At 41.2% G+C, this 144,179-nt stretch overlaps 1 long non-coding RNA gene across 1 annotated transcript; it reads right to left on the bottom strand.

Moving 5' to 3' along the window:
- Positions 1-25,465: 25,465 nt before the first annotated feature.
- On the bottom strand, positions 25,466-81,118 carry LOC137552300 (uncharacterized). Its single transcript, XR_011027123.1, has 4 exons — positions 81,081-81,118; positions 77,983-78,081; positions 30,090-30,187; positions 25,466-25,663 (listed from the first exon to the last, which is right to left on the bottom strand). It is a non-coding gene; the product is annotated as an uncharacterized lncRNA (long non-coding RNA).
- Between the last annotated feature and the right edge of the window lie 63,061 nt (positions 81,119-144,179).

Here is a 144,179-nt window from a genome sequence, read left to right on the forward strand (position 1 = left end):
TGGTACAAAAAATTTTTGGATGACGTAACTCAAAGCTTTGTGAATTGTGAATGTTGTTTAAAAGCTGTAACAGCATTTTATCTTGAGTTTGGACATTGCCCAGTTCAAAAACGAAAAACATGTGCAAAGTTTTTCATATTTTTCAAAGGGAAGTGGAGAAGAAAACCCTTAATTTCATTCATTCCTATTTCATATCAAAAGTTATGTTTTTTCATGAAGAAATGTAATTTGCACTGAGTGGGGATGCCAGTTAACACACAACAAAATTGCTAGGTGGGCTAGCATCTGTAGTGCAATGTTGATATGCAACATTTTAACAATGTGTCAGTTTTCAGTCATTTTTTATTTGCAGTGCCTTTAGAAGCTAGTCCTAACTCCTAAATTACAGAAGTGAGTGGCAAATGAGCCAAAAGAAAGAAGAAAGTTGAAAGGGTAATCATATATCATTTCTGTACAGAGATGTTCTCTTTTATATAGAAAGTACTAGTTATATATGTTTTCAAGTGGCCCATCCATTATCAAGCTAAGAGACAACTTGGAAAATATTTGTGCAACTGTAGAAGTAACATAATGAAACCCAAACAGCGAGATGCTGTAAGTTTGTTGTGATGACTTGACTAAAAGAATGTTATAGCAGTACCCTATCATATCATGTTTATTAAATTAAGGCTGTATTCACAGTAAGACGTTGCGTTTTAATGCAACGTTAAAGTCCCGACGTGTCTGCATTGAGAGGTAACACATCGCAAGCAGTGAGTTACCACAGCGCAACATTTTTTTTAACGCGACTTTAACACCGCACTGTGAATGGCCAATAGGATTAGCATTGCAGTACAGTAAGCTGCATTATAAGACTTTATAACATGCGACCATAACGTTTCACTGTGAATACGACCTAAACCTCCCATGTAACATCATTTTAAAAGTTATGGCCCTAAATACTACTAAAAACATTTGACATGTGACTATACAGTAATGATTTAGCCTACTAAGGGCTTGATTCACTATTCTGAGATAACGCATATCATGGCCGCACTAGTGTTTTTGCGAGCATTTTCAAATTTTTTGCCCGCAATCGGAAATTTCCATGCGCAATTGCGAATTTACATGCCCATATGCAAAAATGCTTGCGAAAACACTAGCACGATCGTGATATGAGTTATCACAGTTTAGTGAATCAAGCCCTAAGAGTCGTACATATCACGTGTCTGAGTGTACTAACAAATATAGCGTAAGTACCGTAAATGTGTGTGTGTGTGTGTGTGTGTGTGTGTGTGTTTGTGAAGTACTCTTTACCAAGGGCCTAACAGTACCTTGGTGTTTCTCTTGTCAGGGAAGAAGATCACACTTTAGTAGTCACTAGCATAATGGTGCAAACTAGAAAGTTATCTGGGTTTACCACTTCTGGATTGCACAGCTCCAGACTATGGAGATGTTCATACACCCTCCCTGGCCATCCTGACACTTTTTAGCATCTTGAGAGACCATTGGCGGTAGACCAGTGGAGAGAGCAGAAGTAGCAGGCGGGCAGCTGAAAGGGAGTGTCATGTTTAGTGATGAACATGCTATATATTATGAATTGTGCTTGTTGTTAGGACTTACCATGTTGGGAAGGCACAAAGGTCTGTCAGCTAGTGTAATTAATCTACTGTCAGATGATTAATCCTTCGTTTCATAACCTGCTTAGCCCTGTGCAAAGTTATGTTTCAGTCCACAGAAATTCTGCTTCAGGTGGAACTACATTTTATATTCTCTTCATAGAATACATATGATGATATTTTATTGATTAAAACCTAGCATGATTTTTTACTGTTGTATAAGGTTTACTCCTTAACAACAAACACATTACTAAATCTTGTATCCTTAAAGTAAAGCAATTCTTTCCACATTTCCAAATGCCAAAACACTATACAGTCATGTCCAAATTGACCCCATCTATGTATTAACTGGTTAACTAACTTCTACTTTGACAATGTTACTTAGATAGGTCCTTCTACTACAGTATTCTGGTAAAACTGGGTAAGACTGAATAATACAGACTGTATGGTGTATGGCCACCCTAAGATTTATTGCAAAATGCTGCATGGCATTCATGGCTTGTGTTACAAGCTCCAGATGATAGAGGACATGGTACAGAAGATATGCTTGCAATACCTTAAACACTGTTTTTCAGCTGACCACAGGGGAAGGTTTGTAGTTTGTTATGCTGCATTGTATGAAGAGTGTGCTGGAGCTAACCTAAAGATACATACATGCATATGATAGTTGTTGGCAAATAACTGTTTCAGCTGAAAATTGTTCTGTGTGTACAGCAGGCACCAATTGATCCTGTTCAGGTTTTGGAGGTTGTTAAGGTTCTGGCATGTTGGATTCATAAGGACTCCCAACACCAGAGCATGACCGATTATTTTCACTTCCCCAACCGTGGAAGTCAATTTGTTGTGCGCTCTGCCCCCCTCCATAGTAATAGAACCCATAGCTAGACTCAAGGCTAGAGAGGTGTCTTAACGAAATTGATCCCCAAATTTTCACTCAAGGAAGTGTTTCCAATTCCCCAATGGGTGACAGATATTGCATGTGTAGCTTAAGAAACTCCAACCAAAAATTGAACTTTATTCCAAGCAGTAGCTGATACCCCCTTTTACATGAGAAATCTATTCCTTTTCACACGCAGACCATCAGGGGGCGCTGTATGACCAATATTGTAGTGAAACCCCTCCCACAAGAAAAGTACATACTTTTTTGGCAGTTTCCTGTCTGTGAACCTTGTTGCATTGTGGGAAATAGCTGTTACAGCTGTTTTCAACTGCCAAAAACCATGCAGCAGCTACATCACCTGCCAACACTTAAATGTTCACTGGAGTTCCTCTTTAACTGTAGAGGGAGAAGGATGTTTGTGATATGCTACTCTCACACACCGCCTGACTGTTTTAGAGACAGGCAGAGACTGTGCATGTGTGTGCATGCATGAGTGCGTATATACGTACGTGAGTGTGTGTGTGAAGGTGTGTGCATAAATGTGTGTATGAGGGGGTGAAAAGGTAAAAAGATTTGAGAAGGGTAGATAAGTTTAGCAGCAGAATTCAAGAACAATTGCAGAATTAAGAGTTTAATGTGGGAAAGACAGTACGCTAGGTTAGAGATAAGTGAGGCATGCACCAAGACATAAGTCTGTTTTCAAGAAGCTGTGTTGAGGGAGGTGGTAAGGACCTTCCCTGAGGTGTTATGTAAGCCATTGAAAACAAATGTGTGCCATAAGGTCAATCGGAAGTGAGCATATTACATTGATGAGAATGTGCCTATTATTACCAGTATTTGTGTATCTACTTTCCGAGCTTACTGCACATTGTACATCCTGAATGGACTCTGATCTCTAAACCAAATGGAATATATGTTTACTCAGAGATGATTTATGAGTTTCTGGATGGATTATTCCTGTACCAATGTAGAAAATTTGTAGACCAGCCACCCTGGAAAGATTTACTGTTTCAAGTTGTCTCTATTCTCAGAGAATGACTCCCACTATCATTTTGCCAAATCCTAAATCTTATAAAAACAGCTGTGCAGTCCTTTCCAGAATGACATATTTCAACGTGTTTATTTTTCATCTCATTTGCAGTTTCATGATCATGGAATAGCTGTCTTGTACAAATGTAAAATGAGGCTTAAACATGGCTAGCTGCAATAATGTCTATCTCTGTTCAGTAGTGATGAGCAATAATGGCTGCTTTTGTTTAGCAGACATCTTCACAAAAATAAATATTTATCAAAATAGGAATGTATGTGAAATTAAATTGGCAAGTCGATGTAGAATTCCTTGCATGAGCTGTGTACATTTTCATGAAAAATCATTTTTTTAAAATATATTTTCTCTAAAAATTCACGTATATTGGAAATTGTATATATTTCCTCAGATTAGATATCCAGAAGAGCCCCTGTGAAAGTAGCTAGATGTGACCCCTCCCTCTCCCCATGCAAAATGGAAAAAGCAGATTGGAGTGTAGGAGTATTAAGTAACTAACATCGCTAGGCTCCACCAATGATATATCTTTCCCAGGCATCCCCATTTCTATGACTAGAGTGACCTTCTCATAACATAAACCGATGGTGGGTCACTTGAGGAGAGAGGGCACTGCAGTGGTAAAGACAGGGATGCCTGGGCATGGTAGATTCCTGTTGGAGCCTGAAGAGGTGAGTTACTTTTTTCCTACACTCCACTCACACTACCTCAGGGGGCTCACTTATAGTGGCTGGCCACTCACACCAGGAACCTCATGATATTCGCCCCATAGCAGAACTTCCCATTGGCTCTTGAGAATCTAGAAAATCAGCTTTGCAAAACTGGCACATTAGATTAGAGAAAAATGATTGTAAATCAAAGGAAAACATTTGAAAAACACAGTGAAAATAGTGATAAAAATCACGCCTTTCGATTTATATTAAGGGCTTATGTTGATAAAGCATAATTTATGATTGTTTACATGGAAAGTCCTTGCAAATCCTTGTTCTTGCCCAATGCAACTCTTTGGCAAACTTGACTATTGATTTAATGAGAATTAGACAGTCCAGTTAGGCAAAATTGAGGGACAAGTCGCTGCGAGAATGAACTTGAAAGCAGAGCCATTTTAGGCATAGGAAAACTAGGCAGATGCCTGGGGGTGACAGCTGGAGGATTGGGCACCATACAGCTAGTCTTAGCACACTGTACTTTATGAGATTCTTCATTCAGAAAGGAATGGATGGTAATTTTAACACCTAAATGGTCAGTGCTGTCAATTTTTGCTGCTCTGATCAAATTTCAATACAATAGTCTAACCTGTAAAGACCCAGGCTGTACATGAAAAGTATAATGTTTATATGTTTATAAAGTGGATACACACCCTTCAAAACCATTATTGTAAGGGTTTGTTATATAAGTTCAGTGAGTTTAGGCCAGTGAGATGTATATGGCCTGGTAATAATTTGTGTATCCTTAAATTTTTTTTTAGAGAAACCACATTATTTCTATGTAAACTAACTTCCCACAAAACAAATTGATGAAGGTCATACAGTAATCTTCCTCTTCACTAGATTGGGGCAGGGAGACAAAGATGCCTTGCTTGGGACGCCAAAATAGCCAAAAACAGCCCTGCTTACATTTTTTGCTTACTTATCTCTATTTTCTTTTTCTAAAATTATATTTTGTTTACAAATAAAAATAAACTTACAACACACAATAAGTAAATTAGGAAAGACAAATGTTTTCTTCATACTACTGTACACAAAATATCTGCTGTACCAGAGGCTAAACAAGTTTTGTACCGCCCTTGGAAAATAAAGAATGTTATTTATACTTAATAAATCCTAATTGTGGTAACACATGATTTAATATAATTCAGTCAACTCATCATTAATAGCTAGATAGATAAATGAATGTATAGCATATACAGAAAGATAATAATAATTTTGCCTTAAATGCAAAACACATGAGAAACACGCAGCTTACCCTTGATACCTGCATTAGCATTTTTCAGCCCAAGGCCCCGTCACAATGACTCCCTTAATGGCCAATGAATACTGCAGACACAGGAATCTAGACAGTCTTACTGGCTTTAGATGTGTGCAACAATTGGTGTTGTTATCAATTGAGCTACTTCCTCTCCCATAAGTCCTTGTTAGACATACCTTTAATAGATTCACTTGGTCTGGTGCTCAGCAATTATACTCATCATTTGAAAGAGGGTGTAAATAATTGATAAGAATTGACATATACTAAACTGGCTGTCTCCATTCTACACTGTTGTAAAATGTAGCCAGTGTGGTTTCTAGTGGATATGTGCTAGGTAACACTAAGACACATTGGCTCTTGACACCTATTATGTTCAAATACTTCCAAAGGCAATTTTCTAAGACTGAGGCTTGCTTGTGTACAGTTTTGCTGACAAGAATTGCCCCATTAAATAAAAATGTGTCTTCAAGTTAATTGCATGATCTCCGTCAGCACAAGTTTCAATATACTGTTGTTGTTTGACATCTTTGTTAATGTAAAAGATAAACATTGTTAGCGAATTATAACTGATGATTTAATTTTCCTGTCAAATGACACAAAGGTGTTTCTGATCACTGACATGTCAACATACACATATAAAATTGTATTGCCATTTGAGTAGCTCTTTATTTGCTTTTTGAAATAAGCAGATCTTCAGGTCTGAATGTTTGTTTTTGTGCCGTCACTCCACAAACGTAAGGCTATGTTCACAGTTGAGCTGAGAACAGACTTTCTTTTGTCTGTTCTCTGCTTATTGCAAAACTGACAGTGAACAGCTCCTCTTGTAGCATGCAACATTGGATCTGTTGCGGTAAGTGGCCCCCCACAGCTCTGGGATGGGCTTTCCTCCTCTAGTTATGCCCCTGAGCATAGTGGGGGTAAAACATCTGCCACGGGCTCCAGTTAGACCACAGCAGACCATTGGAGCAGACAATACACTATCCGCTCCCGCTGGCTGCACGTGATGCAGCAGAAATGAGAACCAAGCCTCACACTGAGGACATTTAATTCTGTGCACATAATCAGCTAAGCAAAGTTTATTCTATGTATCAAATTGCACGTGATAAAGTTTGCATACATGACAAACATATTTTGCAGAGAAACAATGGAAATAATACCATATATCCTCGACTATCAGGCCGGATTTCCACTTGTGCCGTCTGTCCATTTCGGAGATGCTTGTGCTCTGCGAGTATGCATCTGAAATCCTCTAACACAGCTATGGGGATTTGGATGCCATGTCCGAAATTCTGAAGCAGAGGTTCAGTTTATTCCCCGCACGTGGATTTGGAAGCAGACTATTAATTTAAATAGGCTCCAATTCCACTTCCAGATTAGTGTGCGGGAAATTGCCCAACATCATCCCTAGTGGAAATGTGTGCGGGGAATTGCCCAATTTCAACCCTAGTGGAAACGTTTGCCGGGAATTGCCCAACATCAACACTAGTGGAAATGTGCGTGAGGAATTGCTCAACATCAACCCTAGTGGAAACGTTTGCGGGGAATTGCCCAACATCAACCCTAGTGGAAATGTGTGCGAGGAATTGCTCAACATCAACCCTAGTGGAAACGTTTGCTGGGAATTGCCCAACATCAACCCAAGAGGAAATGGGGCCTAAGTCTAAAAATTTAGGTTTAACTTGGTAAATGAAAATATAGGGGTCAACTTATGGACAAGTCATACCTAAATTTCTGACTTATAACCTCTCTCTAAAATGATTCAGATTCTGTTTCTGATTCCACCACCTTTGCTATGCTATTTACACAGGGTAACACAGAGAGGCTTTTTGGATGGGGGGAGAGAGTGGCTAGCCATGCTTATGAGGGGGCGGGGATACTAGCTTACTAAGGGGGATGGGGTGTGTGGCTGAGACTGGCTGTACTGCTTAATAAGTTTAGGATGGCAAACCACCTTTGGGCCCTGATTTCTGTTCTGTATAAATGAATAGAAAAGCAGTAACTGCTAAGTGTGCATCATGCACAAAAAGTAATCTGGAAGGTAATACATCATTAATTATATTTACAATGCTAAAATAATTTCTATTATTCAAAGAAAAACAAATTAATTGAGGCATCCCCTGCTATACCTAGTTTATATGTACCATAGCATGGATTGCTATACCAGATGCCTTCTTGTAATTAACATATTGGAATTTGGGAGATGTAAATTCTTTTTCTATCAAACTTTCCATCAAGAAGACATCTGTGATTTATACTTTCAACTTGCTTTTTTAATACATTTGCATAATAATTTCTATTTAAGAAAATCATATGTTCAAGGAGCGATTTTTTTTTCTTAACACAGCTTTATCAGCACCACATGGATCTGATTGATATCTGTGTAGGGCATGTTTCAGGGCCAGTGGTAAATCTATTAGAAACTAAGAATTTACAATAAAACGTAGACTATAAATTATGATGTTGTTTATTGGCCAGTGCTAAATCACTGCACACTGAAAGTGTCTCTGACGCCCTCTAAAACTTAACATTTATTACTTAATTTAAAAATGGAACTAGAATATTCAATATGTTATTTCAGTGTAAATTATACTGATTGCGATTTGCTCATCTGCAGTCTTATATACAGGATGGTCAACACAAATTGGAGTTTCAGTTGAGACTTTCCATGCAAACTTCCACTGAATTAAAACTAAACCAATTAAGTCTAACACCTAAATGTTAATTAGCCAGTGGAAAGACAATCAACCATTAGCTTCTAAATTTTTGGCTAAGTTTCGAATTAGTGAAAATTTGCAAGGAAAGTCAGAATTAAAGGTCATCTCGAGAGGTTAAACTAAATGGTGATACTATAGGTTTACCAGGATTTAATTAAAAAAATGGAAAACATAAATCCCAACACAGTGATTATCTGTATGCAGTGTGTGTCTTTTCTCAGTGGTTGTGTGGGTTTCCTTTGGGCATGCCTTTTGTTATGGTGGAAGCCACTTGGGCAGGTCTGGTATAGTTCATGTGCTGTAGTTCCCACAGCAGTAGAGAAGGTGCATTGTGGTCTGTACGGTTCCCTATTTAAAGTAATAGCAAATATGAGGACTCATCAGTGGATGATTTGCAGGTGTAATGGTGTCAGGATTCTCCAGTATTCTGTTGACCCTCATATTGGGGGTAGGATGTGGAGTGTAAGTGGCTTTGAGTCTTAACCAGAGTACCCCACGAGGGATGACGGGTCACTACCCCTTGTGGTCTATGGACTGTTTTGCTACCTGGTAGCCTCCAGGTCATGGCCCCTAAGATTTCCCTAGCAGTGACAGAGAGAACAGATAAGATGTTACCACCAAAAGAGAGTGCAGGAAAAAAGCAAATAAAAGTGCAGGAAAAAATACTGGTATTGCAAATGAGGTTAAGGGCAGGCAGGGATCAACCATTTTAAAGACAAGCCAAGATGAGGAAATCCAGATAACAAGGGAAGTCGGGTATGAAGAGGTCACAACAGGAACTTTATCAAGCTATCACAGGGCAGGCAGGAATCAGGGGTGTCACAAAAGGAGTTGCAGAGGTTGCGACCGCATTGGGGCCTTTGGGCCAGAGGGGCTCTGAAGGGCCCTTCCTCAACTATAGCATTAGCTCTCTATTGGTTCTGTGCTTATAATCACTTCTATAGATACTTTGAATAGTGGTAATCATTAACAAACGGTTCCAGATCCCCTTCTTGCACCTCTGACACTGTAGTTGCAATCTTCAGGTTTTGGTGCACCGTATCAATTGTTATATATAGAGTGCTTGGGGGGCCCCATTGTAAAACATGCATCTGTGCCCACAGCTCCTTAGCTATGCCACTGGCAGGAATTAATTTAATACAAGGGTCAGCAGGAACAGTAGGATCAAGATAACCATGTCATGAGCACAGGTAGCAAGGATACAGGAAGCACAGGGTATAGGGCAAAACCTTAATGAACTCACATGTTTATTAGAGATGTCGCAAACCTCCGATTTTCGGTTCGCGAACCTCCGCGGAAAGTTCGGTCCGCGGAAAGTTCGGTTCGCGAAAAAGTTCGCGAACCACAATAGACTTCAATGGGGATGCGAACTTCAAAATTTTCTAAATTTTCTACTGGCTGAAATAATGTTAGAAAACATGTTTCAAGTGTTCTAATACCTGTCCCTCCGCCCTCCTCCCACCCTTCTACCCGAGGGAGGAGGGTCTCATCTGCCAGGGAATTCCAGTATTTCAAAAGCCAGCTAACATACCGTGGCTGGGGATTGAACCCAGGTATCAGTGTATGGTAGGTAACTAACATATCTATTATACCACCAACACTTCTAGCTGAAGCTAGCTGCAGCTAGCCTAGCATGTACAAGTTATGCTCAGTCCAAAAGAAAAATAACATTTATATCATGCTTTTCTCCTGGCAGACTCAAAGCACCAGAGCTGGGGATTGAACCCAGGTATCAGTGTATGGTAGGCAACTAACATATTCATTATACCACCAACACTTCTAGCTGAAGCTAGCCTAGCATGTACAATTTATGCTCAGTCCAAAAGAAAAATAACATTATTATCATGCTTTTCTCCTGGCAGACTCAAAGCACCAGAGCTGGGGACTGAACCCAGGTATCAGTGTATGTTAGGTAACTAACATATCCATTATACCACCAACACTTCTAGTTGAAGCTTGCTGAAGCTAGCCTAGCATGTACAATTTATGCTCAGTCCAAAAGAAAAATAACATTTATATCACACTTTTCTCCTGGTGGACTCAAAGCACCAGAGCTGCAGCCACTAGGGTATGCTCTATAGGCAGTAGCAGTGTTAGGAAGACTTGCCTAAGGTCTCCTACTGAATAGGTGCTGGCTTACTCAACAGACAGAGCCAAGATTTGAACCCTGGTCTCCTGTGTCAGAGGCAGAGCCCTTAACCATTACACCTTCCAGCCACTGCTTAAGGATATGTAGCCAGGCATGGCCTTGCCACCACCAACACTACATGCTGAAGCCAGCCTAGCATGTACCATTTATGCTCAATCCATTTATGCGCAAAAATACAATTCCGCGGAAAGCGGTGACCATCCCTACTAGAGAGAGAGAGAGAGAGAGAGAGAGAGAGAGATGAATCTACCTGGCTATCTGGGGTTCTCTTTGAACAACTGTTGAACATGAAAGGCAAGGCCATGCTACATATCCTTAAGCAGTGGCTGGATGGTGCTACATACCCTTAAGCAGTGGCTGGAAGGTGTAATGGTTAAGGGCTTTGCCTCTGACACAGGAGCCCAGGGTTCAAACCTCGGCTCTGTCTGTTGAGTAAGCCAGCACCTATTTACTTACCTTAGGCAAGTCTTCCTAACACTGCTACTGCCTATAGGGTGTGCCCTAGTGGCTGCAGCTCTGGTGCTTTGAGTCCGCCAGGAGAAAAGTGTGATATAAATGTTATTTTTCTTTTGGACTGAGCATAAATTGTACATGCTAGGCTAGCTGCAGCTAGCTTCAGCTGGAAGTGTTGGTGGTATAATGGATATGTTAGTTACCTACCATACACTAATACCTGGGTTCAATCTCCAGCTCTGGTGCTTTGAGTCCGCCAGGAGAAAAGCATAATATAAATGTTATTTTTCTTTTGGACTGAGCATAAATTGTACATGCTAGGCTAGCTCCAGCTAGCTCCAGCTAGCTCCAAGTGTTGGTGGTATAATGGATATGTTAGTTACCTACCATACACTGTTACCTGGGTTCAATCCTCAGCCACGGTATGTTAGCTGGCTTTTGAAATACTGGAATTCCCTGGCAGATGAGACCCTCCTCCCTCCAGTAGGTAGGAGGGAGGAAGGAATAGGTAGAAGGGAAGGAGGAGGGAGTAGGGAGGTAACTGTCCCTTAAATAATTAGGGTAGGCAGACAAGTGAGTCAAATGGTATAAGGACCTTGCGAGGAGGAGGAGGAGGAGCGGGCCGGCCTCCAGCAGTGAGAGCAGTGTGTTTGGCAATAATGTGCCTGCTAACTGTGATGTAGAGGGTCAAAGTTTTGCTCAATAGAGCTTTATGGGGCCAATCGAACTTCCGCGAAAGTTCGCCTGGTGCAGGCGAACGCGAACCCTCAAAGTTCGCCTGGAACCGTTCGCAGGCGAACCGTTCGCGACATCTCTAATGTTTATAAGATGCACAGCAGCTGTGGGAACTGATTAATGCAAATTAGGTCAGTTCAGAGACATCAAACCCAGAAACAATGCTGCAGAAAAGGTCTTCCAGCAGAACCTGTGGCTTAAGAGCAGTGCATGCTGAGACAGAAAGACCCAACACTTGTTTCATCCAACATCTCAAAACAATCAAAAACATATCGATAACTTAATTAGTTTCCTCTTAAAAGTGGCCTTAATTTGACCTTAATTGATAGGGATTAGATTGTGTGTTGAATAATATGTCAGTGGAGGGATTAAAAATGGCAAGGAGGAAGGGAAATGGCAAGAAGGAAGGGACAACACTACTGTTTAACACTGGGGGTTCGGGTTGACACTCTCAAAAGGGTTACCCAAGTACCCCAGGTTGCGCTAATGATGGAAGTACTGGTAAACTGGTAAACATGACTGATTTACTGCTTTTAGTGCAAAGACCAGTGTTGCTTTCAAATGTTTGCATGAAAAATGCTATTTTTGATTTCAAGAAAATATTCATGAAAATACAATGTATTTTTACAAAGTGGTCAAATAAAACTAATTTGCAAAATTCACTAAAAATGCAAATAATCATTTTCACTGCAAAAATGATGTGTGTTTACAGCAGCCCACTGACCTCACCTAAAGATCTGGAATGCCCGATGCTTAATGTCTCCCATTGCCTGAGCAACAATGACTACATTGTTCTCACCATTCCCACAGACGGTAGGAAGTCGCTCCATTATGCGCCACTTCACCTGTGGTCCCTCTGTTTCCATTCATAGCAATAGATTAGTTTGTATAGGACTCGGCCATGATGAGTCACCCATGGGATCAAGCCCTCGTCCTTGCTGGCAACAGGAATTTCAAGTATGTAGAAATTGCCTATGAAGAGTCAGAAAAAGAGTGTTAGAAGTAGGTAATGTCATTTTCAGTTTTGTAGGAAGCAACATGGCAGTCCCCAATGAAACAAAGACAGCAGACATGACTCTTAGATCTGTAAGTACAGAGCTTTTAAATACATATTTCTAATAAGAACAATCAAATTGAATTTTCCCTACATGTAAAGCACATCTTTATAAATGAATATTGCCGCAGTATGTTACTTTAATAGAGTTGCAGTATATTAAAAAATGGAGCATCAGTGAAGCCTTCCATATTTCTTCATTGATTTCTTTATTTCCTGTCACACCATGCTGCTTGCAGTGAGTGACTAACGAGCAGCATGCTAGTGGGCCCTTCTCAGTGTCTACAAATTGTCCTGTAGAGGGCTAGAGGCAAGAAGGAGTCATCAGCTGCAGAAGTGCCTCCTCATGCAATCTGAAGACTAATGCTAGCCACATGTGAAGAGATTATAATGCATCTTTTTCATTTTAAAATGAGCACTAAAGATGTTAACCACTTTACCCCCGCGCGTACGTATTTCTCCGCCCCTTTTTCCATCCTTTAAAAACCAGGGACGGAGAAACACGTACTTTCCGCGTTCCCGACGCTGCCCGCACTCCCGCTCGTAAACACGCCGCCCGCCGCTAGTAAACACGCCGCCGCCCGCTCGCCCAGAGATCAATCAACGGGAAAATCCATTCCCGTTCGTTGATCTAAGCCCCGCAATGATCAGCTGCTCTCCTATGGGCAGCGCGATCATTGTGAGAAAAAACTCACGTGTCCAGCCTCCTTATTCTTCCTCCAAGTTTCCGGAAGGAAGCTTGGAGGTCGCATTAAAACAAAAAGTTACTGTGGCCATCTTGTGGCCAAATAGCAAACTACACCCTACACATTTTTCACATACAAATAAATGACTTTTACACATAAAATTAACTCATTACCTCCCACACTCCCCATTTTTTTTTTTTGTAATTAAAAAAAAATTAAAAAATTTACAATTAAAAAAAATACATAAATAGTTACCTTAGGGACTGAACTTTTTAAATATTTATGTCAAGAGGGTATAACACTGTTACTTTATAAACTATGGGCTTGTAATTAGGGATGGACGCAAAACTGAAAAAAAGGCACCTTAATTTCCAAATAAAATATTGGCGCCAAACATTGTGATAGGGACATAATTTAAATGGTTTTATAACCGGGACAAAAGGGCAAATACGTTTCATGGGTTTTAATTACAGTAGCATGCATTATTTAAAAACTATAATGGCCGAAAACTGAAAAATAATTATTTTTTTCCCCACATTTTTCCTATTTTCCCATTAAAACACATTTAGAAAAAAATAATTCTTGGCATAATGTCCCACCTAAAGAAAGCCTAATTGGTGGCGAAAAAAACAAGATATAGTTCATTTCATTGCGATAAGTAATAATAAAGTTATAGACGAATGAATGGAAGGAGCGCTGAAAGGTGAAAATTGCTCTGGTGCTCAGGGGGTAAAACCCCTCAGTGGTGAAGTGGTTAAAGCATTTGTTTTTTTTAAAGTTTAATTTGATTCAATGCAATCAAAATTTCAAAACCCTTGTTCAAGAAAATAATGAAAATAAATTTGTTTGAAATTGACAACGCCATTAATTGGTCTGCTCATTTTGGCATAGATGATTGCATCTATGCCAAAGACTATCATTATGTGTGTTTTTATTATGTGTTTTCCTAAACGCATGCATTTCAAATAAGTGACCCTGGCCAAAAGGTGTATATTTCAGGTCCAGTCAGGTAAAACTGATAGAAAACTGATGCAAAACTGACAGGACAGGACTGGATTGGAAATGTCCAGATTTATGTGTGAACCAAACCTTAGGCTGTGTAGATCATAATACCGTGATGTGCTTGCCATTGCACAGCATCCTATTATCTAAACCATTGCAGGGGAGAACTGGAGTAAGGCTTGTGCATCTTAGGGACCTGAATATTGCATTACAGTAGGGCTGGTGCCAGGTCTCTCCCCAAGCTGTCACCCCCCCCCCCTCCCTCACCACCAAGCTGGTAGTTATCCCCTGCAGTACCGGCAGAGTGATAGTGACAGCAGAATACACTCACTTGTCCAGCCAGCATGCTCCTCTCTGTCTGTGTCCTCCTGTCTTCACCTTTGTTGGTGCCTGTTCTCCATGTCCTGGCGGAATCTGTGTAGTCACTCACATAAATGACACTGGGTCATGGAGAGGGGATGCAAGGATGAAGACAGAAGGACACAGACAGGAAAAAGCACACTGATTGGACAGGTGAGTTGGTCTGAAGATGCACCTGGTTTAACATCTGTATTTCCTGGTTTTCCTCCTCTAAATCTAGATGCTTCTTATGGTGCCCATACACCATACAATAAAAAAGTTTGATTGTCCCGTTTATTCGATCTAAATAATTGAATGAAAGTTGAAAATATTTATTTTTGATCAAGAAATTCGAACGATTATCCCGTTTCCCGGTTTTTTAGAAAATTCTGATCGGACATGCAGGAAAATTTTTTATATTCGATCTAACGGAATAATCAAACTAAATTATCTAATCGAAAAAAAATGAAATATTTTACCATGTATGGGCACCTTTATGTTCAGGTGCTTCCAGTGGGCATAAAATACCAGTGCATGTCATAAGCCAAGATTTCCCTGTCAGACTCACCCCATTGTCTTGCAGCATTGTGGAAAATAAGACATCATCTGTGACTGTTCCAAAGTTTTCAAAACCCAGCTTATTTGTAACCAGAAAACTGCATAAGCGAGTGAGCTTCCACTTACCATAAATTTCCTAAACCACAGAATATTAAAAGAGGGAAACACTTTGTGATCATAGACTGCCTTCCTCAACAGACCCATTAATCTAACAATATAATAAAGAGTACGCAGAGGGGATTTATAAATTACATAAATAATGTAAACCTAGTTAATGAACATGACTGGAAGAGGGTTCAAAGAGAAAAATAATCAAGGGGTTGGTGAGAACTGGGAGGCGTCAGCCTGATGGAGCAGCAAATAACCTGCTCAGAATAGGTAATGCATGGGACATTTAACTTTCTCTTTTAATGAGAAATGTCAGCAAATGACCACGTGTGAGAATGTTTGAGTGGGTGCATGACATACAATTATGTTCAGAACTGGAAATGAGGCAGAGGTTGGTGGACATGACTAATTGTGCACTGAACATGATAGCATTGAATTTTGAAATAGGTGGATTGCAAATGCTCAGTAAGTCAGTATGAGACAGCTTGGGATTACGTAGGATATTGGCTAAGGCACGATAAGGTTAGACATGCAAACTGCCCTAAATATTTTTATTCCTCTGGGGTCTTTGTGAAATCTTAATTGTAGATGCACCACCACATTCCTGTCACAACACTAATCAGAATGAGAGCCCAGTATCATCATCTTTAAATATGCACAGACTTCCTATTGATACATTGATATCTATGGTGATATTTATCAATGAGATTATTTTGAAATGAAGAATTTTCATTTGTCTACATTAATGGACAATTGGAATCTCCACAGGGATGCAAGTGACTGATCAATAGAAGTGGTCAATAAAATGCTAATAATTCAAGCTGCCTTGCAAATACAATGCCAATTTTATGTAACTTGGAATTGGGCAAATCAGAAACATCAGGAAGTGTATCTCAGGCCCAATTCCATACAATTTGCATAACATTTGTATGCAAGCCAAAGTTAGTACAGACTATCTTGAGTGATCAAGTCCATCCCATTTATTGTAGTCTGCAGGTAAACAGTTGCCATACGTGATACCCTTCTTGCATTGTAAATAAAGTAATCATCTTGCTCCTACATTTGTTTATGGTATTTGCAAGCACACAAGGTCACATCTGTTTCTTGGGTTTGTCAAGGAGGCATACTCAAACTTATCTTATTTGGGAATTCATGAAATGTGGGGTGCTACCTGCATATGCGGAAAGCCCATTTTCAAAGCCTTATCTTTATGTTATGCAGCCACGAGGATAGTGTATACAGGTGAAATTCAAAAAATTAGAATATCGTGCAAAAGCCCATTTATTTCAGTAACTCAACTTAAAAGGTGAAACCAATATATGTAATAGGGACCCCTCGCAGGTGTGTTGGATTCATTAGCTGATTAGAGTCTGACACTTTGAGTCAATAATATTATTTTCTCAATATTCTAATTTTCTGAGATTTTGATTTTGGGGTTCTTATAATCTGTAAGCCATAATCATCAAAATTATGACCAATAAAGGCGTGAAATATCTTGCATTGCATGTAATTGGTCTATTTCATATATTAGTTTCACCTTTTAAGTTGGATTACTGAAATAAATGGACTTTTGCACAATATTCTAATTTTTCGAGTTTCACCTGTAATTGTTTTCTTCCATATTGATCTGAATCAGAATCCATTTTTATTTCAACAGGGGTTGTACCCAGAATTGGTTTGGGCACTACAGGGTCTGTCATGATACAGTAACATACAGCGGTACGGTAACAGTATGGTGCACGGAACACATACAGCGGTACAGTTACACTTTATGGTGCATAAGCATACAGTAAAAACAGAAGACAAGCATACAATAGATACAAAAAGATACATATAAGATTAGCTAAGGAGAAGGACCAGGGGGGACAATCTTCTGCCATCTATGGCACTCAAACGCTCCACAGCGATAAATGAATCAGATGCCCTACGGTCAGACTTTGGTGAAGGACAGAGAAAGAGAAGTGAAGAGGAAGAGAGAAAAGGTGAATCCCCATGGTGGTTGCTGGCTAGTTAGTTTCCTGGATTAGTCTCCTCCTGAGTCCTGGCCAGGTGACAAACCCCCACAGGCAGCCGCTGGTGTAAAATGTGCTGGAGGCTGCTGTCCCCACCACCGTGAGGGAAGAGGATGATGTGTCTCTTCCCCCCCCCCCCACAGATAAAGGATGATAGATACATGTAGTGGGACTTGACATGGGTGAGCAGGGCGAACAGCACAGCTCCTACTGAGCATAGACTGCGACTTTGTGGCTCCTCTAACAGACCTATGTGATGTGGAGAGCTGGCTGGCGAGTTCCCTGTTCCAGTTGGCAAGGGGGGCTTCCTGGCTTCCTTCGGGATGGAGCTGTCGGCTGCAGGCTTGGTAGGCAGCATGCAAGATGGAGTGGAGCAACTGGGAGCCTGCTCTAGGTTTGCATGTGGCGGCTGAGACCCCCGACATCCAGGCAGTAGCAGAGAGATGGAGATATCCAGTGACAGCAGGCATGCACCCTCACGGCAGTGGCGAAGGAGGCTGATGATTGGCTCTTGGGGTAGGAGCGGAGGAGTCGGGTGTTCAGATCCTTGAATCTGCTTTATAAATGAAGTTTATTTTAAATAAGACATTCTATTTTCAAAATTAGCCCATGTCACCATGTATGCATATTATAGTAAATCTGTGCAAAAGAGATTAATCATCTCTATGTTCTGTCTATCATCTGAAATACTATGCTATATCTATTTTTTTTAAATCCATTACTTTTTTCCCCCTTTTACACGCTGTGTAAAATAAAAGGTCAGCATTAATTTGAAGATTTCATTAATTAGTAGCTATTGTAAGGTAATAAACACATTTAATGACTTTAAAATAGAATCTGCAGTCATATTAATTTAATATTGAAAAGACTGCTCAAAATTCATGCCAAGTAGATTTCCCTAAAGAGGCTCCTGAGCCTAATGCACAGAAAGAATGATTGCATGCATGAATGTGAACAGATTCACTGACCTAATGCTTGAAAAAGCAACCACTTGAATTCAAATAACCGAATTCAAACATGGAGAGTTAGTTAACTGTGAGAGACTCAGAAACAATTTGCAAACCCAAAATTGAAGAATAAGGTCCTGAAAAAACTAAATTAGTAATGAATTAATTGAGTAGACGAACATTTATGGATTGCCAGGACATGAACCTATGTAGTTACACAAATTAAGTGTTTGTTTTCCACTTTAGTCAGGAAGAATGATTATTTTCATAAGGCTTAGTGAGAATTTGGTAAGTCCCTCTAAAATCTAAATGAATACTTTTAATTTAGTATTCAGCTCTATACACACACTAGATTTTCATTGTCTGAAAATATAGTTTGTGATTGTCTTGTGTGAAAATCTACTCTGTGAATAGATATCCCTAATGTTGTAAAAGATAAATGTTGTAAAAAAATACAAATAAAAAATAATTGTTGTAGAAAATAGAAAAAAAAGTTCCCATAAGTGGTTATCGGTGATCTGACTATGTGTGTATTTGTACTCGTGTTGTAAGATATCCTGATTTTACAGTGTATTGAACCACTCATGAATCTATGCTCCTCACTATTTGTTTTGTACTATGTACAGCCCCACATAAGATGTTGGTGCTATACACATAAAAAATGATGATGATATTAATAATAATAATAATAATAATAATAATAATAATAATAATTATTATTATTATTAATCACTAACAATGACTTTTGGGATTTTTTTTCAACTTCCTGCTGTAGAACAAGTCTTGCTTATCTGCTTGCCTCTACAAAGTTAAACAAGCTGTGTGGCAGAAAGATAAGTGGGATGTTTTAACAGATTCATTTTGAAACTGTAATCCAAAATGAACACTAAGGCCTCTTTTACAATATATGCTAAAAAAATTGTTGCATTTTAATTTTCCATAGCAGTGCATTGTAAAAAAAAAGCTTTCCGTTAAAGGACCACCATTGCAAAAAAGGTAGGCAGTTGAAATTTGAAAGAAAGCAGGTTTTAGGCCAGTCTATCTCCTCATGGGGGATTCTCAGGGTCTTCTTTGTTTTCAACAGCATATCCTAAACAGCAGTTGCAAAGTCCAACTGACAAAATAGTGTGCAAGTGAGTATGGAGGCCGGCTGGTATCTTACTGTTTTGGCAGTTAAACTGCTGTCCAGGAAAAGCTGTTGAAATCAAAGAAAACCCTGAGAACTCCCTTGAATATAGTGGGAACTGAGCTATTGGAAAACATGGACATTACATTGAAAATCAGTTGTACTTTCACACTATATCAGTAGCTCTCAGTTATAACTAAAAGGACAAGTGATTTTTTAAAGTAATGTCCATGTTTTCCCATGACTCAGTTCCCACTATATGCGTTTTAACTGAAAGCTTTTTGACAACGCACTGATATGAAAAGTTAAAAAGGACCTGGAAAACATGGACATTACTTTGAAAGTCAGTTGTCCTTTCAGTTATAACTGACAGCAACTGATATAGTGTAAAAGGACTCTTAAAGAGAAACTGTTAATTGACCTTCATCCCAATCAGTAGCTGATACCCCCTTTTACATGAGAAATCTATTCCTTTTCACAAATGGATCATCAGGGGGCTCTGTATGGCTGATATTGTGGTGAAACCCCTCTCACAAGAAACTCTGAGGACCATGGTACTCCTGGCAGTTTCCTGTGTGTGTAAACCTTGTTGCATTGTGGGAAATAGCTGTTTACAGCTATTTCCAACTGCCAAAAAAAGCAAGCAGCAGCTACATCACCTGCCAGAAGTAAAAATGTCACCATGTGATGTCAGAATGTAAATCAGGGATTTAAGAGATTTTACAATGGGCACACACTGATTAAATCATTTATACATAATTATTGTAAAAATTAAGTACTTTTTTATTACATTATTTTCACTGGAGTTCCTCTTTAAGGTGGCCACAGACCATACAATTAAAATATCCAATTTTACACCAATTCAATAATTACAATCGGCTGTCCTGAAAATTGTTTTGATAAAAGATCAGATCAGATTTTTCTGATACATTTTTATCAAAATGTGATGGTGTGTGGTGGATTGTCAATTACTTGATGTGCAGACCCAAGCATTTTTTTCTGAGTTTTCAATCATTTTTTTTTCATAATTGGAGAGAAATTGAACATATATGTGTGGTGCATTGGTCAGATTTTTGAAATGTGACAATCAGTCAGAAAAATTGATTGCAATTCTTGAATTGAAAAGATATTTAAAAAATTGTATGGTGTGTGTCCACCTTTAAGATTGCTTTATGTTAGAAAAATGTAAAATGTGTATTTAGTTAAACGTAAACCTGAAATTAACCCTTTGGGGACCGTCCGCCTAACCCCCCCTTAAGGACCAGGTGAATTTGCATGCGGGGGGCGTTTGGGGATCAGGCAGCTGGATCCCCTCTGTGGTTAGCTGGGTTGTGTGTCCCCTGTGTGGCCAGGTGTTCCCCCCATATGCAGCAGCATTTACTCACCTTCCAGGCTCCAGCAATGAGCCATTGTGGACTGCTCCGGCCGGCATCTCCGCTTGTACTGCCGCTCAGTCCGGGTCACGGCTTGATGACGTTATCAAGCCGGGAACCGGCACTGACATCAGAGCGAGCGGGGATGCTGGCCAGAGTGGCAGGGAGCTCCGATCATCGGGGAGACAACAGGGAGGTGAGTGGATTCTCTTCTCCCCCCCCTCTACTGCCGCAGCTGTCACAGTGATCACTATGATCTGCTGGCGATCATAGTGATCACGTGATCAGAAGCCATGCGCGATGGCTTCTGATCACTGAGAGAGATGACAGCTGTCATATGAAAGCCTAACCTCCCCTCTCGGGTGCACACGATCGCATTGGGAGTGGTAACGGCTAGCAGGCTAGAACAGCCATAAGTGCGGCATAGGATCTAGTAGAAGGTTAAGTAAACAAAAGGATTTTTACTTACCTGTGGCTTCTCGTACGAGATAACTGGCCACCAGTAGACTTGGGCGCAGGATTCAGCCGGTATATGGCTGATCCTGCTGCTGCACAAGTCCCGGCTGCGTTAAATACTATTCCCCCTCTAGGTCCACGTGCATAGTGGGAAATTATGTAATTCATCTTCCAGCTATTGCTGGTGGCCGAATTACAGTGTTTTAAATGTAACTTCAGCTCCGTCTTCTGACGGCACCCAAGTTACACTCTGTGTGCTGCTAGAGCCGTAATTCCTATTACAGTCTATGGTGGCGCCGGTTGTGCCCAAATCTCCTGCGCTGGACTACTTGTGTTCGCTTCCAGCCCCCTGTTGTCTGTTAGCTTCCTCAATGTCCTCCATGTCTGCTCCGCAGTGCTGCTGGGAAGTCCGCTATCCAGCTGGGTTGCGGGCCGCTGTGCATATGTTGTTCTGGGCTACTCATCTCCTCCATCATGCTCCCATTGCAAGGAAAGTTTAGCTCAAGCTCAGTTAGGGGGGGGGGGGGGGGGAGATTTTAAGAAAACCATCGTTTTCAATTTAACCGAAAAAAAGGGACCATGTTTGTCAGTGGATTGGTCTAGATTTTGAAACCGAAAGACCAACACTCTTGTTTTGTAAAAGCTAATTACCCCTGCAGCAAGGTGATAATTTCCAGACAGTCTCATAGCAACTGCAATTCTAACAGAGTGCAGTTTTGGCCTTCTGACAGTTTCAGAAATTCTTAGCTGACTGCAGATTGAAGTGAATGGAAATATAACTTTTAATGAAATCGAATTGCATAAGGATGAGTACAGTACCCAGGTGTATTTAAAACAATTCATATTTAAATATGTTTTTTTTTTTCATGAAAGTGGAATCTCCTTTTAAAAGAAAGCTTTACTTTTTTGAAAGTAAATGCAGCATATCTCAGTACCTTACAAGTCCTTTTGTAATTTAAATGTATCAAATTACTTTTACATTTCAGTTTTCAACTAGCTATGATTTTCCTGAAATGATATATGATTTAAAAAATGCTTATGAGCAACCTGACACCAGTACACTGGTTGGTGAATGGTTCACCCAAACTTCATTTTTTTCATGCCAGTTCATCTTCAGATACATCCTTTTACCATATTATGTCCAAATGCTCAGTGAGCTTATCTGCCTCGGTATATAGGAGGGAATTATTTTATACCTACAGTTTACAGTTCTTTAACCCTTTAGCAGCCAATTTATTTAGAGGCTTGCAAGGGCTCCAGGTCAAAGTATTTTAGCACATTTTTTTTCTTATTTGTCACATTTCCCTGCTTCTAATTAGTACTGCAGTAATTGTATTTATTGCCACTTGTCACTAGGGGCATTGTGAGACAGTGAGACAAGGAGAGGCAAGGTAACGAAAGTGAACATTGGGGGGTCCCACCAAAGTTTTTCTGGGTGACTCCATGAATTGTAATTATGCCCCTGTATTAGTTATTACACTAAACAATGATATCTTTCCCATTGCTCGGTTTTCTCACAAGGTGTAAAAGGTAAATAAAACTTGAAACTCAGCATATAAAGTGTACTGCAGCAAAATGTCGTTTTACACCATTTTATCTTTGGACTTTTTAAAATTGATTTTCTCCAACTACAGGATCTTTTTTGAAATTCTCCTTAGAATTGGAGGCCAAATTTGTGTTCAAAAGACTTGAATTCAAACAGCCATATTTGATTCAAACTTAATATTGACCCAAATTTAAGCACCAACCTTAGTTTCTCAGAGTTGCATTTTTAATAGCTGCTGTTCATAAGTGTAGCTGAGTTGAAAGCAGCACACAACATGAAACAGCCATCAGCTTTGGGTCAATGTTAATTTGACGTGTATGAAGCAATAAAATAAAGCAGGGCTGCCCTTTAGGTAGATCACGATCTACTGGTAGATCGCGAAGGACTTCATGGTAGATCCCAACACCATTCCATTTTCCATTCTATATATATGTGTCGGCCAGAACCCGAAGTTTGGCCACTTCTAGTTCTGGCCGGCCACTTCAGGTTCTGGCCGGCCAATGTGCGAAGTGGCCGCTGCGCTGCGACCAATGTGAGAAATGGAATGATTCCTGTAACATCAATGTATCTTCTGGCTGCAGCGCAGCGGGCAAATTTATCAAAACTTAGCTAATTTCACAAAATGCTTTTTCTCTGCCTCTCAATACCCCCACCCCCCCCCGCCTCTCACTCCTTCTGTTATGGGCAGTTGGCGGGGTGTCCCCCGAGAGTCGTTCGTTGCGGCAGGGGAATCCTGCTGTTCTTGCAGAGTGGGTGCTGGCAGAAGCAATGTCTGCAGCCTCCCCGCTCTGCTTTCCTGGCACGACAAACGACTCTGGGGGGACACGCGTGTCCACGCCGGCTGCCCATAAGAGAGAGAGAGAGAGGGGGGGGAGGAGAGAGAGGCAGAGGCAAAAGCCGGCGGCTTCATCTGTTACATTGCCGCCGGCTTAATTTCATTAAATTAACTAAGTTGTGATCAATTTGCCCGCTGCGCTGTGGCCAGAAGATACATTAATGTTACAGAAATCATTCCATTTCTCACATTGGCCGCAGCGCAGCGGCCACTTTGCACATTGGCCGGCCAGAACCAGAAGTGGCCGGCCAGAACTAGAAGTGGCCAAACTTCGGGTTCTGGCCGTAACATATACAAGTGTGCTCCTAAAATTGTACATAGGTAGATCATTTTGACTTGCTCACAAGCCAAAAACGTGTGGGCACTTCTGAAATAAAGCATTGTTATAAGATTGATGGTGAGTGCTGGATTTCTTCCTCTCTTGAGCTATGTCTTCAAGAAATAAATGTCCAAGCTTTTTCTGGGATCCACTCTTGTCCCTTCATATGTCATCATCCTTAATTATTACCATCACAATCATGTTGTCCATTGTGATTTTAGAAAATGTAGTCCAGTTTCCACTGTTCTTTGCACTTGGAAAGTCACATGCTTGCTTCTAATTATCCCTGATTGACCCAACCACCAGCTATATCTACATTGGGCAGGTTTAAATTTGTACTACAGTTTGACCAGCACATTTAACTCATAAAGAAGGTATTTGTTCCCCAGAACTAGTGCCCTTTTCTACTAGCAATTTCAAAAGGAAAACACAAACGCAAGCGATTGCGATGTTTCATTTGTTATGTAATTGCATGAAGCACAATTGCAGGTAAAATTGCTCCAAAAAGCGATTGTGATTTGTTTCAAATTGCAAAACACTAGCAATTTTTAAATCGCTAGGGTTGCTACGTTGACATTGGAATCGTGAAAAGTATTTTCATCGATTGCGATTCAACTTTCTGTAAATCACAATCGCTTTTTGGAGCGATTTTACCTGCGATTGTGCTCCATGTTAAAAGAAGTGCAAAGACGCACTTGCATAACAAAATGAAAAATCGCAATTGCTTACATCTGTTTTTTTTATTTTCTGTAAATTGCAATTGCTTTTTGGAGCGATTTTACCTGCGATTGTGCTTCTCATTAAAAGATAAGTGCAAAACTGCAATCACATAACAAAATTGATGAAAAATTGCAATCGCTTGTGTTTGTATTTTCCTTTTGCGTTTGCTAGTGGAAAAGAGCCCTCAGCCTTATTGCTGTTTTTTTGCCAATGTGCCTCATTCAGTCCTGTGTTAAGCGGGGCTGAAAGTAAAAAAACAAAAAACAAAAAAAACGTATTGTTTCAGCTTTATAGACTTGGATATTATTTAGCCAATCTGTATTTTTAATTAGGTTGTTGTTGTGCAGAATGAATTCATTAAGAAATTTACTTCACTTTTTTTGTACCACCTAGGTCCTGGCAAACTTTCTAAAATCTTTCTCCATTCATTGTAAACAGTTAAGCTAGCCTTATTTTATTGCAGCACCAATCTATATACCATTGATTAATGAAGTTGTTCATCCAATTTAAACAGATCTCCAATATAGGTTGTAAATAAAGTCCAATAAAAGAATCAATTCTTCTTCAGTCCATAGAACACTGCCAATTTGGGTTAACGCGTCATGGTTCACAGTATGCACTTTAGGTATTTTTACTCCACAAAATGCATTTGCTATGTATTTTAATTTTCCTTGTACATTCAGTCTGTTTCATTTAGTTAGATCCACGTTTGGGATTTGTCAGTCTGTGTTTTTTTTTTCTCTAACCAGTGAAATTACATATATTTAAGTAAAATGAGACATTTTTCTTCTATGACAGATACCTTTATTACGGCATGACCACAAACACTACGGTTGTATCTTGGTTTCATATACATGAGTTAAATGCTCTGCAGAGCACCAGTGATCAACAAAAAATGATTAATTTAAGGTTATGATTTGACAGGAACCATAATTTGCATAAGCAGAAGTAGACCTTTGCAGTGTCTAATCACATTTAGGGACTGACAGCTGATTAATCAGTTGCAGGTTAATAGACCAACTGCTCCCAAATCTGAGTAGTCCCTAAAAAAAAAATACTACATTACTACAGAGCACCAAACATTTCCAAATTAATTATTGTGTTTAACCACTTGAGGACCCAGCCTTTACCCCCCCCCCTTAAGGACCAGCGTGTTTTTTTATGATCTGTGCTGGGTGGGCTCTGCAGCCCCAGCACAGATCAGGTTGCAGGCAGAGTGATCAGATCACCCCCCTTTTTTCCCCCCTATGGGGATGATGTGCAGGGGAGTCTGATCGCTGATGCCTGCCTGGGTGTAGCGGGGGGGGGGCACCTCAAAGCCCCCCTCCACGGCGAAATTCCCCCCCTCCCTCTCCTCCCTCTCCCCCCTGGTGATCGGGCCTGCACAGGACACTATCCGTCCTGTGCAGCCTGTGACAGGCTGTCCTCTATCACATGGCAGCGATCCCCGGCCGCTGATTGGCCGGGGATTGCCGATCTCCCTTACGGCGCTGCTGTAGCAGCAGCGCCGTTCAATGTAAACAAAGGAGACAAACGTCTCCTGCATTTACATTTAGTCTGCGAGCCGCGATCAGCAGGCTATTCACGGAGATCCGCTCTGTGATCTAACAGGAAGCGGCCTTTCCTGATTAATTAGGGAGGCACCTGGCGACGCAGATGTGCGTCGCTGGTCCTCCAGCTACCACTTTGCCGCCGCATGGTATGAGTGTGCGGTCGGCAAGTGGTTAAAGAGACTCAGAGATGAGCCAACATAAAGATTTTTTACTTACCTGGGGCTTCTTCTTCCAGCCCCATAAGCACGGATGCGGCATCCCTTGCCGTCCTCCCATTGTCCTCTGTTCCATCTGCAATCAGCCCAGGTAACTGTCTCTGTCGGTTTCAGTCTGGGTCTTCTGCACATGCGCAGTAGACCCCGGCTGACATCCCTGAGCCAGTTACCGGGGCTGATTGCCATTAAACGGAGGACCGCGGGAGGTCGGCGAGGGATGCATCCATGCTTATGGGGTAGAGGAGGTCCCAGGTGAATAAAAAATCTTTATGTTGGCTCATCTCTGAGTCTCTTTAAACTGAATACTATATATACTCACATATAAGCTGACATTGTGGGACCCAAAAAAGTGTCCCAAAAGTAGAGGTCAGCTAATATGCGAGTCAGGTGTGTAGGACCCCATATATAGTGCCCGTATTGGAAGCATGCCTGTATTTACCTCTCTTCATTCCTGGCAGCCATCATTCTTTTTCCTGTGCAGGTCTGTATGCAGGTCTGTATGCACCGCTAGAGGTCTAGGCTTCACTGTCTTTCTGTTCCAGGCAGCCACCTTCTTGTGTTCCTTGCAGATCTGTACTTGCTGTTAAAGGCAGTGGCGAGTACAAAGATTTAAGGGAAACAAGAAAATGGCTGCTCAGAAAGACAAGTCAGAGAAGTCTGGGCATTTACAGTACAGTGCTGCAAGGACGGGAAGATGGCTGTCAGGAAGGAGGAGATGTAGCTATAGATATAAGCATGATTCCAAGACGCACTCTGAATCAAATACACTGGGGAGTTTAGAGGGAGACAAGGGGGTTGGAGAGGCAACTATACATAAAAGCACACTTTCAGTGCACATTCTGATTTACATACATGAGGGGAGGCCAGGAGGAGACATTAGGGGTTTTAAAAATAACATAGATACAAGCTCACTTCCAATGTGCACTTTACATAACATACACGGGGAGGCTAGGGAGAGACATTAGGGGTTGGAGAGGTAACTATCAATGTAAGTGCACTTCCAATGCTCACTCTGTATGATATATATGGGGAAGCTAAGGGGGAAAACATTGGTGGTTGGAGAGGTAACATATGTACAAGCACGCTTCCAATGTGCGCTCTGCATCACATACGCAGGGGAGGCCAGAGGGAGACATTAGGGGTTTGAGAGGTAACTATCAATGTAAGTGCATTCCAATGCTCACTCTGTATCACATATATGTGGATGCTTGCTGGAGGAGGCATTGATGATTTTAGAGCTAACATATGTACAAGCACTCTTCCAATGTCCACTCTGCATCACATACATGGAAGAGGCTGTGGGAGACATTAGGGTTCTGCTTATAACTGGGTCACACATTATTATGCTTTTTGAGGGGTAAAAGTTGGGGGGTCAGCCTATAGGGAGGACAGCTTATACACAAGTATATATGGTATTCTGTCACAGCTAATGATCAAGATTATGTTTCTCAGGGTTCTCTTCACACTAAACATACACAACTTCTTCCCCTTAAAGGGGCACTACAGCGAAAAATTGTAAAATTTTAAAATATGTGCAAACATATACAAATAGGAAGTACGTTTCTATCAGAGTAAAATGAGCCATAAATTACTTTTCTCCTATGTTGCTGTCACTTACAGTAGGTAGTAGACCGAAGTCTGACAGAAGTGACAGGTTTTGGACCAGTCCATCTCTACATAGGGGATTCTCAGCAAGGCTTTTATTCTTTATAAAAAATATTCCCTAAAAAGGATTTAAAGAGAGTCTGAAGCGAGAATAGATCTCGCTTCAGACCTCATAGCTAGCAGGGGCATGCGTGCCCCTGCTAAAACGCCGCTATAGCGCGGCTTAACGGGGGTCCCTGTCCCCCCAAACCCCCTCCGTGCAGCGGGGGAGTGCTTCCTGGTTGGGGCAGGGCTAACCGCCGCAGCCCTGCCCCATGCGCGTCTGTCAGACGCGTATGTCCGCCTCTCCCCCGCCCCTCTCAGTCTTCCTTCCCTGAGAGGGGCGGGGGAGAGGCGGCGATGCGCGTCTGATAGACGCGCTGGGAGGCAGGGCTGCAGCCGTTAGCCCTGCCTCCAGGAAGGATATCTCCAGCGACCATTTTCCGACCAACATTTGCGGGGGGTGGGTTGGGGGTGAAGGGACCCCCGTTAAGCCGCGGGATAGCGGCGTTTTAGCAGGGGCACTATATATAAGACCTGAAGCGAGATTTAGTCTCGCTTCAGTGTCTCTTTAAACTAGGATGCTGCCCAGCTTCCCTGCTCCCTACGTATTTTTGGCAGTTGGACAGAGCAACTGCCATTCACTAAGCGCTTTTGAAAATAAATATATCCCTAAGAATCCCCTATAAAGAGATGGACTAGTCCAAAGCCTGTCACTTCTGTCAGATTTCTACTACCTACTGTAAGTGACAGTGACTTAGGAGAAAAGTAATTTGTGGCTCATTTTACTCTGGAAAATGTACTTTTTATTTGTATATGTATGCACATATTTTAAATTTTACAGTTTTTCACTGTAGTGCCCCTTTAAAGTAAAACTTTACTGTATATAATAACTCATTTTATCTAGAAACACTGAAGGAAATGGGTTAGGGTAATACAATCTGTTACAGAGATGTGAACATGCACATTCAATTGTATGCGGTATGTATAATGGGAAGGCACCTTTACCATACATGATGCTGTATTTATAGGCTAGAACACGTTCATTTTTTTCCTATTCATAGCTATGTACTAGGGATGGCCGGAAATGTCAATTTCCGATTCCGCAGAAATTCCGATTTCCGCCAAAGCCAATTACCAATTTCACTGATTTACGATCAGTTTCCGATTTCCGAGTTCGGATTTCTGATTTCAAATTGGTGTTTTTTTGGGTCATTTTTTGCATTCTCTGATTGGCCAAATACTTCCGAGTTGACTCTGCAGTCTCTGATTGGCCCAATGTTTCCGAGTTCTGTGATTGGGTTAAAATTACCACGTTGTGGTAATGCAGTATTTCTACAGAAATCTGATTTCCGAGTTCCGGTTTCCGGTTTCCGAGTTCCGCTCGGAAATTCGGATTTCCGATCGGAAATTCGGAAATTTCAATTCCACGAAATCCGAATGAGCATCCTACTATGTACAGGGAAAAATGCAGACACCAAAAACACACATGTACACAGAAGCATAAATACGGTGTTGTAGTTTGAAAAAGCCTTAAGAGCCCTTTTGCACATAATGCATTTGATTGCATTGCTGTGTGTTGCATTGCATTGTAATGCTTTTTTTTTCCTCCATAGCAGTGCATTTTGAAAAAGATTTTCAGTGTATAGTGTGAAAGAGGCCATAGGGGAACATGAACACTGGACTGCTTATCAGTTGTCCTTTCAGGTACAACTGACAGCAACGGATATAGTGTAAAAGGACCCTAAGGCCAGTTTCACACTGCCAACCAGAATTTTTGATGCAGTGTGATTCGATGATCGCACCGCACCACCAAAAAAAGCTTTTGGGGATTTCCGTGTTTTATACACGATAATCCCCCTTCTGGCTGACAGCCAAACATAAACAGAGGCTCTCTAGCGCTCACTTCCTGTGGTGGAAATACAAAGTGCATGGAAGTGTATTGAAAAAATATGTTTCCACGCATGTGCATGGCAGTGTTAAAACATTTAAAAAAAACCTGCATCTCAGTAGACTTGCATGACTTTTGGTCTGACGCACATCGCTGTGCAACTCACCTGACAATGCACGGATGCTTTTGCGGCAGATGTGCCACTTCAGGCTCATTGCAACCAGTGTGAAAGGCCCCATAGACTTTTATTGCCCTAACGTCACCCTGCAGTAAAAAAAAAAAAAAAAAAAAGAATATTGCATCTCAATGAAAACGTCCAAGTGTGAAAGGAGCCTAAAGAATTAATTCTCCTTCTCTTTTCTCTACTGTCATCTAATCTCTTCTTATCACCTCTTCTTTTCTCTCTCTCTCTCTCTCTCCCTCTCTCTCTCTCTCTCTCTCTCTCTCTCTTCTGTCCTCTGCTCTCTTCTTATCTCCTCTTCTCCACTCTCTCTCTCTCTCTTTTTCTCACTCTCTCTCTCTCTCTGACAAAGGCTCTAAACATTCATAATTTACAAAAAATATTTCCCATAACTTCAGTTTTAAAGAGAGTAAACTTTGAAACTCTGACATCTCCTTCAAAGGAACGAAGCATACAGAGCTTAGCATGAATAAAATGAAAAGTATATTAATTTGATATTTAAAGTAGTCATACAGTCCAAACCTGTTTGTCAGCAGCTAAGAACATGAAACCTTTTCAGCCATGATACTTTTTACCAGATAAATCCATTAAGGATTATTGTATCTTCTGAAGGACACTAAGGTATGAGTGTAGTTGGTCTAAAATATTAAGAGCTTTTGGATGAATATGCACAGCAGCAAAATGCATTACGCATACTTTTCCTCAGAGTGCTTTCTATTGCAGCAGAAGAGTCTTTTCATGTTTTCTGATATGAAACACTCTAATGTAACAATATATTTTTTCCAATCTGGCACTCTGAATATATTTGAGGGGAGTTGTTTTCCAAAATTCATTTTTTCCAGCCATGTTTATTAACTGAAAATTACAACAACAACGTTTAAAAATGTAACTACAATGGCTTCCCACCTAAAGCTGAAGTTCATTTGAACTTCCAATGTATAAACTTTTTTTTGCAAAGAAAAAGGAAACTACCGGCTTCTTTGCTCACAGAGATCTTACTTAGTCCTCTACCAGACAGTAGACTCAAAAAAAAATTATAAATAAATATAGATACTTATCCATTCGCCGGGCGCATCCGGCAGGTGGCGCTAATTACTATTCCCCCTCCAGGCCGCCATGGATAGTAGGGAAAGATGTAACTCTGGTGGAGTTTTGTCGCCACCTAGAGGATGCGCCCGGCTAACGGATAAGTACCTAAATATATATATATATATATATATATATATATATATATATATATATAAATATATATATATATATGCAGAAGCCTGCACATCCCATGCAATTTCTTTATTGCAGCCGCCAGTGTCACGCACATCATGTCAATGAGTGCTTTGAGGTGATTCACCTAATAAGTTGCTAAATCATAGTTAGTTTAAGCGGCAGACAGATGGTTGCCTTGTGCAAATATCACCTTAACAAAGGGATCCTGCAAGGTTCCAAAACATTGGCATTATGCTGGGTACACACAGTAAGATTTTCCGTGCGATTTTTTTGATCTTTTTTGTGGCACGATTCTGCACTTGATTCTGCATTCGATTTGATTATCTTAATTTGTTTTTCTTATCCTTTTCCATTCATCGCAATGAGAAATTGAGAGCGGAAACGATCGGGAGCAATATCGGACATGATGGATTTTTTCATTTGGATCCATCTATCGCACGGAAAATTGTACCATGTGTACTAGGCATAACATTTTATATGAAACAATAAAGAAATTGCATGGGATGTGCCAGTTTCTGCAAATATTTGTCTTATAAGGGTGCCATCCCCTCTTCCTCTGTAGCACTCCTGAAATATCACAAAGTTTAGTCCACTAGTGAGTGTGGGACAACCCATTTGATTTGAATGAGTAGACCCAGCATGGGCAGTGGAGAGGAGGTGACCACATTGAGTCACAGCCGTGCAGCCGTGGCCATGCGGACATAATTTGCACATGCTACAAAGTAATTGCATGCGCCACTTCACACACAAATGTGTACTGTGGTTTTTAATCTACCTGTTTATTTACATCTACAGCTGTATGTGTCAGCCACTTGACCTGAGAATAAGGTTAGTTTACCTTACAGCTGCTATATTTTTTTCTGCCCCCTCTGACAATCATGTCAGAGGAGGTGTACAGACATAATGTCTCCTGCTCAAGTGCAATCCCTTATTCTGTAGCCAAGAAGACATGCTATGGTGGTATTTTTGCCTTACAGTGTGCCTAAGGCATAATTTAGTCATTAAATGGAACATAGAGGCATGTACCCTTAACAATCACCTACCTCTGTCCGTCCTCAGCATTGCTGTCTGTCCCCTGAGTAGCTGGAGTAGCCCCCAAAATACAGACAAGCAACTTGTTGATACAATATTCAAAAACAGAAAGGGGTGTCCTTTGAAGGGATGGCACTTGTGCAATGCCCCAATTCAGCATTGGATACTCCCTTCCACACCTACCTGGAGAAAAAAAGTGCACAAAAGGGCCAGCTGGGCATGAACTGCTACATCTCATGGATGTGCACCTCCAGGGTCACCAACAGTCAATTTTCTAACAGCCCTGGTTGAATGGAGCCACAGAGAGTGGCGAAAAGCAGTACATATTCATTTGGGAGGTGACCTTGTGCCAATAGTATGGGTGTTTTTTTTGTTACGTTCCACCTTGGGTTCTCTTTAAGGTGCTGACATCTATATTACATATTACATGTCCTTCAAAACACTTTTTATCTATCACTTTTTTCCATCTTTTTCCCATGGAAGATTAAAATACTACGGGAAAACAAGCAATGCAAGTTTACATGGATCCAGCATAACTACCGCAAAGGTTTTTCCCATGCCCGTCAATTTTTATTATAGTTAAACTATTTTTAGCCGCTTGAAAACTATTTCCTGAAAGCACGCGTTGAAATGTATAATTGCACGATCCTTCACCAGTGCTTATTTTTCTGCAATTGTTATCATTCAGAACCTGCCCTAGTGTCTCTCCAATCTTCCTCTTGACTGAGATGTTTTTTAAGAAGCAATTACTGTCTGTTTAATTTTACATTGATTTTTCTTTTTCATACATCAGCAATCATTTGTTGACTTTTTGTGTTCTGCAAGTGAAGAAATTATTTTTGACTCGACTGCATAGATACTCGAATTCATTCTCTCCTTCCATCCTCATTAAAGGATTCACAGCTTAGCGTATAGGAGATGTCATTAAATTATGTAGCTGTCTAATCAAGAAGGTGCAAAAATTTTAATTAAGGTAGCGTCAGGCTGCTTTAATTATTCATGCATATAAAAAACACATCTTATATGGAGTGTGATATAGCTTTAACAGTTCCAGGGTAAAAAAAAAAAAGTGTCAAAGACACTTTCAGGGCTGCATAACATATAGATATGCCTTGCAGCACTGTGAAGCAAGAATATGTGTGAAGGATATTATTAAACCTTAAAATGAGCACAGGTACTGTAGGCTCAACTGTTCCAGTTAGCATATTCAACAAAGCACATTGTAATGGATTCCTCTAAAACTAAAATGCTTCCTTCTACCGGGACATAGGAACTGCTTACTAATCAGTTATTTTGTGATCTAATGATGCCTTTAGGGATTGATGTACTACATGGCAATTTGCTCCAGGATATGAAATTTATATAGTCACATAGTCATTGTGCTGACAAAAAGATTCTGGGAGTCATTAACTATAGACTATAGACTAATGTGTGCACACCTAGAGCAGATACAGATTTATCTTGGGTTGCTGCCTATCTGGGATGGTTTTATGGGCTCCCTGTGCTACCAATGTTTATTGAACTATAAACTTGCTTTTATATATTCCCAACTGCCATGACTCGTTATATTACTATTCAGATTTACAGTGAGTGGTGATCAGGGCCAATTTAAAACAGATCCGCAGTCAGTATGACAATCTTCTGTAGGATTTTGCAGATCAGTTTGATGGGAATCAAACATAGGGGTGAGACAGTTTACGGTAATTGGTTGCTGGCTGTGGATTCCCAGCTGAAAAAAAGTATTATGCCACTTCAAACATGTAAAGAGCCACTTGCAGCTGGATACAAACAGACTAATAAACTTCATGTATTTACATAGGCAACTCCCATCAATTCACAGACCAGCGCTGACTAGAAAACATTGCTACTGGTGATTACATGTAGTGTATATTATATTCAGCACACAAATGATATGTAAAAAAAAAACATTATATTTAACAAATAGTAGATTGAAAAGTGGATGTCACGATTTACACATGTTGTGAAATCACCTAGGTAATTTAGTTAAGTAAAGCATACAGAATTCTGTCTGCTGAATCTTGTGTAAGTAAAAAAAAAATTAGAATGAGCAAAGTAAGGTGTCATATGGCAGTGGACATATTGCCATGTGATACTAGCAATCTATTTCTTTGTTGTTTTGTGTAGCACATCTGCAGCAGCACAGCTGCTGACAGATAATGTAACTCAGCCAGAACCTCAACTTGTGAAAGGGTGGCCCTCCTAGCAACTCATAGTCCTAACACTCTACCTATAAAATAAGCCAACCTGTCAGATATTTTACAGTCTACCTGGAGTCAATGTAGGGAGAACTGTGTGCTGCATATTAATAGCAGTGCTGTGTTAACCAGTGCTGTGTAGCTACCAGTGGTGCTCATCATGAGCTCGTGATCACGAGTAACTCGTGATCACGAGCTGTTCTTTGCAATCATGAGTTATTAATCAGCATTAGTGATTTGCTCTTGATCACGAATGCCGATCACGAATGCACTGGTGATCACGAGTTACTCGGTACTCGGAATTAAAAACCCGGTACTCGGTACTCGGAATTAAAAACCCGCTGACTTTAGCGGTTAATAGCAAAGGCCCCTTACATGCTAGAAATACCAAATTTGCAGATTATGTTAAGAAGAACAGTGAGAACAAGAGGGAACATTTTCAAAAAGACCTTATAGTTTTTGAGAAAATTGATTTTAAATTTTCAAAGGAAAAAAGTATAAATTGAAATGCGGTAAATGACAGTTAATGTAGCAAACCTTATGGTAGTCTAAATTTACATATATCAAAAGAAAGAGCAATTAATTTCCTGACGGGATTTCCAGGGGGTCTGTACTCAGTGCTTACGGACCCCCTGGAAACCCCTCCAGAGCCACAACACTTTGGCCAGGGATCACTGTACAGCCACAATATGGCTCTATAAAGATCTCTGTCATCTTTTCCTATTTTTTAAAACTTTTTTTTTATGTTCAGGGGTGGGAATTTTTTTTTTAAATGATGTGGGGTCCCCCCTACCAAGCATATTTAACCCATTCGCGTTCCGTCATTTTCACTTGAGAAATGTTCACCTCCCATTCATTAGCCTATAACTTTATCACTACTTATCACAATGAACTGATCTATATCTTGTTTTTTCCGCCACCAATTTGGCTTTCTTTGGGGGGTATATTTTGCTAAGAGCCACTTTACTGTAAATGCATTTTAACAGGAAGAATAAGAAAAAAACAAAAAAAATTAATTGTTTCTCAGTTTTCAGCCATTATAGTTTTAAAATAATACATGCCTTCATAATTAAAACTCACGTATTGTATTTGCCCATATGTCCCGGTTATTACACCATTAAAATTATGTCCCTATCACAATGTATGGCGACAATATTTTATTTGGAAATAATGGTGCATTTTTTCCTTTTTGCATCTATCACTATTTACAAGTTTAAAATAAAAAAAGTATAGAAATATTTCATCTTTACATTGATATTTAGAAAGTTTAGACCCTTAGGTAAATATTTACATGTTTTTTTTTATTGTAATGTTGTTTTTTTTATATTAAACATTTTATTTGGGTAGTTTTGGGAGGGTGGGAGGTAAACAATAGGTTTATAATGTAAATGTGTGTTGATTTTCATTTTTTTTTACTTTTAGTTGTAGTATTACTTTTTGGCCACAAGATGGCGGCCATGAGTTTGTTTACATGACGTCACACGTGGTAGCGCGCATGGTTCCTAGTTTCTATGTCCAGGAACTAAAATAGGTTAAACCCTTGCCCCCATGCAGGCTGGGATAGCCAGAATGCGGAGCCCCGGCCGGGTGGGGCTTTGCACCCTGAGCTACGCCAGCCTGCATGGTCCATGGTGTGGGGGGGGGGGTCGGCCAATTCTTTCCCCCCCCCCCGCAGCCCTTGTCAATCCATGGACAAGGGGCTCTTCCTCACCTCCGGTGCCCCAGGAGGAGGTGGGGGCGACAACTCCCTGGGGGAGTTCATGGTGGCATCTGGGAGACCCCTTTAAGAAGGGGACCCCAGATGTCCACCCCCCTCCTAGGATAAATGAGTATAGGCTTACAAAGTACCCCTTACCCATTTCCACAAAAGGTTAAGTGAAATAAAAACACAACAATGAATAAAGTGATCACAAAAAATGGCTCGTGATCACGAGTTACTTGTGATCACGAGCTCATGATGAGCACCACTAAAGCACGTTACACAGCTAGCATCTTTTCCTATTTTTATGTTCAGAGGGTGGGAATTTTTTTTTTAAATGACGTGGGATCCCTCCTACCAACCATATTTAAACCCTTTCCCCTATGCAGGCTGGGATAGCCAGAATGCAGAGCCCCGGCTGGGTGGAGCTTTGCACCCTGAGCTATACCAGCCTGCATGGTCTATGGTATGGGGGACTCCGGGGGAGAGGGGAGGCTGATTCTTCTTCCCCCCTCTCTCCCCCCCCTCGCAGCCCTTGTCCAATCCATGGACAAGGGGCTCTTTCTCACCTCCAGTGCCCCAGGAGGAGGTGGGGATGACAACTCCCTGGGGGGGGGGGGGGTTCATGGTGGCATCTGGGAGACCCCTTTAAGAAGGGGACCCCAGATGTCCACCCCCACTCCTAGGATAAATGAGTATAGGGTTACAAAGTACCTCTTACCCATTTCCACAAAAGGTTAAGTGAAATAAAAAAACAACAATGATAAAGTGATCGCAAAAAATGGCTCGTGATCACGAGTTACTCGTCGTGATCACGAGCTCATGATGAGCACCACTAAAGCACGTTACACAGATAGCATAGTGCTGTGTGTCATGCATAAAAGTCACTATCACTACAAGAGCTGCTGTGCAGTGAAAGGTGTACTTGGATAGAACTTATGTGATACAGTATTACACTATTTTCAAGTTCTTTTTAATTCTGAGGGGCAGTGGATTTATTGAGGATAGCTGGCAGCTCGAAAACAAGAGGATTTGCGAAGTGTACAAAGAGACTGGTCCATTTGCAATTTGCAATTTTTTTTTGAGTTTTCTCCTAGGTAATATTTTCATACTTGTCAATATAATGCCATTTTAACCACCAGCAAGCAAAAATATGCTCAAAATAATTTTGATAGTTTTTTTTCAACTACTTTTTGGTACTTTTTCCATTGCAAAGGGCTGAAAATGTATTCTACATCGAAGATGAAAAATTATCTTCTAGGGGAAAACTAAGAAGAAAAAGTTAATTGCATATGGCTCTCTGTTTCATATGGACTGAAACTGTAGGTCAGGACATTTTGTTATTTGTTTTTTTTTAATTTATTGTTGAGCGCTTTGTCACCATATACATATATATTTTACATTTGTTATCAAGGTGCAGCAAACCAAAGTGATAATAATTGAGGCAATGACACTATTTCTTATGCCCAGGTGCATTTGAAATAAAAGAGAAGCGCGATAACTAAAAATATTTTATAACAGCTAGCATAACACACTTTAGAGAAGCAACATTACGTTTGTTATGTGAATACCAATAAAATTGCCATGTGCTGTCTGAACAAATCATTTTTAATAAATTTTAATACATTTTATTGAATACACTCCAATGTTACTTAGTGGGCCTTTTCTTTTACTGACATTTGTTGTGTTTTAAGGAAAATGATTAACAAAGCATGCTTAGAATAAGCATGGTTTGTTAATCTGAGGACGTACTTGGTTTACATTCTCACATCAATTTTATGATCCGTAACACAAAATGAATCTGCCGGACAAGAAAATGAGCATAATGATCCTCTATTACCCAAAACAAATATCATTTAATTTATGAGTGTAACAAGATGGAGCAGTGCTATCTAACAATGTTTTCATTAAGTTGCTTGGCACAATACAAAGCAGTTACTTAAGAAAATATGTTTATCAAGGCTGGAGTGAGGGCAGAAGATTACTGTATGTTTCTTATAATGATCTTCTGTGTAAATATACACGTGTAAAAAAGATAAATAATTGGAAGTGAGTGATACATTTATGTTATGTTTGTTTACTTTCTTATTTACAGGTAGGTTACAGGTAAGTTTCTACAACAGTAATTAACTCATATTATTGATAGAACAGGTTTACATGCTTGCACCCATGCATGGAGTACTTCATCTACATATATAGCGGTTATAAGCCAGAAAAACTCACAAAGGTCGTATTGTATCTCCCTTGTCTTTTTCTGCACTTCTAGTAGACCTCCAATTATGTATTTTTATTATGTCTTTTTATATTAAGCCCTATTTTCATCATCATTTGAGTATTAATAGTTTCACAATATATTTAGCTTCCTTTGTACCCACTTCTTTAACTTCAGCATTTTTCCTCCTAGAATAAAGGATGCAATTTTTGTTGCATATGTAGTGTGTTCAAAAAAACATTTATTGGAAAAAAAAAACAGGCTTCTTCAATCACAATTCTTCTCATATATCTTTAAGTACTTTGCAGTACTGGTCAAAGTCTTAAAGGCAAGCCCATGAGTGGTGCTCGGAGTCCCTTTAAGAAGCATATATTAGAACAAAATCTTAAGGGCTGGATTCCATTGGGTGCTTTACCGCGATTCAGCGTGATTTGCGCTTGTGATTCCCGTTCAATAGAATCACAGAGCAGTCACCTCCAAAACAATGCATGCAGAACATTTGCGAATAAACTAAATCGCAACCGCTGCAGTGTGAATGTATCCTTAGGGATAAGTTGTAGCAGTGTTTTGGTGATCGCCGACGATCAGCAAAGCGCTGAAAAATCGTCCCAATGTGAACCAGCCCTAACAAGTGTTTCAGGTATATGACAATTATATAAAAACCTAGAAAATGACATGCAAAAAACAGATAACTTCTGTGTTGATTAATAATAGCATATGCAATCTAAACCGTATCAGTCTAACGCTTCCAACAAAAGACATCAGCTTTCTAATATTTCTTCAAGGGAAACACGAAATGAGGGGGATATGGAGGCTGACGTCTGCATTTCCTCTTAAATGATGCACTAGGCCTGGCTGTCCTGCTAATCTTCTGCCCCTAATACTTTAAACCATAGATCCTGATCAAGTCTGCAGATCTGATGTCTATGACAAACCTGACAAGATAAGTTGCATGCTTGTTTCAGGTGTGTGATTTAGACCATACTGACCAGCAAGATCAGCAGGACTACCAGGTAACTAGACAAGACAAATAACGTTTAAATCACGCTTTTCTCCTGGCGGACTCAAAGCGCCAAAGCTGCAGCCACTAGGACGGGCTCTATAGGCAGTAGCAGTGTTAGGGAGACTTGCCTAAGGTCTCCTACTGAATAGGTGCTGGCTTACTGAACAGGCAGAGCCGAAATTCGAACCCTGGTCTCCCGTGTCAGAGGCAGAGCCCTTAACCATTACACCATCCAGCCACTAGTAACTGGTATTGTTTAAAGGAAATAATTATGGCAGCTTCCATCACACCTCGAGTTCCTTTTAAGTTGCCCAAATAAGCAGCTTCTCTCTCAGTCAAGAGAAGAATAAGCCAGCAATAGTGTTGCGGATCCATGGAGTACACTCACTCTAGCAGGTCAGTCAGTGCAGCACATATAAAGCAACTAATTACACTTTTTGTAAATCTTTTAAACCCCCATATATTGTAGCAGCAGCACTATTTAAGTTTTATAATACATAATTTGGGTTTATTATCTACAAAAGCACTTTTTATATTAAGCAATAGGTAAAATATTGAGAAACTGTGTATTTCTTATTTTTTATCATTTTCTCTTTAAATAGCAGGAGGATAGAAAGCACCCACAGAAAGTCTACTTCAACCCCCCCTTCACCCCCCCCCCCCAAAAAAAAAGATGCATATATCACTAAGGTGTCATAAATAGAGATACAGTTATAATTCATTAAAGTGGCATAGCCAGACCTTAGTCCACAAGTCTACCTGTATATTATGTACATTGTGTTGCGAAAGAATTGCAACACTTTTGAAAAGTGTCATCGCACATGTGATGTGACATGTTACGCATACAGAACCATTGAAATAATGCTTCACTGCCACTGTTGCATACAGAACCATTGAAAGTATGCTTCACTGCCATTGCAATGCATTATCCTGATGGAAGCCAGTGCCTTGCACTTCAATGCAAACAGTGTGTTAGCTCTATAGGAATATCATTTCATCACATTGGGATGCAGTGATATTGTCCATTGTGGAACAACTCAAAGGACATAGTGCACAAAGAACCTAAGGGGAAAATAGGCCTAGGTGTGAACAGGTTAAAATAAATAGAAAGCATTTGTAACAATTTGTTAGCTTAGTTCAGCATATATTCCAAATTCATAGATGCTGCAGACACATAATAACAGTTTTAAGCAAAGAGAAAATTAAGCTTATCTTAACTGTTTGAATTCTAAATACATTCAAAGGAAAATGGAAAAAATCTGTTTGATAAGTGGATAACCGAATCCTAGCCTTTTAAACCAGTACAGACCTCCCATGTTACAGCTCTGCTCTTTACAATAACCATATCACCCAACTACAATTTTAATGGAACAGAAAAGCTCATGAGGCTTTTTTTAAAAGATCGTTCCAGTGCAGTAACTCTAAGTGGCAGATTTATCAATATTTAACCATGTCAAGCTGAGCTGTTCTTTATCAGAGAGTGTAACCTTAAGCCAATTCAAAGAGTCTCTGACTACCTCTAAGAAGGCAGATGACATTAAAAGCTTAAAACAGTGTGTCAATACAGAACTGAAAAATGTTTAAGAAAAGAGACAAATTGCAAGGGAATGATATTAATGCTCATACTGATGGCTTGTATTAGTATGGCCAATGTGATTAGCAGCAGATAAGTTGGTGCATTACAGAGACACTCATGAGCCAACCAACAGGCCAAAAAGATCACTAGACTATGAAATATTACAGGGGCTTATATATACCCCTAACTGTATTGCACTTTGCATCACTATGGTCAAATATATTTTGTGAAGCCATATACATGTCTCGCTAATCCTTGGTATTTCATGTTTTTTAGGATAACAATGAACTCTTCTGCGGCAATTAACAAATTTGTTAAAACAAATTGGGATTTGGTTCAGTTTTCTTTTTTGTGCAGACCGAAATGTGAAGCATTTTTAACTTGCTCATCTCCACAAATTCTTTATAGTAAAGTTTAGAACTGACTCACAGATTTTAAGAAAGCCAGTCTTGATTTCTTCATTAAGAGTCATGGATTTATGTCTATCATCCCCTGCCCTTTCTCAGATATATTTTTTTGTGTCTCAAAGAACACAGAATAGGGTCAATTCATAAAAGGCTGTGCAAAAACAAACAAACAGCAGAGCAGTGTGGAGAGACTCTGAGTTGTTACAAGCTGTTCCATGCAGTGAGAGCATTACAAGGCATCCCAACATCCCTTTAGATGTACATTTCGTTATACTGCCTCTGCTCGCTCTGAAGTCTATTAGTCTTTCTTAACATTCTATTTAATTGCCACAGCTTAAATTAATTTCCAATAAACTTTACACATGCCATGCTTAGGTGATTTTCCATTCTAGCTCCTACATATCTTAAAACAGGTACCCAAAAGGTTAAACAGACATGCAGCGTAAGGAATTCAGGGGATGCCTGTTTTGTTACGTTCTCACTCTGCTGCTGCCTGGGGGGATGAAAAAGCTTGTCCCGCCGGCAAAGGCTGTGGGTCCTACCAGATTCCATCAGTCAGACTTGCAAAAAACAGGGGATGTTTCTATTGGCTCCCTGCTCCTGTCTGTCACAGCTGCCTCTGCCTCTGCATGTTAGTTACAGCTCCCAGCACAGTCTCTGTTCTATTTTCACCACTTCAAAGCAGATGGTATTTCTTAGTGGCTTCACCGCTTGTTGTCAGCTTTATGAATTGACATTTACTGACGTGGGTTGAGGTAATTACCACACAAGTCGGTAATTTACCTCTCTGCTCAGTAATTTCAGCTGTTCATGCGGTAACAGCTTTTGTGAATTGACATTTTCCTAAGTGCTCAGTAAAGTCAGCTTTTTTCTGCATTACTGAATGCGGTAATGCTTTATGAATCGACCCCAATGTAGTAGTATATTTATACCATGCAGTTATATAAGTAAAGGTTTTTATCTTCCCATGTCATGGAGGTATCAACAAAAACTCTTTTTTTGATTTTTAGATGATGTTTTGTTGCTATTTCAAATACTTGTTCAGTTTAAACGAGGTAAGCACAATTTCAAGGCAATGCACACACTGCTACATCATATGCCCCCCTTGACACTTCTGCTGCCATCTATTTTAAGTAGGCCACATACCATACAATTATTTTTTATTGTGATTCGGTTCGAGCATTCCGATCCAATTTTCTGTTTGATCGGAAGTTTAGAACAGAATCTTCGAGGTACCACACACGTATTTTCGAGGTTGCCACAATTTCAGGATAAAAGATCATAAACTCTGAAAAAATTGGTTGGTTAGAAATATCTAAAGAAAAAAAGTACCGTATTTTTCGGACTATAAGACGCACTTTTTCTCCCCCAAAAGTGGGGGGAAAAAGTCACTGCGTCTTATGGTCCGAATACAGGGAGTCCCCAACTTACGAACGCCCGCCGATACGAACCGCCACTTCGCGGCAATGTTGGGGACTCCCTGTGCAGTCCCTATGTCCACTCTTTGTCTTTCTTTGCCTGCCTTCCTCCCCTGTAATTAGCGGCAGTTTGTTTAATCCCACTGCCCGGGTGTTATGTAGTTATCGGCAGCCATGTGTCACCGCCCCCCGCAGTGTAATTAGCTACATCAGTATACTCTGATTGGCCCCCGCTGTGTAGTTTGCCGCTACCATGTATTACCTGATTGTCCCCGGGCCCGCAGTATAATTCGCCGCATCAGCATAATCCATTGCGCCCCGCTGTGTAATTAGCAGCCATATCTCACCCGATCTCGGGAAGTCCGCGCTGCTTAGAGACCTCTCCTATGAGTCAATCTTTCCCCTAGTGCCGGCCGCCTGTAATGACGCAACATGAAAAGCCGGCACTAGGGGAAAGAATGATTCATAGGAGAGGTCTCTAAGCAGCGCGGACTTCCCGAGATCGGGTGAGATATGGCTGCTAATAACACAGCGGGGCGCAATGGATTATGCTGATGCGGCGAATTACACTGCGGGCCCGGGGACAATCAGGTAATACATGGCAGCGGCAAACTACACAGCGGGGGCCAATCAGATTATACTGATGTAGCTAATTACACTGCGGGGGGCGGTGACACATGGCTGCCGAAAACTACATAACACCCGGGCAGTGGGATTGTACTGATGTAGCTAATTACGACTGCAGGGTATAGTAGGGGAGGAAGACATGGCAAAACTTGCAGGCACAAACGCAGGATGCGGGGGGGAAGGGATAGCTGAGGACACAACAGGACAAGCATAGAACATGGGACAAGCTGGGGACACAGGGACAAACAGATTACACAAAAGGAACAAGCATAGCACATAGGGGGACAAGCTGAGGACACAGAGGGACAAGCAGAGGAAACAGGTAGACAAGCTGAGGACACAACAGGACAAACATAGCACACAGGGGGACAAACAGAGGACACAGTTAGACAAGCCATGGACACAAAAGGACAAGCATAGCACACGGGGACAAACAGAGGACGCAGAGGAACAATAGGGGGACAAGCTGGGGACACAGGGGACAAACATAGGATACATGGGCACAAACAGAGGAGGATACAGGGGGACAGATAGGGATACAGGAAGACACAAGGGGCATAGGAGGACACCGGGAGACACACAAAGTACAAGAGGGCTATAATAATTGCTGTGATAACATCCACAAGATGCCCCTGGACCATAGACACACCAGGTTTACTATATATTTTTTTCCCTGGTTTTTGCCCTCTAAACCTGGGTGCGTCTTATGGTCCGGAGCGTCTTATAGTCCGAAAAATACGGTATATAAAGTTTGATATGTACTAAATAGTTATGTACATTTTTTTCAGGTTGAATACAATTTCACAATCCATCCCACACCATACAATTATTGATAAAATTGGTCTGAATTTTCCAACATGTCCAATCTAAAAAAAGAAAATGGAATGAACAAATTTCTCAATTGAAAACAAATTAAAGCTTTTGATTTTTCAGGACAACTGATTGTATTTATAGAATTGGTGTAAAACCTGACCTTTTTATTGTATGGTATGTGGCCACCTTTACAATGACCATGCCTGGAGTACTGTTAAGGCAGTCATTAAGGATATAACTGTCCCCAGACAAATATAATCGATCAAAATGATTTGTCCAGATAATAAAAGGAAAACTGCTAATCAATTTGATCAGATTCCTAAAATTGATCTATTTTTCTGATGAATTCCATCAATCTGATCAGATTGGTTGGCAGTTTTTTTTCTTTTAGGGTGCCTGAATAATCATTTCTGATTGATTAAAAGAAATGAATCAGACAATCAATTGTCCAGGGGATTGTATCATTAATGACCACCTTTAGGCACAGGAGACGAGAGAAGATTAAGGAGAGGTGAGGGGAGAGGTTAAGGCAGGTGAGTCAATAGTATCCTATAAATAAGAGAATATTAAGGAGAGGTCAGACTCAGGGGAAAGGTTAAGGCAGGTGAGTCAATAGAACTCCTAGAAATGATCATATGCCTGCAGATGTCTGGCACCCCGATAATATGTAATCCAAATAGGGTAAACATTCTTACATACACATGTACTGTATTTATTGTGTTGAGATGAAAATAATAAGTAGTAAATACCTTTATACCTTTTTCATTTATGAAGTCAATGCTGCATTTACATATTTACATTACTGAAGTGGATCTAGCTCATAAATTAAGGATATAAAAAACATAATTAGCGCTTTAGCTCAATTGCTCTAATTAAAGAAATGCTATAAGTCAGAGTTACAGAGTGCGTGGAAATGATTCTAGTGTTTAGTAAAATAGAAGTTTTGTAAGAGAAAATCTTTCATGCTTCTGGAATTTGTGAACTTGATTAGGCAATGATTTTTTACAATAATTAGGTTGCATTGATTTACTGCTTAATTGGAGTCGAAACCATAACTATCCAGGATGAAACAATATTCTCTGTGATGTTTTTCTAGTATACTGAGAAAAGGCAACTAATTACTTTATTGTTGGCTTCCAACTTAGGATTATTATTTTAATGTGAATACATCATGGGCATGGTAGTTGTTCCTAATGACAAATGTCATTATGGGGAAGGATTAATAATTAGGTTTCCACTTTCTGCAAATGAGGGATCTAAAAATAAATAGGTACACACATTCTAGCTCTTCTTTTTCAATCTGAATGATTTATGTCAATGGTTTAGGTCTAAAATAAAACATAAAACAATATAATAATTTAACAATACATCTCTAATATAGACATTAAGAACAGTGCTGGTTGAATTTCCCTCAGTTTTCTTTGATGAAAGTCTGCCCACATTAGCCCAATGTTCTGATTTGCTCAGGTGTTGAATTCAAATTTACCTCCCTTACCATCCTGCTACCATTCAAAAAAAAACAATAATGTTATTTACTTTAACTATCTGAGGAAAGAAAAAAAAACCTATGTAGCCAATAATATTAAATATCTTGATTGGAATTGGAATGCATGGTTAAAGAGAACCAGGAGTGGGTTTCAAAAATCCTATTAGGACACAGAGGCAAGTGCTGTATACAATGAGCAGCCTCTGTGTCCTAATAGACTGTCTCCAGGCTCCCCCCGGGCTCTGCTGTCCCCCATAAAAAAATGCCATGCTAGCGACACGCAGATTGTTGCTAGCTGGCTGTTTACCTAAGGCTGTCAGTCACCGCTGCTCCTTCGCCTCCTCTATAACATGGCTCCCCGCCTGTGTCCCTTCCCTCCCCACCTCCGAAGCCGATTGGAGGAAGCTTATGGAGGTGGGGAGGGAAGGGACACAGGCGGAGAGCCGCGCTATAGAGGAGGCGGAGGAGTGGCGGTGACTGACAGCCTTAGGTAAATAGCTGGCAAGCGACAATCTGCGTGTTGCTAGCCTGGCATTTTTTATGGGGGACAGCAGAGCCCTGGGGGAGCCTGGAGACAGACTGTAAGGACACAGAGGATGCTCATTGTATACAGCACTTGCCTCTGTGTCCTAATAGGATTTTTCAAACCCACCTCAGGTTCTCTTTAACCATACATGCCTGGAGACAGTCTGTAAGGACACAGAGGCTGCTCATTGCATACAGTAACAGCACTTGCCTCTGTGTCCTAATAGGATTTTTCAAACCCTACCTCGGGTTCTCTTTAAGGATCACAGACAACAACCAAGAACCAAATGAGCAAAGCTATGCGCTACAATGTTTTTTTTTTTTGTTTTGTTTTGTTCCTGTTTTTTGCTGATATCCTTCTATTTTTGAGCAATAGGCATTATGTATGATGGATAACTGATATGAATGGTGGTATATGTGCTTGTCTATCATGTGACAGCTGTGTTTCAGTGGTTTATTTTACCTATTTGTCACACCATCATCTCAACTCAGCATATAGCATTTTATACCATTTGTCACTTTGTTGAGATGATTTAATTTTTCTAAGTATACCAATTTTCAGAACTGTGACTCATTATTTTTAATATATTCTGATTGCTTCCTATATATGATATGTTTATTCAAATGGCCTGAAAGTCCTGCTACTGCATCCTTTGACTTACTAGAATGTGTGAAAGAGTGTGCTAGCCACTAATCCGTTCTGTAAGGAACTAATGCATAGTTAATGGACCCTTTTCCCAGTGGTCCATTAAGAATATTGAATTAACAGGTGCAATAAAGCTTGCTATATCTCTTAGACAGAGAGCTGAAAATAAACAGTATTAAAATAAATCAATATTCTCAATGGTTCTCTCATGACCACCGTAGCATTCTTGACCACTTGAATTTTTTTCATTCGACATGAGACAGGACACACAGGAAACCATGATGTTTAGTTTTGATATTTTGGGTTATCACAATAGGTGTCATAATGTGATGTTATTATTACCTAAATAATTAGTCCTTGGCAAATATTACACACAAAAACAATATGCCTTAAATACTGACATAGTTGTTCCTTTTTGTGTACTTAAAAATTGCATAGATCAATAATGTAAGCATAATTCATTGGTAATTTCACCTCTAAAGAGATTTAAGAACCCCCTAGCCACATGCTGTTTATTAATAATTCACAATTAATGGCTGACTGGCGACTGCACATAATCACTGCACAGCACTGCAGAGGTTAAGTTTCTTGGTCCAGGTGTAAAAGTGAAGTATCAAAGAAGAATAAGAAGAACAAGTCAGCAATATGATAAATACACATGCAGAACAGTTTGAGTTTCAATGATTGCAACAGAACTGTCTTCACTGTTTGTTTTAATACGTTGTGTGGTAGTTATAATTGAAGGCAATATTATCAGTTGTCCCATATTTGGTCCATGTGAATTGGCTTGTTTGAATTTAACCACTTGATGACCCACCCTTTACCCCCCCTTAAGGACCAGCGCTGGTTTGATTGATCTGTGCTGGGTGGGCTCTGCAGCCCCCAGCACAGATCAGGGTGCAGGCAGGGAGATCAGATTGCCCCCCTTTTTTCCCCCCTATGGGGATGATGTGCTGGGGTGGGGGGGTCTGATCTCTCCTGCCTGCTGTGGGTGGCGGGGGGGGGCACCTCAAAGCCCCCCTCCGCGGCGAAATTCCCCCTCCCTCTCCTACCTGCTGCCTCCCCCTGGTGTTCCGGGCTGCACAGGACGCTATCCGTCCTGTGCAGCCAGTGACAGGATGTGGTCTGTCACATGGCGGCGATCCCCGGCCGCTGATTGGCCGGGGATCGCCGATCTGCCTTACGGCGCAGCGCCGTACAAATGTAAACAAAGCGGATTATTTCCGCTTGTGTTTACATCTAGCCTGCGAGCCGCCATCGGCGGCCCGCAGGCTATTCACGGAGCCCCCCGCCGTGATTTGACAGGAAGCAGCCGCTCGTACGAGCGGCTGCTTCCTGATTAATTAGGCTGCAGCTGGCGACGCAGTACTGCGTCGCTGGTCCTGCAGCTGCCACTTTGCCGACGCACGTTATGAGTGTGCGGTCGGCAAGTGGTTAAACTAAATTTTACTTGTAAGGGGCAGTAAAACAGCCATCTGACTGGAGCCAAACTGGTGGGCTGCTTCTTATTCATATTTCAACAAGTTCCTCTATTTCATTAGTTTAGATTTGAATTGTAGACAATTTAGCTTGACAATATTGCACGGCTCTTGTCATCATGATATTAGAATTATTGATGACGTACATGCCACTGAAGCAGTATAAAGACTAAATATCAAGTGGAGAGTGAAAACACTGAAAACCCATAGCAACCAATAAGATCAGTGAAATCACACCAATGTTTTTGTGAGTAAACCTTTTCTTACTAGAACAGCACTGATAAATATAAAAAGTCACTGGAAACTTAAAAAGCTGATTGTATAGCCTTAGTGTTTGTGTTTGTTTGTGTTTGTGCACGTATTTTGTGAGATAAACACACAGTAGGTACATTTAGTACTAGTCATTTTAAAGAAATTGTCCAGAGTCCCTTTCTGTTTCCCTGTGCAGCAAGTGTTACAAAAAACTTGTTTTGTATGCAAATTAGCTTGTCAAACAGCTTGCAAAATCAGTCAATTAACAGAAAAGTAAATAGAGGCCAAAAGAGCTACTGTATATATGAGCAAGAAAAGGCTTTTGATAAGGTTTAAGTGCTGGAATGTTCAAAGGGTCATTACTTTGTTTTTCAGCTCAGGAAGGCAAATTTGTCATGGCTGTTGTTTAGCATGAAGTCTTAAAAGTATATTTACCTTTAGTAAAATACATACAATGATTTATCTTACAACTTTACTTTCATTTCAAGTTTGCTTTAAGTTTTAATTGGTAAGATGTTACATGCATAACCTATTATACATGTTCAGTGTGCCAAACTAACCTGCGGAAGCCCATGCATTGTGGTATAATTCAGTGCACCACATCTTTCAGAAGAAACCATGTAGCAACTCTGCATGTAGAGGGGGGTGTTCTGAAATGTTATGGATTTCACATTACCTTCTCCTGGGTATATAGTGAACATTGTACTAGGGCTTCCTGTACTGACATGCCCAGATACCAGTTATATTAGCCTGCTACAAATGTGATAGGGAAAAAAGTAATTTCCCAACATTTTGTACACGAGATTCAGCTTATTTTCTCATAGTGGAAAAGTATTTAGTAGTTCCTGAAGTTGTAGTTGATTGATTGCCCATTCACAACAGCTTTGCAGCTACATAAAAAAGATAGCAGATCAACAAAGAAGATCAAATAAAGCCAGTTAAAAATCCCTTAAAAGTATTCTCTTCTAGTAATTGGTGATTTTTACATTAATTTATTTAAATAATTTAGCAATTATTTCATTTGAATTAAAATTGTTTAATCTAAAGTCAATTACATTGTCAAGTGCCATAATACTGCACTTTGAACAGAACTCTCCAGCATGACTTTGAATATAATTATAACCAAGTCTACAACAGGAAGAAATGTATCTCTAAATCATTGTACTGTATTTATAAAATACTGCACACAGAAAAGAAGGGACATCAACTTACCACTTAAATGCGTCATTTTGCATCTATACTCATCAGTTTCAAACATCATCAGAAAATAGAGTCCTGTGTTGATACTTAATTTAAATCTTGCTTGACTTATCATTTAATATTTAATGTTTTGCTAATCACAAAATGTTGCCAATATTTCACAGGCTATGTTTCCTAAAAATGCTTGCTTTTTAGGTATTTGTATCTTGTATCTGTGTTTTCTTGTGCCAGACATTAATTTAGTAAAGGCCCTAAGGTCATTATAAAATCCTTAAGTACCTTATAAATGTATTCAGCAAGTAGGCATATTATGTTAGTGTCAGTAACTTAACGTTTGTTTGGCACCAGTGCTATGGCTAGTAGAAACATACAGCAGAAGTCCACCTTTTTGGTTTCTGGGCTAGATTGAAATTGCTTCAATCTTGGGCTTTTTTTATTTCCTTAGTCAGTTAATGAAGCATTTGAAATTTAAAGTGACAGTATACATTTGAATGCACATTTGAAAAATGGACTGTGTGTGCCACCCCTCCCCCCCCCCCCCCCCTCCAATTCTCCTTCCTCAACCATTTTTTCTTATTTTTGTCCCCCATCAGGCCTGATATTTTCAATAGAATTCGGTGCCCACAATCATGAGGCTCTGGCCCTGAACAATATCACAGTGTGTGTGTGTGTGTGTGTGTGTGTGTGTGTGTGTGTGTGTGTGTGTGTGTGTGTGTGTGTGTGTGTGTGTGTGTGTGTGTGCGTGTTTGAGTGTGTGTGTGTGTGTGTGTGTTACGTCCAGAAGCCAAGGTCTGGCCACTTCGGGTTCTGGCCAGTCCGAATGCAAAGTGGCTGTGTTGCAGCCGCCAATATCGGAAATGAGTTTGATGTTGACTCTGGCTCCACCCCCTGCCTCCCTCTTCTTACTATTCGCCCATAGTCCTGCAGCTCTGGCTCCTACCTGCCCCCTCCTCTCACCACTGGCAGGCGGTAGCTGGTATCCCTACCCAACCTGTATCTTCCCAGCTACCGTTCTTCACTGCAGGGAAGTGTGAGGAGCAGGATTCATGCCACCAGAGTGGGTGCAGGCACAAGCAAGGCACAAGCAATGTCTGCAGCACTCCCGCTGCCTGCTCCTCCAAGTTCTTGCCTGCGGCAATGGTGTACGATGGGAGATAGAGGGTATCTAGGGGACAGCAGGTGCCAGAAGTTATAGGGGAGGAGCCGGATTGCCACTGTCACAATAGCATAATATAGGCCGACTGGTGAGAGGAGGGGGTTGGGGAGGAGCCGGAGCTGCAGGACTCTATGGGTGAATGATGAGAGGATTGTGGCAGGGGTAGAGCCGGAGCCGGCATCAAACTCATTTCTGACGTAGGCCGCTGCAACATGGCCATTTCACATTCTGACCGGCCAGAACCCAAAGTGACTAGACTTCTGGTTCTGGCCGTAATATATATATATATATATATATATATATATATATATATATATATATATATATATATATATATATATATATATACATATTTCACTCATTTTGCCTATCTCTAATGGCTAACTGTTCTTGCCATTGCATAGTAAAATCAGATACCCATGGTTCTTGTAATGGTGCCCACTAGTGATACTATATTTTTTGTTCAATCTTATCAAATCTATGTAGTAGAAGTATAAACTTTGAATGGATGTTTCAATTAGCAACTAGTCCCTTGTATTACATAGAAATGGCAAGGTAGATCAAAAAAGCTTGTTTCATTAGTGGGCACCTTAATGGTAAGAAAATGTATCAATGCACATAAACCGGCTCATGGCTTTCATCTGTTACTTACTATTTTGTTCTGTGTATATTTGTCTTTGTGTGTATGTGTATGTATGTGCATGTGCTTGTGTGATTGTGTGCACACCTTTATCGGTGTGCTTGCATGCATGGTTATGGAGCAGTGCATGCATGTGTGTGTTGTTCATAATAAAGAACATTACACTTGTCAATGATTTGTGAATATCTGCTTGAACTCCTAGAAATTCAAAGTGAATCTTATTGCATCAAACTGATAACAGCTCAGAATGTCAGTGTCTAGTAAAAATATTTATGGTTCTGTTGGAGTCTGTAGCCACTAACCCTGGTCCCCCTTGATGTTCACCATAAACACCTTTAGGGCCAGGTGCCCACTAGAGTGATTCAGAAATCATTCATAAATCCAAAATTGTGGAAATACAGAAATGTTCTCCACATTTCCACGAGCGATTAAGATATGCCCTAATTGTTTTGGATAGCGATCGCTCAGGGCAATCGCAAAATTTCAGCAGACAATTTGTCAGGATCTCCGCGATCACTACACTGCTGGTTAACCATCCTCATAGGGTTACATTGGATCAGTGCTTTGCAAGCACTGCAAAAGCACTGCTAGTGGGTTATAGCCCTTAACAATACTTTTCAGAACTGTGATGATGGCAGAAGCTCTAAAAAGACACCCAGCTGCCTATTTACAGTAATACAACTAGTTGTCTTTTTTGCTTTATCTTGTGAATCCAGCTGTTTCTCGCATTTATTAGTATTGTTATTGTTTTCTGACTGTAATGAGGTAATTTTAGAGCATACATTTATTTTACTGTCATCTCCATCATACCATTTGCTATCATACACAGAAACACTGAAAACAGATGTACTATTATAGAGCTGCATTTTAGTTATGTAGGAGTAGGTCAGCGATGTTTAAAATTAATTAATGCTTGCAGTTTCAACATCTCTGGAGCATTACGAAAATGTGCAAGTTATCCTGAAACCATGTGCCTCCAGTTGACATCTTTGTCGATTTTTATCTTTGTTGTTCTAACTCTGCCTACAACTTTCCTCAGACATTCTGTAATGCTGTCAAATCAGAAACTTTGATCTTGTAACAGCACTACTAGGATCATTAAATGTTACCTGAGTGAAATTCTTTACTGCTGCTCTCAGGGTGGGTGTATTGAACCAGTGAGGCTGTAAATGCATTTAAAATGGTTCCATGTAGAATTGTTTTAAAGCTAAGGGGATCTAATCATCCAGTGTTACCATCAAGAGACAGGAAATGCCTTAATTTAATGTATGAATTGTAAATGTATAGCAGCTTTGTAATGGATTCTTACTGACAGTTACAAATATTGAGCACAGAGCTACAGTAAATGTAAAAGTTTTACCTGAAATATGTAAAAAAAAAAGACAAAAAAAATCTGCTCAAGCTCTTTATATGGGCTCTAGTGTTTTATATGAAGCATAAAATGATTACAGCTTGTTTAGTGTAGTACGTTCAGCATCTAAATGGCTTAAGATGTGTGAATCCATCTACTTATACAGCAGTAGGAGGGCGCAGGGTACAATAAATCACTTTTTAGCCTAGTAAAAGCTTTGACAGGCAGACTTAATAAAAATACTGAATTAATTAATGGGTAAAACTTCAAAAAACAAATTATAAAATGCCACATAAATTCACTATCAAAGGTGTAAGGCTCTCATTTTCTTATCTTTTTAAATTCTGCCTTGTGTTTTAAGCTTGCTTTCACTTCAAAGCATGGGTATACTTGGCATATTCTTTATTACGCTAAGCCATGATGTTCTATTGTGTTTTTCTAGACTTACAAGAACATGTTTGATGAATTGTATGGGGATCAACACACTTAGCCTAATTTACAAGGCCAAGAGAATGTTCTGTGCGATCTCTTGTCCAACCATGTTCTTCAAGCTGCCAATGAATTCTTCCTACCAGCATTGATATGCAAAAACAATGGGTTGCCATGGTTTTTTGACTATTAGGAACAGATGCCTTGTCCATTCCCTGAAAGGAATAGTGAAACAATGGACATTTCCCCACTCGTCACTAGACATCATAGCTCTTGGTGGGTCAGCTAACCACATCCATCACCTGGAAATGAGTACAGTAGTACATTAATAGCTCTTTCCCATTCCTATAAAAAGTAAAACAATAAAATAAAAGTAAAGAAATTAATATCTTTCTTATTCCTATAAAAGTAAACAAAAATCAGATATATTAATAATAATAATAAAACATGTTAATGAAATAAACGTGCAGGTTTAAAAAAAATATTAAAAAACAGCATCTCTTGCTATCAGATGCACAGGTCAGCTGTGCATCTGCTAGCATGCTCATGTACAGCATTTTCTGTGTACTAAAACTGGATTTTGTGCTGATATTATTAAGCCAAGTCCATACTTTTTTCGGCCCATCACATTCATAAGTCATTGTAGTACTATATTATTTTCCTACTTAAATTTATACCAGTCATTAGAGACCCAGATCCTCCACTGACCCAACCTAAAACAAAATATTTGGCTTTTTTAATGTGACGGTGAACCTCTAGCAAAGTGTACAGGCTAGTTCATCTCATTTTATTGATCTGCATACTTGCTCCAGGGGAGTGACATAGAAAATATTGTAGAAATAGTATCACTGTCACAGACAAGAGGTTAGTGTTTTATAAACATCAAAATAGCAGCCCATTTTAATGGAAGCATTTGTTGTTTGCATTTTCTGTGCAGAAACATATATCTCCCAGGACCATACAGATTCCACAGACTTCACACACAAATGCATCTGAGTGGTCTAACTTCTTCATCGCCCCTTCCCCTTAAAGAGGAACTGTAGTGACATATAGTAAAATGTAGTAAATTATTCAGGATACCCATTTTATGTTAATTATCTTGATCTTGATTTCAGCATCAGAAACCTTTTTTATAGCTATAAATTGCTATATATTGGTATGTACCTCTGCGTCCTGGTGACAGTAACAGCCTAAGTTGCTAAGCTATGCAGAATTCTTTTCCCAGAGCATTCTGGGAGACTAGGAATTATTTCTACTGGCTTTGAAACACAGAATTAATGAACATACCGCAAAGATAATTTACATACCGTAAATAATTTTTAAAGTAATACTATAAAAATATACAATTATATTCATTATGATATTTGATCGGATAGGGATCTATTGCTGCCACACATCTGCACACATATTTCCAAAAGATTTCAGCATGAAATCTCTTGGAAATCTGTAGAGCTCCCTCCACTTGCTGGGCCCCCCAGGTCTTCCCCATCTATGTGTACCCCCAGGCTGTGCCTCTTAGACTCACCTCTTCTGCTGGGGTGCTCCTTTGTCCTGTATCTTTCTCCATTTCTGCCAGAGGCACCTGTACCCTGTGACCTCACTGGGGGGGGGAGGGCACTTGTACCCCGTAACGTCAGTATGTGCATACTGACGGTACGGGGTACAAGTGCTCTCCCCCCCGGTGGCAATGGAGAAAAATGCGAGACACAGGTGGAGGCAGGCAGATGGACAGGTGCAACACTATGCACAGCCCAGGGAGTACACATTTTACATTGGGGGAGACTGACCGAGGGTCTGTCCTTTCCATCAGTAATCGGGAAATTAAGCACACACCCAACCAAGCTCTTTCAAACAAGGACTTTTCAGCATGCTGGATTGATCATTAAGATTGATTTTGGCTAGAAATCGAACAAAATTACAAACTAGTGGTCTCATTGCTGCATTGATGTGTGGATGATTTGATTATAATGATCGAATCTGCCATATATCAATGCCACTAATCAATTAATGTATGGGCAGGCACTATATTAACATCCTCATAATAGTATCAATTAGGTAGACTGGTTGAAGTGATTAGATTAGCTGTGCTATTAGGAATCTTGTTTACTTCATATAACTGTATTCCCTTCTTCCCAGTTTGCCATTTACCTCTTATCCAACATGTTGGAAACCAGGGGTAAAATGGCCATAACCAACATGCATTTCTGGGGATAGGGGTACTACATATTTGTGTTGCAATACAGAACTGTTACTTTTTAAGAGTATTCCGTAATCTGATATGAATGCTTTCCAAGCATTATCGTATGATTAATTAACTAAAAATACTTATTTAGGTGTGTTTGTTTAGATATGAGTAATGGCTTCTAAATCTCAAAACATGTTATAATGAATTCACTGCAACAATTTCAAGTATCCCTTTAAACTTACTGATTTAACCCTTAGGGTATGCATGCCACATGTTATGGGCATAAGATGTAAATGAATCAAGTAGAATTTGGCCTTCCAACAGAATGGGATCAGTCAGAATATTCATCAGTTTATAAAGCTGATTTGGTAATAAGGACACAAAACTGACTAATCGGGTCATATGAGCCTGATAGTGAAGATCTGAAGTAGTGTTTTATCTTTTCACTGAAAAGTAAATGTAAAAATGGTTTGTACACAAAGACAATGCATATCAAATCAGTAGTTGGAGAGGCGTAAGAGGCATGCAGGGAGCAATGCAAATTGATGGGAACTTCACCATCAGCATCACTGCATTCAGCTTTTGGGCCTTAACGTCAATACTGAGAAACCAATTCTATCAAATTTTCCATCACCAACTTTTTCATTAGTACATAAATAAACATCAGACTTTGTTTAAAGCTTTCTGTTATCTTTCATTTTCACATGATGCACATACATTTGCAATTCAAAATCTGTTTATACAGAACACGTTTTTTGGTTTATTAATAAACAATCACGAAAACAGGGAGCTAGTAAAACAGATGTGTGAACGATAACACTACATTTGCATTTTGAGTAGTACTCAGCTCTTATCTATACATAGTACCACAAACAAATGCACCCGCTCATAAGCAAATGTTGAAAATGTCAGATTTTGGGCTTTTGTTTTAAATTAAGTTTGAATTTTGAAACTGAACACAAGGATCACAGCTTTAAATGATTCTATACATCAACACAAATTCAACACAGCCCTTCTTCTCTGCGCTAAAAGATACACAACAGCATAATAGCCTTTAAAGAAAAACATTTCTTTGTTACAGCTGATACAAATCGTGAAATAAATCTGCACTATTTCTACTTCCTGCTTTCATGGAAGCAGATATATTGTTAACATTGTGTGATTTCAAATGAGCTTATCTGCCATAGCAGTCAGGTGACACAGGGGAGAGATCAAATTACACTCTGAACCTGAACATGTCTCAGACATATTTTACCTTCCATAATGCCACATGACTGAATACTGAATAAGAACCCTTTACCTGCTAAGATTAATATAAAAACACTATTCACATCATAGCAATTTGCCTTATTAGCACCACAAGCTGTTAGGATTATCCCCAACCTAAGCTTAAAGCCCTTAAAAATACACCAAAATGGATCAATCTCCCAGTTGAAAGGAACACCCCAGTCATCTAGTTCCAGTAGCACACTTTCACCCACTTACACAAAAACAATGATTCTGAAGCTACATCCAGACAAAAGAATAATGCCGCCTAAATCGATAATTTTGGATTTTTTAGGTGACAGTTTAACTTTTTGCAGAAATGCAGGCTCTGACAGCTTAAGAAACAGCCTTTTTTATTCTCACTCTGTGACCACAGTGATTGGTTCACAATGATCACAGGGTCAGGAACCCATGACCAGCATATGGAGCTCAGATGTCTTTATTAGCAATGGCAGATGCATTATCTTGGGGAAATCTATGTCCTGGCATAGAAGTGAAGTTGTAAAATGAACGTAGATTTCAATCGGCTGCATCCAGAAGAGGTTAAAAAATTTCCTTGATAGACATTTTGCTTGTTTATCTGTTAAGTTGATTGCTTTATGTTTTGTTCATCCCAATGAAGAAACTAAAGTAAAATGAAGCAATAATAGTGGTTGAGCAAGTGACATCCAATGCTGTGGATAATTTAAAAGAGGGTCAAGAACATTGGAGAATACCATTATTCATGATGATGGTGTTTATGATGGTGTAACCAATATATGGTGCCTGCAAACAGCTTTAGACTTTAGCTTATTCTTATTTTACAAAACTTATAACACCTACAAGTAAATAAGCAAAAGCATTATGCGCACCTGGAGTACGTGTGTGTGTATATATATATATATATATATATATATATATATATATATATATATATATATATATATATATATATATATATATATATATATATATAAAATCATGATTATCAACCACATGTTCAGGCATTGATAGATTCAAATAATATCATAAATACATCAAAGTAATATATGCAAGAGAACACAGTGTTTCAGAGCAGAAGGTAGAATATTTATATATTGAGCCAAATCCTACAGATTTTTAAAAGATTGACAACAGCAATCTGTTGATCTGAATAGTCCAGTCACATAAGAGATGTTCATTCTGCAGCACATCGATCAAACAGAAGCAGTCCATAGACCGTAATCAGCAGTTTTGTTTAAAAATTACAGCAAACATTTTTAATCCATCCTTATAGACTGATGTGATGTAAAGTTAACATTGTATAACTCAATTTAAGACCAATAAAACTTGCCAAGTGGAATGAAATTATAGCTGTACATTTTGGCATGGCAATAAATTGGTAAATGGATTCCTCTAAAGTGTTCCTATCTGTGAATTTCCTTATTGGATAGTTATAGTTTCCTGTAAAGCCAAGCACAAAATCAAAATGTTATTCTAGGTGCCCAACCAGAAAAAAACTGTCATGGAATGCTTCTTTTTAGAATTATTGGCATATGTTCTCACAAACTGTAGATAATAAAGTCAGACCAGTGTAAAATGTCCCTGTTCAAGCCATATATCCTATGAATCTAGTCGCATATGCCAGAGAATTAATGAAACCTGCAGCATAATTTTTCTATCCCGTAGAACTATCTGATAAGGTAATGTCTGATGATAAATTGAGTTTATAGTCAACTGCAAGATTCAATCTTTGGCTTTAAATCTCCCAGGCTAACTTCTTTTTTACGCCCAAGACAAAGTCAGAGCAGAATACAATAAATGTCAGAGGAATCAAATCTATCGTGACAGTGTTTGATCTCTGGCGAGACCTGACTCTAAACCCAGGGATGGATATATTTTATAATAAAATCTACATGAGCATGCCCTGAGAAAAAAAATCTTGCTGCGAGACAAATCTCACTTTTGGTTACATTCCTGTGTGCCATTGCAGTTTATCTTAAAATTGCATAGTAAGCAGGCCTTAATATTTTATTACGCTATATAGTTATAGACATAGTTTAATATCTCCAAATCAAATATTCCCCGAAGTGCAGTGTGTGTGTTATTGCTTGATGTGAATTACTGTGGTGTGAAACAAGAAGGGCATGTGGTCTTTATGGCTCCAATGAATGAAGATTATGAAAAAGTATATAATCAGAATTTCTGAGGTTTGCTGAGAAAAATAATCCTCCAAGAATATTTGTAGGTTTACTTGTTCAGGGATACAGTATTTTAATAGATCTTTTTAATGTTAAACAGTAATGCTAAATATTCCCCATCACTCCTGCCCATGATTTTTAAGAAAACTGTGTGTAAAAGGTCAGGTTACTGCTTTGCTGCATGGTTTACAATTTCAAAGCCTACTTTTTTTTATTATTTATTGTGTAAGCATTGCACAGACATTAGATGTTTATCACCAGAAACAACCATTTATGATAGCCTTGAGGCACTGCACTTTTGAGTCTATGTACCCAAACTTTCTTGGGAGGACATGTTAGGAATTTTTGGCAGATAGATATTGTTTATCTTTACACCAGGCAGCCACACTCTGTTTCTCTGTCTTCTCAATAAAATAGCACAGGCTGCTCAACAAGGGTTATGTCTGTATGACGATTCATTTGCTGTTTAGAGAATATCTGGCGGTGTTGATAAGGATTCTCCTTTTTTACCATTTCCTTTGTTTCCAGAAAAAAAGACCTATATCATGTGGAAATAGGTACTTTTCACTAGTCAAACAAAAAATTGCATCTGTTTTAGTTAATTGCAGTTTTTGTTTTTCAGATCTACACAGAAAGGCTGCAGAAACACTGACACTTGTCCCCTAATTTGAAAATGATCATACAGAGAAAACTCAGAATATTTTGGTTAATATTTTCAAAATTTGAGGACAATTGATAGATTAGGTGAGAAAGACAAGCAGGTAGAGGTGTTCTCATCACAGATGTAAAGAAAAAATATATATAAATAAGTAACTAACACAGATACATTTGTATTTTTTAAAATGAAAAGGATAGAGCATAAAGATTTGTTATAAGAACTCACACATACAATGCAGAGAACAATAAATCCACAGTAGGTTATAATTTACAATTTTGTATTGTATGGAAAAGGGGCCCAGCAGCACTTTTTAGTTTTAGAGGTTCTGGTAAACTGATAATTCATGGTGGGAAGAACTTTCACAGCCTAGTGTACAGAAAATACATCACTTGTCAGCATCCATGTAAAATTGGAATATGAATGGAGATGGCTTAAAATACTAAAAATAGCAAATCTATTATTGGAGTGGGAGTGCATGTATACCTAGGAGGCTAAGTGTGCTTGAAATTAATTAAAATGGGCCCTTAATCAATAACACATTATACAAGCATTATTTATTTTACAAACCTTTTTAAAAAGCAGCATGTTGACCTCAGTATGCTAGCATAAGATGTTACACTGTGATTATCTCACATAGCATCATAATACCAGCAAACATTATGTCTGTACTGGACTGCTTCTGTAATATTCCACTGCAGTCGTTGATAAGGCTGCGTGTTTGAGTGGAAGCAATATTAGTATTATTAACATTGCATTATTGATTAGCATCTCACTTTCTGTTATTTTACATGCATTTAGTTAAATATAGGCTACCCCTTTACATATGGACAATTATGTTCTACAGCATTCAGTTGACATGCGAGACTTTACAAAAACAAAAACATTTTTTTTACTAAATTGTACAACACCTCCCTCAGTGAGATGCATGGTGCCTTACGGTCACTACCTACAGGCTAACTTCTAATCCCCCTCCCTCTGGGATTATTGCTCACCCCACATTTCCCTACCATTTCTGACAGATTGGAGGTTTAGGTTAGGGCAGACTTAGTGTACCAGAGCTCGTATAAATAAAAAGATTTATACATGCTTTGGGCTTCCTCCAGCCCCATACGCTCCAATCGCTCCCACACAGCTGTCCTCAGCCTTCCCGCAGCTCCTATACCAGGTCCCCACACTTCCATCAGTCGGAGCCAGTCTAACATAAAAGAAGTATGCCCTCTACATATCTATTCAGCAACTGCTTGAGAGATACGCAAAGAGCGCACTTCTCCTGCATAGACTAGAGTCAACTGACAGAAGTGCAGGGACCCGGTGCAAGCACTGCAGAAGACTGAGAAAGGCAGCGTGGGAGCGATCGGAGCATATGGGGCTAGAGGAAGCCCCAGGTATGCATAAATCTTTTTATTTATATGAGCTCGGAGTCCCTTTAAGTGATAGGCCAAAGTATATAATCTACATCAGGTGGGAGCAGGGCGTCAAAGGAAGATTTAAAAAAAAATGCTTCAGTGGTTGCTTTTGTGGCAATGCAATTTTAGAGTATCCAATTATAAACGAATAACTTTCTGGAAGCGATGCATTATGGGGGTAAATTCTTACTCATGGGAAGCTTTGTTGTAAAAATGATGGAATGTGACTTTATTCTGGAAACCTTAAAGTAAACCTGAAGTGAAAAAACTCACTTCAGGTTTCATACTTGCTTTAGTAGAGGGAAGTCTCCGGATAGCATAGATCCTTCCCATTTCTCCATCTGGCCCATCATTCCCGTGCTGTCCTTTGATTTGTAGAAGGGGTTTTGTGGTTCTTGTAGGGACCAAGAGCACCTAAACTAGAAGTAGAGAGAGACCAGGAGCCCAATGGTGCAGTACCGTTAGGTATAAGGAGATGAAAGTATGTATGATTATATACTCAGTTCATGCAACCCTCTTATAAGCCTGTTGGGAATTCATTGTCCCCACTTGGTGCTCAAGGTCCTGCTAAATACTGGGCAGTCACTCTCTTGTAGTTCAATACACTTTACAGAAAACTGTTAAGCTATTACCTCCAAGGGAGATCTGACTGGTAGATGGGTGGGGTGGAGGCACCCAAAATATAGGGATGTTAAATCGTTAAAACATAACGTGTAAATGAGAGGTAATTTCTTACTACTCCAGAAGATACAGACACCAGTTGAACTGGTAAAATATTAAAAAAGTGACTAAATTGTCAATCACTAAATTGTCAATTTTATTAATAAATATTTTTTTCATTTGAACTGGTGTCTGTATCTTCTGGAGCAGTAAGCGATTACCTCTTGTTTACATGTTATGTTTTAAAGTTTTAACACCTATATATTTTGGGCATCTCCACCCCACCCTTCTTTCCTTTGTTCTAGCTATTTAACCCACTGGGTCAAAGATCTATTTAGAACTACTTATGTCACTGAGTAGTTTTGAGAACAAGCCCTGCTGTGCATGAGCTAGTCTGGTCTTCAGTCTGGGATGCACTGGTCCTCAAATCTACTTGGGGACATGGGTAGTTCCAAAGAGCTCTTTGGCTGAATAGGTAGACCAGGGGACAGCAATAGAGTGATGGCCCCTATGGAGGAATGGGAATGCTATATGTTATTCAGAGCCCTCCATCTACAAATGTATCAAAACAGGAGTGAATGTTCCTACTTCAGGTTCACTTTAAGGCAGTAGCAAGGGATGAAGGAAGGACATAGCATGCATGATGGGTAAGGAGACATGCTCCTGTACAAAGAAGTTGGCAGGGAAAGGAGCAATAAGTCTCATGTAGTTCGGCAGGCATGGCAAGCCTCCAATCATCACAATTACAGAAGAGCAGGGCATAGACTTATATGTATTGAGGGGTCGATGCATGATACCACAAAAGGAAGCAACAAAAACATAAAACATGTCAAATGTAAAAACAGGTCATTGGAATAATGGTGATGTCATATTTAGTTGGCCCAACATTATGAGTTTGTCCATACTGAACACGATTGAAGTGGATAGAGCAATAAACCTAATGCATTCACTGGTACATCCAATAGACAGACTGGTAGCTGATGTGTTTCAGACACACAGGTCCTTAGTCGTAGCTAACCAGAAAAAAGTCAGGATATTACTTATATACGAATAACCGCTTCCACCCGTGGTTGAACCAAGTACCTGTGTGGTAACTAGTCCAGCCAATTCACATACATTGCAAAGAGTTGGACTGGAGTACAAAGTGTATGCATCAGTGAGTTGTCATCATCAGGTGGCATCATCCCCTTCCCATAGTATCATCAGGTGGCATCATCCCCCTCCCATTGTATTATCAGGTGGCATTATCACTCTCCTATTTTACCATCAGGTGGCATTATCACCCTCCTATTGTATCATCAGGTAGCACCATCCACCTCCCATTGTATCATTAGGTGGCATCATCCCCCTCCCATTGTACCATCAGGGGGCATTACCACCCTCCCATTGTACCAGGTGAGATTATCACCCCTACCATTGTATTATCAGGTGGCATCATCCCCTTCCCATTGTATCATTAGGTGGGATCAACCCCCTCCTATTGTATCACCACCCCCTCCGTGTATCATCAGGTGGCATTATCACCCCTACCATTGTATCATCTGGTGGCATCATCCCTTTCCCATTGTATCATCAGGTGGCATTATCACCCTTCCATTGTATCCTTAGGTGGCATCATCCCCCTCCCACTTTATAATCAGGTGGCATCATCCCCTCCCATTGTATCATCAGGTGGCATTATCACCCCTTCTATTGTATCAACAAGTGGCATTATCACTCTCTCATTGTATCATCAGGTGGCATTCTCACCCTCCCATTACATCATTATGTGGGATCATCCCCCTCCTATTGTATCATTAGGTGGGATTATCCCTATCACATTGTATTTTAGGTGGGATCACCCCCCTTTCATTGTATTGTTGCTGTATTGTTTTTTTCACTCTCCGGTCTGCCTATATGTGTCACTAACAGAGCTTTCTCAGTTCAAATACAACACCAAAGCATCAATCGGCATGAAACTGTAACATCTATTTGTGTTTATATGCCACAGAGAATCATATGCTGTATAATCAATGTATGCATCTCTGCACATAAATGAAAATTAGTAGAAAGTAAATAGGAATTGTCAATTGGCCATATATTAGTATATAATGTGTTTAAGATAAGTTAGAAGCTAGTGTGTGCTACACGTTCATGTAAAAAGGAGTAAATTAACTTATTTATCTTACATGATCAACACTCATGAGATATAATGACTTGCTGTGCTCCCTAAGCCCGTATATGAATGATAGAATGCCTAGCAGTGCTTATGCACTTCCATTTAATAATTTATACTCAATTGTAGTTTATTAATATTTTACAGTCTGTAAAAATGCTAAAACTGTGCAAACTATAACAGTAGGCATGCACATTGTTCCAGATTTAGCAATGCATATTGCTTTCTATATTATTTTTTAAAAAGAATTGTTGTTTGTTATATGGAAATGAAGTAAAATCCCAAAGTTATGAACATCCAGCATGTGAAATATTCAAAGCTTCAATGAGTAATCGGAGAGGTACACATTTATTTTTATAAACCAAAAAACAAAAACAAAATAAAAAAGATGTTGTTGTTATGCAAATGCATTAACCCTTAGTATTCAGTAATAAATCCTCCCATGCTCAGACTACCCTAGTCTGATGTCTGAAAATAAATGGATTGCTGAGGGAGACAGCACTCTACACATCAGCAATGATCGTTGCATTGTTTTATCAAATAAGAAAATACTTTATATATCATGAGTCAGATAATTGTTTGTCTAGGTGTTGCAACCTTAAAGTAGGTCAGGTGAGAGGCACATGGAGGTGGGCGTCATTAATTTCCTTTTAAAAATTACTACTTGCCTGGCTGATGTGCTGATCTCCATCTAACACTGACCCAGAACAGATATGCAGATCAGGTGTTCTAATTACATGATTGTTAATGTGAGACTTAAGCTACTGAAGCCAAAGATTAGATGGTAACCAGGCAACTGCCATTTAAAACAGAAATAAAGATAGCAACCTTCATAAGAGAACGGTGGAAGTGCCTATCCTCTGTCTTCATTAGTTATAGAATTACTGTGGAATTACCCAACCACATTCTATGTATGGCTTGTATCAAGCTGAGAATCATACAAGACATTCATTCACTGATCCACCAATGAAGACACTGAGATATAATTTCAACTGAAGAAGTGTTGCCAGTTAAGACTGATAAGATGAAACTCTCAGTGGGGGATATAGCAGACACTGATCTGCTTCAAGTGTTCCACAATAACGTTAGTGCCTTAATGAAAAGGTTAGGAAGACAGCAACATCCCAGTATCACCAAAGGGTCACACAGTTAGCCAATTAGTCAACTCAATGAGAAGAACAAGATCTATGCTTTCAAGGCACACACCCATCCAGTCATCACATGCCCTTCTGGTATTAGAAGCTGGCCCATGGAGGACATGGCGGCTGCCAATGTGAAGACTCAGATGATTCTCACAATGTGCATTGGTTTCCATCTCACTCTTAAGACCCAAAGACTTCACACCAGTCAGAAAGAAGGCACCATGATCTATTAGAAGTGTCAAAGCTACTGTCCTGGATGAAACCCAGAGCATCCAAGAGTACATCAGTAATATGTAAACCAAAGACGAAGTACTGAGAGAACACCTTAAGCAGCTGCAGCCATGGGGCTTGAATCACAAAATGGTGGTAACTGTTTGCATGGCTGTTAGCACGGGTTTTGCGTGAAAAACCGGTTATCGCGTGCAAAAATTTATCACGCGAACGCGACCTTTAACACACGAAAAATTCGAATGTTTGCGCGTGATAACCGTTATTACAGGAAATTTCATGCGAAGAACTTTTCACAGCGTGCTAACAGTTAACACCTTTTTGTGAATCAAGCCCTTGGAAGGATAAGGTTGTGACATGAAACCACAAGATGGTGCATGGGATGTTCCATTCATAGAGACAGTTACTGAAATGGCTGACAGTGGTAAATACTACAGGTAGCAGTAAAGGGTTAAACTCAAAGACAGCATAGAGGCAATGTTCCTACCAAGAAGCACTAGACCAGTATAAGCAGAGATCTTTTGCACTAGGCAGGAGCCAAGATACAGGCTGTGCTGAGGGACCTAGAGACTGTCTAATGGATCATTGTGGTAGTAGACGAGAACTAAAGTATCAGTGGATATAGATGTGGAGATGTGGCGGTGCTAAGTCTGGAAGGAGTATGAGAGGCTGAATTTATACCAAAAGTTTTATGAGAAACTAAAGAGGATGTGGAAAGTGAGTGGCATGTGGTCCCAGTGTGGGTAAGACCACTCAGGTCTGTGAATCCTTAGTTAGTAGAGTTGCTCCATCAGAATTCAGAAGCAGCATCAGAGCTCTCTGTGTAGGGAAATGCAATGCTAGAAACAGCTAAGATATTGGACATTGCCCTCAAGCTTGTAGAGCCTCTGGTATAAATGTATCAATGTCACATGGGAAGGACTAGCATCTGAGACTGGGGAATATCTACATGACCAGGGATGGTCTGTGAGATTAAAATAATTTACACACAGAAAATATCCTACTGTGAGGACTAAAATATAACTTTTAATAAGATATATTAAAAACAGTATTGGCTGCTTAAACACAGAAACTGATAAAAGCAGAGCTAAGGGTACTATGGTAAGTATATCACGTAGGAGGGATGAACCTCAAAACCCTTTAGCAATGTAAAAAACTTACATAAACACTCCCCCATCAACAACCCTTGGGGTTGGGGTAAAGGGTTTTGAGGTTCAGCCCTCTTATAGTTGAGAGAAAAACTGATGTACCAGGTAATGTCCATGTTTCCCTATGGCTTAAGTGGGCGATGTTACAGTTTAACTGTGTGCTGACCAGAAAGCTGTTATGGGTAATGGCCATTTTCAAAATGGAGGACGGAAAATTCCCTTGATTACAGTGAACAAATAGGAAGCGGGACAGGAAAAAGACACTGAGGAGTAGACTACATGGAAGGTAAGTATGACTTGTTTATGCTTATTTTGACTTTTAATTTTCAGTTCAGGTTTTCTTTAAGCAGCAAATACTGTTTTTAATATATCTTATTCAAAGTTATGTTTTAGTCCTCACTGTAGGATTTTTTTCTGTGTGTAAATTCCGAATCAGGCCCTTGTTGTTGAGATTAAAATAATTCCAAGTTGAACAAAATTTTACACTGATTTTATAAAAATGTCCACAGTTTGGATATAGGCTGGCTAAATGCAGCAGCTTTGTTTTTATGTCGATGTATAATAGTATTTCATAGATTTCTAGCAGAAACAGGTACATAAACATGTCAAAGTTTGCTGCCAGTCAAATGATCAGTACATGCGTTCAAAATGAGTAACACAAGTTTCTGCTCCGTGCAGCTAATTACTTGTGCAGCAAAATTTGTGTTCTTGGAGGAGAGTTTCATGGCTACCATAAGAAAAAAAAAAGTGCACAGTGTACTATTGAGCATACATGCTGAATCAAACTAAAAGATTTTTTACTATCAACATTAAATTCACATTGCTGCAAAGACCCAAAAGATGTCTTACTGGTTTGTAGTTGTATTTTCTTTTCTGGACAGGAGATTTTTTTGTCTTAAAAATTAAAGTGAGACAATACAAACTAAATGAGACAATAGTCACCCTTTTTGATAGAAAAGCCACTGCAAGGGGGACTGATGAAAACTTATGATGATTTTTCATTATCTTCCCCTCTAACCATTAGCAGTAGTATTAAGAAATATTTATTCTTCATCAATATGTAATTTTCTAAGTATTAAAACAGAATATAAATATTGTACTTAGTTTATTTTATAATATATGGTGCATCAATATAACCCCCAGGTACAGCATATGCAAAGTGCTTTCTGCATGGTAGCGTTTTGGGAATTTGTATTCTATTCTAAGTGCTGTATATTAATAAAGCTATGATTAGAATCAGGCAATACGTTCTGCTATTATAGTGATAGAGCTAAATTTCAGCATCTATTATTTCTCATTTCAAAAAAGTAAGATAACTTTGTTATAATTCTGTAAACAATAAACTGCATGGATGGATGCAGTCCAGGCAGCCTAGTGCATAGCCCTGCTGCACACATAAGCCAAAATCTTAGAATGCTTAGTAATGTCAAGGCATGGCCTTTTTTACATCTTCAGAATATTTGTAAACATTTTTGTAACTCAGTGTTAAAGAGACTCTGAAGTGAGTTAAAAAATGGCTTTTTTGCTTATAATCAACTTGGACATGCTTGCCCCAGCTAAAACCCCGCTATCCCACGGCAGAACGAGGGGTCTTTACCCACAAATCCCCCCTGCAAAATCCACGTCCAACTTGATCGTAGATTTTGCTGATCATGGAGGCAGAGCTAATGGCTGTAGCTCTGCCTCCATGCACGTCTATCAGCGGCGGGTCTCCGCCTCTCCCCCACCCCTCTCAGTGAAGGAAGACTGAGAGGGGCGGGGAGAGGCGGCGATCAGCGCTGATAGACGCGCTGAGAGGCAGGGCTATAGCCGTTAGCCCTGCCTCAAGTAGGAAGCGATCCCCGCTCAGCACAGAGGGGATTTGGGGGGTAAAGGACCCCCATTCTGCCACTGGATAGTGGCGTTTTAGCTGGGGCAAGCATGCTCATGTTGATTATAAGCTAAAAAGCAATTTTTTAACTCGCTTCAGACTCTCTTTGAAGACAAACTTTCACCCAGGATTGAACTTCATCCCAATCAGTAGCCAATACCCCATTTTCCATGAGAAAGCTTTACCTTTTCTCAAATAGATAATCAGAGACAGCTTTATGGCTGCTATTGTGGTGAACCCCCCCCCCCCCACAGTGTGATGTCAGGGCTGTGGCTGTGGCAGTTTGCTGTCTGTGATCCTTATAGCATTGTTGGAAATAAGTGCTGTTTGCAACTGCCAAGCAAGCAGTATCTCCCTCTGAGCATATAACTCCCAGTACACGAACATTCCACACAGATTACCTGGCAGGGCTAAAGATGTAGCCAGTTGTGATGAATTTCAGAATGTAAATCACGGAGAGGAAAGATTTTACAAATGGGTAAGCACTGACTAAATAATTTATGAATGAAAAAAATAAGCAATGTTATTACGTTATTTTCCGTACAGTTCCTTTTTCAGTCTGTACAGAACCTGAGTCTTCAGTCTAAAAGCTAATTAGTCTCCACCTTTTGCAATAGTGTATCAGTCACCCTTTATTCCTGATTTCTCAACTGAAATTATACCTCTAAATTCACAACTTTGTAGATTGGGTTCACGATACAACTACTGCATTCCTTTCATCAGATTTAGCTTTAACTCTTGGGTGTTTCTGAATACCTTTCATATTCCTATATAAAGGAGCTGATATGGGCACCTCATGGCATATACCACCAACATAGTTAAAACGTAAATAAAATAAAAAAATGTGTAAGTAGCAAGAAGGGCTACCAATAATTATGGTTCTCTTATGAGATTTGCGTATTGTGTCAAAGTAATATCAAAGTAATACCTCATGACATGAGCCCGCTTTGTTGTCAACTGCCCCATGTGTTTGTGGAATTCATTACTACAGATATGTGGTTAACTTCACTAAGCCGATGTCATTATTTCCTCACTGGTGATATTTTACAGACAGCAAAATAGCACTTTTCATGTCAATTCACAAAGGTTTTCACCCATGCTTTATTTTAAAAATGGATTTCTTATTTTAAGAACACGTGTGGTATTTCATGTAGTATTTAATTCTTTATTTTAAGGTTTCATGTGGTATAACTCCCTTCTTGCAGTACATAGAAAATGGAAGCTGTGTTTTAATCAACATTTATTATAATTTAAACTGCATTTTTTATAACCACTACGGGTGGTCAAAGAGATGCAAATAATTACAGGTTTGTGTAGGATGATACAATTTTTCGGTGCAAATTTATGCTGCTTGCAAGTGGATCAATCAAATCCTACCGAGGTGGAATTAAATTGGTCAATTTTTAAGCTGCATATATTTCCCATCAGACAGCGCCGTTTATGTTTCTGATGTCACTGCATATCGCATGCTGAACTTTGTTGATGAAATTTGATCAGCAATGCAGTGGAGTGCTCAGGCCCTTCAGAGTCACACACACATACAAAGATTGTCGCTTGCAGGGATCTAAGTAATTTTATTTAGTAATTGGTTCAACATCACTAGAATCCTTCAGACCTGCTCTTGATGGAAACATTTCCATTAGTAATTACACAGACCCTTCTCCTTTTCTGACACCTTCTTTATAGCCTTTTAAACACTGGCGTAGGGGCCACGGTCGCAGCAGTCGCCTGTGCGACGGGGCCCGGGGCCCTCAAGGGCCCGCTCATCCTCCCAGCGTGCCTCCCTTCCACTTTGCTTCCGGCTTCTAAAAACGTGGGTACGCATGACAGCGCAGCCACCCGCTCTGCTGATGCTATAGTCGGGCCTCTGCATTGCTCACTCATCCCGACTCACTCTCACATTCATGCTGCCCGGCCCGCTCTGCACTGTATCAGATCTCTGTGGCTTTAGATCCCCTGCAAGTGGGGGAGGGGCGCTTTGCACAGCACAGACTTCAGTCGGGACTCGGGAGACTTTGTGGCCGTTCCGGAGTAGCTGCTTTCTATCTGGTCTGGACTGGACAGGCATGATGGGATCAGCGACAGCCAGGATTCATGCAGCTGCAGCCGCGGAGAGAGTGTGGGATGTTCCTCCCTCAAGTAAAGTTCAAAGGCTGCCTGCTGGGGTGAAGTATTCACTTATTCTTTGCTGCTGGGGGGAGGGAAGAGGGTGACAAAGTGTGTGTATGTGTGGTGCAGAGTGTGTGTATGTGTGGTGCAGTGTGTACGTGTGTGTGCCAGTGTGTGTGTGTATGTGTGTGCCAGTGTGTGTATGTGTGTGCCAGAGTGTGGTGTGTATGTGTGTACCAGAGTGTGTGTATGTGTGTGTGTACCAGAGTGTGTGTATGTGTGTGTGTGCCAGAGTGTGTATGTGTGTGCCAGAGTGTGTATGTGTGTGCCAGAGTGTGTATGTGTGTGCCAGAGTGTGTGTACCAGAGTGTGTGTGTGTGTGTGTGTCCACTGTGTGTGTTTTAAAGGCATGCTTTCTGGGGAAGGGGGGAATGTTGTTGGGGGAGAGGTTATTACCCAGTCCAAGGGCTCCTTGGGAGAAGCACCCTTAATGCTGGGTACACACCATGCGGTTTCCCGCTTGATCCGTGGGTCGATTGCGATCAATTCGATTATTTCCGACGTGCCTGATTCAGGTTTTGATCGTTCCTGCGGTCGATTTGCATGTTAAGTATGCAAAATCGACGGCAGGAACGATCGAAACCCGAATCAAGCACGTCGGAAATAATCGAATCGATCCCGATCGACCCGCAGATCGAGCGGGAAAACGCATGGTGTGTACCCAGCATTAGGGGAAGGGTGGTAGGCCATAAGAGCTACACTTTATGGGGGGGTAGGGATTGACCTGGGGTGTGGCCTATGCTGAGGGGCGGGGTTTAGGGCACCAGAAATTCTGTGCCTACAGGCTCCTAAATGGTAAATCCGGTCCTGCTCCTGGCTATTTAAGGGGGGGGGGGGCCTGGGTCCAAAGTTTGCATCGGGGCCCCGAGGTTTGTAGTTACGCCACTGCTTTTAAAAATGTACAAAACATGCTCAAAAGGCTTAATTTCCACTTTCTGTCTCTCAACAGGTGAGGTAAAATAAGAACAGGTGGAGAGTGGTGCTAAATAAGAACAAGCTTAGTCTGTATTACTACATAACAGAGGATTAGTGAATTGACACACACTTTTTTATTTTAGGAAATTCATCTGTAATTTATGAATGTGATCTGTATTTTAGGAATGGTCTTTATTTTGGCACTGCAGGTGGTAAAATGAGAACAAACAGCTTAGTGAATTTACCTCATTGATAAATCATATGCAAATGAGAAAATACCTCTGGAAATAATAATATCACCATTGAAAACGCTTAGTGAATCGAGTCCATTGTATGATAAGTTGATTTGTGGAAGTTAGAAGTGTTTTAAGAGTCTAGAAGAAAAATTAAGTCCCAGATCAGATTTTTTATTCATTTATCAGATTTGTTGGTGGTATATGCCCTGCTGTGCCTAGGTAAACTCCTTTATATAGGAAAAAACAAATGTCCACTAAAGGTACATACTCAGGATCACTTGGGGGATATAGCTAAATTTGATGACAGGAGTCCAGTAGCAATGCACTTTTTACACTTTTTTATGTTGTATAGTGCATGGCAGCTTAACAAGCTATTAGTGTTCTGTGAGTGACTCTATGCCTGCCACACAGGTTGAGCAAATTGGCCAAGGAGGAGTCACAATTTGTGAGGGCCTGAGTGGTGACTGGCGAGGGTCTCAAAAGATATCTGCATGGTTGATAGATATGCTTACACTTCCTGTGGACCCTTCAATGTACCTATTTCTAGCAAAGTATTATATTTGAAAACCTACAGAGAAGCACAGTGTTGTGGTTGAGTTTGATTACACAGTTTTGTTTACAGTGTGAACTGTTGGTCTACAATTTGAAACAATTATAAGCTTACTGTTGTGTATTGCAGTATTATAGTAGAAGAGAATGGCGGGCACTGATTAAACACTTACTCATTTATTTCCAACTGCTAACAGAAGGAGCTCACATAGACAAAGCATGTCTAGTTAACTTACAGATGTTTCAAGGACTTGAACTGCATCATCAGTGGCAGAGAAAATACAACTGGGAGGCTGTTCCTAGCCCTTGTTTTATATGTGTTGTTTAACTGTTCTTATGAGGTGGGAGTGTTTGTTATGGGTTTATTAAACAATGCTAATGGCATTGCTATCAACATTTTCAGCAATGGGACTATGCTTCCTGACAATTTCCAATAGATTTTATGCTGATATTGTCCTCGTACCTCCACCTGCTGGGCCCCTCATATGTAAAGTGTCCCCCATGTCCATGCTCTGTGTTTAAAAGTCTTACTTCTCCCCCGGCATGCCTCTTGGCATTCTCTTGTGTCTGTTATCACCAAGAGCGCTGGTAACATGTGGCTTGGCATGTGTTGTGATATCAGTGCCACATGTTACAGGTGCTCGTGGTGACAACAGACACTGGAAATGACCCGTTTCTAAAGAAATGTCTCAGGTTGGTTTTCCAGAATAAAAAAAAGATAACCCCAATGGATGCACAAGTAAAACTGCTCTTTTCTGCCTGGTCAGCCAGCAAGAGAGTCTTCCCTAGGGTAACTCTGAGGATCATTAAAAACATGCAAAGTTAGGAGAAGGGATATCCACCAATTAAAAGTGACAGTTCACCTAGATCAGTGTACAGATCTGATTCTTGGCTTTCTGCTGAACAGTCCATCCATCCTTACCTGTGTAGGCCTGGGGAGATGGGGTAGTAGGTGAGTAGGTGGAGTCACACTGTAGCTAAGTTAAGCAACCAAGCTGTTGACATAGTGAAAAACCAACCTATCACTTAAAACAAACAATTGTTTCAGGCAATGAAAGTCTAGCATGAGTGCGTAGGTTTACATTGCCTTGGAGATGGATATAATTAATGCTGAACTGTAATCACTACTATATTTATCAGAAGAATGTTGACGAGAGACAATGATGGTTAATGCGGTCAGATAGTGCATGTGTTATTTCATGTGTAACAGGTGCGCTGGATATCTGTGCTGGAATATTTTTTTTTCTCTAGCTCCAGCTTTATCTCTTTCTAATTATGTACAAGATATCATGAATTACCTATACATTTACAGTATCTAAAGGGAAGAATGATTGTTTAACAAGAGGTCATCGTCGGGATGGGTAAAGCACTTTATCTATATTAGACAAATGATAGCTTACAACATTCAGTGATTGCCACAGTTAGATTATATGAAGCACTTCAAATGGAATTCAGAACTTAGCATGAAATGTATAAAGTCATTAATACCGGTTTCATGGCAGATCTGGTTTCCTTTTTTATTGCACAGTTAACCTTAAATATACCCCAATCCGTGCTTTCTTCCTATGAATGTAGTAGAGAAAGACTTGAAAATATGAACTTTCACAAAACATTTTATCTAACCCACTATGGATACATCTCACTGTTCACTGACCCCCATCCTCTCCGGATAATAGTATCTGTATTGTGTGGCACAAAAGATGATAGAATGAGTGATGTAACATGTTCAGAAATTCAAAAGCAAGCAGAAAGATAACATATTGTACATGTCCTTGCTTTATTGGGCATGTGGAGTGTAGACATCTATTAATTATAACATTTTTTTTCCCTGAAAAAATGCTCACGGAGCATTGTACCTGCAGTTCCAAAAGTGCTGTAATGAGATTTAGGATTATTTTGTTTGGCTCGATACAAAAACATTTTTTTTCTACACAAAATCCCCAGAAACCAATTAAATCGTAATACGATTAAATACCATATTGCATTCTTTACAGCTGCATCTCTGTGTCACTATGTTTTAGACAAGAAAAGTGATAATTGGAAATATAGTTTCTATTCATGCAGATAATTGTGATCTTCTGGAAAAAAATGTAAAATGTGTATATTAACTGGACCCATAATGGCCTTGCTGTGTATTATCATTTTTTGTATATTCTCTTGGAACAAAATAAAACAACATCCAGTCATGTTCAGGATTAATAATCTCTGAAGTGTAGTTAAATAATTGGTAAAAATTCACTACACAATTTGTATGCTCAACAATACTGACTTACCCTTCTCCATATTTTATTTGTCTATTTTACAGTTAGTGTTAAGTCTCCTAAACCTCATCTATAAAGACAAACTAAAAGGCTGGATACTGTAACTAGCAGTCATGTGGCTTATGCTATTTCAGATTTCTCACTACTATGGTTCAAAACATAAACACTTAGTCCAGAGCTGTATAACATTCACAAGGACACTGAGGAGATTAACCCTTTGCCTGCCAAGCATGTACCTAGTATGTTATGGCAGGCAAAGGCTCCTACTGCCAAAAACGTTTTTCTGGCATTTGTGCATGTGGAAGAAGTGGGGAGGGGGGCCAACATCCTTCCTCCCTCCTTCGCCATGGGCCCGCCTCCCTGCTCCCCTGCAGAGCTGGAGCAGCCATGCTGAGTGTAATTAACTCACCGGATCGCTCGCGCTCTACCTCCTGTTTTTCTGTATAATGCATGATTACACATCATACAGAGATCAGGCGGCCAGAGGGGAGCCTGCTGCCGTCAGGAACACTGCATTGAGCGACCGGGTAAGTTAATTACACACTGCATGGCTGCTCCAGCTCTGCAGGGGAGTACAAGAGATCGGGTGCATGGAATCTCCAGAAAGGTACAACATTTTGTTTCAGGATAGGAAATCGAGCAGCTCCTGAGTTTCAATAATCAAAATAAATGGACATTGTGACCATAAAATTGGACACTGGGTTGTCTCTTCCTAGAAGGAAGGTGCCAGGATCATAGGCAGAAGCTGTAAGAATTGACTCTGATACAGTATTGCTGCAACAGAGAAGGGTGAAAGCATCTCTAAAGCAAACCTGTACATACCTGTAGTAAACACTGATTTATGTTTGGCTTAACTTATTAATTGCATGCATTTTTTATGCAAATCGGTGCTCAGACACAGCTTTTCATTAACTGTATTGGAGGAGGAACTCTGCCCCATGGATAGTTTTCTGTGTAAGCAGCCAGCTCCTGTACTGTACTGAGCAGGTTTGGTGGTGGGAACCTGTGTGCAAAAATGATGCCAGCAGACTACTAGGTCTCCGGTCTGCTCCATCCGATCCGCTCTGTGTTCCCCTGTGGCTATCAAATCATCTGTGTTTCTCCAGGCATGCCACTCCACTCCAGTCATCTGATCTGCGGTACAAGGCTGCAGGCAAGTCATGCTGGCTCCGATCCTGTCCCTGCAAGCCCGATCCTGCAAGCCCGATTTGCTCCGATACTGTCCCTGCAAGCTCGCTCATTTAAGTTTACTGTAAGTGCTGCTGGCATCATTTCTGCACACAGGTTCCCCACCAGCAAGCCTGCTGCTGCACACGCTGTACACTGCTCTCCACACGGCAAGTTGGCGGCTCGCATATTAGCTGATGCGCAGCGTGACCAAGCGTCCTGTTGGACGCGAAACGGCCGTCGCCGATCCCTTCACACCCTAGGCACCCACCAGACCACTGCTACCAGCACCAGTATGTATATGCAACTATACTAATGTATGCACTGATGTTAACCCCGTTTGTATGGAACTAATCTGGAGGATTAAAAGGCGAGATTTATCAGAGGACATTGGTGCACGCTTCTGCTTCTTGTTACACATTGTTGTCATACTCTTCCTTCCATGAATACTGGCGGAGCACATGTCTCAGCATCCCCCCCCGGATTCCTTTAAAGGGGTATTGGTGGCTACGAGTGGTCAGTAGTTTCATTTACTCTCTCCTGCATACTGGTCATATCATTCAGGGAGTGCCACACTGGCCTGCTTCTTTGATTCGAATTGTCCAATGAATGTTTCCACTAAACGATTTTTCTGATGCATATTTTTGCATCATGCATCCATTTTCCCATACAATGAAAACATTAGTGGAAACAGGCCCATAGACATTCATTGGAGTCAGTTTTTCTGCATTCAGAATCGATGCAGAAATCTGCAACATGCCATCCATATTTTTTCTGCATCAGAAAAATTGCGTTTAGTGGAAACAGGCCCATAGACACTCATTGGAGTCAGTTTTCTGCATCCAGAATCCGCATGTAGTGGAAACAAGCCACTTAAAAGAGAAAAGAGACTCCGTAACAAAAATTGCATCCTGTTTTTTATCATCCTACAAGTTCAAAAAGCTATTCTAATGTGTTCTGGCTTACTGCAGCACTTTATACTATCACTGTCTATGTAATAAATCAACTTATCTCTCTCTTGTCAGACTTGTCAGCCTGTGTCTGGAAGGCTGCCAAGTTCTTCAGTGTTGTGGTTCTGCTATGAACTCCCCCCTCCAGGCCCCTCGCTGCACACTGCCTGTGTGTTATTTAGGATTAGAGCAGCTTCTCTCTTCTCTCTTATCTTTTACAAGCTGGATAAATCGTCCTCTGAGCTGGCTGGGCTTTCACATACTGAAGAATTACAGACAAGGACAAAGCTGTTTGCAGGAAGAAACAAGCAGCCTGAAACTTCAGTGCATGGGGGAAAGAAACACACAAATAATCTCTTGAGATTCAAAAGGAAGGCTGTATACAGCCTGCTTGTGTATGAATGTATTTTCTATGTGTGGACATACTGTACATCAACCTACTTCCTGTTTTGGTGGCCATTTTGTTTGTTTATAAACAAACTTTTAAAAACTGTTTTTAACCACTTTTAATGCGGCGAGGAGCGGCGAAATTGTGTCAGAGGGTAATAGGAGATGTCCCCTAACGCACTGGTATGTTTACTTTTGTGCAATTTTAACAATACAGATTATCTTTAAGGAAAGCGTGGAGGATAGGTTAGTGATACAGTAGACAGGTTTAGGATTATGGCAAATCATGAGCAGAGGCAATGTTCACAAAACTGAAGAAACTGTTTTGATCCTGAAATCCTGTGCCCAATAACCAGCATGATTGCAATTTACAATGATGGGAGTATTAGCAAGGTGCCCTATAGAAACAAACCTTCAGTGCCTTAGACATACTTATCCCTTCTATTTTCTCAGTAACTGTAATTTTATTCTGATTACTTTGTAACTTTGAGCTGGTTATGTTTTTCATTTGTTGCCATGACTATGCCCCGATGTCTGGTCTATGTATATATTTAATTTGTGTCTTGTTACGCTGTATTCTCTTTAGTATTCTATTGTATGTTGTGAAACAGAAGCAATGAAATCAGGTCAGGTCTGCTTGTTTTATAAAAAGTCTTTATGGTGAAGTATACCTTTGTTGGTACCGTAGGGAGGGAAAGAAGGAGGGAGAAACACTCTAATGTACATCCAGCTGCAATTTAAAGGACATTGATACATGGCTGCCTTAATTTGCTGAGTCAAATACAGTCATTGCAACTCTTCTACACGTTCAATTCATCTGTCCTGTCCTGTTATCCACAGCATATTTACTTTTAAAAACTGTTCTTCAAGGCTGCTATTTCAAGGTTGTTTCATGCAGAAATCTATTCCTTACTCTCAAATTGGCCTCTGAAAGGAATTATAGAATTGCACATGTTTTTATTTAAATGTCTGTTTACCTGATTTCATCCAAATGCAATTTCCTTTGGAAGGAGAAAGGTTTACAACTCGGGTCAAGTCATCATTGCTGGAAATTGTATTGTCACCTTTTTTCAGACCTAAACAGAGAAATAGCAGGGATTTAGAGCTTGATAAAATGTCTCAAGATCTGTCAATATTTGCTTCACATAAAACTATTTCTGGATTTTCAGAACGACTTCTTGTCATGTTTGACATAAACACAATGGGTCAACTATTTTTTTGTCATGCATTTCAATCTGTCGTAGTACAAAGTCTGTTTTCATCTGACTACTAAAAGGGCAAAGTACCCATCACATATCTTTTTTTTTGTATTAATAAAAATCTATTTTCACATTCAATGAAATGCAATTCCTTTAATGAACTAGGATAAGAAAAGACATAAAATGACCTGAAGACCAAATAAACTAAGAATGGGTCAAAGCAATGTTTAGGCAATGTATTTGTATCCACATGGATACAAAGGGCGATTTTTCTCTGACTGTAGACCCTAAGTTCCCTCATGAGATCATGTTTTGAAAATTCCCCCTGAAATGGAACAGCTGTATAAGTTACAGAGCCATTAACAAAGGCTGACATTTTGTCTCCATCTACCAGTGTTCTCTTACATCTGTATAGGCATTCAGAGACAGACCATGGTTTTATTTGTGAGTAAGCTCTTGTCAAATAAATTGTTAGGGCAAGTTCACACGATCAGTTGAATACAAAACTAATTGTCACTGATCCTGTATATGTAAATGGATAAAAGGGTTCAGACAAGTGGTTGTGTTCAACAGCCAAATGGTTTTTTTCAGCTAATAATGACAATCATCACATACAACATCAGACAAGGATTTGCCTGAACTATAACTAAAGCCTTCAGTGGCAGCAGCCTCAGATTCCTTTGCAAATGCTTCCATCATTTTTGCAAATCAGTTGATTTATGGAATGGTATTTTTAGGAGATGCAAGTTCTGTCTCAAATAACTGCTTCTAAACAAACATTTGATAGGTGTTTATCAATCTTTGGCTTTAGGCCTGTACAGAACATTAGTCAACCACTTTTCAGTTAATAAATGAAATACTACAAGGTGGAAACTGGTTAGATGAAGTGGTTGATACATTTAACTGCATCAATCTGTCATCACAAATACCAAGACCAAAGAGCGGCAGTGTAGAGCTGAGACTAGAAGTCCTGAAAGAGCGGCGGTAATCAACATTCGCTGTGAAAAATGTGAGCAAACAATGAAGGGGAACAGAGGAGATGAAGTGGAAGAGGTGCAGAGACCAGAAGGCAACAGAGGTGACTTATCTGCTATACTAGCCCACTGTGCCAGTCCACCTTCCCTCTCTTTCACCATGTCTTCCCCCCCATGCCTTACTTTCTTCTCTCCCTTTCCACTTCCTGATGTTCAGTAAAGCTTGACTTGACATTTCTAATCTTTAACACATCTATAGGCTTTAATACAGATTTGGCCCAGTCTTTGCAGCTGGTTCATCTTAAACTTTACTGGGAAGGCTTTCCATAAGGCTTAGAAGTGTGCTTATGGGAATTGTTTACCATTCTTCTAGAAGAGCATTAGTGAGGTCAAGGACTGATGTTAGACAAGAAGACAAAGCACACAGTATCTGCTCTAATTCATCCTAAAGGTATTCTATTAGGTTGGGTCCATGACCTTGTTCAGTCCAGTCATGTTCCTCCACATCAAACTCAGTCATCCATGTCTTTATAGATCATGCTTTGTGCAATGGTGCACATTCATGTTGGAACAGGAAGGGGCCATTTCCAAATTGTCCCCACAATGTTGGGAGCATAAAATTGTCCAACATGTCTTAGGTCTTGGTATCCTGAAGTATTCAGAGCTCTTTTCACTAAAACGAAATGAAGAACAAGCCCACACCATGTGCATCCTCTACCAAACTGTACACTTGGCACAATACGGTCACGCAAGCCCTGTTCTTCTTGCAGTCACTTATCCATTGCAATACCAGAAACAGAAACCTTTTCCACATCTTGTTGTCGCACAGCCATCACCTTTTGAAGCTGGAACACCTAATTATTATCTCCAATAATAAAAAAAACAGATTTTTTTTTATTTATCTGGATACTGTCTTTTCTATTTGTATCTGTGAAATTCTATTTAATCTACACAAAATTATGTTACTACACAAACTGAATGCTGAGCTACATGAAGAGAGGAAAACTTCTAAGTTTTTTCCCACTTGGTCTCTATTCATCATATCATATCACTTCACTCATATCTAGGCGTGGGCATAAAACATTTAACATTTTTACCCCTGCCCCTTCTTTTAAATATTGTAATTTGACTCAAAAAATTATTCCATTTGCTTTCTACCCTTCAACGTTAAGCTGAATACAGCACACTCCCTCAAATGCTCCTCTCCAGTTCCTAAACCGATCAACCCACAAATTCACTATTAGGGACTTACAGGAGTTTAGAGTTTCAGCATTCTGGCCTTGCAACTCTATAATACCTGGTTATTGCTGAATTCTGCTATTTTATGTTTTTAATATTGTTTTTTGACTCTCCATTTTACTGTTTTAACCATTGATAGAGCAACAAAGTCAGCTGTGAGAGACTGCACACCTTCAAACTAAGCTGGGTGTCTGGCAAGGGGATAGTAGAATGCTACAATGCTATATGAGCTTGCACACCAGTCTCACATCTAAAATGTGTGCTTTTAATCCATAGAAGAAAACATAAAAGTGCAAAAGCCTACAACTATTTCGGCCCCACTGCTTTGTCAAGGAAATAAAGTCACAGAATTCTGTTCTGTGGTGTGCTTGCCTTGAAAAAGGACAAGACAAATAACATGTATATTGCACATTTTTCCTGACAGACTCAAAGTACTTGAGCTGCAGCTACTAGGACACACTCAGTAGGCAGCAGCAGAGCAATAGGTGCTGGTTTACTTAACAGGCAGAGCCAAGATTTGAACCCAGGACTCCTATGACAGATAACCAGTACACTATACAGCCAGTCACACACAAATTTCTGTGTGGAACTGAAACAATTCAAATCAGACTAGTATGTTGTCTCATTTAGCATTGTTCATTGCATACCATGATTTCCACTGACCTCTTTTTAGATTTAATTTCTTTAAGCTACTACTGTGATAAACCAGTAATTCGTTATTCATATATAACAGATTTTATGGGTGCCGTTTTTATTCCAGTACATATCTGTGTTTAACATATTAACCAAAACTAATTATTGGTTTCCTTGCAATTAATTATAGTTTTCATTGAAACTGTAATTACTTAAGACATTTTAATTGAACATTCTACATTTCTACATTTCAAGAAATGATCTGAGCCTAGTGTTATGGATAGTGTCTAACAGAACACCTGTTTCTGCAAGAAGATTCAAATAGGCAGACATTAGGCCGTGAATAACATCTCTTGGTAATTAGGACTAGAAATTTTTATGAGACATAAATTACTGTTTTATTTTCCAAAAATGTTTTCCTATGACTCATGTGCATATCACAGTGCCAGAAATGTGCTCATGATTAAAATTAGAGAAAAAAAATGTGTTTTTATTGAGTATAATAACCAGAACAGTAAGAGAAAGACACAGATACAGATATTCAGTTACACTGGCATATAAATAGGCTTTCCTTTGAATGCTTTATGTACTCAGACAGAAAAACACTACCCAAACAGCAGTATATTGTTTTGTGGCTTAAAAGATTTTAGGCTGAAAGGTAGTGCAGTCATGTGCAAGTGATAACATCAAGAACAGAGCAAGAATATATTGCAGCTTGTAGCAACCAGTCACCTGTCAGTGATTATAGTGCAATTGTACTGATCTATTTTACTCTGTTTATGCTGTATTTGTAATTATGCATTCATTCAGTAAGCCTTTCTTTCAAAATAACTGTGACATTTAGTTGCGATTGGAACATTTTGTCTGAGCCATTTCTTTTGGGTCAGATCCATCCATACGGATCAGATGTTTGATGTGAGAATCCTCTACTCATCATCTCCCCAAAGAAGATTTGCGTGGTCAGTTAATAAATGATTCATTTAGACCAGGCATGGGCAAACTTGGCCGTCCAGCTGTTGAGGAACTACAAGTCCCACAATGCATTGCAGGAGTCTGACAACCACAGTCATGACTCAAAGGCAAATGCATTGTGGGATTTGTAGTTCCTTAACAGCTGGAGGGCCAAGTTTGCCCATGGCTGATTTAGACACTACACTAGTTTAATGAATGGGGGACATTGGCCATGAGTGAGTGTTGACAATGGTTGATCTCCTGGATGTCCTTGCTTGGATGTCCTTGCATTCTGGATAGATTAACACTGAGTCAGAAAACTGCCCAAAAGTCACCTGGTGCACAATTAAACATGGTAAATAGTATTAAAACATCTTTTCAAGATAAGTAAAATGTATTCAACCCACAGATGTGAATATTTATTCTTTAAATTGCCTGAAAATTGGGTCTTAGATAGGCTATATATACATAGGAAACTGATCAATGGGAAAAGGGGGAATGAGGGAATGGGGAGGGGTGAGGAAATAAGGAGGCGAGGCAAGGACATTACTTTAAATACAGTTTTGTCCATAATTATTCATACCCCTGGTGAATTTTGACTTCAACATAATTTTATTCAACCAGGCAGCAAGTAATTGTTTGGTTGGAAATGACATAATGTCTCCCAGAAGATAATAAGACAATGTACAAGAGTCATTATTGTGGAAAAAAAACAAAACATTTTCAGCTTTTATTTCCATTTGAGCAAAAAGTGTCCAGTCCAAAATTATACCCTTCACAAACTGTCACAGTCTGTGGGGAAATCCAAAGTTCTATACCATTCCATATAGTCCAAGCTGTTCTAAAGCACCCTAATTACCCTCATTAAGAGGGAACATTTGTTTTAATCAACTCAACAGGTGAAAAACAGCAGCTCTCTGCAGTTAGTTTGTGAACAGTCATGGCTAAGACAAGGGAGCTCAGTGAGGACCTGTGGCTGCGCATTGTGGCTGCTCACAAGTCAGGAAATGGCTACAAGGCCATTTCTATATGTTTTCAAGTTCCAAGGGCTACAGTGCAAAGTATCATTACATCATCTTTTTATCTTTCGGGAGACCCATATGTCATTTCCCATCAAAAAATTATTGTCATAGGCTTCTGCCTGTGTCCCACGGCTGTCCCCAGTACAGCGCTGATGCTGATCGCAGCGCTGTACATGTAAATAGACGGTGATTATGCCGTCTAACAGTCTTCCGAGTGGAGATCGCCGCTCAGAGACTGAAGAGGTGGCGGAGTTCTGCCCCCCGAGCAAGAGATGCACGCGCTCCTGCAAACTGCAGCCCCAGGACTTGACGCCATTTGGCATTAGGCGGTCCTGGGGCTGCTGCCATGACCACGCCCGTGGGCGTGGAGCGGTCTCAAGGTAGTTAACATATGGTGTCAATAGCATGTATCGGGGCTTTGCTATTCACTGCATGAAATTATCCAAATATTAAATGGAATTTTGCAGAAAATTACACATGGCTATGCAAAATCAATTGAATTTACAAATCGTAATTACGTATAAGCATAATTGCAAAAGTGTACACAAAATTTTGCGTAATCATAATTAGCTGATTATGATCATCACTATTACTAGGAGGTAACTCAGAAGAAAAAGGTGATTGCATATGGGCCACTGTGTGTTTAATTCCCTCTAACTTTACATTTTTCATAGAGGATAAATGTGTATTGGGTCTTAGATAGGCTATATATACATAAAAAAACTGATACTGTTAAAGGTCAGATATTACAAGCATAGCAAACATAAACAAATGTTGCCAGCATTACAGGACTGCCATCAGTATACAGTGTAAAGAAGCCTAGACAGCCACCAGCTATGGTAATGTTCCTCTGCTACAGCCCACGTGGGTATAAGGCACCATCCAAATAGGTTGTAGCAATCAATGCAGTCAAACCGTATGCATAGAATTGCCAGAAATATATGCAGCAGAGAACCAGTTTGATTACAGCATCACGGGCCGTTGTCTATAGCAGCAAGTCATGTGGTAATTTTTGCCCAGAGCGCAAGATTAAAGCCACAGGACAACAAGTCTAGATGGCCGAAGCTGTATGCACATATAATGCTGATGACTGCTAAAGCACAACAAAGTGCAGCAAGGCATGTACATTTAATGTAAGAGACATGTAGGCATACTTGCATGTAGACACTTAGTTTAACCACTTCCCGACCACCTAACGCACAGAGGCGGCCGGGAAGTGGAGCCCTGAAGGACCGGCTCACCCACAGAGGCGACGGTCCTTCTAAGGGCATGGGCGGAGCGATCGCGTCATCCGTGACGCGATCCTCCGCCGGCGCCTGTCACCGCTCGCCCGCCGCAACATCCCGCCGGCTATACGGAAGCGCCGGCGGGATGTTAACCCCGCGATCGCCGCATACAAAGTGTATAATACACTTTGTAATGTTTACAAAGTGTATTATACAGGCTGCCTCCTGCCCTGGTGGTCCCAGTGTCCGAGGGACCACAAGGGCAGGCTGCAGCCACCCTAGTCTGCACCCAAGCACACTGATTTCTCCCCCCCCTGCCCCAGATCGCCCACAGCACCCATCAGACCCCCCCCCCTGCCCACCCTCCAGACCCCTGTTTGCACCCAATCACCCCCCTAATCACCCATCAATCACTCCCTGTCACTATCTGTCAACGCTATTTTTTTTTATCCCCCCCCCTGCTCCCTGCCCCCTCCTGATCACCCCCCACCCCTCAGATTCTCCCCAGACCCCCCCCCCTGTTTACTGTATGCATCTATCCCCCTGATCACCTGTCAATCATCTGTCAATCACCTGTCAATCACCCGTCAATCACCCCCTGTCACTGCCACCCATCAATCAGCCCCTAACCTGCCCCTTGCGGGCAATCTGATCACCCCCCCCCCACACCAATAGATCGCCCACAGATCCGACATCAGATCACCTCCCAAATCCATTGTTTACATCTATTCTCTCCTCTAAACACCCACTAATTACCCATCAATCACCCATCAATCACCCCCTATCACCACCTGTCACTTTTACCTATCAGATCAGACCCTAATCTGCCCCTTGCGGGCACCCAATCACCCGCCCACACGCTCAGATTGCCCTCTGACCCCCCCTTATCAATTCACCAGTGCATTAATTACATCTGTTCTTCCCTGTAATAACCCACTGATCACCTGTCAATCACCTGCCAATCACCTATCACCCATCAATCACCCCCTGTCACTGCCACCCATCAATCAGCCCCTAACCTGCCCCTTGCGGGCAATCTGATCACCCACCCACACCATTAGATCGCCCGCAAACCCGCCGTCAGATTACCTCCCAAATGTATCGTTTACATCTGTTATCTTCTCTAAACACCCACTAATTACCCATCAATCACCCATCAATCACCCCCTATCACCACCTGTCACTGTTACCTATCAGATCAGACCCTAATCTGCCCCTTGCGGGCACCCAATCACCCGCCCACACGCTCAGATTGCCCTCAGAACCCCCCCTTATCAATTCGCCAGTGCATTAATTACATCTGTCCTTCCCTGTAATAACCCACTGATCACCTGTCAATCACCTGCCAATCACCTATCACCCATCAATCACCCCCTGTCACTGCCACCCAACAATCAGCCCCTAACCTGCCCCTTGCGGGCAATCTGATCACCCACCCACACCAATAGATCGCCCGCAGATCCGACATCAGATCACCACCCAAGCGCAGCGTTTACATCTATTCTCTCCTCTAAACACCCACTAATTACCCATCAATCACCCCCTATCACCACCTGTCACTGTTACCCATCAGATCAGACCCTAATCTGCCCCTTGCGGGCACCCAATCACCCGCCTACACGCTCAGGTTGCCCTCAGACCCCCCCTTATCAATTCGCCAGTGCAATATTTACATCTGTCCTTCCCTGTAATAACCCACTGATCACCTGTCAATCACCTGCCAATCACCTATCACCCATCAATCACCCCCTGTCACTGCCACCCATCAATCACCCCCTGGCACTGCCACCCATCAATCACCCGCTGTCACTGCCACCCATCAATCAGCCCCTAACCTGCCCCTTGCGAGCAAACTGATCACCCACCCACACCAATAGATCGCCCGCAGATCCGACATCAGATCACCACCCAAGCGCAGTGTTTCCATCTTTTCTCTACCCTTAACACCCACTAATTACCCATCAATCACCCCCTGTCACTGCTACCTATCAGATTAGACCCCTATCTGCCCCTAGGGCACTCAATCACCCACCCACACCCTCAGAATGCCCTCAGACCCCAGCCCTGATCACCTCGCCAGTGCATTGCTTGCATCTATTCTCCCCTCTAATCACACCTTGAGACACCCATCAATCACCTCCTGTCACCCCCTAGCACACCTACCCATCAGATCAGGCCCCAATTTGCCCCGTGTGGGCTCCTGATCACTCGGCCAAACCCTCAGATCCCCCTCAGACCCCCTTCCGATCACCTCCCCAGTGCATTGATTGCATCTATTTTCCCCTCTAACCACCCCCTGAGACACCCATCAATCACCTCCTGTCACCCCCCTAGCACTCTTATCCATCAGATCAGGCCCAATACAACCTGTCATCTAAAAGGCCACCCTGCTTATGACCGGTTCCACAAAATTCGCCCCCTCATAGACCACCTGTCATCAAAATTTGCAGATGCTTATACCCCTGAACAGTCATTTTGAGACATTTGGTTTCCAGACTACTCACGATTTTGGGCCTGTAAAATGCCAGGGCGGTATAGGAACCCCACAAGTGACCCCATTTTAGAAAAAAAGACACCCCAAGGTATTCTGTTAGGTGTATGACGAGTTCATAGAAGATTTTATTTTTTGTCAAAAGTTAGCGGAAATTAATTTTTATTGTTTTTTTTTCACAAAGTGTCATTTTTCACTAACTTGTGACAAAAAATAAAATCTTCTATGAACTCGCCATACACCTAACGGAATACCTTGGGGTGTCTTCTTTCTAAAATGGGGTCACTTGTGGGGTTCCTATACTGCCCTGGCATTTTAGGGGCCCTAAACCGCGAGGAGTAGTCTAGAAAACAAATGCTTCAAAATGATCTGTGAATAGGACGTTGGGCCCCTTAGCGCACCTAGGCTGCAAAAAAGTGTCACACATGTGGTACCGCCGTACTCAGGAAAAGTAGTATAATGTGTTTTGGGGTGTAATTTTACACATACCCATGCTGGGTGGGAGAAACTTCTATGTAAATGGACAATTGTGTGTAAAAAAATCAAACAATTGTCATGTACAGAGATATTTCTCCCACTTAGCATGGGTATGTGTAAAAATACACCCCAAAACGCATTATACTACTTCTCCTGAGTACGGCGGTACCACATGTGTGGCACTTTTTTACACCCTAAGTACGCTAAGGGGCCCAAAGTCCAATGAGTACCTTAAGGATTTCACAGGTCATTTTGCGACATTTGGTTTCAAGACTACTCCTCACGGTTTAGGGCCCCTAAAATGCCAGGGCAGTATAGGAACCCCACAAATGACCCCATTCTAGAAAGAAGACACCCAAAGGTATTCCGTACGGAGTATGGTGAGTTCATAGAAGATTTTATTTTTTGTCACAAGTTAGCGGAAAATGACACTTTGTGAAAAAAAACTATTAAAATCAATTTCCGCTAACTTGTGACAAAAAAATAAAAACTTCTATGAACTCACCATACTCCTAACGGAATACCTTGGGGTGTCTTCTTTCTAAAATGGGGTCATTAGTGGGGTTCCTATACTGCCCTGGCATTTTAGGGGCCCTAAACCGCGAGGAGTAGTCTTGAAACAAAAATGACCTGTGAAATCCTAAAGGTACTCATTGGACTTTGGGCCCCTTAGTGCAGTTAGGGTGCAAAAAAGTGCCACACATGTGGTATCGCCGTACTCGGGAGAAGTAGTATAATGTGTTTTGGGGTGTATTTTTACACATACCCATGCTGGGTGGGAGAAATACCTCTGTAAATGACAATCTTTTGATTTTTTTACACACAATTGTCCATTTACAGAGGTATTTCTCCCACCCAGCATGGGTATGTGTAAAAATACACCCCAAAACTCATTGTACTACTTCTCCCGAGTATGGCGATACCACATGTGTGGCACTTTTTTGCACCCTAACTGCGCTAAAGGGCCCAAAGTCCAATGAGTACCTTTAGGATTTCACAGGTCATTTTGAGAAATTTCGTTTCAAGACTACTCCTCACGGTTTAGGGCCCCTAAAATGCCAGGGCAGTATAGGAACCCCACAAATGACCCCATTTTAGAAAGAAGACACCCCAAGGTATTCCGTTAGTAGTATGGCGAGTTCATAGAAGATTTTATTTTTTGTCACAAGTTAGCGGAAATTGATTTTAATTGTGTTTTTTCACAAAGTGTCATTTTCCGCTAACTTGTGACAAAAAATAAAATCTTCTATGAACTCACCATACTACTAACGGAATACCTTGGGGTGTCTTCTTTCTAAAATGGGGTCATTTGTGGGGTTCCTATACTGCCCTGGCATTTTAGGGGCCCTAAACCGTGAGGAGTAGTCTTGAAACGAAATTTCTCAAAATGACCTGTGAAATCCTAAAGGTACTCATTGGACTTTGGGCCCTTTAGCGCAGTTAGGGTGCAAAAAAGTGCCACACATGTGGTATCGCCGTACTCAGGAGAAGTAGTATAATGTGTTTTGTGGTGTATTTTTACACATACCCATGCTGAGCGGGAGAAAGATCTCTGTAAATGGACAATTGTGTGTAAAAAAAATTAACAAATTGTCATTTACAGAGATATTTCTCCCACCCAGCATGGGTATGTGTAAAAATATACCTCAAAACACATTATACTACTTCTCCTGAGTACGGCAATACCACATGTGTGGCACTTTTTTGCAGCCTAACTGCGCTAAGGGGTCCAAAGTCCAATGAGCACCTTTAGGCTTTACAGGGGTGCTTACAATTTAGCACCCCCCAAAATGTCAGGACAGTAAACACATCCCACAAATGACCCCATTTTGGAAAGTAGACCCTTCAAGGTATTCAGAGAGGGGCATGGTGAGTCCGTGGCAGATTTCATTTTTTTTTGTCGCAAGTTAGAAGAAATGGAAACATTTTTTTTTTTTCTCACAAAGTGTCATTTTCCGCTTACTTGTGACAAAAAATAATATCTTCTATGAACTCACTATGCCTCTCAGTGAATACTTTGGGATGTCTTCTTTCCAAAATGGGGTCATTTGGGGGGTATTTATACTATCCTGGAATTCTAGCCCCTCATGAAACATGACAGGGGGTCAGAAAAGTCAGAGATGCTTGAAAATGGGAAAATTCACTTTTTGCACCATAGTTTGTAAACGCTATAACTTTTACCCAAACCAATAAATATACACTGAATGGGTTTTTTTTAATCAAAAACATGTTTGTCCACATTTTTCGCGCTGCATGTATACAGAAATTTTACTTTATTTGAAAAATGTCAGCACAGAAAGTTAAAAAAATCATTTTTTTGCCAAAATTCATGTCTTTTTTGATGAATATAATAAAAAGTAAAAATCGCAGGAGCAATCAAATAGCACCAAAAGAAAGCTTTATTAGTGACAAGAAAAGGAGCCAAAATTCATTTAGGTGGTAGGTTGTATGAGCGAGCAATAAACCGTGAAAGCTGCAGTGGTCTGAATGGAAAAAAAGTGGCCGGTCCTTAAGGGGTAGAAAGCCCTAGGTCCTCAAGTGGTTAAGCTGGCGGCCAAGTTAATCGGCTAGAGATGAAATCTGTGCATTGGATGAGTAGTGGAGCAGGTGGCTGGATGGCAAGAGCCTAGACTGGGAGGTCTAAGAGTGACTTCCTTGGATGGCAGAATTGCGTAAGGCCAACATGTTTTGCCAGGACCCTCCTGGTATCATCAGGGATCACAATTGAGTAAGTATGAGAGTGACAGCAAGGCGAGCTGGCACATAAATGCAGCGGCCACACCCAGAAAGGGGTGGTGACCTGGAGAGCCTATATATATAGTACATCAGTCTAAGCAGGATTGCACCTTTGTTGATGGATATGGGATTTTTTTAAGTGATGGTGCCATGCATATTTTTTCAACCTTCTATGGATTTGTGCATGTTGAATTGGAAACCTGTTAAGGGAGTTAGCTCAGCTGGCTGCAGCACATAGCAGTGATGCTTATTCAAACTGCACCAGACTGCTTGTGCATTTTTTGGGATGTGCTATTGCATAGTGGATAGCACCTTGCAGCACTGGGTCCCCAGTTTGAAGTCACGGCCTTATCTGCATGGAGTTTGTACTGTCTGTGTGGGTTTCTTCTGGGCACTCTGGTTTCCCTCCACATCCCAAAAAACATACAAATAAATGAATTGGTTTCTGTTAAAAGAATTGGCCCTAGACTATGATGAACATATGACTATGGCAGGGATTAGATTGTGAGCCCCACTGAGGGAAATGACTATATATACGCTGTAAAAGTCCTGTGAAACATGAAGGTACTATATTAATAATAATAATAATAATTTTTTTTTTCAATATAACATGCACTAAGCTGTGGCAACCAGCGATAATATATGTGCAAGTTACCACAGCTTACCACATTGTTTTTCTATCAACCCTCGAGGTACTAAGTGTAAATGAAAAAATGTCAATCTATTATGGTGCAATCCTTATAGCTATTTTTGTGAACACATCCTAATTGAGCCATGTTGGGTGATTTGTTAACCCTGTTTTATATTATTACCAATTACACTTGAAATTGACAACACCTTGCAATTTCTGCAATGAAGAAAATTTGCTGATGAGTTGGACCATGAGTAAAGTCGTATGTTCAACTGAGCTGCCTTTTAAGAAGCTGATGGGGGAAAGGATTGGACCTTATTACAAAATGCAGAAGTTGGTTAGTCATTTAAAAAAAAGTCATCCAAAAATGACATAAGAAATTGGTTACTTAGCTACAAACATCTAAGCACTGGCTGTTTATATTAAAATAAGAAGCAAACTTTTGTTTTGCATTACATTTTAGTAGGAGGGCTTTTTGGTCCTTTGTAGCCCCTTACACACCCCTAGGAGTTCTGGTTTACCATGAGCTTGCTGGGGAATCTGTAACTCTGGGTGCTTTAAGTCCTACTCCATTGATCCACATCAATCCATGCCATGCACTAATGAGGATCAACCAATCTGAAACAGTCTGTATGCATGTTGGATTATTGTGGCTCTGTACAATTAACAATCTGACACATCATTGCATTCCAGTGGTTCTGGAGGTGTGGCTAGCCTACAGGGACAACAAAGGATAATTTACATATTCATCAGTGATGCATCATGGGGGACATCATATGCTCACTCCAATCTGAATAATTGTAAATATCTTCCGTTTTAAGAAGTCAAACTTTTGTTTTATATTAAAATAAACAACACATCTACTGTATGTTATAAGAATATACAATATAGTCTAGACCTTTATATTGGTGCAAAAATGAATGTTTTACTTTAAAATCTCATTTGTGTGAGCCAATGTGTAGACATGCAGAAAACCTCCCATATGTATGGTTTTCCATGGGGTGCATTATCTGTGATTTGTCTGAGTTTCTGTTCTTCAGTTTGAATCAGTTTGAAGTAAAGACTTTGAATAGAAGCTGATATTTCTTTCTGCTCCAAGATCATGCTTGACCCATTTGTTATAGTGAGTGAATCTGTTCTAATTAGCCTGTGTGCAGGGTTAGGATTTGTTCAGATGAGCGTTCTCTAAACTTTAGCTCGTACCACATTTAGGTTAGACTACCGTGTTCGCAAAACACGCTGAGACTGTGATCTCTGACTTGCTCAAGTGATTGGCAGCAGGTGAGACTAAAAATGTTTCTGTGCGGAAACAGTATTTGCAGATTTTTTTGTTTCCATAATTGGAGTTCTTTATTAAGTACTAAACACATTGTTGTTAATAAATTATTATTATGGTATATGCTTTTGCTTTTTTTTTTATACAGATCATTGTTGTTTTTATATTATCAGTTCATGTAAACTTTTTTGTCAGAACGGAGTGAGTGTGATAGAACGGGAAGCAAGTGCAATAAATTGTCATGTTAACAATGAAAGTACTGTAGACTTTGTCAGATACATGCCCTTTTGCTGACCTTTAAATTGACTGACTGGCTCTATGGGAGAAACAAGAATAGATATATTAGTAAAAATAATGTGAAGCAAGGCCAAAAAGGTAAGTATTGTATTTTTTTTATTGGACTGACAATATCATTTCCAGGAACAGGTTTAGGAGCTGTCCAAAAAAGCAGTATTACCAGTTATTACTGTACTCGAAATGTTGGTTCTTACTGAAACTTATAAATCATCCAATAAGTTGGTACAGATAAAACATCACCCCCTCTGCTTAAAGGGAACCAGAGATGTACCCTAGATGAAAAAATGAAAAAGAAGTTATACATACCAGGGGCTTCCTCCAGCCCCATATGCGCTGATCGATCCCACGCCGCAGTCCTCCGCTGTCTGCATCTACGAGAGCCGGCTCCCGTCACTGACGTCATTGGATGCAGCTACGCAGGATAAGTGCGCCCTCTACTTATCTCTCCATACACTGCTGCAGAGATACGCAAAGAGCGCACTTCTGGTACGCTTAGACTGGCTCTGACTGACAGAGCAGTGGGGAGCCGGTTCTCGTAGCTGCAGGTAGAGAAGGATGGCGGCATGGGATCGATCAGTGCGTTTGGGGCTGCAGGAAGCCCCAGGTATGTATAAAATCTTTATTTTTTCATCTCTAGTTCCCTTTAATGTTTCATATACTTAGATATAGATAGACAGACAGATAGATAGATAGATAGATAGATAGATAGATAGATAGATAGATAGATAGATACAGTGCTGCCCATACTTATTAATACCCGTGGCAAATATTATTGTGGAAAAAAATTATCATCTTTTATTTACATTTGAGCAAAATGTGTCCAGTCTAAAATTATTCATACCATTCTCAATAATTAATTGAAAAGCCTTTATTGGCTATTACAACAATCAAACACTTTCTATAATTGCAGACCAGCTTTTTGAATGTCTCCACCGGTATTTTTGCCCATTCATCTTTAGCAATGAGCTCCAAATATTTCAGTTTGGAGGGTCTTCTTGCCATCACCCTGATCTTTAGCTCCCTCAAAAGATTTTCAATTTTATTCAAGTCAGGGCTCTGGCAGGGCCACTCCAAAACGTTAATGTTGTTGTCTGCTAACCATATCTTCACCACTTTTGCTGTGTGTTTTGGGTCATTGTCATGCTGAGATGTCCACTGGTGCCCAAGGCCAAGTTTCTCAGCAGACTGCCTAATGTTGTCATGAGAATCCTCATTTATTTGTTTTCATGGTGCCTCTTACCGTGATTATGTTCCCTGGTTCATTTCCTGAAAAACCCCTCCAAAGCATTAGGTTCCTACCACCATGTTTGACAGTGGGGATAGTGTTCTTTGGGTTGAAGGCTTCACCTTTTTTTACGCCAAATGAAGGAAACATCATTGTGACCAAGCAATTCAATTTCTGTTTCATCTGACCATTACAAAGAAGTCTAGAAGTCTTCTTCTTATACAGAAGTCTGTATAAATGAGCATTTGCAATGGCAAAGTGAGCTTTTGTTTGCCTTATCTGGAGAAGTGGTGTCCTCCTTCGTCTGCATCCATGGAACCTAGCAGTGTGCAGTGTCTGTTGGATTGTCTGCCTTGAGACATTGCCACCAGCAGAGCCCAGATACATCAGGATGGCCTTGGTGGTGATCCTTGAATTATTTTTCACCTCTCTCACTATCCTTCTGACCAGCACAGGTGTCACTTTTGGCTTCCGATCACATCCGATCCGATCACAGTGTGGAACATCTTGTATTTTTTTTTATAATACTTTGCACTGTAGCCACTAGAACTTGAAAACATCTAGAAATGGCCTTGTAGCCCTTTCCTGACTTGTGAGCAGCCACAATGCGCAGCCACGGGTCCTCACTGAGCTCCTTTGTCTTATCTTAGTCCACAAACCAACTCCAGAGAGCTGCTGTTTTTTCCTGTTAAGTTGATTAAAACAGCTGTTCCCAATTCACCAGGGTAATTAGGATGCTTTAGAACAGCTTGAAATATTTGGAATGGTATAGAACTTTGGATTTTCCCACAGACTGTGACAGTTTGTGAAGGGTGTGAATAATTTTGGATTGGACATTTTTTGCTCAAATGTTATTAAAAGCTGATACATGTTTGTTTTCCACAATAATGGCTCTTGTACATTCTCTTATTATCTTTTGGGAGACACCTATGTCATTTCCCGTCAAAAAAATTACTTTCTGGTTTAATAAAAGTAACTTTAATTCACATTTTGCCAGGGGTATGAATAATTATGGGCAGCACTGTAGATAGTTTTCCATCATTACTTATTTATTTTGTACAGATTTGTAAAATTTAAAGTTAGCAAGCTAACATATCCTTTGGTCTTATGGAATCAACTACATGTACAAATATATGTATAAAGGTTGTTCTCTTGATAAAGCGCATGACAATATTATACCATCACCACTCTTGAAATGCATGTTCTTTTCATAATATTTGTTTTTTCCAGCATCTCATGAACCAATTAAGTACATTTCCTGTAACTACTATACCCCAGTCACTGAGTATCTTACCCTGAAGAATGCAAAAATATACTGAAACAATGGGTAGTGAGCTGAATTTAATTCAAAATGCTTTGGTGCACTTTAAAGAGAATCTGTACTTTAAAATTCTTACAATAATAAGCAAACCATTCTATTCATTATGTTCTCCTGGGCCCCTCTGTGCTGTTTCTGCCACTCCCTGCTGCAATCCTGGATTGTAATTGCCAGTTTTAGGCAGTGTTTACAAACAAAAGACATGGCTGCTAACAGCATGTGATAGGCTGAGAGTAGCTCAGTGTGTGAGTCATACAAATCTTAGAGGGGGCCTGGATAGGGTGTGTATAGCTTCTATCCTATCACAAGCAGACCAGCACATTCCAGCCTGAGTGCCTGAGCCTGACAGAGCCGACAGAGGAAAGAAGATTAGATTATATAACAGAGATAGCACTGCCACTGTGCAACTAGGAAAGGCTGCAGTAAGCCAGAGCACATTAGAAGAGGTATAGGAACTTATAGGATAGAAGAAATAAGTCTGAAAATTTTGTTACAGAGTCTCTTTAAACTAGTAGTTCTGGAGGCATGCCTGTTTCACATGGGCATACATTATTTGCATGGCTCTGCCTATCATCCTGAACTGATGCATTATGGGTTTCACTTCTGCAAACACAAAAGAGATGGTATACAAAAGTATTTTTTTTACATCTATAAATGTTTATTGAAAGGTTTTTTGTTTGTTTTTTTACATCATTTTGTACAACAATAAGGCATACATGACACTGTCAAACAAACATAACAGGGTACTACCTGCTCAATATATGCCGTATAGAACCAAATTAAGTCCAACGTACTGAAATGCGCTTTACTCCCGCATCGGCAGACAGGGCCTGGTTGTCACTGAAAGAATAAGAAAGAATACTGTACTACTACAATTATTATGCACAAGTAAATAATATACATGAATATAATAATATACAGGCATTGAAAAACCATTGAAATATATCATTTCATTCGTTTTTTGGGTGAAGATTTGGGAAAAAAAAAAACAGAGAGTGAAACTGGATGTTAGGAAACTGTGAAAGGTTCCATCACTGATCTCCCCTTTAAAAATGTTATTTATGCTTTGCTGTACTTTTTCTCTTCAATTTCTGGTAATCTCTAGCATTTTGTAGTTGTTATTTATGTACCCTGTAACCTGATTAGGAAAAATACAACACCTTTGGTACATGTTACCTTCCTGATAATTGAATGAGGGCAGTGATGAGAAAATATCTCACTTGAAATTTTTAATAAAAAATGAGGGGTTTCTCAGCTTACATTACAGTAAAAATGGTGGTGTTATAGGGAAAATGCTAATGAATCAGAATTGTTTATTTTGCCAAGTACAACAGGGATTGTACCCGGAATTATTTTTGGCACGTTCAGGGTTGGTGGAAGGAGGTACAGTATAGTGGAGAGGACACATAGTACCGGTAATATACATAAAGTGGTACACATAGCAACATACAGCATAGATGAAGTAAATACATATACTTAAAGTGAACCTCCAGACTAAAAATCGACTCAGCAGCACTGAAAAGGCCTGGTGTTTCTTTAACAGTTTCACAGCATCAGAACTTTGTTTCTTTTATACAAGTCTCATTTTTAGCTGCACAGAAGAAAACTGCCCGGGCATTTTTCTCCTGATGCTGTGCAAAGCAGGATGGGATTTCTGATGTTGTTGTTCTCGTTCTGCTGTTTTGGTGCAATTTTTATTTTTTTACATTTTGAAATTGACATTTGTAGCCTAGCTCGTGCAGCTGGGAGGGGTTATCAGGACACAGGACAGTTGGAACTGTGTCTTATGCTCCCTGTCACCTCCTTTCAACCAAAAAGATGGCTGCCTGCATGACAAAGATGGCAGCCCCCATGAATCACAAGCATTTGCCTGTTCTTTTAAAACAGGGTGGGTAAAAAATGATATTACCTATATATTCTAATTAACATAACTAATGTAACTTAATGACAGTATGTTTGTTTAGGCTGAAGTTCCCCTTTAAGTTGCATAGAGCAGACATGGAGCATAGTAGAGAAGGACTAGCGTGGTCATCGGAGTGCTATGTGAGCAGAGCTACAACACTTATTTGTAGTGCTCATTGCTCTGCAGCATTTCGGATGCCCGCGTTACGTCCAAGGAAGAAATAGTGCAGAAAGAGAAAGTGAGACCTGGTGCTGTGGCAGAGAAAAATGAGTCCTGGTTCTGCAGCTGTGACCTGCTGGCTGGTGGCATGGCTGGAGGGACCACTGTGGCTGGGTATGGAAATCCAGCCCCAGGCTTGCAGCCTAGTCTGGTGAGGTGGGTCGGAATGCGTTGTCTGTGAACCAACAAAGCAGTCTTCTGACAGCCTCTTCTGGCTGTGCTTATCTGCCCTTGGCACTGTGAACGGTCATGCAGGAGCTGCTGCGATGGAGTCTCTGCAGCAGCCTTGATGGCGTGGCTGGGGGGCCTGTTTAATGAGTTTACATTGGAAAGGGGAGGGGCTATTATTCTTTGCATTTGTGTATTAGTTAAGGGATATTACTTATATTATTTGCATTTTTAATAGACATATTACACAGATATCAGTGTATAATAAATTCTAACTTCTTTTTTCAAGCAGTCCAGACCTAGAAACTGTCAGTGATAAAGCCACCTTTCAAAAGCAGGTTAACTTGTATTCGTGTATTTACTAAAGGAATTTTGAAAGACCACTTGCTATTTGGTTCCTAATTGAAGCAAGATCAATGTAAAATTGGCTATATTTTGTTTTGATTATGTTCCAAGTAAAACAACAGTATCACAGGAGAAGTAATATATGCAAAATGTTAGATCCCCCTTACATAAACGGCTTACAGACACACTGCTACTCCTAAATGCTGTACGCTCTGAGATAACCTAATAGGCAACCTGCGAGAATATAAAAGAGTACCAGGCTGTAGTGCTTTGGAAAGTTCTGTTTAAACTTTAAAAGTTTTGACTAATCAAAAAACATGTGAACATCGCAGTGACTAGGATATTATCCTTTTCTGCACTTGTGAACTTGCACGTCTTTAAATACTTAATTATTCAGCTTCACAATATCTATTTATATACAAGCTGTGAAATATGACTCTCTTCCATTCACACTAACGATTTCAGGATGTTAACTATAACACTTCTGTGAGCATAACAGTCTGTTAATGCATAGGAAGAGCCTGTGCAAGTTTCTTCAGACGAGGGTTTAAATTACTTTTGTATCACCTGCAGATGATAACTTCAAATACGGTATTTGAAATGTATGAAGGGCTTTCAGATGCATGGACTGTAAGCATTGCCACATTGGCCACAGTTGCTGAATGGACTGAATCTCAACAGTGTTTCTTCAGTCTTTGCTATTCATAACATGCTTAAAACTGAACAATTTCCCAGATATGGAATGAAACCACTAGTCAGAGCAAACATGTCTTTGTGTTGCTTGTGTCTGCATCATGCATTTCAGTGGGTGGCAAGGCAATAAACCAATTGGCATTTTTGAATAATATGTCAAGTATTGCTTAATTTAGACAACAGTAGAGCGTGAAGAGCTGGAAGACTTACCAGAATGTTGGCACTGCACCCTGTCCATCTGTATGTATTATCCCTGGAAAAAAAGCTTCACATTAATAATATTGGACTTAATATGATGCATACTTAACATCTCAAACAAAACGCTAATGTTGGAATCATTTAACAATGTATTTCTAAATGCCAAAAAGTAAGAGAAATAGCATTGAAATGCAAGCCCGTATTTATCAATAGAGAAACAAGGTTCTATCATGTAGTTGAGATTGAGATGCCAGTACTTGTATACAAAGCTTTCTATCAGGTATGAAACAAAACATTGGATTTCCCAGGGTATTTTATAGTAGGGAACCCTTTAAACCAATCATCGTAGCTGTACTGATAAGTAAGCAACAATTCCTAGTGAGAGGGACTACCACAATTAAAATTATACAGATGAAAATAATTAAGAAATCTTAAAAGGAACCCTAGATGAAAGGGATATGGAGCCTGCCATGTTTATTTCCATGTAAACAATACCAGTGGCCTGGCAGCCCTTTTGATCTTTTGGCATAAGTATTGTCTGAGCCACAACCCTGGAACAAGCATATGGCTACTCCTGTAAAACCTGCATTAGCTGTGTCAGGTCAGAGTACCTTATTTTCTGCATGCTTGTTCAGTGTCTATGGCTAAAAGTATTAAACAGGATCAGGACTGCCAGGCAACTGGTATTGCTTAAAAGGAAATAAATATGGCAGCCTTCATATCCATCACACCTCAGGTTCCCTTTAAAGAGAATAAAACAAAGAAGATGGTAATAGAAAAGATGGGAAAATAGACATGCTCTTTAGCCAGAGCCCACAGCCACAGTAATAGTTACATGCATATACAGAGAATATATACAAAGGACCTATCATTGTATGAGTTTCAATGATTCAACTATATTGTGCATTTACTATCGGTTTATGGATTTATGGGTTATGGAATAATCTGCATTTTATAGAAGCTCAAACTAACATTACAGTAACTACTCTTAGCTACATAAAAGAACATGTGAAATAATTCCCTATATGTAAAGATGTTTACTTGCACTGAAGAGAGCAGTACAGGCATGCCAATTGGCTTACCATTTGCCAATTAGCTAATTGGTGAATGTAATGATTGTTGTCCAGGAGACACTCTCTGCCTGTGTAATGATTGCTGTCCAGGAGACACTCTCAGCCTGTGTAATGATTGCTGGCCAGGAGACACTCGTTGCCTATGTCTTGATTCTGCTGCCTCCTTTCAAATTCTTTCAAATGTTCTTTTTTTTTTTCTTCAAGCTCAGCCTCCCCACCGGATTACATCCTGATTGGCATAAGGCATTTGCCTTTAGTTAGGCACTGTTTGCATCATTGCTTGGAAAAAAAAAATGAAGAGAAAAATACATCTTTTTAATCATCAAGGCTATGAATGAGCCAAATAGGAATCCAAAAGATAGCATGATCTCTGAAATAGTTCCTTTTCAAATTTAGAAGGTGCAAATATCCCGTTACCTCCCCTATTTCCCCACCCCCAACCCCACTTCGCCCCCATACAACTTCCATACATCACCCAAATGACACACCTCAGTCACATCCTTCCAGGCTGGATTAAGTCCATCACTGGACCATCACTCCGATGGAATACTGAACGCTTGTCCTCCATCTCTCCCTACCTATGCTATAGCACTTTGCCTTACCCTATATATCTGTAGAATAGAAGATTCTCCTCATACTACCCTATAATTCTTTAATTATACTTTGTTGTATTGGGCTTGTTTCTGGTGTGTAGATATTTGATCTTTCATAATTGATTTCCATTTCCCTAAGCCAATCTGAGAAATAGGGATGAACCAGACCCTTCCAGTTTCTGGCAATTACCTTCCTCATATAAAGGGTACCCACCTCTTTAAGAAAAGCACTTTCTCTATTTTCCACCTGATCACTTATACCAAATATAGCATTGATTATTGACAGGTTGAAGTTACCATCTATCGTCTTTCTGCCCAAATCTATAAGTTCATTCCACAAAGACGACACTGATGGGCAACTCCACCACATGTGGGTTTCTGATCCCCCTGTCTGTCCACATCTCCAGCATGTGTCACCTGACGCTGAATTGAATTTTCCTACCCGTTCCGGTGTCAGGTACCACCTGGATACCACCCTATATTGCATCCATTGAAGATCTGAATCTAAGCCTATCCATATAGTGGACCAAATTGTAGGCCATTCTTCTCCCAAGGAGGTTTTTAAATTAAGCTCCAATTTTTTTAGCTTTTAGGAAGTCAGACAGTGATGACAATATTTTTGGAGACCTTTTATTAAGGAGGAGAGTTTTTTTCAAAAAGATTCACGTCCTTCCTAATGGGCTTATTTTTGTCCATATAGCTTTTAAGTTGAGTGAACCACCAGTAAGTATTCCCCTGCTGCTCCCCCATCAATCCGGTGATCCCCAGCTCCTTGTTACCATAAATATGAATTAGCCGAGTGTCTACGTTCAGCCCGTTTTTGGAGAACCATCCAGCTGAAGATGCGGGCGGAAATTCCTGGTTGTGTCTTAGTGATGTCATAAGTGAGAGACCTCCCCTTATCTGCCATGTTTTGATTTGATTATACAAAACTCCTAACGTGGGTTTAATTAGGGGTGTGATGACGTCCCCCACAGTCTACGTATGTGGGCTGGATGCCAAGTAAATATCAAGTCCAGGTCTATCTACTCTTTTTCTAATATCGTCCATATTTTTTTTACCTGATTTTGTCGAGTATTCTAAATTCCAATTAATAACTCTTATTAGGTGTATACATTTATAGTATGATAAAATATCTGGGGCCGGCATTCCACCCCTTGCCTTAACTCTACTAATTGTATTGTAACTTAGTCTACGTGAGGTTCTAGCCCAAATCAAATCCTGGAAGAGTCTGTTCCAACCCCTAAACCAAGTGCTGGGGAGGGCAAATGTTCTTTTATGTACTTAAGAGTAGCTACTGAAATTTTAGTTTTGAAAGTATAATCCCACTTTAAGAAGGGTTCACACTTTTGACTCGCAGGCAATGCACACATCATTTTCTCCCACACCATTTGCATTAGACGCCATAACAACACATGGTTAAACAAAATAGGCAATGGTTGTAAAGAAGCTAATGCTTGGGGTGTGGGAAAATGCAGCATGGCTGTAATTTTGTTCCCACATGCAGAAATCACATTAACCTCCCTGGCGGTAAGCCGTGCTGAGCACGGGCTATGCCGCCGGAAGGTGCCGCTCAGGCCCCGCTGGGCCGATTTGCATAATTTATTTTTGCTACACGCAGCTAGCACTTTGCTAGCTGCGTGTGCATGACGATCGCTGCCGCTACCCTCCGATCCGCCGCTATCCGTCGTGCTGCAGCCGCCCCCCCAACCCCGTGGGCAGCGCTGTGGGGTGGATCGGAGTCCCCTTTGACGTCACAATGTTGATGACGTCGGTGACGTCATCCCGCCCGTCGCCATGGCGACGGGGGAAGCCCTCCAGGAGATCTCGTTCTTTGAACGGGATCTCCTGATCTCTGATCGCCGCAGGCGATCGGAGGGGCTGTGGGGATGTCGTTGAGCAGCGGCTATCATGTAGCGAGACCTTGTCTCGCTAGCTACATGAAAAAAAATGTTAAAAATGGCTCTGCTGCCCCCTGGCAGATTTGGATAAACCGCCAGGAGGGTTAAAGAGGAACTGTAAGGAAAATAATGTAATTAACAAAATTGCTTATTTTTTTATTCTTCTTTTATAGATTATTTAGTCAGTGTTTGCCCATTGTAAAATCTTTCCTCTCCCTAATTCCCTAATTTGCATTCTAAAATTCATCACTGGTGGTGACCTCTTTAGTTATGCAGTGTGATCTGTATGATTGCTACCAAGAGTTCTATGCACAGAGGGACATACTGCTTGCTTGGCGGTTTAAAAAAAAACCCAGTATTTTCCACAATGTTCCACAATGCAATTATGTTCACAGACTGCAAACTGTCAGGACCATGGTCATGACATCACACTGTGGGAGGGGTTTCACCATAATATCAGCCATACAGACCCCCCGATGATCTATTCAAGAAAAGGTAAAGATTTCTCGTGGGAAAGGGGGTATCAGCTACTGATTGCAATGAAGTTCAATCCTTAGTTAACCACTTCAGGACCAGTGCTAACCCCCCTAAAGACCAGGCTACGTTAAGCTAAATTGACCAACTGCAGCTTTAAGGCCAAGCTGCAGGGCCGCACAACATAGCACACTAGTGATCCCCCCCTTTTCTCCCCACCAACAGAGCTGTCTGTTGGTGGGTAGAGATGGCCCGAATCTTCGATTTTCGGTTCGTGAACTGCGAACGCGAACTTCCGCAAAAGTTTGGTTCGTGCGAAGTTTCGCGAACCGCAATAGACTTCAATGGGGAGGCAAACTTTGAAAACTAAAAACACTTATGCTGGCCACAAAAATGATGGAAAAGATGTTTCAAGGGGTCTAACATCTGAGTTTTTGCATGGAGGAGTGGGATAGACACCAAAAGTCCCCGGGAAAAATCTGGATTTGAAGCACAGCAGCGTTTTAAGGGCAGAAATCACATTGCATGCTAAATTGCAGGCCTAAAGTGCTTTAAAACATCTTGCCAGCCAATCAGAGTGATCTGCCGCCGCGGCTGCTCCCATTGGACTGAGGCGGTCCTGGGGAGGTTAAAGTTCCTCTTTAAATGTAAACAAACCTATTGATTAACATGGGCTGCCACATCTAATGCAAATTCACATGATAGGGAAATTGCAAGTGTTGTAAGTGTGAAGCCTACCTTAAAATTAAAACTGCCTTTTGCCTAATATTTTTTAAAGCACATAGGAGTTGATTCACTAACCATGCTATTTTATAGCACGCGTGTTAGGAAATAGCATGCGTGTACGTGCGCATTAATTTTAGCGCGCGTACAGTGTAACGCAGTGTGCGCGTTATGTAGATAGTTGTGCCACGGTAATGTGCGCAAAACTTTTAGTGTGCATAAAAATGTGTTAGTGCACATAAAACTTTACGCGCTTTACAACGTGCGTTAAAAATGATATGCGTTAACAAGGTTTAGTGAATCAACCCCATTGTTTCAAATATAATCAGGATCAGAGATGTATGCACTGAAACAGAAGCCTTGCAAACCACATTTTATTGCATGAAAGCTGCTCCCAAATGACTCAGCATTTTAGTATTTATAGCATGGAGATGATGTGCATTTCCAAGCGCTAGGGGGCCAAAGCAATAAGTTAATCTACATTGATAAATACATGTGAGGTTGCAGTGGGGAATGTTGATCTCTACTATCAATATTACTGTCAGCTGACAATAATTCTATTGCTTCTGAGCTTTTTTTTCTTGGTCAAGGTCTCCTCTCCAGCAATTTAACAAAACTCCTCTAAAACACACGTATATGTAGCAGTGAAGTGATGCGGATGGCTCCCACAATTTTGCAGTAGCTAAAGCTAGTCATACACTTATGGATTGCCACCCAATGTGGCCAAACCATCCATTTATCTCTGATCCCAATCAATTCAGTAAAGTTTTCGTCACCTGCTCCCTATGCAACTTATCGAGCAACATATAATGCTTTTGAAGGGTGTTAAAGAGGAACTGTAACATCAAAATATCCCCTGGGGGGGGTACTCACCTCGGGTGGGGGAAGCCTCAGGATCCTAATGAGGCTTCCCACGCCGTCCTCTGTCCCTCGGGGGTCTCGCTGCAGCCCTCCGTACAGTGGCGACATAAATATTTACCTTCCCGGCTCCTGCGCAGGCGTTCTGGTGGCTGTCGGCTCCGAAGTAGGCGAAAATACCAGATCGTCAACGGGTCTGCTCTACTGCGCAGGCGCAAGTCTCCGGCGCCTGCGCAGTAGAGCGGACCCGGCGGAGATCGGGTATTTCCATCTAGTTCCGAGCCGAAAGCAGCCACAGCGCCCCTGCTGCAGCCTGCAAAGGTAAATATTGAACTGACAGTCGGGTCTGTCGCCGGCTGTTCGGAGGGCTGCAGTGAGACCCCCGTGGGACAGAGGACGGCGTGGGAAGCCTTACTAGAATCCCGAGGCTTCCCCCACACGAGGTGAGTACCCCGCAGGGGATCTTTTTAAAGTTACAGAGTCTCTTTAAGGAAATGCACATTAAATGTGTACACCTTCAAAGACACCAAAGCATATAGATAATTACTATGGTGTGCCATGGTGTGGTGCAGCAATCAGTGCCAGTAGAAAGTTGTCCCCAATGGAGAGGGACTGAGTGTTACTACTAAATCAAATTAGGCATATGACTGGCCGGAAATGAGTTCTGACATGCTACAGTGCTGCAAACAAATTTATCTTGCACACTGTGTGGGGAAATAGCAAGGGTCTTTGCATGAAGGGGGAAAAGGCCCTATAATCCTGCTACTAACCTTCTCTAACCACCTAAAGTGGTCTGAAACTCAGCATTTCATCTTTCCTCTAAAATATTACTTACAGCCTTAAACCTACGGCCCCCCAAAAATTAGCAGAACAGCATTCAAACAGTTAAACACTTCCTTCAGCTTGGGATCCTCATCCAAAGAGAGATAACATTATTTGTTTGTTTACATTCCTCTGTTGTTACATTCCTAGCTGTGCTGAAAAGGAGTTCTATCTGCTTCAAGCATGCACACAGCTCAGCAGAGCTCACTACAAGACTATAATTAGAACTACAGCAACTCTGAAAAAAATGCAATGGCAGCTTTCAGAGCAAATAAACTGTACTTTGGGAACTTGTAATTTGTAAATGGGCAATGTTACTTGTGCACAAAAGCAAATATGATAACTGTATGGGTAATAAAAAGTAGGAAAACACATCTTTATTGTATGTCAGAGTTTTATTCCACTTGAAATAGGTGTAAGGTGCTGATGTAATTGTGTTTACACATTTTTACCTGACCTTTGCACATTTCTAATACGCAGAGATAGAAACAAGGATAATGCTTTTGAAGCAAGCTATGATTTCAGTGTGACTATGATCTCAGCGGAAAAGTGCTTCATCAGGACTCTATCTAACATAGATTTTTAATAGAAAGAAAAAAGAAAGAAAATGTTTCGAGCCATAAATCATGTCTGTTTCCTGTGGCAATGGCGTAGAGAATGCTGCTCCTCTGGGAGATGAGTGAACACTATAAGCTCATTTTGTATCCAGCTACATCAACTCTATATAGTTTCAAATTGCAATTGAGGTCAGTTCGGACAAACTGAATAAGCATATATATATAATTTTAAAAACTGCTTCTCATAAGCTTTTGGAAAAGTTCTTTTGAGCTGTACTGTATGCTTTGGAGTACATTTCCTTGTCATTTTATTTTTCTTTTATTCCTACTAGAATTGCAGTGTCTAACTTAGCATGACATACCTGTCACATAAAAACATTCTGTTATCCTTACTATTGCCTGTTAAGAAATACCATATATACCACATTCAAAATACCATATATTCCATGCAGGACCGGATTTATAGCTCAGGAGCCTGTAGGCACATAAGCGCTGGTCCCCTTAACCCCGCCCCTTAACACAGGCCACACCCCTCACACCACATCTCCTTTTTCTACACGGTGGTGTAGTGGATAGAGCTCTCAACTTACAGTGCTGGGTCCCTGGGTTCAAATCACAGCTGGGCACTATCTGCATTGAGTTTGTATGTTCTCCCCCATGTCTGTGTGGGTTTCCTCCAGGCACCTTGGTTTCCTCTAACACACCAAAAACATACAGATAAGTTAATTGTCTTCCCCCTAAATTGGCCCTAGACTACGATACATACACTACACCATATATACATAGACATATGACTATGGTAGGGATTAGAGCCCTTTTCAGGGACAGTTAAGTGACAATACAATATACTCTGTACAGTGCTGTAGTCAGAAGATTTGGGTGCTATATAAATACTAAGTAATAATATGCCAAATAAACTGCAGTGCTAAGAGATTGTAAGGAAAGTGCAAACCTGAGTGAGTGACCACCCTTTTAAAACGCAAGAGAAAAACTCTGAAGTTGCAAAGTAAGTGTAGCATGAGGAAAAAAGGGAGGGGGAAAGGGGATTGCTGGAGGAGAGGTGAAAGTAATGTCTGAGGAGCAGTGTTTGTGCAGAGAGGACAGTAAAAATAGAGCGCAGTGACAGAAAGCTCACCAGGGACCAGTTAGCTAGATGTCGCACACCACACCGACCTAAGCAGCTTTGTGGAAGGTGATGTGTCCCTGCACACTGGAGGCAGAATTTATGGCTGGCTGGAGGGTAGAAGGCAAGGGGTGGAGAGTGAGTGTTGCAGTGTGGCACACATGAAGCAGGAAGAGAGCCTCTAAGGAAGGGAGAGAATGGGACACTTTGAGCGGCCAGTGAACCACCTTTCACACACAGGCCTGCCTGCAGGCACTTGCCTATAAGGCCTATATGTAAATCTGGCCCTGATTCCATGTATATTCAAAATATTGCAACATTTTTAGCACTACCTTTTAATGAGCCAAGTTCACTATTGTGAATGCATCTTGGTGATGCAACCACTTGCAGTGAGACAATAGGACAATGATAATCAGAAAATGTCCTCCCTTCTCTCAAGCAGTGCCTCATTTGGGTGCTGTCAATAACTAAAATTATGCAAATAATAATGGAAGCAAGATTACTACTATCATGAGAAGTATCAAAGCTCTATACTACAGTAGTTCCTGAATGACATCCCCCCCCCCTTCCCCCATGTAAGACACCCACTCACTATGAAACAATGTATGCATTGCCAATGTGCAGTATTATTTTGTTTTTTAAGTCCCCAAAGCATTTTCTTGGGTAGATGGACCCTCTCCGTAGTTGTGCGGTGAATATCAATGTGATTACTCATGCACTTGGTGTTCTGATGTGTTAGCAAGATTTCTTATCAGAAGCCAAGGTAGCAAAGAATATACGATAGCAAAGTTCCTGTGAAAAGCAGTTAGTGGTGGGCTGCAAGTGTAATGAGCTCCTTTTCTTTGCAAACAGATTAGGATGTGACTCACATCTCATCTCATTGTGTTACGTTAATCAAATTTTTATCTACCACCACCTCCTTGACACCTTACCCATCCTTGTTCCAACCCCAGTGTTCACGTTTCTTATGTGCACATGCACTCTGCAAGCTATGATCTTATGATCATAGGGGTGTATGTACATATGTGCAGGGTTTGGCAATTAGGCTTTGCATGTGCATGACTGAATTCTGGTGCACACTGATTCTCTATAAAACCCTCCTCCATTCTGCACTCTGTACTGGTAATTCTGTCAGTGCTGGCGGTTTTGCCTAACCATATCCAGTGCCTTATTCATCCTGTCTACTCAACTACTTGATTCATACTCTTGAAACTGTCCTTGACTTGGACACCTCATTACCTTAATATGTGACCTTCTAATTGCCTGACCGGTTCAGCCCGGTGACTTTGACTACACCTGGTGTCTGCCTGCTTTCACATTGTCCAAACAAGTATGTCTGTTAGCTGCCTATCCTGATTCTGGATCCTCACCTCATCTATACTTGCCAGCTCTTGCTTATCCACCCTGTATTATCGGGGCATGTCATTTTGGCGATGGGCAGTTTGGCACAGGGAGAGCCAAATTATGGCTCTCCCTGCTGCCACTAAACTCGCCGGTGGCATTAAAGTGGACCCAAATTAAAAATACAAGATTTCAAAAATAAAATCTATTTTCTAAATTATAATAATAATGAGCAGCCTTTTTCAGTTGCATGATGACAAATATAAAATATTTTACATTTATTGTAGGAACTCATCGCTTCCTTTCATATTGCCGGGACAGATTCCGGCAAACTGCACATAGGCTTGAAGGAGTGTTTATCTGTGTCAGAGTAGTGCAACTAAATATTTTGAATTAAAACATTTTTTGGTTTGGGTCCGCTTTAAATACTATTCTCCCTCTGAGTTGTAGCAGCTCGGAGGGAGATGTAATTTGGGGTCTAGCAACCACCAGAGACCACAAATCACCATTACACAGGGCACACAGTACAGCATTGCTGCTATGACGGCACCCAGCTTCGGCGCTCGGCGCCAGGAGCTGAAATGAACTGCTTTGGCACTATCTCCTAGTCCAGACCCACATTGCATTGTCCCCTGTTCTACCTGTATCTAGTGGGGCAGTCTAAGTGGCAGCAACCGGATGGTCATTGGCAGCAAAGAATACATTGCTTGTTAGTAGTTGTGGTCCATCATGGTGAATACAAGGTGGCCATTAAGATTCTGTGCCATTGGAGAGCCATCACCAACAACTGGTGACAGAGTCTACCATACCTGCTTATAACTCTTCATTCTCCTGGCCAGACTCAAGTTTCACCTTTTTGCTTGTTTTCTATTTCTTTAGACATTGGTAGTGGAGGGCTGACCACTGGCAACAGTTACATAGTTACATAGTTATTTTGGTTGAAAAAAGACATACGTCCATCGAGTTCAACCAGTACAAAGTACAACTCCAGCCCGTCCCCTACATACCCCTGTTGATCCAGAGGAAGGCGAAAAAAAACCCACAAGGCATGGTCCAATTAGCCCCAAAATGGAAAAATTCCTTCCTGACTCCAGATGGCAATCAGATAAAATCCCTGGATCAACATCATTAGGCATAACCTAGTAATTGTAGCCATGGATGTCTTTCAACGCAAGGAAAGCATCTAAGCCCCCTTTAAATGCAGGTATAGAGTTTGCCATAACGACTTCCTGTGGCAATGCATTCCACATCTTAATCACTCTTACTGTAAAGAACCCTTTCCTAAATAAATGGCTAAAACGTTTTTCCTCCATGCGCAGCTCATGTCCTCTAGTCCTTCGAAAAGGCCTAGGGACAAAAAGCTCATCCGCCAAGCTATTATATTGCCCTCTGATGTATTTATACACGTTAATTAGATCTCCTCTAAGGCGTCTTTTCTCTAGACTAAATAAACCCAGTTTATCTAACCTTTCTTGGTAAGCGAGACCTTCCATCCCACGTATCAATTTTGTAGCTCGTCTCTGCACCTGCTCTAAAACTGCAATATCTTTTTTGTAATGTGGTGCCCAGAACTGAATTCCATATTCCAGATGTGGCCTTACTAGAGAGTTAAACAGGGGCAATATTATGCTAGCATCTCAAGTTTTTATTTCCCTTTTAATGCATCCCAAAATTTTGTTCGCTTTAGCTGCAGCGGCTTGGCATTGAGTACGATTATTTAACTTGTTGTCGATGAGTACTCCTAAGTCCTTCTCCAAGTTTGATGTTCCCAACTGTATCCCATTTATTTTGTATGGTGCTAGACCATTGGTACGACCAAAATGCATGACTTTACATTTGTCAACATTGAATTTCATCTGCCATGTATGTGCCCATATAGCCATCCTATCCAGATCTTGTTGCAATATGACACTATCTTCCTGAGAGTTGATGATTCTGCACAATTTTGTATCATCTGCAAAAATAGCAACATTACTCACTACTGCATCTACTAGGGCATTAATAAATAAATTGAAGAGCACTGGACCCAGTACAGACCCCTGTGGGACCCCACTGCTAACAGTCTCCCATTTTGAGTACGATCCATTGACCACAACTCTTTGTTTTCTGTCCATTAGCCAGTTCCCTATCCATGCACACAAACTCTTCCCCAGTCCTTACATCCTCAACTTTTGCACCAGACTTCTGTGGGGAACAGTGTCGAAGGCCTTTGCAAAGTCCAAGTATATCACATCTACAGCATTCCCAATATCCATATTAGCATTCACTACCTCATAAGAGCTGAGCATGTTAGTCAAACAGGACCTGTCTTTAGTAAACCCATGTTGATGCTGAGAAATAAGATTATTTTCTACTATGAAGTCATGTATAGTATCTCTTAGTAACCCCTCAAATAGTTTGCATACAACTGATGTTAAGCTTACAGGTCTATAATTTCCTGGATCAGATTTTTTGCCCTTCTTAAATAATGGGAAAACGTGGGCTGTACGCCAATCCACTGGGACTCTCCTAGTTGCAAGAGAGTCACAAAAGATAAGATAAAGGGGCTTAGCTATAACTGAACTTAATTCTCTTAGGACCCGAGGATGCATGCCATCCGGGCCAGGTGCCTTGTCTATTTTTAATTTATTTAGTCTTGCCTTTACTTCTTCCTGCGTTAAGTATTTAATATTACAGTTAGAAGATTGAGACTCTTCTGCCTCTGTAATTTGCAACAGTGCTGTTTCCTTTGTGAAGACAGAAGCAAAGAAAGCATTTAATAACTCTGCCTTACCTTGGTCATCCACCATTAGGTTCCCACCCTCATCCTTTAGGATTCCTATACAGTCAACCTTTCTTTTTTTAGAGTTGATGTACTTGTAAAACTTTTTTGGGTTAGATTTGATATCCCTAGCGATTTGATTTTCAGCTTCGATCTTTGCCAGCCTAATTTCTTTTTTACAATTTTTATTGCACTCCTTATAATTGCTTAGTGCAGCCTCAGTCCCCTCCTGTTTTAGGACCTTATAGGCATTCTTTTTCCTCTTCATTTTATCCCTAACCTTTCTATTCATCCATAGAGGCCTTTTTTATTCCTAGACATTTTGTTTCCATATGGGATATACATACTACAATATTGATTGAGAATACGTTTAAAAGCTTGCCATTTCCCTTCAGTGTCCTTCCCTTGTAGTACATTATCCCAGTTCACCAAACTTAGTGCCTGCCTAATTTGATTGAACTTTGCTTTTCTAAAATTCATAGTTTTAGTGGTCCCGCTGCCCCGTGGCCTATCAGTCACCAGATCAAACGTTATCATGTTGTGATCACTATTTCCCAAATGTTCTTGAACCTGCACATTTGATACATTATCTGGTCTATTAGAAATGATCAGATCCAGTAACGCATTCCCCCTAGTTGGTTCCGTTACCATTTGAGTCAAGTAATTGTCCTGTAGTGCTGCCAGAAATCTGCTGCTTTTACCAGAATGGGTAGCCTCAATACCCCAGTCAATGTCTGGAAAGTTGAAGTCGCCCATAATTATGACCTCATTTTTACTTGCAGCTTTTTCAATCTGCTGTAGTAATCGCAGTTATGCAGCTTCATTAATAAGAGGTGGTCTGTTGCATACCCCAATAAGCAATTGGCAACTTTTATTTCCACCATGAATATTTACCCAAACGGACTCCACATCTTCGCAATCTTCCTCCATCTCATCGTTTAGGACAGTTACACTAACTTAGTATGACAAGTGAGAAACAGAAGAAACCACAGTCCCATTTATAACTGCATGATTACCATATTTATGTACTGAAAGTTGGTTCCGTTATTCTTTATTTTTTTAACAGTAAGTGAAAAGTGGCACAAGAACAAAATGGCATCCATCTCTTAAAATGGAATACATTGTGTAACCACAAAAGTATACCAACTAAGTTAATACTTAGAATTTTTGGGGGGATAATAGTCAATAACAGTAACTTGAAGGAGAGACACTAAGCAATTCATATACTTATTTTGTATGACTGGATTAACTGGATCTGAAAATACTGTAATTAAAATTAAAACACTAATAAATCAATGCATTCTGTACTTTTGTTACACTAATAATATTAATTCTAGCTGGTATTACTTTCATAATCAGCATCACCATCTGTAAATAATAGCAATCCTTTATTTTTGCAAGGGTGCTTCAAAATGGGTGACCAAAATATAGATTTATTGCCTTAGTGCAATACTGTAGACAAAGCCGTCCTTTTAATCCTATTTGGCTGCAGAAGGAAATCAAATCAATTACTGGGATTTGCTGACTCCATAGGTGTTGCTAATTTTAACATTTATTATGGTGAAGAAACGTTAGGATTGATGGAGGGATGGGATGGAGGTTTAGAGATGAAACACTTGCCAAGAAGAACTGTGGCAGTGGATACTTTTAAGGCAATTTACAGGGCTGTAAAGTTCAGTAGAAAACCTTAAAGGACATCCGAGGTGAAAATAAATTGATGAGAAAAACAATTGTATCTACACTCAGACTCCTATATTTAAATCTAGTTTTTAGGTTTATACTGTTTCATTGTTTTTGCTCAAGTACACCTTTATAGAAGTAGGTCAGAGCTCAAGTCTATGAATTATTGACCCTTTTTATCTCTTTTCTGCTCTCAGAAGCCATTTACTGACAGGAAAGTGTTTATGGCTATAGTTGCTTATCAGTTAGGGTTATGCTATAGTCTGACCCAGTCTGACCCTGTCCCGACCCGGGCAAAAACTGTCACTTGTATACCTGATGTTTAACTTTTTCAGGCAGCAAAAAAAAAAGAAGGAACACAGCCTAGTTATTTGTATGCTTAGCACTGTACATACGCATGTCTATCTCGTCATGTCACATGTCACTATGGCTGTCCTTTAATTCAATACCGTCCAAAAACTGTTACAAAATTGACAAAGAACATTAAAATGGCAAACATGCATAAAGTATAATGAAAAGCTAAAACAAAGCATGCAGCATGTACATCTAAATAATAATAATCTCTATAAATGTTTAACCAACTCAACATGTTTTATGTTAGCAACAAAAAGTCATTATAACAGAGCTCCATACTTGTAAATCTGCAAACTTTTTTACATTCTATGATGATTTAAATAACATGGTAGTTGGAGAGAAGTAGATTTTAAGCCAAATCTTCACATTTTTTCTGACATTAGATAGAGTGGGGAAACATTAGAATTATATTTTAGTTTGAAAACCATATTATTTTCGGAAACAAAAACAGTACAAAAATAATTGCTGTCTGTAACTCCCTGAGACTTACCCTAACTACCCATATTTGTAAAAGTTGGCAATAGTTGAAATACAATTTGAGTTGACTTAAATGTGTAGCTGCCAAAAAAAAATCTATTTTTTGGTGGCATGGTGAGAATTTGACTCCTTTTGTGAATATTTTCTCTAATGTATTGTTGTGGGTCTGGAACAAGAGGTTTGGGGAATGAAACACAGAAAGGAATAATCTGACTGTAACCATCATCTGTTGTTTCCAAGACAACAAGATTTTATTTTATTATTTACATTTTACCTTAAGTAAACCTGGACAAAGTTTTAGTTAAATGCTAATAATAGAATGGATTAGACATCACAGAACTGATCAAAAGTATGATATGCTTGCTGCTATATAGCATGGCCATCACTACAGTTTAGAACCTAGGTTCTCAGCATGTGATATGTACACAACAGAAGTGCGTTGGTTGGGTTCAGGGTGTACTTTGCCTTTCTATATTTGGTTAACTGTAACAAAAATATTTTAGTTTTATGAAATGGTTGATAGATGTGAAATTTGGGTAGAGTTAGGTAACTAAACAAAAATAAATGCTTAAAAAGTATGTTTATGTATAAACACAGGATGTATTACTGCATTAAAGGATACATGAATATGTACAGTATAAAGGGGGTATAATAGCCACTCAGGATAATCATACTATCTTTACTGGGGGAAAAAAAACTTTAGACAAGCATAGACTTTTACAAAGGGTTACGTACAATAATACGATTAAAAAATACTAGGCTAGTGTACATTGCTTATGACAGCTTTGGTGAGTACATTTAAATGTTGATTTTATAACTATATGTATTTACACTAAGGAGTATGCAAAATGTCTTAACTTCCCTGGTGTTATGATTATTTCCAGATTTAGGGTCTAAAAGCCATGCAATTTTTTTCACATGCTTTTAGACCCTAAAAAGAAGAAGAGAAAAAAATCCCACATAGAGATCTGCAACTACTCCTGCATATAACTCACTCAGGGACGAGATTACCGCTCTGAGCTGCGGATTTCCTTCACGAGCCTGACTCGGGATTACCGCTAAAGAGGTTAAAATGGATTCCCTGATCATTTCCAGTATGTAGAGTAAAAAGCTAATAATGTAATATCAATGTAAATATTTTACATGTTATCCTTCATTTAAAACTTCTTTCTTGTTCTTAATATATCTGTAGGGAAAAAAGTGCCCCATTTAGATACTTACCTCAGAGACTTCCCCCGTCCCCCTCACCTCCACTGCTCCAGCCTGAGACCCCCCCAAAACCTTTCAGCAAGTGTTTGTCGAAGAGTGCATGTGGCCACGTTCCTATCTGTGAACAAGTGCGGCTGCAATGCACAGATGCGGGGTGCCTTGTGCTTGCGCAGGAGCATGGGGCCAGTCGGGCTCGGTGGAAAGTGCAGAGCCCAGGCAATTCTGTGCTCCTGGATCGGTGCAAGGTGTCCTGCACCTGCACAATTCAGCCATGCTTGTTTACAAATGGGAGTGTGCCCGTAAACTTTCAGAGGGTCCCAGCATTCAGCAGTGATCTGGAGGAGGACGTAGAAAGTATCTGTCTTTTATAATGTCACGGGTTTGCTTTAAGAATGAGAACATAAACACTTTAACTTAATTTAGATAGTGTTTGTGAAATCAGAGGAATACCTCACTAACTACAAAACATCTTACAAGATTTTTTTTTCTTTTTTTGCAGATGTGAAAAAGACTGAACCAAAGGTAAGCTTTAATCACTTTATTAATTATGCTAGCTGCTGATTCAACAAAGTTTGTAACTCTGAAAAATGCATTTTAGTCTTCCATAAAATGATTGTGCTTATGCATCACTTCTTCTGAAAATGATAGCAATAACTGTAATGAAATATTTTGTTATGTTCTGACAATTATGACACAGTGGGTGTGATATACTAAATGAAATGTACAGTGAAGAGTTGTAAAGTATCAATCTTTATGGTTGATTCAGACTTCCAGCTGAATGCAGTGGACGTTTTCATAAACATCAAGAAAGTGAATAGTATAGGATGTTTAAGGTTAAAAGAGTAAAGCATCACAAAAGGTTGAATAAGCCTATATAAATCTATTTTTTTTTACTAGAAATGTAATTATTGATGTTAAAATGCTGTTTGTTTCATTTTTTCATTCTCTTCACTCCCTTACTAACCCCATCTAAACTCAACCTAAGATGATCTCCCTCATTGACCCACTGCTGCTTGCATCTTAATTTCAAATAAAAAAAAGTCAAAATCTTCCACTAGAGGGATTAGAGAGTATCTTCACTATAGTAACTGAAAGGAAAGTCTCACCATGCCCATCTTGTACTTTCTGATTCTTTTGGTTGTTTTCAAAATTGAGTACACTGTCAGCAATAAATAAATGAGGGAGATAACAAGGGTTGGTTTACATGAGGTGAGTATACCTAGTCACATTTTTCTATAGGCAAACCATGTATATAGCATAAAAGTGCTCTTAAAAAATAGATCATTTGGTCATGATGGGATTGAGGAAACGGTGTCCGTAGTTTAAGGTGGCCATACATCAGGTGCTTTTGTGGGTTGATACACCTTCCAATTCAATAATTTTATCAAATTGGAGGAAAGTCGGTGGCACAACATGTCTGCCTGATTGACATTTTGATGGATTTGGGGCCTAAATCAGTCAAAAGGATCATTTGAACATGCTGCAAAATCTTGGTCGCAAGTGTTTGATCGGGTGTGCAATGGTAGCGATATTCAATATTTTGATGACCGATATACGTGATGGAACCCCAGCTGGTGTCCTCCCAAGTGTAAAAGTGTCTGCCTGTGCCAGTGTGCAGTATAAAAGTCTTACCTGCCTGCCACCATGCCTCCTGGCCTCCCCCACCATCACTGCTGTGTTTTCCATCACCGAGGACCACGTGGGACTGTGCATGTGACATCATAACAGGTGCCTAGTGCCACGTGGTACAGAGCTCATGGTAACTGCAGACAGGAGGCCAGTAATTGTGCTGGCAAAAAAGCGGGATTTAACTGACCATGGGCATCTGGGTGGACACTTTGAGAATGGGGGGGGGGGGGGGGCAGGCAGGTGACAGAGGTGGCAGCACTAGGCCAATTTTAAATAGCAATCTATTTATAGTCTATCAGAAATCAGTCTGTATATGGGCAGGCAAGGGATCCCACTATGATAAGATTTGATTATGGAGAGATCTGTGTCATGACCAATACATCACCTGATGTTTGGGCACCTTAAAGAGAGTCTGAAGCGAGAATAAATCTCGCTTCAGACCTCATAAATAGCAGGGGCATGTGTGCCCCTGCTAAAACGCCGCTATAGCGCGGCTTAACGGGGGTCCCTTCACCCCCAAATCCCCCTCGATACACCGGGGGAGCGCTTCCTGGTTGGGGCAGGGCTAACCGCCGCAGCCCTGCCCCACGCGCGTCTGTCAGCGCATATCTCCGCCTCTCCCCCGCCCCTCTCAGTCTTCCTTCACTGAGAGGGGCGGGGGAGAGGCGGCGATGCGCCGCTGACAGACGCGACTGGAGGCAGGGCTGCAGCCGTTAGCCCTGCCTCCAGGAAGAGACAGCCAGCGACTTTTTCTACGACACACTTTTGCGGGGGGTGGGTTGGGGGTGAAGGGACCCCCGTTTAGCCGCGGGATAGCGGCGTTTTAGCAGGGGCACACGTGCCCCTGCTATTTATGAGCTCTGAAGCGAGATTTATTCTCGCTTCAGAGTCTCTTTAACAAGTAACAAAATGCAGATAGAGGTTAAGTATTTCTCAGAATTTAAAAACTGGTTAAAGCAGCGTGAGCTAAAATACATTGATATAGAAATATATCATTTTTGGCTAAAGAAGTTGAGAAATGCTTGTAGGAATAGAGAGATGACTCTAGAGAGCTCTCTTGGAAACAGGCCATGCAGCAAGTTAAAGGCATAGGTAATGCTTGCTTGCCATCATTTTCCGATCCAAACTTAATATAAAGGAGGTCAAGTCCCTGGTCTGCCATAATACTCTTTTAGCCCAGCCCTGACCTACATTTCCAATTGACACTTATTTTTCATCCAACATCTATTGCTTTAGAGTGTTTGCTGATAATGTATAGATATTCAAACAGTGCTTGTTTTATTTTGTTTCTGTCTTCTTCACTCCCAGATTCAGGCTTTTTTTTCATTGTTTCATGAAGACAGTATAGGCTCAGTTGTGGAATGCTGTGTTGCTTTTTGGTATTGAGATGTTTATAATTTTTTATAGTGTTTTGCTTGTATTATTATTGATTCAAACTGTGGTAATAATTACAATTGGATTGCTTGAATCAAGGAATATGTGCATTTACAATGCACTTATGAAAACTGTGTATTTATGAAATTACCTATAAATAAAGAAATCAGAATCCTCCAGCCACTAGAGGGAACCAGCAGTACAGAATAACTTTATTTTAACGTAATGAATTGAGAGAAAATCTCACCATGTAAATCTTGTACTTTCTGCCCCCCCCCCCCCTTCCCCTTCCTCAGAATAGAGCACAAGTGTAGCAATAAATAAGGAATATCACCACCAAGACTGCTTTAGAGGAGGTTACTATAGCTAGTTTCCCTTTTCTTCAGGCAGGTAGACCACTTATGTAGGGAAGAGTGGACATGTGTTTTAAACATTTGTTCATGATGTCATTGATGAAGAGGAGTTCATAGTTTGCAAAGAAATGAAGTGGCAGAGCTTACATGTTTATCAGAATTTTAAACTGATGATAGCAGTAAGAAATGAAATTATTGTTGTAATTACAGTTAGTTTAGAAAATTATATTTATTGACTAAAGAAAGAAGTAGAGACATTCACGTGGAAGACGTGTGTGTGTGTGTGTGTGTGTGTGTGTGTGTGTGTGTGTGTGTGTGTGTGTGTGTGTGTGTGTGTGTGTGTGTGTGTGTGTGTGTGTGTGTTTGTGTGTGTGTGTGGACACTGGAGAGCATACTTGGAAATAGACCATGAAGAAAGCTAAAGTGACAAACCTTATGATATAATGAATTGTGTGTAGTACGGAAAATTAATAGAGCATTAGTAGCAAAGAAAAGATTCTCATATTTTTATTTTCAGTTATATATCTTTTTTTAAATAACATTGCATCATTCTGTCATAAATGCAATTAAAAAATCTCATTCTGTATTTTAAACTATGAAACAGAGGAGGGCTAATGACCATTTGAACTTCTCTGCAGTAAAAACTTATTTGAAGCTGTTTTTCACGGTTTCTTTAACCCTTTCAGGACCGGCCACCTAACCCCCCTTAAGGACCAGGCATTTTGCAGTGGGGGGGGGCGCATTTGGGGGGTCAGGCAGTCGGATCCCTAGTGAGGCTTTCTGGGCACGGTGTCCCCCCTGTAGCCCGGTGTCCCCCCTGTCACTGGCGGCCATCACTCACCTTCCAGGCTCCAGCGATGAGCCTAAGGGCACCCCTCTGCTCTGGCCGGCATCTCTGCTCCTACTGCCGCTCAGTTCCGGGTTGCAGCTTGATGACATCATCAAGCCAGGACCCGGTGCTGACGTCAGAGGGAGCAGAGATGCCAGCCAGAATGGAGTGGAGCACAATCATCGTGGGAATGGCAGGGGGGTGAGTGGATCCTCTCCCCCCCCCACACACACACCGCTGCAGCACTGTTAGTGATCACTATGATCCGCCGGCGATCGTAGTGATCACGTGATCAGCAGCCGTACAAGATGGCTGCTGACTACTCAGGGGAGATGTCGGCTGTCATATGACAGCTTAATCTCCCCTCTCGGGTGCACACGTTCGCGTCGGGGAGTGGTAATGGCGGGTGGCGTACACTCTACGCCGTATCAGGCTAGGACAGTAGAATCTAATGCACGCGGTCCCGAAATGGTTAATGTATAAGTGCCTTAGAAAACAGCACTGTGGTTGACCCAAGTTGGGTTGAAGAGCTCAGAGAAGCTCTTTTGCATAGATAACAAGTGAAGTTTCTTCCTGTACTGGAAACAATATGGGAACAACATGAGACTCTTTTCTTTGCTGCTAATGTTCTATTTCTTAGCTGTACTACACATACAATTAATTATCTCATAGTTTATTTTCACTTCAGAATCCCTTTAAGAGGATACGTTTACTTCATGCTGGCCATCATTTTCAGAGCCAGGTTTATTATAAAACAAGCAATATCTCTGTTCTGCTGTAACACCCTTTTAGTCCAGAACTACATTTTCTATCAACTTATATATTTTTATCAAGGGTCACATGTTTTAGAGTGTTAGTTGATAATTTAGACAAGTTTTCACAATCACTGGTAACACAAGGCTGTAAAAAATTTGTAGTTGTTGCAAGTATGTATGACAAATAGCAGAAAACTGAATATATTTCTTCTGAAATGTCAAAAGAAGCATGGAAGAAATGCTGATCAAGCTGTCTCCTTGATAAGCTAGGTTGCTAGTTTAAATGGTTTATTTTCACTTAGAAAATATAAGAAAATTAACCCATACTTAAAGCTCTGATGTACGTTTTGTAATAACTGTTAAAGCATATTGGTTCAAATGCTTGGCATTACAAAGTAAAAACAAGATGAAGCATATCTCATCAGAAGCTGCTATAAGTGGAAACTGCTATATTATAACATCATCAATAATTCCAGATATATAGTGAAATCGGAGTAAATCAAGCTGAGCTCCTAAAGCATCAACATCGTCAAAGAAACCACCAATCATATTAAAAGATGAGTGACTGACAAAAGAGGCTAAAGGGTCAAGACCACAATTGACTTCTACAAAAGAAGTCTAATCTGACATATTAATTTGGTAGTCTATTGCTCTAATTCTATTAAATTTTCTCCTGAGTTTCCTCTGGATAGATCATTTTTATTCTTGTCAACAAAATATATTTTTAAGCAAAAAGTAATAAGTACATAACAAATATAAAATGAGTATTTTCTTGCTTGTTTGTGGCTTAAAAGTCATTTTATTGATAAATGTAAAAATATGTAAACGACCTGTATTCAATAAGTGATATTTTCATAACGTATTGTTAAAATGCCTTTTAAAGAGAGCCCGAGGTGAGGTTCTGACAATGCTAGCTACACACAGAGGCTGGGTCTGCCTGCTATCCCAATCCCCCCTAAGCCCCCCCTGCGCTCTGCTATCCGCCATAAATCACAACCGCGCTGTCGACACACAGTGTGTCGCAGCGGGCTGTGTTTACCTCTATAGTGTCAGTCTGCTGCTCCCTCCGCCTCCTGCATAGCTCTGGTCCCCGCCCACGTCCCTTCCCTCCCGCTGATTGGAGGGAAGGGACGCGGGCAGGGACCGGAGCTATGCAGGAGACGGAGGGAGAAGCAGACTGACACTACAGAGGTAAACACAGCCCACACAGCATGGCTGTGATTTATGGGAGATTGCAGAGCGCAGGGGGAACTTAGGGGGTTCTGGATAGCAACAGAGGCTGGGTTGTATAGGCAGACCCAGCCTCTGTGTGTAGATAGCATTGTCAGAACCCCACCTCGGGTTCTCTTTAAGCCACTAGAAAGTAAGAAAATGCACAAAATAATTTTGATAGTACTTTCTCACCTACTTTTTGAACATTTAAATTGCAGAGTGCTAAAAAAATAGTTTTAGGCCTGGAACCCACTACAAATCACTATCACTAATCACAATCAATCGCTAGTGTTTTGTATGAGCGTTTTGTAAGCAATTTCATAAGCGTTTTCTGGTTATTTGGGTAGCAATTTTAAAAAGTGTAAGCTTTTTGCCAGCGATTGTGTAGTGATTAGCGTTTTTATTTCTGATTGGTCCTTTCAATTAATTTAAATTTTTTTACAGTGTGCAGTAATTTTAAAACGCTAGCAAAATCGCTCTGTGCAGGTTTTGATGAGCGATTACACCAGCGTTTATATACTTTACAGTGCAGAAACGCTACAGCTAACCATGAACACTAAACACGAAAAATGCTGCATGTCCTGCGTTTTGCTCCAGTGGAATTTGGCCCATCCATTAACATTAGCTGAGCATTTAGGGAAACCGCTAGCGGTTTGAATCACTCCCTAAATGCTGATAAAATCGCTCTAGTGGGTTTGAGCCCTTAAACAAAAGATGAAAAATTATCTCCTAGGAGAAAACTTAGGAGAAAAGTGTATTGAAAAAGGGCTGTATTGTGAGAAAGCTCGGGAGAAAAGTTAAATAGTTAAAAACTGAATAAAGGCCTCCACATATTTTTGATAATTGTGATCATTTTTACATTCAGTTTTTGATGTAAGCTACTACTGATTATGTATTTCTCCATCATTTGGTCATTTTATTGAGATTGGTGACAGGTATACTGTGAAGTGGATGTTTTAATTGATTGCTATGTCTTTGTAATGTGCCTGCTGTCTTCCCGGTTGGAATTTGTGATGGGAATCTTAAGTCATAATTCTAAATGCTTTGTGGAAGTGCTGTTAATTTTCAAGTGTTAAGAATGAAGTCTTATTTCTTTCTATGAAGACTGACAAAGATCAACGAGTGGGTGTCTGTTCATAAAAACCTGCATATTGTTCTAAATCTCTATAGGGATCTGAGGAACCTTTAGTGGTGTTTTATTCTTCCTCAATATGTAACTGCTGTAATCTGAACACTCACAGTAGTCCTGATAGCACCCTCTTGTTAGAGTCTATTGTAAAAGAAGTAGGATATTAAAGGCCAAATCAGGACACCAAAATATACCAGAAGATTTTTTCTGACAGCCCAGGAATTTATTCTTTTTTCACCACTTAAAAGATGTGAAATTACACTTTAATTTATTAATAGAGATGGCCCAAACCTTCGATTTTCAGTTCACGAACCGGGTTCGCAAACCTCCCGCGAAAGTTCGGTTCACGCAAGACTTAAATGGGGAGGCGAACTTGGAAAACTAGAAAAATTTATGCTGGCCACAAAAGTGATGGAAAATATGTTTCAAGGGGTCTAACACCTGGAGGGGGGCATGGTGGAGTGGGTTACATGCCAAAAGTCCCGGGGAAAAATCTGGATTTGACGTAAAGCAGCGTTTTAAGGGCCGAAATCACATTGAATGCTAAATTGCAGGCCTAAAGTGCTTTAAAACATCTTGCATGTGTATACATCAATCAGGAAGTGTAATTAGAGTATTGCTTCACACTGGCACACCAAACTCACTGTGTAACGCACCGCAAACAGCTGTTTGTGTAGTGACGGCCGTGCTGGACTGGTCCGCACCATGGCCAGAGTGCAGGCCGTGGTGGTTTTCAAGTCCATATGGTCGCTGGGCTGAGGTAGCTGAATGACAGAACAGTGACTGTCCAGCTGATGAAATTTGGACTGTCCACAATGAAGTAACAACCTTATTATCTTGGATGTGCACCCCCCCCCCCCCCCGGGGCCATTCATATAGCCGGTGGTCATTGCTTCAATGTGATATGCAAGCCCCTTTACCGCAGCACGGTAATGATCACGAAGGGGAATTGGCACATGTACATGCCTTTTGTTTTGTTGTTGCAGCCGCAGTGCAGCCAGAAAAATTAGGCAGGCATGTACATGCGCCAGAAAAAATATTATAGCGGTGGTGCCTGCTGCTGCTGCTGCAAGATGGTGTAATGTTTAAGGGCTCTGCCTTTGACACAGGAGACCAGGGTTCGAATCTCGGCTCGGCCTGTTCAGTAAGCCAGCACCTATTCAGTAGGAGACCTTAGGCAAGTCTCCCTAACATTGCTACTGCCTATAGAGCGCGTCCTAGTGGCTGCTTCTCTGGCGCTTTCAGTCTGCCAGGAGAAAAGTGTGATATAAATGTTATTTGTCTTGTCTCTAAAAATTCAGGAATCATTCAGGAGTCCTGGACCCTGTTGGTGGTGGCGGAGAAGGCAGTCAAGTGGCCTGCAGGCAGAGATGCTGTGTGGGGAGCAACTTAGTCTTGGGGCAGGCAGTCACACGGTGTGCAGGCAGAGATGCTGTGTGTGGGGACTGACTTAGTCTTCGGGCAGGCCTGACCGTGCTTTGCAGACCACGTGGTCAGATGATCCCTTGACCCAACGCTGTGTGACAGAGATGACACCACTTGCCTTTCAACATCACGGTACAGTTTTGGTATCGCCTTTTTTGAGAAATAATTGCATATCTCCCACTGCGGTGTGGATTTGCTTTTGTGTGCTGCTTTCCCTCAGGTGGTCATCCCATTGCAGTTTGTGCTTTGTAATAATGTGCCTTTGTAGGGTAGTTGTCCCTACACGGGTCTTGGTCTTTCCACGGCTCAATTTTCGGTGGCAGAGAGTACAGATGGCATTGCTCTCATCTGAGGCAGACACACAAAAAATGTTCCATACCGCTGAGCCCTGGGGTGATGGCACTTTGGTGGTGGCGGCCGACTGAGTGTTAAGTGGGGTGCCAGAATCAGAGCTGAAGGAGGAAGATATGTCACGGTTCCGTGCGGAAGCTGAGAAAGATAAGGTGTTCTGTGTTAAATGGTCAACTACGTCCTGACAATATTGGGGGTTGATGGCACGTGCCTTCTTCTGAACACTGTAATTTGGACGTGGGCCGCACGAAAACACAACAGCGCGACCTCAAACAGACCTGCCAGGTGGCCTGCCTCTGCCTTTTCTTTTGTCCGTATTGGGGGGGATGAAGTGAAAGGTAAGTACTGACTTGACTAATACAATGTGCAGTCAGTCACACAGGTGCAGTTAACAGGTATGCACGGAGTATGCACGGAGTGGTATATCACACTGCGCGCGCTCACGTAGGTAGGTGGGTGCACTGAAGTGAAAAACAGGTAGTAGGTATATGCAGTGATGGGTATTACATGTGCACCTGTCACACACAGACAGGTACCGGATAGGCACAGTGACACTGTGTGTGCTCACGTAGGTAGGTGGGTGCACTGAAGTGAACAACAGGTAGTAGGTATATGCAGTGATGGTTATTACATGTGCACCTGTCACACACAGACAGGAACAGTGACACTGACTGACAGGGCTGCATATAATGCAAGTGGGCCACACAAAAATAAAAAATAGATCACCAGAACAAGATTAGCTCTCAAAAGAGCTGTTGAGGGGTGCTTTTTTTTAGCAATTTCAATCAGCCAGGAGCAAGCTAACGAGCCTACAAGAGCCTAACTAAGCTTTCCCAATGACAGTCTGCAGCAGCTATCCCTTCACTAATTACTGCAGGCACACGAGTGAGTCCACCTTCCTGACGCTGCCTGCCTTTTATAAGGGGGGGTAGGGCTGCAGGAGGGAGTGTAGCCTAATTGGCTACAATGTGCCTGCTGACTGTGACGTAGAGGGTAAAAGTTGACCCTGATGATGCACTATGGGGGCAAACCGAACTTCCGAGAAAAGTCCCCAGTCTGCCGCGATCGCGAACCAAGGAAGTTCGCCGGGAACTGTTCGCCGGCGAACCGTTTGGGCCATCTCTATTTATTTATAGGCTTTTTTGGCGTTCCCATTTGTATGCTACATAACAACACACAGTTGCCCTTACTGTATTCAATTCACTTTACTTTTTCTCCTAAGTTTTCTCCTAGGTGATATTTTTCCACCTTTCAATAAAATGCCTTTGAAGCCTCCAGCAAGCAAGAAAATACTCAGAATAATTGTGACAGTACTAAAAGGTTATTTTAAACAGAAGATAAAAAAAATTATCTTCTAGGAGAAAACTTAGGAGACAAAGAGAAAAAGGGCCAGTGATTGCTTTGTTACAGGAAGGTGAAACTACTGTTGACATGTTACAAGAATAACTAACTATTATTAAGTGAACATGGAGTAATGCTGGAAGGAGTGATGACAATCTTGTCATATAAATACACAGTACAGTACTGGCATAAGTACTGAAAACATTGTCATGTGCTGCCCGCATGCAGACATTTAACTGATATGTTCTGAATATGCCCCCACAAGTATTATAGATTGTAAACATAAAGTAAAACTAAGATCGGGCCAAAGAAAAAAATGTATATATACCTGGAGCTTCCTCCAGCCCCCTCCGGCATGATCTCTCCCTTGTTGTCCTCAGTTGCTGCTTGGTTCATCTGCAAAAAAAGTCCCCCAGTCCAGGGCATACTGCACATGCGCAGCCCAGCCACAGGCGTCTCTGTTTAGCCCCCATGACTGGGATCGCTCTACACATATGAAGTACCACTACACAGGCGCAGAACTCACCTAGCCATGGGAGCGAGACGGGGGAGCACGCGCAGCCAGACTGCACCTGTGCTGACTGGCCCCAACTGGACATCTGCGGACAAACCAGGTGGTGACTGAGGATGACAAGGGAGTGATCAGGCCAGAGAGGGCTAGAGGAAGCCCCAGGTATGTAAACATGTTTTTTTTGGTCCCTGTTTCTTTAGTTATATTTACGGCACTATTTTTCCCCACCAACATTTTAGCAGCATCAGACCATAAAATAAGCAACAATGTCTATGCCTAGCTAACTACTAACTGAAATTGCCTTATCATGCTAGAAAGAGGAAAAAACCCTATTGTGATGATCCACTCAGCTGGCTGCACAGGCAGACAGCTGTTTGACAATTCCTCTAGTCTGTGGGCTGCAGGTCTCTGGAACAGAGACCTGTCTTTCCATTGCAAGTTTCTGGTCTGTTCTCTTGCTGGGGAATTTGCATACATTCGTTATGCAAATCCCCTACCTGCCTTCTTTGATGACTGGCACTATAAGAGCTTTATGTTTCCCAGAAGGCTTTGCTGGTCATTTCCCTTCCATGGTCTGTTCCTGATGGACACTGCTGGAGTGTCAGCCATTGCTATCTAGTATAGTTAATCCCTTGGGGTTGCTTTAGGCTCCCCTTCTAGCCCAGTCAGGTTGTATTATCTGTATTGCCTGTTCTGTCTTGTCTTGCCTGTTGCCATTGTCCTGTCCCACGGTGGTCGACAGGAAATGGTTCTGATCTCTGTTCTTGGAGTATAGCTGGTGCAGCGGTTGCTACCAGCTATCTCTTCTGTTCTGGCTCCTGGGATCGCGCTAGCTACTTTTCGCTAGCGCAGGGGATCCTTCTGTTCTGTCTTCTGGGATCGCACTAGCCACTTTTCGCTAGCGCTGGGGATCCTTCTGTTCTGCTACTCTGTACCTGGATCGCGCTAGCCACTTTTCGCTAGTGCTGTGGATCCTATCTCTCGCTTGTCCCCATTTTCGTGTGTCTGTCTTGTCTGCTACGCTTGCTGGAGGCTCGGTGAGGTAACCATTAAGCAAGCGCTCGCGTCCTCTGTTTCATGTTTGTCTGTCGATGGTTAGTTAGGCGTGCTTGTCTCTATTGTGCTTATCACGTGGAGACCGCGCATAACCGCGTGCACTGTTGCGAATGAGTGCGGTGTTCGCGGTTAGCTAGCGTTTGTTATTTTCCGCATCTTCTCATTGTATTATTTGCTGTGCCTTTGTGACCCTCGTATTCTATTCTGATCTGCCTTGTGTTACGTCTGGCGATCGCACCTCTCGCGATCGCGTTCCTATTTCATATCTGCTGTTGTGTGTGCGCGGTCGCGGGGTGGCGACTGGATTGGCGCACACACATACAACCAATCCCTTTGCTCGCTCTCATTCGCAATCGCCTCTCTTGCGATTTGCGTTCTGCGCTTCGTACAATTCCTGTCTGGCACTTGTGGAGGTACAAAGGATTGGTTCCTCTGCACTCCCCAGTGCCATCTGCCGACAGGAATTTCCCTCTACAGGTGCGTAGCACCTTTTGCTGGGTGCCTGCAAATATACGCTTGTGGAGGATTTCCGCCGTGTCAGCGCACTCGTTGTGCGCTGATCACGGAGAAAGTTCCACAATCGTTACAGAATGACCAGCCAAACCCAAAACCCCAGTGTAGACGGAATTTCCAATTTGTACAATTTTGTCGAATATGGCTCTTGTACCTTTAAGAGATTTAAAAAACTTGAACCTGAATCAGCAGACGAATTTTTGTCTGAGTGTACGAAACTGTTAGCAAACCCTGAATTCCAATGCACCCCAATGTCTACCTGGGCCCCCCAAATGGTCTACATTCTGTTGGGGGGCGAAATGTCAATGTGGGGTTATGATGTGTTAGATCATACCACCCCGAGTCAAAGACCCCTGGAATTCTTGGCCTTTTTAATTCACAATTGGCTGAGATTACCTCAATTACCATACCCTCTTAATGAGTTGTTGTCAGCAGCTCAATCAGCTGTTCCATCTACTCTTTCATCCATAAAGCAGCCATCCAAAGCCTCTAAGTCTAAACGTAAAAGATCTAGGAAGGCTTCCCAGCGGAAAGATCCGTTGCCCATGGCAACCACAGATAGAGAGGTTATTTCTGTCAAGTCTGAAATGGGCAAAACCATGCAGTATGATAATGATGTTTATAATGCATCTGCTGATCAGCTTCCAGGTTTTTTGCCCCAATCCAAAGCTTATGTGGATCCTGCTATAGGTAGGATCGCACACTACATTAAAGCAGTTAAAAAATCTGTTCTTGTTCCTGAACTCCACCCCTATGGAGATTATCTGGATACTGGCCTGTTTGAACCCCCATTTGCTTCCTGGGATGTTGGGGCCTTGCTGGAGGAATTCAATTTTGATTGGAAAGCCTTTTGCGACTTTTACATCGCAAAAAGCGAAGATGTCTTGAATGCTTGTCTTGATTCTATGTACCTTCTGATTGATTACGATGAATGTGACAAGGATGATGTGGATCTGGTGATCTTTGTATGGCAAACGATTTTGGATGAGTTGCACACACACCAACCAATTGATTCCAATAAAGAGACATCGTTGTCGGATGATTGTTCCTGCCTTTCTGGGGTAAAGCATGAGAGTCTTGACTTTGTGCAATCTGAAATGAATGAGTATGCCGCTGTGGTTGATTCCTGTGCGAATCCTGAAGGATTCGCTCCTGACAGTGTGCAGTTTGAATCTGTGCGATCTGATGCCTGTTTCTCGGATGTTCCTGCAGATTGTGATCGGCATGAGTCTGCCGGTTTCCTCAAGGATGTATGGGATCCTTTGTCATTTAGAAACAGATCTTTGAGATCTTCCATCTGTGACCCTGCTATGGGGAAAGTTTCTTGACTGTGCAGCGTCAAAAGTAAAATGAATATGCCTAATAAAGTTTATCCTGTTGATGTCGCTATTTCTTCTGCAAATGATTCCCTGTCTCACCCTGTCCTCACCTGTAAGGGCCCGTTGCCTGGAGACAGTTGCTCCAGTGTTTCGGTCCTAGATGCCTTGCAGTCTGCTCCGCAGATCGCGGAGGTTTGCGCTATGGAAGCATCAGTTTCACAACCTAAAGTGAATTTTGATTCGCAGGTTTTGCGTTCTGATTCCTCGGATTCGACATTGTTAGCCGAATCTAAGAGTGAGACAGCGCTTCGGTTTTGCGAATCTGATGCTGAACCTTCTTTGCCTTATTCAGAGACGCTTTCTCTGAGCCTGCCCTGTACCATGAATAACAAAATGATGTCCAATCACACTGACATTTGGGAGTCCCTTTCTTGCTTTGAAGAAAGTTCTGACTCTCCACCCTGTACTCTGGATGAGTCAATATTGCCTTGTACAATATCTCCTGCCCTGCCCCTAGAGGCTCGTCTAGGTATTGCTGCTATTTTTACCTGTCTTTCTGCAGTTTTGGAGTTGCAAGCTAGTTTGACTACTACGCAGAATTCTGGGTGCAGCGAGATTAAAGTTAGGGAGTCAGTGTGTGGTCCAGTGATTATTCCTGTACGCTCCACTTATGATGATGAAATTCAGTCTCAGTTTATGGTGGAACCTTCCCTGGGACATCTGCCCTGTTCTCAAAATAAAGTTCCAGTTTTGCCCTGCAACATGGATAGTACAGAATCCTTCTTAGACAACTTGGAAAATGATGTTCCTGAGGTCTTGTTTGATGATCTGAAGGTCTCCAAGTTCCTCCCAAAGGGTGCAGAACTTGTAGGAGATGTCTCCTGCCCCCCAGGTCCTTCTGAGGTGTTGCCCACTTCAGTAGGCATTGCTGCGGCTGCCTTGCTGACTACTTTTGCAGCTCTTGTGGAGCTTCATTCATGTGTAGTCAATGATGATATTACAGTTACAGAAAATTTTGAATTTGAGTCCGAGTCTTCTTTTAAAAGACCAGTACCCGTGACCTTTACTCGTGATGATTTTCTACCCGGTACTGGTTTTGGTCTTGTCGTGTCGGACTCTGAGGTTGGCAGTTCCCCGACATGTCCTGAGGTTTCTCCTGTACTAGTGTACCCCGATGTGCTCTGTGACCCAGAAAGCCCAAGTGTGCCTCGGTTACCAGCGTACTCAGATGCTTCCTCAGTGAAGACATGTTCTGATATAGCCTGCCTGCTTGCATGCTCAGAAGTGGTCCCTGAAAGTCCTGGTCTTGATGGGTGTCCTGCTAATTTTGAGTCTGGAATGATCATAGGTTCCATAGGGGTTCTTGGTGGTTCTCCATGTGAGCCTGGTGAGCGTTCTGGCTTCTTGGGATCTCTGCGGAGCTTCAAGGCGTTCTGGGAGATTCCGGGAAAGGTTTTGCTTGGTGCCCTGAATACGATCAGCAATGGCTTTGTTGTTGTAAGGGACACTTCGAACAGGTATTGCGGCAGGTTTGGTATTCTTGGACGCTCCTTGGAAGGTGGTGGGTATTGTCTGGAGGGTGTCGATGGCTTCTTCTCTGGTGTCCACAGTCCTGATGGGTGTTACGCTGAGACTTGTAGTGCTGATGGGCATGGCTTCTGCTTCCAATGAGGTCGGTTTGGGATGGACTGACTCATGAATTGGGCCTTGTCAGGCTGTCCTGACCTTCATGAGTCTTCAGTTAGAGTTTTGTGATACCAGTTTTGAGGGATGTCTGGAATCCATCCCTAGAGGGGGGGGGGGGGGGTACTGTGATGATCCGCTCAGCTGGCTGCACAGGCAGACAGCTGTTTGTCCATTCCTCTAGTCTGTGGGCTGCAGGTCTCTGGAACAGAGACCTGTCTTTCCATTGCAAGTTTCTGGTCTGTTCTCTTGCTGGGGAATTTGCATACATTCGTTATGCAAATCCCCTACCTGCCTTCTTTGATGACTGGCACTATAAGAGCTTTATGTTTCCCAGAAGGCTTTGCTGGTCATTTCCCTTCCATGGTCTGTTCCTGATGGACACTGCTGGAGTGTCAGCCATTGCTATCTAGTATAGTTAATTCCTGGGGGTTGCTTTAGGCTCCCCTTCTAGCCCAGTCAGGTTGTATTATCTGTATTGCCTGTTCTGTCTTGTCTTGCCTGTTGCCATTGTCCTGTCCCACGGTGGTCGACAGGAAATGGTTCTGATCTCTGTTCTTGGAGTATAGCTGGTGCAGCGGTTGCTACCAGCTATCTCTTCTGTTCTGTCTCCTGGTACCGCGCTAGCTACTTTTCGCTAGCGCAGGGGATCCTTCTGTTCTGTCTTCTGGGATCGCCCTAGCCACTTTTTTGCTAGTGCTGGGGATCCTTCTGTCCTGCTACTCTGTACCTGGATCGCGCTAGCCACTTTTCGCTAATGCTGTGGATCCTATCTCTCGCTTGTCCCCGTTTTCGTGTGTCTGTCTTGTCTGCTACGCTTGCTGGAGGCTCGGTGAGGTAACCGTTAAGCAAGCACTCGCGTCCTCTGTTTCATGTTTGTCTGTCGATGGTTAGTTAGGCGTGCTTGTCTCTATTGTGCTTATCACGTGGAGACCACGCATAACCGCGTGCACTGTTGCGAATGAGTGCGGTGTTCACGGTTAGCTGGCGTTTGTTATTTTCCGCATCTTCTCATTGTATTATTTGCTGTGCCTTTGCTACCCTCGTATTCTATTCTGATCTGCCTTGTGTCACGTCTGGCGATCGCACCTCTCGCGATCGCGTTCCTATTTCATATCTGCTGTTGTGTGTGCGCGGTCACGGGGTGGCGACTGGATTGGCGCACACACATACAACCTGTCCCTTTGCTCGCTCTCATTCGCAATCGCCTCTCTTGCGATTTGCGTTCTGCGCTTCGTACAATTCCTGTCTGGCACTTGTGTAGGTACAGAGGATTGGTTCCTCTGCACTCCCCAGCACCATCTGCCGACAGGAATTTCCCTCTACAGGTACGTAGCACCTTTTGCTGGGTGCCTGCAAATATAGCTTGTGGAGGATTTCCGCCGTGTCAGCGCACGCGTTGTGCGCTGATCACGGAGAAAGTTCCACAATCGTTACACCTATGTCATTTTGCTGAAAAACCATTTTGCAAAGCCATTATCGCAAACAACAATTTGTGCCAAAGAGGTAAGGTGTATTTAACAGTATATTACATAATCTACATTCTAATAAATTAAATATATGTCATTATATATTTTGTGGTCCTTCAGTTTGCAAGAATGGCAAAAAAAAAACAAGATTTATGCTGCTTTCCCAGCTTCCAGTATAATAAAAATGAAAGGATTTGCCTATTCTGTGGATCATGTTAGCTATATACAGCTATAATGTCATAAATGAACACGGAATGGCATATTAAAATCTGCATTTACTGGGTAATAATGAGAGTGGCAGCAGTCAAGGTGAGTTTTATGTTACTTTGAATTTCAACAATATAAAATACAGTAAAGAGGCATATTAAAAACCTATTTTCTCTTTCCTCTTGGTTTCTGAGCTTGGAAATATATTTAAAACACATTTTAGCATTTATGATTGGCTATTAAGGCATTTTGTTGAACATTCTTTTGTTCTTACTATTTCTTTTTTTAAATACCTGGACAAGTGTAATGTTGACTATTGTTAAAACTCTACTGTTTAAAAAAAAAAAAAAAAGATGTATCATATATTTTAAAAAACAAAACAAGAAGGAAATAATGTGGAGAAAGAGAATGCTTTATTTGGCTTTATTGCTGATTGACCTACAAAGATTCAGTTTTACAATCAGCAGAAGCCTTCATGAAGGAGATGTTTTGTTGAATGTCATCATGGTAGTAAGAGAGAAGAGATGTACGAGAGCTTTAGGTGGATTTAGGAACACAATAATACTCTATTTTCCAAGCCATGCATTGACAGCACATATTGTAAGTGGGATGTGAACTGCATATGCGTCATGACTGTGTGATCCAAAAGAGACAAATTCAATATTTAGATGCGTACCATCATTTTATTCATCAAGACTGCCTTTACACATGACATAGCCAATGTATCTTCATAAGTCTACTGTTAATACTGTAGATAGCCACAGCTTTGATTTTTTCTGCAATCCAGTGACTTGAGTCATTTTCCTTTCACTTGTGACGTCTAGTGGGTTTCCACTTGCTACCTTGAATATTTTCCCATTTTATAAAGCCATAGACAGCATAGTTTTGTTAATTGTGCTGTCCTTGTACTATTAAAAAATTCAAAGATTGCAGAAGAGATACAATTAATCTGCAGCATCAATTGACCTGGCCTGAACAATGTGTTCAGTGACTTTAGTACTGAATTAGAACATTGCATATTATCATGGTGTTAAAAATAATGAGATCAACAGCACACAGCTTATATAGATGGTAACATACAGAAGATGCATATTAAAATTAGAATTAGGTGTGCTATTGTATAGTTCAACTGGGAATACTTCTCATTTTAGTTCTTCTAAAATGAAGAATATCCAGTATGTAATGTATTGAAGTGAAGTCAGTGCAGCCATGACAACTGTGAGATGGAGATAGAGCTATGGAGCATCCCCCTTAGGTAAGTTAATTTACAGCTGCCCCTACAAAGCCACCATCAGTTACAAACATCCCATAGGGGAGGTTCATTTCAAATATATTTATAGATATATAAACTTTAAAACACACCGTACAGCTGATAGTGGTAACAGATAAAGCGAAAGAGACTTCCATTAATGATTTGTAAAAAGTTCTAACATGCAAGTAACTTTATGTGCCTACATAACTTAATATACAGTAACATGTGGTGTTCTACAAAATCTTCCACAGTATCTTATATAATTGTTTTCCACTTGTAGACACTAGTTGTGCTATTACAATGACAAAGGTGTTACATGTGACTTGTCTAGCTTAGAACTGTAATTTTATTTCTTTCCTAAGGAGGAACATTTTCCTGCCTACTCATTTAAGTTAAAAGATTTTGTGAAAGAGCTAAAATATCAATTTTTCATTGACAGCAGAAAAGTCGGAGACATCATTATTTGTTATATGTCATGCAGAGGTATTGTTTGTGGAGGTTCATTATTATACTGGGACTTGCTGACACTACATCATGCCTGAATGCCAGTGCATTCAGCACCTGCTCCCACCCTTAATTATTGTGTTGTGTTTTGGTGTGAACTAGATAATCAATCACTTCTTAAGTGCTTGATAATCTCCTCCTGCACCTCCTTCTCCCTCTATAGCCCCATACATGCTCATTAGTTTTATTACTATATATATATATATATATATATATATATATATATATATATATATATATATATATTTCTCACGGTAGTATAAATATTAGAATAAATACAGCAACCAACATCTCTGCGTTTCAGAGATCACAAGTGTAGACGCGTAATATGCTGTAGTCATCACACTTTATTCTAGGGCTACTGGAAACATATTGAAAATCATAAATCTTGTTTGAGCTAATGTAATTTAACAGTCAGTATTTTTGTTTTACACCCTCTGTAGATTATGAAAAACATTAGAAGATGATGTTATTGGTCCTACACTTCCAGGAAAATAATGACTCATTCTTTAAGTTATGTGCTCTTATGGTTTGAACAAGTTATATCTTAAATGGCAATATATTTCAATAACATTCAAACGCTGAACATAATATAGCAATATAAATTAAGATGTTCATAGACCTAGAGGTATAATTGGTGAATGCAAAAGGTTGTGGCACTGGCATGCAATATAATTATAGGGCATGTGGTACTAACAAATATGGCAGAAAACCCTTAGATACTAGTCTTGTGCTTGCGGTGTACAATTGCCATCAAATTCTTAATTCTACACTACATTTTGAATCATAAGTCTACTTGGTAAGGTGTGGTTTTTTTATTGCAATTTTGTTGAAAATCACAGGCAGCTTGAAGATCATTCAATGTCCTTCTCTCTCTCTCTCTTTTTTTTTTTTTGTGGGTGGTGGTGGTGGCGGTGGGGGGGATCATTTTCAAGCTATATGCAATTTCCCCCCCAAAAAATAAAAAAAGACCATCTTTTCGGTCAAGGCTGCATTTAATTTGCATTCAGTTTACATGCAGGGCAGAATTGATTTGCATATCACTGACTATCTCTACCTGTGAAATGTAGTTACATAGTTATTTGGGTTGAAAAAAGACATATGTCTATCGATTTCAACCAGAGAACTAAGTACAACACCAGCCTGCTCCCTCACATATTCCTGTTGATCCAGAGGAAGGCAAAAAACCCTTACAAAGCATGGTCCCATTACCCCAAAAGGGAAAAAAATCCTTCCTGACTCCAGATGGCAATCAGATAAAATCCCTGGATCAACATCATTGGGCATTACCTAGTAATTGTAGCCATGGATGTCTTTCAACGAAAGGAAAGCATCTAAGCCCCCTTTAAATGCAGTTATAAAATTTCCCATAACTACTTCCCGTGGCAATGCATTCCACATCTTAATCACTCTTACTGTAAAGAACCCTTTCCTAAATAAATGTCTAAAACGTTTTTCCTCCATGCGCAGATCATGTCCTCTAGTCCTTTGAGAAGGCCTAGGAACAAAAAGCTCATCCGCCAAGCTTTTATATTGCCCTCTGACATATGTATACATGTTAATTAGATCCCCTCTAAGGTGTATTTTCTCTAGACTAAGGGCCCGTTTCCACTTGTGCGGTCGAATTAGTCACAGAAAACGTGAAAACAAATTTGCACGCGGTTGCAAATTTTACCGTGAATTAGTGGGCGTTTTCGCATATGTTAGTAAGTATGCGAATTTAACCATGTCAGTGCCTGTGTGTTTTTAGATTGATTTTATGCAAAAACGCCCCTGAATTCTCGGTAAAATTTGCATACGAAAATGCATGCGAATTTCCTATTAAATACATTGAATTCTGATGGCTCTGCCATGCAGATTTTTCCTGCACACAAAACCGCACAGGATTTCTGACAAGTGGAAACAGGCCCATCCACTTGTATTGGTTATACGAATCTGCATGCAGAAAACGCATGCAGATTTGCACAAGTGGAAACGGCCCTCAATAAACCCAGTTTATCTAACTTTTCTTGGTAAGTGAGACCTTCCATCCCACGTATCAAGTTTGTTGCTCGTCTCTGCACCTGCTCTAAAACTGCTCTAAAACTGCAGTTCTAACTGGAGATCTGTGGGTTTATACATAACTTGCAATTTTTCTATTACCCAGGTTGGTTTCTATTACTCAGGTTTGATTTTATTATTTATACATCAGATAGATACTTCTAACGGCTAAAGTAAACCTGAGGTGAAATCTGCAAGAAAAGGCAGCTACTTACCTAGACAAAGGGAAGTCTTTTGATCCTCCAGAAGCTTTCCATGTCCTCCTCGCTTCTACTGCAGCTGCCCTGGAACCTCTGGAAGCTTAAAGCCATGCTCCTCTTCAAGTGTGGCTGTACTGTGCCCGCTTGAGTACGGCCGCTCCTGCACAGTAGCAAGGAGCCTTACTTTGCAGGCACAGCCGTGCTCGTGCAGGCACAGTAAGACCGTGCTTGTATACGGTGGGGAGCATGGCCATGATAACATATCTGAGAAGCTCTAGTCAGATATGTTCTTGAGTCCATGCACTGAGGGGGGGATGTGGGCAAGGATGACATGGGAACTATCTGCCTTGCAAGTTTTGTCTCGGGTACACCTAAAAAAAGGAACTGTGGTAAGAGGGTTATGGAGGCTACCATATGTATTTCCTTTAAAAAACAATATTAGTTGCCTGGCAGCCCTGTTGATCTATACGGCTACAGAAGTGTCATAGGTCTAAATCACACACCCGAAACAAGCATGCAGCTAATCCTGTCAGATTTGACAAGAATGTCAGAAATAGCTGATTTTTGAAATGCTTGTTCAGGGTCTATGGCTAAAAGTATTTGAGGCAGAGGCTCAGAAGGATAAGCAGGCAACTGATACTGCTTAAAAGGAAATAAATATGTCAGCCTCCATATACAGTACATTTTGCTTTAGTTGTCCTTTAACCACTTGAGGACCCACCCTTTACCCCCCCTTAAGGACCAGCGCTGGTTTGAGTGATCTGTGCTGGGTGGGCTCTGCAGCCCCCAGCACAGATCAGGGTGCAGGCAGGGAGATCAGATTGCCCCCCTTTTTTCCCCCCTATGGGGATGATGTGCTGGGGGGGTCTGATCTCTCCTGCCTGCTGTGGGTGGCGGGGGGGGCACCTCAAAGCCCCCCTCCGCGGCGAAATCCTCCCCCTCCCTCTCCTACCTGGCCCCCTCCTGGAGATCCGGCTGCACAGGACGCTATCCGTCCTGTGCAGCCAGTGACAGGCTGTCTCCTGTCACATGGCGGCGATCCCCGGCCGCTGATTGGCCGGGGATCGCCGATCTGCCTTACGGCGCTGCTGCGCAGCAGCGCCGTACAAATGTAAACAAAGCGGATTATTTCCGCTTGTGTTTACATCTAGCCTGCGAGCCGCCATCGGCGGCCCGCAGGCTATTCACGGAGCCCCCCACCGTGATTTGACAGGAAGCAGCTGCTCGTACGAGCGGCTGCTTCCTGATTAATTAGGCTGCAGCTGGCGACGCAGTACTGCGTCGCTGGTCCTGCAGCTGCCACTTTGCCGACGCACGTTATGAGTGTGCGGTCGGCAAGTGGTTAAGCTCAATGCTTTGTAGGTGTTGAAATCTACCATATAAAGGATTTATTATAAAGGAAATCTGTCATATAAAGGAAATCTATCATATAAAGGATTTAGATTGAGCATGAGTCACAACTAGCATAACTGTATTCCTGAAATAATGTTAATGTGTATGTAGATGGATTAATTGCATGTTAACTTGCCATCTTCATTCTCTAGTGATGGTCCTAGAGTGGAAAAATATTATGCCGAACTGGTCTAAAGCTTTAATTATTTTCAATGAAAGATACAAACAATAGCTGCATTTATATGTCTTGCCCACAATTGTCAGAGGCTGCTTACTAAACCCAAATTTACAGTCTTATCATCATTTTAGTGTTCAAGGGAAAAGGAGGAGGGGATAGCAGAGCAGGAGGTGGCTAGATAGTGTCATGGAAGCAACAAACATGAGCTTGGACAAGCTTCAAGAGGCAGTAGAGGATAGAGAGGCCTGGCATACTGTGGACAATGGGGTCACAAAGAGTCAGACTCAACTGAATAGAGACTGGCCAACAACAAGTTATTTTCTATTCCGGAACACCCTACTTAATATTAGTATAACATATTTCTAAGGAAAAAAAACACATACAGTCCAAATACTTTTTTAAACCTACCTTTATTAAAATGCACAACAGCTCCCAGTGCAGCCAAATGAACAAGTACATTATCATCTATGGGAATGATGAGTCATTGTAAACTTTGCCAAAAAGCGTATTTTTTAAATCTGCCTAACGGGTCAGTTATAGTAACAAAACTATAATAACGAAACCTTTAAAAAGTCTATAAATCAAAGGGATTTGTTATATATTAAGATCTATTGTTTCTAAATAGATGTTTCTAAATATATGTTGTGTAGATCTTAATTTTTTTTCTTCCATACTACATTGCTCTTTGCTAAATTTAGGGAGAAATAATTGGCAATTAATGCACATTGAGCATTATTGTATTCACTAAATTGCTATTTAAATCAGCATTCATTCTTTTGTCTCATTGACAATTGTTCACTCAGAGTCACGGAGCAGAATAGACATACTTTTAGGATCACTCTGAAGTTGTTATATGAAAAACTAACACATTAAAATAACAAAGGTCCCTCAATTTCAAGTGATTTTTATATTATAGAGATATATAAGACCAGTTATGTTACCCTAACACATTTCAAGAGGTTTTCCAATAATTTTATTAAAAATATTTACTTGTCTCTCTCCCAACCCAGGGTACCTGAAACCTCCCCTGGCCTACCCAAACGTAAGCTACTCTATGCCAGCTCAGTCTAAAGCCTAATAATGTTAGGTTTGATTAACATGCTCTTATGATTCACCTAGATTTAGCTAGTCTTCTGACCTTGACATCCCATGTTCACGAACCGCAATAGACTTAAATGGGGAGGCGAACTTTGAAAACTAGAAACATTTATGCTGGCCACAAAAGTGATGGAAAAGATGTTTCAAAGGGTCTAACGTCTGGGTTTTTGCACAGATGAGTGGGATAGATGCGAAAAGTCCCGGGGAAAAATCTGGATTTGACGCAAAGCAGCGTTTTAAGGGCAGAAATCACATTGCATGCTAAATTGGAGGCCTAAAGTGCTTTAAAACATCTTGCATGTGTAATTGGCCTGCAATTTAGCATTCAATGTGGTTTCTGCCCTTAAAACGCTGCTTTGCGTCACATCCAGATTTTTCCCCGGGACTTTGGGCATGTATCCCACTCCACCATGCCCCCCTCCAGGTGTTAGACCCCTTGAAACATCTTTTACATCACTTTTGTGGCCAACATAATTTTTTCTATTTTTCAAAGTTCGCATTCCCATTGAAGTCTATTGCGGTTCGCAAACTTTTACGCGAACAGAACCTTCCGCAAAGGTTCGCGAACCGAAAATCGGAGGTTCGCGACATCTCTACACACTGACACACCAAATTCACTGTGTAACGCACCGCAAACAGCTGTTTGTGTTGTGACGGCCGTGCTGGACTAGTGCACTCCATGGTGAGAGTGCAGGCCATGGTGGTTTTCAAACCCATATGGTCGCCGGGCTGAGGTATCTCAATGACAGAACAACAGAGACTGTCCAGCTGATCGAATTTGGGCTGTCCACAATGAAGCAAAGACCTTATTATCTTTGGTGTGCCACCCCCCGAGACACTCATATAGCCGGCGGTCATTGCTTCATTGTAATACGCAAGCCCTTTCACAGTGGCAAGATAACAACCACGAAGGGGAATTGACACATGTACATGCCTTTTGTTTTGTTTTTGCAGCCATGGTGCAGCCAGAAAAATTAGGCATGCATGTACACGCACCAGAAAAAGCTGCTAGAATCCGCCTGGAGTCCTGGACCCTGTTGGTGGTGATGGAGAAGGCAGTCAAGTGGCCTGTGGGCAGAGATGCTGTGTGGGGACCGACTTAGTCTTGGGGCAGGCAGCCAGTCACACGGTGTGCAGGCAGAGATGCTGTGTGTGGGGACTGACCTTGTCTTCTGGCAGGCAGTAGCCCTCCGGGATCCATGCCTCATTCATTTTGATAAAAGTGAGGTACTGAACACTTTTGTGACTTAGGCGACTTCTCTTCTCAGTGACAATGCCTCCAGCTGCGCTGAAGGTCCTTTCTAACAGGACACTTGAGGCTGGGCAAGACAGAAGTTTGATGGCAAATTGGGACAGCTCTGGCCACAGGTCAAGCCTGCGCACTCAGTAGTCCAACGGTTCATCACTGCTCACAGTGTCTACATCCACACTTAAGGCCAGGTAGCTACCTGCCAGTCAAGGCGTTGGTGGAGGGTGGATCCGGAAGTGCTAAGGTGAGGCATTGGACTAAAGAATGTCCGCATGTCCAACATCACCATGAGATCGCTGGAGCGTCCTGTCCTTGCCTGCGTGGACATAGGAGAAGGATTACTGGCATTTGTACCTTTATTCTGTTGTGCTGTGACATCACCCTTAAATGCATTGTAAAGCATAGTTGCCGGCTTGTTCTGCAAGTGCTGCATCTTTACTGCCTTCAGGTGAGTTGGTAACATGTCTGCCACTTTGTGCCTATACCGAGGGTCTAGTAGCGTGGCCACCCAGTACAGCTCATTTACCTTGAATTGTTTTATACGGGGGTCAACAGGTTGGACAGCATTAAAGACGCCATCTGCACAAAGTTTGATGCAGACGTACTATCCATCTCCTCTTGCTCTTCTTCAGTGATGTCAGCTAAGTTATCCTCCTCCCCCAGCCACGAACAATACCACGGAAAAAGTTGAGCAGCATGAGCCCCCTGCGACACCTGCTGCCATTGTTCTTCCGCCTCATCCTCCTCCAAAACAACACCTTCCTCATCATCTGACTCCTCTTCCCCACACGACTCTTCCTCCTCCTCCTCCTTCCCCCTCTGTGCTGCCGCAGATGTTGAGGACTCATCTGCTTTTGCTGACAATTGATCCCACAACTCTTCCTCCTATTCCTGTTCCTGATCACGCTCCTCCACAGCTTGATTCACCACTCTACGCATGGCACGCTCCAGAAAGAAGGCATACGGGATCAGGTCGCTGGTGGCGCCTTCCCTGCAACTCACCAGGTTTGTAACCTCCTCAAATGGCCGCATGAGCCTGCAGACATTTTGCATCAGTGTCCAGTACTTCCGCCAGAACATCTCCATCTCCCCAGACTGTGTCCTTTTACTATAGTTGTACAGATACTGTTTGACGGCTTTCTCCTGTTGTAGCAGGCTTTCCAGCATCAGGAGGGTCGAATTCCAGTGAGTCGGGCTATCACAAATCAGGCGTCTCACCGGCAAATTGTTTCTCCGCTGTATATTGGCAAAGCGTGCCATGGCCGTGTAAGACCACCTGAAATGCCCACACACCTTCCTGGACTGCTTTAAGATGTCCTGTAAGCCTGGGCACAAATCTCTGAATTACGAGATTCAGCACATGTGCCATGCAGGGTACGTGTCATGCAGGGTACGTGCCAACTTTCCCAAATTCAAAGCAGAAATTAGATTGCTGCCATTGTCACACACCACGTTACCAATCTCCAGTTGGTGCGGGGTCAGCCACTGATCCACCTGTTTGTTCAGAGCAGCCAGGAGAGCTGCTCCAGTGTGACTCTCCGCTTTGAGGCAAGACATGTCTAAGATGTCGTGACACCATCGTACCTGGTATGCAGCATAGGCCCTGGGGAGCTGGGGCTGTGTAGCTGGAGAGGAGATCGCAGCACCAGTAGAGTTGAACTGCCACTCAGCCAAGAAGGAGGAGGAGGATGACAGTGAAGAGGATGTAGCAGGAGGATTAGGAGGAGAAGGAGAGGAGGTGGCAGCAGGCCTGCCTGCAAGCCGTGGAGGTGTCACTAGGTCCGTTGCACAGCCATGTACTCCCTGCTTTCCAGCGGTCACCAGGTTGACCCAATGGGCTGTGTAAATAATGCACCTGCCCTGACTATGCTTGGCAGACCAGGCATCCTTGGTCAGATGGACCCTTGATCCAATGCTGTATGCCAGAGATGAAACCACTTGCCTCTCAACTTCATGGTACAGTTTGGGTGTCACCTTTTTGGAGAAATAATTGGGGCCTGGTATCTTCCACTGCGGTGTCCCAATGGCCACAAATTTTCGGAAGGCCTCAGTCCACCAACTGGTATGGTAACAGCTAGCGAGCTTACAGTTCTGCCAAGCCAGCTGTCAGATGCTGGGCAAGGGGGTGACTGGCAGACATTGGCTTCTTCCTCTCAAAGGTTTCCCTCATGGACACCTGGCTGCTGCTGTGGGCAGAGGAGCAGGAACTGCTCAAGGTGAGAGGTGGAGTGGAGGAGGGAGGCTGTGATTGTGAAGGTGCAAGGGCTTTGCTTTTGTGTGCTGCTTTTCCTCAGGTGGTCTTCCCATTGCAGTTTGTGCTTTTTCTGCAAGTGCCTTCATACGGCAGTTGTCCCTACATGGGTGTTGGCCTTTCCACGGCTCAATTTTTGGTGGCAGAGAGTACAGATGGCATTGCTCTGATCTTTGGCATACACATTAAAACATTTCCACGCCGCTGAGCCACCCTGGGGTGATGACACTATGGTGGCCTCAGCAGCTGACGTAGAAGGGCATGTTAGCTGGCTGTCCATAGGTGACGATACATGGTGCTGGACACTGCCTCCAGCTGTTTCTGATGATGAGCTCCCCCTGCTTCTTTCAGGAACTTGTCTCCTCCTACTCCTCTCTGACTCCCCCTCTGAACTGTCCCCCTGGTCATTATGTCTCTTGGGATCCCACGAGGCATACGTATCATCATAATCATCATAACCATCCTCCCCAGCTTCGCTTGCCTCAGACACCTCATAAACTGCACCAATAGCAGGTACTTCATCATCCTCCTCCTCACACCTTACATCCATAGTGTCGCCTAACTCAGACATACGAGGTGGTATAACTTGCTTAGCGCCTTCATCTTGTTGTAACAATAATGGCTGTGCATCAGTGATTTCCCCACCAAGTAACTCCTGCGAAGTGTCAAATGCAGCGAATGTGATACTAGTAGTAGCGCTGGTGGCTGCGGAAGATGAGGTGTTCTGTGTTAAAAAGTCAACCACGTCCTGACAATCTTGGGAGTTGATGGGACGTGCCTTCTTCTGAGCACTGTACTTTGGGCCAGGGCAGCACACAATCACATCAGAACGACCTCGAACAAACCTGCCGGGTGGCTTGCCTCTGGGTCTGCCCCTGCCTCTACCTGTTTTGTCCATATCGGGGGGGATGGAGTGAAAGGTATGCACTGACTTGACTAATACAATGTGCAGTCACACAGGTGCAGTGAAAGGTGTGCAGTGACTGGAATTACAATACAATGTGCAGCTGTCACACAGGTGCAGTTAACAGGTATGCTCGAAATGGTATATTACACAGCGTGCAGACACACAGGTAGTGTGAACAATTATGCAGTGACTGGTATTACAAATGTGCACCTGCCACACACAGACAGGTACCGGACAGGCACAGTGACACTGTGTGCGCTCACATAGGTAGGTAGGTGCATTGAAGTGAACAGGTAGGTATATGCAGTGATGGGTATTACAATGTGCACCTGTGACACACAGACATGTACCGGACAGGCACAGTGACACTGCGTGTGCTCATGTAGGTAGGTGGGTGCACTGAAGTGAACAACAGGTAGATATATGCAGTGATGGGTATTTCAATGTGTACCTGTCACACACAGACAGGTACCGGACAGGCACAGTGACACTGCGTGCACTCACGTAGGTAGGTGGGTGCACTGAAGAACAGGTAGGTATATGCAGTGATGGATATTACAATGTGCACCTGTCACACATAGACAGGTACCGGACAGGCACAGTGACACTGCGTGCACTCATATAGGTAGGTGGGTGCACTGAAGTGAAAAACAGGTAGGTATATGCAGTGATGGGTATTAAAATGTGCAGCTGTCACACACACAGGTAGTCACTGAATGTGCTGGGCCTGGCAGTGGCACACACAGTAGGAATTACCAAGGCTGTCTATGCAACACAAGTGTCTGTGGAACAAACACACACAAAAAAAAAAGATCACAAGAACAAGATTAGCTCTTAAAAGATCTGTTGAGGGGTGCTTTCTTAGCAATAATAATCAGCAAGGAGCAAGCTAAGAAGCCTACAAGAGCCTAACTAAGCTTTACCTATAGGTCTCTGCACAGTAGCTCTCCCTTCTCTAATCACTGCAGGCACACGAGTGAGTCTAATGCCTGACGCTGCCTGCCTTTTATAAGGGGGGTGGGGCTCCAGGAGGGAGTGTAGTCTGATTTGCTACAATGTGCCTGCTGACTGTGATGTAGAGGGTCAAAGTTGACCCTCATGATGCACTATGGGGTGAATCAAACTTCCGGAAAAGTTTGCGGTTCTCTGCGAACGTGAGCCACCGAAGTTCGCCGGGAACCGTTTGCCAGTGAACCGTTCGGGCCATCTCTATTCTTCATGTTTAACACAGGACTCAACTTGCAAACAAATTCAACTTACAAACAACCTAGGTTACAGGGTCAAGTTCAAAATTAAGCAGCTCAGAATATAATGTAAGTCCCTCTGATGATATCAGTGCATACACTTGAGGCCCTCTGTTTCTAGCTAGTGAGCTCACCACAGGCAAAGGCAGAGTCAGTGCTCTTAATTGTATAAATATATGCTCTGTCAAAACATGCCAGCAATCTTTGGAATGCACTAGGGTAGGAATGGATGGGTGGAAAGTGCCACTTAGTACCTTATAGCAGGGGTCCCCAACCTGGGGGCCGCGGCCCCCTTGGTGGTCCCTGGGCAGTTTTTCTGAGGGGCCGAGTGTATATACTACACTCACAATCGGGGGAAAAAAGGCAGGAGGGGGACTGCCGCCGCCACTAACCACGACCCCCAAATCCCCGCCCCCCTCCCCCGGGCCCCAGAGAAAAGTTTGGTCGGTATAGGGGGCCCCGGGCTCAAAAAGGTTGGGGACCCCTGCCTTATAGTACTGAGTAGATAGTAGAATATATAGTGCAGCACTGTATAT

This window comes from Hyperolius riggenbachi, chromosome 1 (assembly GCF_040937935.1).
Source record: "Hyperolius riggenbachi isolate aHypRig1 chromosome 1, aHypRig1.pri, whole genome shotgun sequence".
Lineage (NCBI taxonomy): Eukaryota > Metazoa > Chordata > Amphibia > Anura > Hyperoliidae > Hyperolius > Hyperolius riggenbachi.